The sequence below is a fragment of the Notechis scutatus genome, chromosome 3, assembly GCF_049901735.1.
Source record: "Notechis scutatus isolate UNSWTSFEM ecotype Mainland chromosome 3, rNotScu1.2, whole genome shotgun sequence".
NCBI lineage: Eukaryota > Metazoa > Chordata > Lepidosauria > Squamata > Elapidae > Notechis > Notechis scutatus.
In genome coordinates, this window is record NC_142011.1 from 19,300,663 (window position 1) to 19,435,102 (window position 134,440).

Sequence of the window (134,440 nt, forward strand, 5' to 3'; positions counted from 1 at the left end):
AATACTTTTATTTGAGGGAGGGAGGAATCCAGCAAAATATAGTTTATACTTTCTAAAGGTAAAGTCCCCATATCATAATTTCTAATATCAGGCAAATTAGGATAGCATCTTTGCTAAAAAAAAAAAAAAAAAAAGTAAAGAAAGAAAAAAAGTGGTTTCATTTCATTTTGTTTTATTTTTGTTAGTAAATTAAATTGAAATATATTCTGCCCCGTCTTATAAAACAATATGACAATCTGGCCAACCTGGGTTTTAAACATACAAACAATTAAAAGAATAGAAAGTTGGCATTTCCTTCTGTGTGATCCTCCTTCATACTTGGTGTCTTTCAAATATGTGGGCTTCAAGCATTGAGAAATCTGGCAGTTGAAGTCCACTTAATTTAAGGACACCAAGGAAAAGCTGTGTAGGAGTATCCAGACTTAAAAAGAAAAAAAAAGTAGAAAGAAGTTGCCCCAAGAGAATCTAAGGTCAACTTAGATTCTCAGTACATACTTCCTATCTTGACTTCTTCAGTTACAATTTCTGGAGAAGATATCTCCTCAGTTTGTTCTTGGTTTAGAACAATCCAGGCACCCAGAAGGAAAACAGTATGTTTTGATTTAACAAGATGGATGGGTGTATTTATTTATTTATTTATATCCTGGCCTTAAAATCATTCCAATCAGACTGACTCTGAGTGGTATACAATTCCACAAACCCCTAGTTTTGGTTAAAAACAGATAAATATTTGTTATGTTATCAAATTTAAACCTGAAAACCATAAATTGTAATATATAAACCAGGAAACTAAACCCTGAAAACCTAGAGGCCAACTCACTGTGAAGAGAAATAGCCCCAACTCTGCTTATCAGGTTTCATGGAACAAACTGTTGGGCCAAAGCCCAAAAATGACACAGGGAAAACCAACTGAGTCCCGTTCTTTGCTTACAAGACAGAATCTTGCCAAACTAAAGCTGAAACTTTCTAACTTAATGGATATATCCTGATTCTAGGGTGTGCAACTCGGAACGTCTCCCAGCCTTATTTTATTCCTGTCTCAGTTTTTTTTTATTTTCTTTTTGCCTTTGAGTCAATGTTAACTTCTGGTGATTGTCTAGACTAGTCCTTGAACTTAGTAAGATTTCATAAGTGGTTTGCCCTTGCCTGCTTCCTAGAGGTGAGTCAGAAGGACTAGCCCAAAGTCACTGAACTGGCTTTGTGTCAAAGGTGAGACTAGAACTCACAGTCTCCCAGTTTCTAGCCTGTTACCTTAACCACAACATCAAACCAGCTCAAATTTATTTCTTAGAATGGCAGAAACAAATGCTTAGATCAACATAGTTATTATTCTATTAAACTGGAAACATGGCTGTGAGTGTAAGATGATACATAGTCCATGGAAATTAGATATAATCATATTCTTTGCTCAATTTGTTTCCCTGTCTGGAGTTATTTTTAACCTTGTATACTTTAATTGAGTGGGTGTCTAAAAGCTTAACTTATTCTGTTCAGCACAGTTAATAATATAGCTTTCCCATCCTTGTCTGACATGCAATCATTTCATTTTCTGTCTCCATCATAAAATCTTTGAATCAAATGCCAGGCTGATTGTAAAGCCAGCTTCCTTGTACTATCAAATCTGGGTCAGTGACCCCCCCACACACACACACACAAAAAGTCTGATTATGAAATTCTAAAAGAGATTCAAGCTATTTCACACTTCTCTTTAAGGAAGAGGTCTACACTTTGAATTTCTCCTGGAATCTTTGTTACTGCTAGAATAAGAGGGGAAAGGATGACCATATCCCAAATCCCTGCCAGAGGTTGCCTTCAATCCCTTCTTATAACAAACGATGTCAAAATAGGATTGTTTTGAGTTTCTTTATGACATTTTTTACCTTTCCCAGGTTTGAATTTTCTCTTATTTTGCATTAATTGTGACTGCTTACTTTTTTTTCAAGATTATATATGAATTTCTTTACAATATCAGAATTTATAGCAGTGGTTTTCTTAGTACATGAGTTATGCATCAGGACATGAGGGATGGCTTTCACTTGTTGAAATTTATTTCCACAGTTGGCTATGCCAAGGTTTCAAAAAATTCCAGGGATCTTGATACTCTGAGCAACTTCATTGAAAGGGCATCCTTTAAATTCCCAATGCCACAAGGCAACAAGGCAACAACATGCCACAACTATGGTCACAAGACACTGTCATCCCCATCTTCAAAAAGGGAGAGCCCAGTCTAGTCGAAAATTACAGACCAATCTCTTTATGCTGCGTCATCTATAAAGTCATGGAATCAATTATTAACCAATCTATTATCTTCCACTTAGAGACAAACAACCTACTCTCAATAAACAATTTGGTTTCAGAAAAAAACTATCCTGCAATCTGCAACTCTTACACTGCAAAAATATATGGATTACATAACTCGATCAGGGCAAAGCAATAGATGCAGTCTACATAGACTTCTGTAAAGCCTTTGATTCAGTGGTACATGACAAACTACCCCTAAAACTAAAATCTTATGGTATTTCTGGACAACTGCATAACTGGATAGAAGCATTCCTGTCAAACAGACAACAAATGGTCAAAATTGGGAGCATCCTATCAAATTCTGTACCTGTCAACAGTGGTGTCCCCCAAAGCAGTGTTCTAGGACCAACTCTCTTCATACTCTACATAAATGACCTCTGTGATCATATTAAGAGCAACTGCGTTCTCTTCACTGATAGTGTAAAGCTATTCAACACCACAGACAATATTGCTACCCTTCAAAAAGACCTCAACTATGTGTCAGAATGGTCAAACAAAAGGCAACTTCGAATCTCAACAAATAAATGCTCTGTCTTACATATTGGCAAAAAAAAAATATCAGAAAATAAAATACAGGCTGACTAGTCAAAGACCTTGTTGATGATCCAAACTCTGTCAAGGATCTTGGAGTACTCATCTCTAATGATCTAAGTGCTAGAGCACACTGTAACTACATAGCCAAAAAGGCATTAAGAGTTGTTAACCTAATCTTACATAGCTTTTTCTCTGGTAATATTACACTACTAACTAGAGCATACAAAACATTTGCTAGACCAATACTCGAATACAGCTCATCAGTCTGGAACCCACATTACGTATCTGATATTAACACAGTTGAGAAAGTCCAGAAATATTTCACAAGAAGAGTTCTCCACTCCTCTACTCGTTGCAGAATACCTTATGCCACCAGACTTGAAATTCTAGACCTAGAAAATCTAGAACTATGCCGCCTTCGGTCCGATCTAAGTATAGTCTATAAAATCATACATTGCAATGTCCTACCAGTCAATGAATACTTCAGCTTCAACCATAACAATACAAGAGCAAACAATAGATACAAACTCAAGGTTAACTGCACCAAACTTGACTGCAGGAAATACGACTTCAGTAACAGAGTGGTCAATGTCTGGAATACTCTACCTGACTCTGTGATTTCTTCCCCAAACCCCAAAAATTTTAACCTTAGACTATCTACTATTGACTTCACCCCTTTCCTAAGAGGTCTGTAGGGGGCATGCATAAGTGCACCAACATGCCTATCATCCCTGTCCTATTGGTTTTTTTTATTTTTCTTATATGTATCCATGTATTCATAACTATGTTTTTACTTATACCTATTATCTTGTAAGCAATTGACAAACCAAATAAAATAAATAAAATAAAAAGGACTGATAGGGCTGTGCATTGGCATCCTTCACAGGTGGCAGCACCTGACCAAACTTATTTAGTTCTGGAAGCTAAGCAGGAGTAGCATTTGGATAGGATAACAATAGACAATTCCAAGTCATGACTGAGATGTTAAACATGTTGATGGAAAGCAAGAAAAAACTTCTGCTGTAATATCTCCAGTACATGGATATGTCCATGAAAGCTCCAGACATTGAGTTCAAGTCAAAGGAGGTTTGCTGGAAGCTCTTTGCAGTTGGCCTATAAAAGCAGCCACTTTCAATACATTCAACAGTGTTTCTGGGGGAAGTGAAGGACTTGGTTGACACAAAGCAATCCGTATTGATGGGAAGTGCCAAGTCAGTGTGACTGTCTCAAATTGATTGGTACCCAAGAAATTCCATGACCTGAAGGAAAGCTTCATTGCACAGGTTTGTTGAATATTTTGTAAAAAAAACACAAAAAACAGAGCTTTGGAATGTATTTATTAATTTAATATGTCACTTTTACAGTTGCCTACTCATAAGTATTTGATAGTAGCTTTGTCTATAAAGCTACAGTTGTTTCAAGTCCAGGAAGAAAATGGTGAGTTCCAATTTTTTTCAATTTCAGAGTTCCATGAAACAGTGATATAAGTGATATTCCAAAAGGTATAAATAGCCCTTATTCTATAGTTACAAAGATGTTTTTTTTTAAATGCCATTAATCAAAAGTATCCATGGGATGAAGTCAAGATGGCAGCCAAAAAAGCCAAGATAGTGACCACAACCATATATTCAAAGCCACCATATTAACTTTTTAAAGTCATCTATGGATGTCTCCCTCATTAACTTTATGCCAATTTTCCATAATTCTTTGGTTATCATACAAAGCTTGCATTTCCAGTTGCAAAACATTTTACATTTTAGGTGGACTAATTTGGGTGTGGCTTGAATGATATGAAAGGGGGAAAATTAAGTGTATTATTTTCCAATAAAGTTTGTGAAGGTATAAACTTTTCTTAATGTATCCTTAAAGTATTCAGTAGTTTAAAAGAGGAGGATTATAAATGTGAATGTTAACTAAAATGTAATCACTACTACAGTTGATAAATTTGCTAAACTGCAGATGAGTAACTGCCAATTTAGATTACTGAACATCTCTATTTGAATGACTTTTATTTATATGCATTAGAGAATTAGACAGACTGAAAAGCTTACTGCTACAGTAACAGATGACTTAAATCAAGTTCAATCTCTGAAATAACTGACTGTACAGCTAACTTATTTGAACTAGGAGAGCTGTATGAGTTAATCAGAAGATTAATTAACTAAAGCTTTAGCCAATTAATTCAAAAGTCAGTTAATAAACTGAAACAGGATGATGCGGTCTGTTTTTTTTAAAAAAAAAAATCCAACTCAACACTGATAACATTGAATAAAAATCAATGAAAGAAGAAACAACACTAAAGATTGTTTTTTTTATAATCAAGCTAGACCTCAATTAATAAATGAAACTTTTTTGTCCTCTAGTTGACATTCTGATCATACATTATAATTCCATTCTGTAAATAAGAAAGTGGGGTCTTGAAACTTTTAGAAAAAAAACAGGCAGGATTATACTGGGGGACCTGGAAGTTGGACAAGCAGGATTAACTGGTATATGGAAAAGCCAGAAATGGAAAGGGCAAGAGCTGTTGATTTATTGGTTTTAGAAAAGAGAGGTAAGAGAAGCAGTGGTGAGATAACCCCTTATGAATGAGAAACAGAGGGCAAAAATATACTGCTTCTCCTTGGAGTGAAAATTGAGTGGGAGGTACTCTTTGCTTTTACAGAACATGGATGAAAGTGGGGTCCAGAGCGGAAGGTAGGTGGTAGAGAGGAGTGGTGAGAAAATAGATGTGTGACCTGTGTGAAGGTAGAAGGGATTAGTAGCTGCTGAGGAACTGTATCAGAAAACTTCTTGAATGAAAAGACAGACATGAATTATATCATTGAGAACTCACTGGATGAGGAGTATCCTTTTCTCTGAAATTCAGGATATTATTGCATTGTAATAAACTCTTTACCTCAAACAAAAATTGCCATTAGTGTAAATGTCTATGGAGATTCTCAGTCATCCAGGTCATGGTTGTTCCAAAGGTGGTTTTTTTCAAGAGGCAACTGGACTTTTTTTTTCTTTGAAGACATTTTGCTTCTCATCCAAGAAGCTTCTTCAGCTTCAGAGCAGAAGCTAAAGAAGCTTCTTGGATGAGAAGCGAAACATCGTCAAAGAAAAACAAGGAAGTCCAGTTGCCTCTTGAAAAAAGCATCTTGCTGTTAGTGTAGTAAAAGGAACTCTGTATGAATCAGTTTTCAAGTCTTTTCCCTCAGACCTGAAAAAAGCCACATAACATGTATCTTAGCTTGCCCATGAGAGATTTTTTCTGTTTCATCCTACAGTGAAACTTGTGTTCCAGAATAAAATAATTGGAAGAGAAATTTACTTATTAATGAAAAATTATAAAACTGGAAAGAAGAGAATAAAACAAATATAGGTAATCTCAATTTATAACAGTTTATTTAGTGGCCTTTCAAAGTTATGGCACTGAAAAAAGTGAGTTATAACCATTTTTCTCACTTACAAACATTGCTTGGTCATGTGTTCAAAATTCAGATGCTTGACAACTGACTCATATTTATGACAGTAGCAATGTCCCAGAGTCACATGATCCCCTTTGGCAAACTTTTGACAGGCAAAATCAATGGGGAAGCCAGATTCACTTAACAACTGTGTTACTGACTTACCAACTGCCATCATTCACTTAACAGCTGTGGCAAGAAAGGTTATAAAACAGGGCAAAATTCAACAAATATTTCTCTTAGCAACAGAAATTTTGGGCTCAGTTGGGGTCGTAAGTCAGGGATTACCTGTATTTTATTATGGGAAAGGTCAAGGTTAAATATTTCTTGAGTGAAACTCCACTAGTAGTAACTTCACTGACATACAGACATGATTTTCTTGGCAATAATACACAGATGGTTTATTATTCCCTTTTTGTCCCGGAAATTTTTTAACTTTCAGTCTAGCCCACAGCTGTAGTGAAGCCTGAAATTTTCCATCTCCCAAATTAACCTTGCTTTTCCATAGCTAGACAATGCCAGCTAGATGCTCCACTGAAACAAGCTATGATGGGGAACAAAGCACCTTGAAAGAATGAATCAATGAAATTGCATGAATGGAAGAAATTTATAGGAACAATTACCTGATTCGTAGCATTTTCCCTTTTTCCATGGCATTTATGCTAATTATCAATCAATCAATAGTGAGCTGAGCAAGATTATCTATACTGGCAGACCTGTTATCTTAAATGAAGTAAGATCAAGATTTTGAAAGTTGGGTGCTAGCTTTGCCTTAATGGAGGTGCAAGAAGAATATTTCATAAATTCATTGTCATGCTAAAAGACTTCTAATCTCAAACATTCTTATTCTTTTCACTCCATCCTTTAAAAAAAATGAAGCAGTTGCAGACATTTGAATGCTTCCCTATTAGAGCTGAAGATCAATATTTTACTGTACGAAATGTTGACTTTGGTTAGATTTTAATTTAATCTTTTGCCTATCATTCTTGAAACCCTATTTAGAATGAAGTCTTGCCATTTCCAAACTGCAGTTTTGGAAAGGATTTTGGCAAGGTTATATATCTTTTCACATATGGGGTGTCAGCAGGAGGACAGCTCTCAAAAAAGGCAAGGTATGGTAAAATAAGAGGTGAAGCTTTAATAGAATTATTGGAGAACTATCTGGCCTTTTTTGATAGCCAAGCACAGTGTGATGTCTCTGGTAGAAGAATGAATGATGCTAGCCTTGGTGACCGTTAAATCCGTTGGAAAATATTGTTCAAACTAGGGATTTGAATAATGAAAGAGATAATTAATATGACTTAGGGTAACATGGGTATCAATGCAGTTGATGTTATTATTGGACTTGTTTTTTTTGAAGAAGCCAAGAATGGTATGTAGTCATAAAACAATCCTTAATCTAAAAATAGATAAAACTTGAAATATGAATTAGCTATAAAAACAATAAAAGTATAATAAAATAAAGCCATGTCAGGCTTTATTGCTCCCTAAAAATGTAGTCTTTTGATCTCCTTCCCTCCCCCATTAGAAAGCTGACAAACATATTTTAGGAGGGAGGGAGGGAGGGAGGAAGGGAGGAAGGAAAGAAGGAAGGAAGGAAGGAAGGAAGGAAGTCAAAGTTTTCTGACAACCAAAACAAATTCAATCTCAAGTTAGAAAGTATGAAATTTTATTTTTTAGAAAAAGTTGCTTCCCTAATCAGGACTGAACTGATCAAGAGCACCCAAGCTGCATGCAGTCTGCAAGAGCCCAAATATTGAAGAAAGAAAAGAAGAAAAGAAGAAAGGGGAAATGAGAATGATTTAGTGAGTTGTTCTAAATAATTAATCCACTAGAGTAAACTCACACTCATTTTTTTCATGACCAGCCTGAGCCCTCCAGTGATGACTATTATACCCACCCCATGAATAATGCATTTTATTTTAATAGTTTTTGAAGAAGGCTTGTCTCTCTTTTATTTGTCCATTTGGATCTATGGTACACCAATGAAGCTGATTATCATTTTCCAAAGTTGGTCTCCTATAATAACCCCCCCATAAAGATATATGCTTATTTCCCCTCATTTGTTCCAGTAATTCTATGTTGAATTCAGAATGGGGGTTAGAGAAGAAAGCAACTGGAGCATCATTGAAAATGGCAACGCTGTGTGTTTCATGTACTATGATCTCAGACATAGCTATTTTCCTAAACAGCACTGGATAAATTAAAGCATATATTTTGAAAATAATACAGGGCTTTTTTTTTTCCTATTGTGAACCCCATAGTTGTAGTTCTACAATTGAAAACCTAAATCTTTTTGTACATATAATAGTCACTTCCATCACCAGCCTATTACAGCAAGTTGGTAAAATTATTGCTGTTTTTATCGTTAGCAGTTCTAAGTCTAAAAAACGCTAAACAACCTAAAACAATCAATATCAGAGCTGGGGATCTTCTAGTTTGCCAAATATTACTGTACCACAGTTGCCATCATTTTATGCCTAGAGAGGTGTGTGTCTGTGTGTGTCTGTCTGTCTGTGTCTGTGTGTGTCTGTGTCTGTGTGTCTTAAATTACTGGGGCCTCTATGCCATTCTAATGAAAGATTATGTTATCTTGTGTTTTCTTTTCCAGCAAGATGGTTAAACTACAACAACAGTATAACAAAATCAAGCAATAATATAAAATAATAATTAAAAACAATAACTGAAGAAAACCCAGAGACTGCCATTCCTCACCCTTGGCTATGTTGGCTCAGGCTGCTGGGGTTTGTAGAAAAGCAACACATTTTTCTCTCCAAAATCTGTTTTCACCCTTTAGTAACATTTCAACTAAAGTTTATTGTGATACTTTAAAAAAAAAAAAAAAAAGAATGACACATTATCTATTGAGAGAATAGCCCAATAGGAGGGAACGGTGATCGAAGTTCAGAAAAGCAAAAACTTTCATCCGTAAAACTCAATTACCATATATTCCAGCCTTTTTCCAATTTTACAACTTCCTGTAAGTATTTTTTTTCAGTTAGTGCTCCTCATCCTGATTGAATAAGAAAGGGGAAAACTCATTCCTGTATTCCTAGTGAAACATGGACATTTCTGCAGCCAAAACTGAAATAGGGTATTTGAGGGTGGAATGAAATATTTTCCTTATTAGTGCAGTGTTTTGTTATTTCAAATGAGATAATCAGGAACCCACTCTTGGATAAGTTTCTAATATTACTTGCTTGTTAGAACAACAGTCAATTTATTCTTACGCTGAGATCAAGCAACTGTTAAATGTGCTAAGCCTCAATTTTGCATGGATGGGATGTCTGTTATCCAGTGGTCTTTCTCTTTGACATGTTAACTTCTATTTTGACATATGTACTTTTCTGCTAATGCACACAAGCCCTGACAGCACAACAATTGTCTCATATTAATCATTACCATAGTCTGAAGCCTGCTTGCTGTCTGAGTTTACAAGTATCGCAAGTGACGCATATTCAATCAACAAGAAAATGATAAACTTGATTCCCAGTCTACCACTGAGATAACCATCCTGAGATAAATATCCTGCAACAGAAATACAATAGTAAAGATATTTTTTTAAAAAATCCAGTCAAGGCAGAGAAAGAACATTCAGTTTGGCATTTCTAACTGGAAATAGAATGATGTATTATTGGACTACAGGTGAAACTCGAAAAATTAGAATATCATGCAAAAGTTCATTTATTTCAGTAATGCAACTTAAAAGGTGAACCTAATATGATAGACTCATTACATGCAAAGCAAGATAGTTCAAGCCGTGATGTATCATAATTGAGATGATTATGGCTTACAGCACATGAAAACCCCAAATCCACAATCTCAGAAAATTAGAATATTGTGAAAAGGTTCAATATTCTAGGCTCAAAGTGTCCCACTCTAATCAGCTAATTAAGCCATAACACCTGCAAAGGGTTCCTGAGCCTTTAAATAGTCTCTCAGTCTGGTTCAGGAGGAAGCACAATCATGGGAATGACTGCTGACCTGACAGTTGTGCAGAAAACCATCATTGACACCCTCCATAAGGAGGGAAAGCCTCAAAAGGTAATTGCAAAAGAAGTTGGATGTTCCCAAAGTGCTGTATCAAAGCACATTAATAAAAAATTATGTGGAAGGGAAAAGTGTGGAAGAAAAAGGTGCACACGCAGCAGGGATGACCACAGCCTGAGGAGGATTGTCAGGTAAAGGCCATTCAAAAGTGTTGGGAACTTTCACAAGGAGTGAACTGAGGCTGGAGTAAGTGCATCAAGAGCCACCACACACGAGCTTCTGGTTTGTCGGCTTCGCGAGCGGCAGGGATTTGCGACTCTGAGCGATCCCTGCCGCGCTAGCCGCTTTTGGTGCTCCGATCCGGACGGGTCCGGAGCTAGGCTACCCTGCAGGGGTAGCTGAAGATAGGGGGGATCCGGAGAGGGGTTTGGGGGTGCTGCAGACCCCCTCCCCGGCCGGCAGAACCCCCTTTTCCCAAGACGGTGTAGCGGCGGTCCGCAATGGCCGCCACAAAGAAGCCGGCAGCTGGGCAAGTATGCGCAGGAGGAAGAGGAGAAAGCTTTTGAGAGTGAAAGTTTTCTTGGTTGATCCAGGACTCTAAGATACATTTAATATAATTCCTGGAAATGATGGCTTTTTGGATGATCCTTTCCACAAGAGGAAATAAGCGGCAATTTTGAGGTGCTGAAAGGAAAGTTTATTCTCCCTCCCGACGGAATTAATAAGTGGATATTGAGAAACCTGTTTTTTTTCAGGTAAAACTAGCTTTATGGGATAAGTCGGAAGGGAGAGGACAAAAAATATATTCATCTGGTTTGATTTTGTTGGAGGAGATGCCTTAAGGATTTGAAGACAGAAATATAATTCCAATAAGGCTTTAAAATACAGATTTGGATTTTCTTTTCTTTTTTTTTGTCTGATACTACCCCTGGAAGAGAAAGGGAGAATTTTGTCTTGGCTTGGATTGATTGAGGATTTTGGGATTGTTTTATTTATTTATTTATTTTTTGAAATATCTTGGTTGGTGTAAGAAGAAAGAGGGAAAAAAGAAAAGAAAAGAAAAGATCTATAATGGCTTTTTCTTTTGAGGAACTGAGGGAAGAATATGAGCAAACAAAAACAGATGGTAAAGATGGTATGGAAAAAGCCTTCCTTTTTTTAGAAATGGCGCTGGTTAACTATCAACAAACAACAGATGGAGGCAGAAGAACAACAAGAAGAAGACGAAGACGCCATCTTTAATGAATCCCAAAATTTAACTAAGAAAGAAGGAAGGAAGAAAGCGAGGAAAATGAAGGACTTAAGATCTAAAAAAACATTCAAGAAAGAGAAAAATAAGATGCAAAATAAATATAATGATATAGTAAACAAAAGAAAAAGGGAACACAACAGAGAAGGGATGCCAGCAAGGCAGAGGCTAGAAGAAGTGGGGGTAGGAAGATTTGGTGGGGGAAGAAAGAAAGGGGAAAGGCGGAGAAAAGCCACAAAGTTTTGAAATTAGATGGGAAAAGAGGAATTTTTTTTAGGGACAAAGGGTAAAGTACAATTTTCTTTAAAAAGATTTTGCAAGGTACATAAGATGGTATTGTAACATCTATATTAGAAATAGAAAATTAGAATGGTTTAAGAGTTAATAAGAAATTAAAATGTTGAAATGTTTAATAATGATTGATTTTAAAATTTAATAAAATATTAAAGGGAATGTTTAGAATATTGAGTTTTAATTAAAGAGTTTAATATGACTATGGTATTGAGGTTAATATAAAACTATTATAGTAGCATTTGTTTTTTGAAAAGGCAATGGGAATGTTATAATTTAATATTTAGATTTATTATTTATCTATGTATTTAATCATTTTGGATTTATTACTCAGTTTTTATTATTATTAAAAAAAAAATAGTAGATAGACTGTACCAAGCAGAATCAGATTGGGTATTAGGTGTTATTTTAAATGTTAATCTAATTAATTTAGGGGGAGGATAGAAAGGCATCATACTCTGATTAGTGATTTCAGGAGGAATTCTTTTTTTTTTCATTATAAGGAATGAGATAGAGGGATAATAAAGAATGGGCAAAAGATACAAATATAATGATTTAAATTAAGATGGATTAAATAAGATAGAATTATGAAGAGTGAAATGTCTGGAGAAGTTTATATAGAAGATATAGAATGGTAAATAAAATAGGTAATGATATGTAAGATGAGCATGAATATAATTGAAGCCCATATAAACAGAGGTACCTGGTGCCAAGTTACTTTCCTAAAAGATTTTTTATATGTTTGTTTGTTGTGTGTTTATGTATTTGAGAGTATTAATAAAACCTTGTAGAAATACAGAATGAGAATAATGGTAACCAAGTCAGAAAGAAATAGATGAAATAATAATAGCGAAATTGAATAAGAGTAAAGAGAAGTAAAGAGAAATTGGATAAGAGGTATTTTTATGCTCATATGGAAATGGCTTAAAATAGAATTGTATTGTATAAAATAAGGTTTTATCTGACTTGTAAAATTTATAATGGAAAAAGGTTCAAATATATAATGGTTGATGATGATTTGTTTGTCTTTGAAATTAATAAAATTTGCTTTAAAAAAAAAAAAAAGCCACCACACACAGACGGATCCTGGACATGGGCTTCAAATGTTGTATTCCTCTTGTCAAGCCGCTCCTGAACAACAAACATCAGAAACGTCTTACCTGGGCTAAAGAAAAACAGAACTGGTCTGTTACTCAGTGGTCCAAAGTCCTCTTTTCTGATGAGAGCAACTTTTGCATCTCATTTGGAAAACAAGGACCCAGAGTCTGGAGGAAGAATGGAGAGGCACACACTGCAAGATGCTTGAAGTACAGTGTGAAGTTTCCACAGTCTGTGTTGATTTGGGGAGCCATGTCATCTGCTGGTGTTGGTCCACTGTGCTTCATTAAGTCCAGGGTCAACGCAGCCGTCTACCAGATTTTGGAGCACTTCATGCTTCCTTCTGCAGATAAGCTTTATGGGGATGCTGACTTCATTTTCCAGCAGGACTTGGCACCTGCCCACACTTCCAAAAGCACCAAAACCTGGTTCAATGACTGTGGGATTACTGTGCTTGATTGGCCAGCAAACTCGCCTGACCTGAATCCCATAGAGAATCTATGGGGCATTGCCAAGAGAAAGATGAGAGACATGAGACCAAACAATGCGGAAGAGCTGAAGGCCGCTATTGAAGCTTCCTGCTCTTCCATAACACCTCAGCAGTGCCACAGGCTGATAGCTTCCATGCCACACTGCATTGAGGCAGTAATTGTTGCAAAAGTGGCCCAAACCAAGTACTGAGTACATATGCATGCTTATACTTTTCAGAGGTCCGATATTGTTCTATGTACAATTCTTGTTTTATTGATTGCATGAAATATTCTAATTTCTGAGATTGTGGATTTGGGGTTTTCATGAGCTGTAAGCCATAATCATCTCAATTATGACAATTGTGGCTTGAACTATCTTTCTTTGCATGTCATGAGTCTATCTCATATATTAGTTTCACCTTTTATGTTGCATTACTGAAATAAATGAACTTTTGCACGATATTCTAATTTTTCAAGTTTCACCTGTATTAATATTATTATCTAGCATATTGAGAGCAAAGAAATCAAAGATGATTCTGTCTCTGATTTAATGCCACTAGATAACTCTTTCTCCGAGAGTCTGGGGAAAAAAAAGATACATTGCATTTGATGGGATTGTGATTTTATATTGATTAAAGTCATCATATCAAAATGCGTTAAGTACCAAATTTTATGAGTTTCAAAGCAGTTGAGTACCAAGGTACCACTGTATCTGTACATGGAACGTAGAAATCCATGTAGATTTACTAATTTAACTGTTGTGGGGGGAAAGGATGCCAGAGGACAATGTTATAGTTCTAACCCAAAACTATTAGCAATTCTTTGCCAAATGAAACTATTTTAGAGCAACAATTTTCTTCTTGAGACTTGGGATTGCTGACACTTTAGTGCCATCTTTTGGACTGTCCAAGTAACAGCAATTTAATTTGCTTTAAAGAATAAAGAATTAAGAATAGTCAAATCTCAGCTATTTTTAAAATTATTATAGGATTTGTAATATGGACTGTATGTTGTCTTAATCCCACTAATACATATGATCCTGAGTACCCTAAAAGCAAACTGCTTTCTCTCCAATCCTCTTAAAGTATTTAACTGTATTATTATACATTATTAAAATGTTCCTACATTAAAAAAGCAATTAAAATAACAATGAAGGACAAAGTGGAAATATAGCACTTCTATAGCAAAAGTGTAATAATATTATGATTCATAACATATCCGGGAATTTTCATTTTAAAATGTGTATCTCATCGCAAATATTTAGATATAATGCACAGATCATTTTCATAATTCCTTGCCAAGCTAATCTTGATGCAAATGAGGGACACCAAATTTGAACTCGTTTTAAAAAAAATTCTTGAATGAGATCACTTCCTAAAACAAAAACAAAATGCCTTAGTCTCCTTCATTTCTCCAGATCCAATCCCCTTCGCTTGTGTTTTCTTTAGAATACTTTATTATGACCAGTATAAAAAATACAATAAAAAGTAATAAAGCATCAAATTGCATTTTAAATTTGTCATAATATGAAAATTATACAGAATCTATACAGCCTAAACTAAACCTATAAACCCTATTATCTATGAAACTTGTCTACTTTGTTTATTCAATTTACAGTTGTCAAGTATGCTTAAAAATAAGGCAGTATTTAATTTTGTAGCATACAATATTAAAAGAAAAAAAATATAATGTATATTTTCTCTTTCTAAACTGCCAGCTGCTTATTATCCCTAAAGCACTTGATCTCAGAACCACACAACTTGTGCTGAATATTATGGCCTGCGTCTTTTAGTAATAAACAGGTAAAATCAATGTCCAGTCTTTAAACCATTCAATAAGAAAAAATATTGTATAGCAGGGGTGGGCAATTAATTTTCCCAAGGGGCCATGTGAGAAACTGGGACTGTTGTGGAAGGCGGCTGCCACCACCCCCTTGCTGCCCCCATGGGCTGGATAGGGACAGAGGGCCCGATGTGGCCCACGGACCATAAAATGCTAAGGTCCGTTGTGTATTATCTGCTTCAGAAAAGGAGGAGCTTAAAACAATACAAGTCACTGAGTCTATTTTTCCTTTTCTGTGTTGGTAGATTCTAAAGAATCTTATTGGTGTTGAATGTGTGCTCTTACAAGGACTCATCTGTATCTATAAAAATAATGTAGGCCAGTCCAATTACATCTAAGTACAGTACATTTCTGGGGTTTGAGCCAGTCCCTTCTGAGGTTCCATATCAGCTTTCCTTTCTTTAACCATTGCAGCTTACTTAAGTGTTCAGATCAGAACCCATAGGTAGTAAACTTGTACTCACAGATTAACTGCCAAGTGCCGTTGTATTTCTCCAGTGACTAGTAATTCATTGGGATTTAAGGTAACTCTGATTCAAGTTATTAGTTTTCTGGACCAGGATTGGGTTTCAATGCTTGGCAAGTCTGGCCTCAAGGCTGCATTAGATACACACCAATTATAGCCTTAAGGAAAACTGATTGGATCAGTTTGCAGGTTGTAAAATGTAAAGATGGATCTAATTTAATTCCTTACATCATTTGCATTTATAAGTTTGGCTTGATTGCTGCCAGAATGAATTTCCCTGCTTTCCATAAAATCTTCACTACAATGCTTCTCTGTAACTTCAATGTGGCATCGGTAATTTCAGCATTTATTTTCCTTTTGCTTTGGAAGACAGATACTTACATGGCTTAACTTGTTCAATTATATGATTAACTGATCATTTGTCCCGTCAACTTTTTTTTTTGAAAAAAAAAAAAATCAAAATGTTGGGGTTTTTTCACAACATGCAAATGTTCACGTATCAAAATTTTCTTGCTTAAAATTACTCCAAACTCCCTCCTCCTTTAGATTGAATTAAATAATACTTGAAAATCAACATGGATTTGGATTAGGCTGCTCTACAGAACTGATTTTTAAGCTTTCCTATCTCTTTCAAAGATGCATTTTGAGTGATAATTTTTGCTAAATATTAAAACTCATTTGTAATTTGTGCTTATTCTCAATGAACCGTCTTTCGCTAACATTTAAAAATATTTTTTCCTAAAATGTACTTATATAATAGGCATGAAAGGAGAATGTATTTCTGTGAGCTTTATTACTTTTTTCAGTAAACTTTTAAGCACCCACCTTTAATAACACACCAGAGAATTTAGACAAACATATAAATAAGAATGTATGTAATTAAATACATGAAACAAAAATGTAATTTAAAGAAAAGACGGGTTTCTCAAAAAAAACTGACCATGAAGCAAAAATAATTAGTACAAAAACATCCAATACTATTTCTATTCCTATTTAATTATCGTCTGCCTCGAGATTTATATTGTTGCCAAACTTTGCATAAAGCTGGACTTTAAGATCTGATAATACTTTTTGGATGGATTCCACTTGTGCTTCCAAAGTTCCAATTTCTTCCTGTAAGTTTTTCTGGCAAAGAAAAGAAATGGAAAAATGTTAAGTAAAGATTTCAAGGAAACATTTTTCCTTCCAAACATTCATCTATTACAGCAAAATCAATGAAGTTTCTGTGTCACCTTAAAGATAAGCGTATTTGTTAACAACTAAAACAACTTTTTTTTCTTCATTGATTAGATTTCTGATTTAGAAGATCATGAGTTATAGACAGTTCTTTAAAATATGAATCCATCAGACTACCTTATCTGCATACTTAAAATGTTTCACCCAATCTGAAGTTTTTATATATATATTATTATTACCATGGGTGTTTTAATGTTACTGAATGCTTAATCTGGACAATACCGTGCATTAATTATTATGTGGTCCAGTAAACAACAATTAGAATGGAATATGGAGCCATTCATAAGTTCAAAACCGGAAAAGCAGTTAAATAAACTGCATCAAAGTTAAATATTGACATTCAATGTATATGCTGGACTTATTATGAGACTGAAAGAAACAGAAGATGGTGTTAACATTGCCAGGAAAACAAAACATACAGATATGCTGATGATATTATTTTAGTGGCTGGAAAGAATAAAGTCTTCATGACTCTTTTGTTGAAGTTGAAAAATGAGAGTGCAAAAACCAATATTATGCTCAATATCAGAGAACATCACATTGATGACAAAGATACGCATTGCCAAATCATGGTTTTTTTATATCTGTGAAAGTTGCAATCAGAAAGACTGAACAAAACAACAACAAATCAATGTTTTTGAACTGTGATGCTGAGAAATTGTTGAGCAAGAAAAAACAAGTGATTCATTTATAGATACAATAGAGGAAAGAAGACTACCTGGAAAAGTATTTGTCAGTTTCTTCCCCCCACCCCCCAAATCTTTCCTTGCTTCAATATCTTAAAAGAGCCACAGAAGTAGCACAAGGAACAGAACATACCTTTGCCTCCTCCAACATCTCTTCTGTTTCAACTTGTGGGTGACTAATGAAGACATCTCCAATTTGATATGGTATCAATAATGAATCATCATCAAGCACCAGAATGTCATCACAAGCATCTTGCAGGTTCTGGAGCTGTTTCTGTGTGTAAGAAATCAAGTTATTTTCCCACCAATTTAACCATCATCGTGATATGGATTGTAATTCAACTTAGGATAAACCATTATATGTTTCGTGCACACACACTCAAACACATGTATTTATGTATGTAATTCTAAACTAGGTGTGACTATCTAAGGAACAGCTTTAGGACAAAATTCAAAAGAGTAGAACCAGCTACCCTACCAGCTATCTCTTAACACTGAACGGGATAAATTTAAGTGATTAAAATACAGTGATAGGTTTTAATGGCAAATGTACTGTCAATATGATTCTACAAGGTGACTTGATTTAAACTGATTTTGAAACACCCAGTCTAGTGATTTAATTTGGTGACTTGATTGGTTTTAATTTCCACAGTCATAACAGGTTTGACAAAGTACTTACTTATATTTAAAATGCTCTCTTAACTATATGGCTGCGTCAGAGGTGGTATTCAGCCACTTTGGATCAGTTCTGGCATACCAGTAGCAGAAATTTCGAGTAGTTCGGAGAACCAGTAAATACCACCTCTGGCTGGCCCTGCCCACCTGCCCCCACCGTTACTTCTCCTATATTCCGTTTTTTAGATCAGCTGATTCGCGCAGCAGAGCGGATTGCCACACCTCAGCTGACTAAAAAACAGCACAGCTCATCAGCATTGATACAGAGGGTGGTCTTTGAGCCCTATGCGCATGCGCAAAGTGCTCTCTCAGAACCGGTAGGAAGAAATTTGGAAACTCACCACTGGGTTGTGTGGTTACTATCCATGTTCAGAGAAATGTAGAATACAACAGAATACTGAAAGAGTCTCTCTCTTGCAGGGGAAAAGTAAAGTATGGTTCTGTTTAATTTTGTGGGAAAAATGAGTTGCTCTCCTGAGATAATTAATAACATTTGTACACCATTCAACTCCCAGCAATTCTGAAAACCTTTGTGGCCAATTTGAGGCCACATCAAACTTTACCTTACACCATTAACCAAAAGGAGAAATATATGCCAATAATAACATGGTAGAAGAAATATTTCTGCAGCAAATTTCTTCCCGCTCTGCTAAATCAATGAGAGAAATCTGAGCTTTTACTATTTGTACCATTGCCAGTTCTCCTGAATACCACTGCCATGCAAATTAACCAAAGCATAAGGCTTTGGATGGTAGCGCACACATTTTTGCCAATTAACCTTACAGAAAAAAAGTATTTATTTGATTTGATTTGGGAATTGTCTGATTTTGGTTACCTTCTTATCGTCTATTTCTTCTTTTAGTTCTGTAATTCTACTGGTGTTTCTAGCAAACTTGTTGATTTTCTGCTGATCTTCAAAAGTAACGTTAACGTCTTCTGCTGCCTAAACAAAAAACAAGAGCTCCTCAAATATATTGCATGTGAATAATAATCTGGTTTTTTCAGTTAAACTAAGTTATATATACACACCATTATTTCAGCTTGTCAGAGAATAATCAGGTTAAGTTCTAAAACAGGAAGTGATTACATATTTAATACAGACAAGATGTTGACAGAACGAAAGCATAACTTTGACAGACAAGGAATACAGGGAGAGTATAAGTAAAAATCCTTAGGATATTTGCATACACAATTGTAACCATAGGAAACACCTGAGATCATAAACAAATAAGTCATAGTGGCCTGATTTACATATAGCATTAAGCTAGAGCATGTTTAGCTGACCAAAATGCTAAGTACAACAGATGTCTCAGATGACTCTACAGTAAAAGGCAAGCAAACCTCATTATGGCTTAATGTTATCATGCTACAGTTTAACTACATCAATACCTTAAACTGGTATGGCATGAGGATAGATGGACAGACTAATGAATAAATAGGAGAACTGTATGTCCATAAAAATAGAAAATACCTAACAAATCAACTGCAACAGAAAAATAATCAGTTCCTTATTCTCACAACATATGGACAGACTCAAATCATATTTTCAAGGGGAAAACAGTGAACATTCTAGATCAAACTAAATCCAAAATATTAAGGAATTCCTGGAAGTTTGGCAGACCAATCAGCCATCAATAGACACATAGAAATAAAACATATTTACATGTCTGTCAAAAGAGACAACAAAAAGCGAAGAAGGGAACAAAAAAAGACCAGAACATATCAGTTTCAATAGCATTCAATTCAATAGTTTCAATAGTTCAATAGTTTCAATAGTATTCAGATAAGCAGGCATTAACACCAGACAAACAATCAAGTAGAAAACAATATCCTAATCAAGGAACTCCCAAGGAGAAAACCATACACACCCCAACACTGGAAGAACAAGCTATCCCCTTTACTATCACTGATAATGTTACCTAGGCAGGTAATGAAATGCCCACAATCAAGCAAGCAACCAAACTCAGAAAGTGCACCAAGAATTCCACAGAATATTCTACTATCCAGAAAAATAAAGCAATCAAATAAAAAGGGCAGATGAACAGAATAAAGATGGAAGAATGGATCGATTTTCTTCCCCCAATAATTTGGAGCAAAGAAAAATAATCCCAAGATTAACATCAATCTAATGCAGTCTAATTAGATCATCTAATGCAGGGGTCCCCAACCTCGGTCCGCGGACCGGTACCGGGCCGCGGAACAAGCCTTACCGGGCCGCTGGTTGCTGGGCGCCGCCATCTTTTTGGTAAAAAAGCAATTTTTCGTCAAAAAGATGATGGCGCCAGCGCTCGGTGAGCTTTTCTGGGTAGAAAGCCATTTCTACCTGAAAAAGCTCACCCAGCGCTGGCGCCGCATTTTTTGACGAAAAATCACTTCCGTGACGTCACCGGAAGTGATTTTTCGTCAAAAAGATGGCGGCGCCCAGCTGACGCCGGAACCGGGCCGCGGCGCCCAGCTGACACTGGAACCGGGCCGCGGCGTCGAAAAGGTTGGGGATCCCTGATCTAATGCATACTTCTTCAACCTCATGCTCTTTTGAACTACAAATATTGCTTTATATACTACACTACCTGGATGGTTAAAAAAAATAATGCATTGGTTGCTATTTGCTTATTGCTCAGCAGTTTGACTGAAACTGGCCTTCAATACTGATTGAAAAGTTTTATAAAATTATTTAGTTTTACTGAAACTTTTCCAATAAAACTAAGCAAATAACTAAAAGATTAGTGGGGGAATACATGAAAACTTATATTCTCCATTTATGCTTTTGATTTTAAAGCATAACTTAGCCACCCACCTAGGAAAAAGGATTTAGGAGCAACCCAACCCTAAATAAGTCTCTGCATACTTAGTTAATGAGCTTATTCAAATTAGATGAGAAATAAAACCACCCTGGAGGACATACATATTGGGTTCCCCTAATGAAACTGCTCAGTCTGAAGAAACTAATTGGATAAGCAGTGAAACTTTTCAAAGCAAAAGAAAATAAGTCCAGTTGCCATGATTTAACTCCCAGACATCTCTACCTGGATGACTGAGAATCTTCTGCCCCTAAAGACAAAGCTGAATGTTTCATTATTTTTATTATTTATAAAATAATAAAATAAAATTTATTTACTTCGCAATTTTGTTGCAAAGTAAAAATACAACTTGCCTCAGGACAACCAAGTATCTGGGTTTGATCATATAGTTTTTAAAAAAGTAACGTTTTTGCACAACAATTGTAACTTCTTAAAACCGGATTAATAAAATACATCCAGCCAACACAGGGGCTATTTTGATGTTTAAATCCAAAGCAAGAAACACTAAATAGAAAATGCACAAAACAGTAATCTTTTCTAGGCATGAGGTTGACAAAAGGGTAAAGTTAAGGTAAAGCTGAGGCTCTGTTGAAAAAGTGTTGGCCAATGAATTCATCCTTATAAGTTTGTGTTCATATCCTGGAAAGCTTTATGGGTAGAGAGTAATTGGTGATAGTTTTATTGCCAGTTGTTGTTGGGTGTTTTTTTTTAAAAAAATCTTCCAATAGAAGAGAATATATGTAGTTCATGACTCAACTGCTGAAACCTTGGTTCTCTTTGAGCTTGGTTGTTTGCTTGCAAATGTTTCATTAGCTAGGCAACCAAAACATCTGCAAGCAAATGAAGCTTAGAGAGAACTAAGGACTGTATTTTACCTTCTAGTCCTCTTTACAGTTATGACAGTTCCAAGTCTCCCAACCAAATATTAAGCAGATCTGTGGCATGGGAGCAGGGTGAGTGCCCTGTTTATTTATTTTTTCATCCTACCTTTATTATTTTATCAATTCAAGGTGATGTACCTATCAAATGTTCTAATTTTCTCCACAATAATCCTATGAGTTGGGTTGGGCTGAGAAAAACTGACTGGTCCCAAGTCACCCAATTGGCTTTTATTCCAAAGGCAAAACAAGAACTCACAGCCTCCTAGTTTCCGGCCCAAGACCTGAACCAGTACCTCAGTGTGCTGCTTTTCGGTTCTGTGAGTCAAAACAGTGCACATACGCACCAAAGGGGCAAAGCTCGCACCCAGCTCCCCAATAGCACTGATCAGATTCCCCAATGCTTGACTCCCAAGCATCTGCCAAGTGCTGCTGCTTACTGAGGTGCACATGGGGAAGGAATGCCAGCAGATAATCAGAGTTGGAAGGGACCTTGTAGGTCATCTAGTCCAACCCCCCCCCCTCTAAGCAGGAGACCCTACACTATTTTTGACAGATGGGAGTCCAATCTCTGCTTGAAAGTCTCAAGTGATGGCGCTCCCAACAACTTCCAAGGGCAATTGGTTGATTGTTCTGTCCCAAGACCAGACTTTGACATTGGAAGAAATGGAGCCTGCATGCATTCCCAAACTAAAGGAGGAAACAAAGCCTCTTTTTTTCAGTTGAGCTGGACTCCTTGACATTTCCCAGACGAATTTATCTGCTGGGAACCAGGAAAGGGGTTTAACCGTGCCCTTTTTGGGGGCCAGAAACTTTTCCAACCTCCCAGGCTAGGATTTCCTCGTGGTCTCCACTCCCTGTTGGGGGGGGAGGAGCCTGGTTCAGCCAGCAGTCAGAATCACGTGATACTTCAGCAGCTGATGCCTTAAAAAAAAAAAAAAACTAGCAGCCCCTCAGCCTGAAGCTGTACGACGCCCTCTGCAGGCAGCAAAGAGTTTTACGCCGCCGAATGAGGCCCCGCCTCCACATGGCATCTCCCTCCAAACGCTGAGGGCGCCAAGTTGGGAATAGAGGCTGCTTTACCGGACGCCTCGCTCATTTCAGGGCAAAAACAAATGGGGTTCCCATCCCCCTTCCCGGCCCCTTTAACGCGCCTCCATCTAAGACAGGTCACGCCGCTCACGGCCTCCGCCTGTCCAGGCCTAAGGCCTCGGCCTCCTCCGGACGCTCTCCGGCCTCCTCCCGCTCCTCAGCTTCCACTGAGGAAAACGCCGGGGAAAGCATCACGGAGGGGGAGGAGGGGGGAGGTAAGACAGTAGAACAGCCGCCACTCCGCCCCGAGTTCGCTTTCCTGCCCTCCCCAGCCCTCTCACCGCTTTCTTCATGGTGGCCGCCATGTTGTGGACTAAACCACCTACTCCTTTCTCGACGGGGAGCTTTCCCATTTGGCCGAGGTTCGCTCGGTCGCTCTCTCCTATTTTCTGTACTGCTCTCCTGTTCATCCGAGCCGCGGTGAAAAGGAGCGGCTTCGGCGTTCAGTTTGAGGAAAGACGCAGCGCCAGCGTTCAGTTTGAGGAAAGACGCAACTGCAACTCCCCTCCCCTCAAGGATAGTTGGTATGGCCCAAAAGGGGGATAGAGGAGGACGGACGGACAGCAGCGGGAGGTTGGAAAATTTTGGCAGGTTGTGATGCTGGCGAGAACCGGCAGAGGGCGCAACGTCCTTTTTAATGATGGCTGGCAAAGGAGAAAGGAAAGAAAACTTGTATGTTCAGGCTAGAATAAAGAGAAATTCTTTTTCTAGTCCAGTGTATAGTGCAATATTACTGTATAGTGCAATATAAATGCAATAGCGGGTTTTCAGTTCAATTCTATAGAATGTGACATATATCTGTGTTTTATTTTTATAATTATAATGTACAACTAAAGATGGCATTTAAATTTCATCATATGAGGTGCAGTGACAATAAACTAAACTATGCACGCAGGACATGAACACATCCCTGAGGCTGCCATTTATTTACTTACCTATTTGATTTTTAGTTCATTTTTATTACTTTATGAGTAAATCAAGATGATGAATATACACTCCTTCCTCCTTTTCCCCGCGCCCCACAACAATAACCCTGTGTGGCGTGTTAAGGTTGAAAGAGAGCGCCTTGAAATGATTTAATTTATTTTACCAATAAAAGAGAATATATGTAGCTCAGGGTTGAAACGAGGGGCCCTTGATGCTCTCTGAACTTGGTGGCTTTCCTGCAGACATTTCATTACCCAACTAGGTAACCTCATCAGTGCTAAGAGTGGGATTTGCTCTCAACTGAGGGAGCAGTTGAATGGGGTTTGCTCTCTCCACTCCTTACTAGAACTGATGGTGTTACCTAGTTTGGGTAATGAAACATCTGCAACAGAGGTGGTATTCAGCAGGTTCTGAGCAGTTCTGGAGAACCGGTTGCGGAAATTTTGAGTAGTTTGGAGAACCGGCAAATGCCACTTCTGACTGGCCAAGTCCCAGCTGATTGACTGGGTCTTCTTTTGTTGCCCTGCACAAAAGAAATTAGTGGGGTAGGGAGGGAATGGGGATTTAGCAGTAACTTTCCCCTGCCATGCCCACCAAGCAACACCCACCAGCAATGCCCACAGAACCGGTAGTAAAAAAAATTGAATCCCACCATTGGTCTGCAGGCAAACAGCCAGATCAGAAAATACCAAGGACCCCTTAATTTATCTCTTTCTCTCCTTCCCTCCCTCTCCCTCCCTCTCTCTCTCTCTCCCTCTCTCTCTCCCCCCCCCCACCTACCTACCTGCCTACCTACCTCTCCCCTCTCTTGTTCTTTGAGATGGCATGGGGGAGAGTATGATCTCCCCTTTTCTCATATTTTAGTTAGAATCCCCCCCAGCCTTCGTATATTAGAAACAAAAGATTATTTCCTTTTAACATCTAAGTGAAATTTGGCACTTGATAAAAATTGATCTATGAATTGTGCATAAGAAAAAATCCCACAGTGTTCCCTTTTGAGAACATTAATGGGAAAAAAAGCTATTTTGCAACATGTCCTTTTCACTGTTCTTTTTCATTTGTCCCCCTAAACTACAGACTTTAATCAAGGCAATGTGTAAGAATTATCTTTACATAGGGGAGGGGGCTTTTCCAGTCATTAGGGCAGGGGTCCCCAACCACCGGGCCGCAGACCGGTACTGGTCCGTAGAAACTGCTTCAAAGAAGCCGGGGGTGGCTTTTCCTGTCGCCGCAGCTCCTCCGAGCGCTTTACCCCACCCCGCCCGCCGCGCGCGTTCAATCCAGTGCTCCATTCTGCCTGCCTGCCTGCCTTCGTTTCTGGTTGATTCGGAGCAGCTTCGCTGAGAATAATAACTATTCGCCTCTTTTATCAGCCGAAGCTGCTCCAAACAACCAGAAATGCAGGCAGGCAGGCAGAACGGAGCACTGGATTGAACCGCACGTGGGCGGGCGGGTGGGGGTGAACGGGCGCTTCGGAGGAGGTGCGGCAACAGGAAAGCCACCACCCACCCACCCCGGCTTCTTTGAAGCAGTTTCTTCCTGGGCTGGATGTTAGAGGTCCATCGTAGCTCTGAATGATCCCTAAACAAGGACTACAGGAGCTTCCTAGGAAAACCCACTGACTAAATGCTCCTCATTCAATTCCTGTTTTCACCAAACAGAGATAAGAGAAACATCTGCATGAAAATTTGTAGCTACACAGCTGGGCAAGACCTAGAACTAGAGAGACTGCAGTCAGGTGTCTTTAATGCTAGTTGTAGGGTAAACATAAAGTTTTGGGAATGGAAAATAGAATCCCCCCCCGCCGCCGCCAGTCCTTGAAAAAGTGTTTCTGCTTGAAACTGGTCCCTGGTACAAAAAAGGTTGGGGACCACTGCATTAGGGTACAGAGCCTTTGGGAATGGGTAATGCAACAATAAAATAACACAGCTTCAAGCATCAAGATGGGTGCACAGATTTGTTTCCTGCATCAGAGTGTAATGGAAATAATTTTAAAACTTCCTGGATTTGATGCCACTAATTTTGCAAAAAGGCTGGGGACGCTATTTGTTTTACGGGATATCTCTATGACTCTTCTGTCCTTGGATAACATCTGAATCATAGGAGTCAACACCCAGTCAACTAGATGATATCCATGTGAACTGATAGAATAATCATAATATAAAGTCAAGTGGCAAGTTTTAGAAGGGTACCTTCCAAACATATAAGTAGACAAGTGGGATTTTAATAACTTTTCAGCACTTAATAACCTGTTAATTACCAGGGAAAACAAGGGTATAACTAAATAAATAGGTAAGGATATATTCTGTCTAAAAGTCTGCTAATCTTAGATTACTTCCTTCTGTTCTTCTTCCCAGGTACAAACACGTAGAAAGAATATTGTTTACTTTCCTCTGTAGAATGCCTATCCCTATAATATGCATGCGCTTCCCATAAATGAATCTCCTTTCTCTTACCGTTATAAAACCTTCATCGTTATTCATTTCTTGGGTCAGGTTTACTTCACTCAGAAACACACAGAATGCTTCAACCATCCACAATCTTCTTACTTAGGCCTTCAGACTCCTTAAGAGTTCTTAAACTTGTTTGGTCTGCGTATATTTTAATGAACTGAAACTGAGATTTGGACATTGGCATCTGTAGGGTCCTCAGGGAACAAAGGGTAAAATTAAATATAACAAGGCAATTTTTGCCTTATTTTGTACATGTGCTCTAACGGTGTACATTTATACGCCACAGGAGGAGTTTGCCTTGTAAGTAAGAAGATTCTGATTCTATGGATGCCTCTGGAAGGTGAAAATACAATTCATTACTATTATGTTCCTAACATAGAAGTAAAGTTGAGGGACATAAATAATGAGTGTAACAATATAAACTAGCTAAAGCAGTAATTTCACACACGTGTGCGCACACACAAAGAGCCTTTTGCCTTGTGGGATCCTAAGTTTGGTTGGTTGGTCTTCCCAGAGTGACTGACCTTCTACTATTGTTGCCTTTTAAATATGAATAATAATCACAACAACAATAATAGAAGAATTCAAACACTATTTAAAGGCCTTCTGGCTGAAGTCATACAAACATGTTAATTGCTTTCCATCCCATGACCATACCCAATTTACTTTGGGCTCAGAAAGCTAAACAGGATGGGAGGTGGTTGGCCCTTGGAGGGAAGACCATCAAAAAATCCCAGGTCTGCACAGCTTTCATTAAATAAATTGGGAGGAGGGGAATCTCGGAAGACTGACGTTGTCAGTTTCTGAGGCCCCAAAATCTTTTATCTTTTCTATTTCCATCACTGCTTCTCAATGTAATTTCTTAAATAGCAACCTTTTAGTATGCTGGTACAAACCATGACAAAATCTAAAAGGAGGAAGAAAAGAAGCATAAATGTTTTATTCAAAAAGTAATATTATTATCCAGGAATAATATTTTACCTTGTTGCTAAGGCTGGAGCTGTTCAGGACAACTGGCTCCAATGAAGTAATGTGAAAGAAGTAATTAATTTTTAGCAAATATTGGCCTGGCATTTCTAGTTTGGTGGCATCTATGGAAATGCAAGGTAGTGACATGAAACAGCAACCAGAAGTCAGCTTCCTCCACATCTCTGTCATGTATAAATAAATTGCCAAGCCTGGATAATTAAAGGGGGGAAATTAAACTGAAGAAGGGCCAAATATGTCTCCTTTGAGCTGAATATCTGAATGAGTATGAACAGTCATGGGTTCCAGGAGAAGGTCTGCAAGGGAACAGCAAACAGCTGGGTGATTAAAGAGGTAGGCCAAGCTGGAGTGTTTGTTGATGGCTTTTGGCCCAAGGATGATGAAACCTGTTATTACACAATAGCAGCAGATCGGTAGCAGCCAAAAGCATGAGCAGACTTCCATGCAAAGCTTGTAGATGACCTAAGGAACATCATTCTCATTTTTTCCAGAAACCTCTTGAGTGGCATGGTGGTTATATTGCAGATGGGTCAAGGGATTCGGAGGGCTAGACTAAACATGGCATCTATTGAATGAGTGCAATTATATTGCACATATATCTGTTCCGTATGAGTGTTATTATATAACAGAATTCAAGAGGAAATCCAAGTAGCTGTCTTTAAAGAAAATGAAGAACAATGTTAGGCTTTCTTCAGTAGTTTTGTAACAGCTGTATGTATTGCCATTTTGCTTATAATTTAAGAAGGACCCTCTAGGCCCGTGATGGCAAACCTATGGCATACATGCCAGAGGTGACACGCAGAGCCCTCTCTGCGGGCACGGGAGCCGTCGCCCCAGCTCAGCTCTGCCATGCATGTGCCCGTACCTCCCGCGGGCCAGCTAGTCTTTGGGTCTCTGTTGTGCATGCATGGTGGGGTGGGGCGCAGGCAGGGGATGTGTGCACATGTGCAGGGGGCAGGGGGCATGTGTGGGAGACACACACATTTCATTTTGGGAAGGTTTGCGCGCACACACAGGTGCACTTTGGGTACTTGGTGCTGAAAAGGTTAGCCATCACTACTGTAGGCATTATCCCAGCAGGTGGCAACTTTTAACCAACTTTGTCTGACTTAAGAAGAATAAACTTAATACTTGAATGGGACAGTTTGAGAAAATCCTATGATTATAGACTAGAACGGGATTTTTTTTTTAAAAAATTATATTGCAAAGCTATATGATTGTATGGGTGATGCAGTGACTCAACTGTCAAGACGCTGAGCTTGTCAGCTGGAGAGGTGACAGCCTGGGTTCGAGACCCGACTGCCAGCCAACAGGGTGAGCTCCCATCCTCACCCCAGCTCCTATCAACCTAGCAGTTCGAAAGCATGCAAGTGTGATGACCCGGGGCATGGCACAAAGGCAACACAGTCAGATAATAAGAGTCCCTTTATTATCTCCAACTTTGCCCCCAATGTCCAGGATACCTTCTGGCTGGAGAAAAACTCTCCCGGGAACAGCCTTTGACTGCAGAAAATTAAGTCCGAAACAGGGTAAACACAAACTGTAACTTAAAGTCCAAACAAGCCAAACTGAAGTAATTAGTTCAGCAGGGCAGGAGCAAGAATTTCAGACTTGAAAGCACAGCAAAACTCACACAGTTAGGAAGATGCCAGGAACACAGATAAGCCACGACAACACAAGATAAAGTCATGTTTGTTCCCAACAGCCTGCCACACGCAGCTTGCCTTTTTTTATAAACTGTGTTCCCAGCTGCAGTTAATAAAGGGAATCAGGGCCCTTTCCTCCCTGTAAGCTACGCAACCCACGTTGTTCTTTTCTCCGTTCCTCCCTGCGTGCCCTAGGATGAAGAGGGGGTGGGCCTGGATCTTCCTCTGAACTCCCTCTCCCTTGTTCTACCTCTTCCCTGCTCTGCCCAGCCAGACTTTGCCCTTCCCCAGTTTCCCCCACAGCCAACGGAGCCACACTCCCTGTCAGCTCTTCGGCTTCCTCCTCAGAGTCAGACTCTGACAGGGGCATGACAGCAAGTGCGAATAGATTAATAGGTACCACTTTGGTGGGCAGGTAACAGCACTTCATGACATATGCTGACCACATGACCACAGAAATATCTTCAGACAGCACTGGCTCAGTGGCCTTGAAACGGAGATGAGCACCACACCAGAAATGCTAGCGGAGTAAAATCCTTTGGGACTCATTTATTTTTACCTTTTTATATGATTGTATATAAGTGTATTTTTAAAAAAAATAAAACAATATGGGGAAACAAAAGAGATTAATATAAATACCTCCCAACAAATTAATTAGTCTTAATTATAATACCAAAACAAAAAGAAAATATGTCGAAAAGGAAAAGGTCTAAATATTTAACTACTATATTCATATGAATTACATAAATAGGTCACATTTTTAGGTCACACAAAGCAGTACGTTTAGGTTGCATATAACAACCATTCTTGTTAACTAATAAATCTATGTCAAAGGGAAACATGCTGCGTCATTTTTGACTGATAGAAAACAAACAGCCTTTTCAAAAATGAGTAGGTTACACCTTTCTTGAATCCACTGTCTATGGAGATTCTCAGTCATCCAGGTCATAGTTGTCCCAAAAGTGCTTTTTCAAGAGGCAACTGGACTTATTTTTCTTTGAAGACATTTCACTTCTCATCCAAGAAGCCTCTTCAGCTCTGTTGAATAATGAGAAGTGAAATGTCTTCAAAGAAAAACAAAGTCCACTAGCCTGATGAAAAAGCACTTTTGGGACGTCTTGAATCCAATTTTTTATATCTAGGGTAGTGGCACTTTTCCAGTTATTCTTGGCTATTCCAGAACAAAGCTGGGGCAGACCAGGTCTCTATCAAGGAAGCTCCCTGGACATGAAGTTACTGAGTTGAGATTGACTTGAAGCTTGAGAGCCATCTCCTCCATCAGGAGTTTGTGTGCTCAACTCAGGAACCCAAATGTCTTCCTTACTCTAGCTTTGGATCAATCATCTTTTCACCTGGATCCTTCGAGATGGGCGGGGATTGGAACTTCCCATATAATTAGCCAGCCTGTCACCTGGATATTAACTGCCAACTCAAGAGGAAAACGTGTGTTCCATAAAGTCTGCTTTGGCGATGTTGATTTTTTTTTTTTTTTAATTAAGCTTCTTAAAGTGTTCCCATTTCCTCCTCAGATTCCCCAGCCTCGGGGCTTTTGACTGCCTCCTCTTCTCAGAAAGGGGTTTTTGTAGATGAGGCTTTCCTGCCAGAGCTCCAGCAATTTTTAGAGATGAATAAGCATTGCTATATCTAGATCATTTTTTTTGTTGTTGTTGTTCTTTCTCTACCAGGTGGTGGATGTTGGCAGGGACAGCTGTGAAATTCTTCCACATGCACAGAGAGGATTTGCAATAAGTATGCAATATATTGCTGAGTCTTGTTTGGTTTATTTTTCTTCCCTGCCATTTAAAAGTGAAAGCAGTGTCCTTGGAGGATCAGATGAACTCAATGAGCTCAGTGGCCTATACAAGGAAACAGGTTATCACTCTGAAGTTGAATGGCCTTTCTTTCTTTCCTTCTTTCTTTCCTTCTTTCTTTCTTTCTTTCTTTCTTTCTTTCTTTCTTTCTTTCTTTCTTTCTTTCTTTCTCCTCTCCTCTCCTCTCCTCTCCTCTCCTCTCCTCTCATATAAACTTCCTAACTGGGATGCCATAAAAGTTATTTTACCACTTTAAAAGCCCCAGTATAACTAGTATTCAAAGTTGGTTTTGTTCATTTCTTTCCCCCACTAAAAATAGTCCTAGAATATCAGGTCAAATATTATACCCTTTGGAAATATTATGTAAAAAGTTATGTTTGGTTTGAGATGGTCCCTACATGTGTTGCGTGTATGCCCATGTATCACAGTTTGTCCTTTGAATCCAGATTCTGGATTCAAATAAAATAAGGTCATGTCTGATGCGTGCGCATTTTTGGTGTGTCTTACAAACTATCATATCTAGTTTCCTAACAGTAATTAAAAGTTTGTCTCAATTTCTCCACAGTATTACTCCCTATGTGATGTAGAGAGATGGGGAAACTATAACCTCCAAATTACAGCTCCTAGCAACCTCCTGCCAACAATGGTCTGAAATTGGAGATACAGGGAATTATTATTTGAAATTATATTATTTTCTAGAAGTACACTCACTAGAAAAAATAAGTTGTATCCCAGCAAGTACTTTTGATAGCTTCTAACTGGAGGCTCAGCTACCTAATGAGATAAGCATTGGGCAATAATTTCTCTTGCATATACCCTCTGCACTTCCAAGCCATACCAAGAGGGAGAGTCATAACCAGGAAGAAAACAAAAAGAACCAAGAAAATACAAGTCAGGGAGTTTATCCAAGGAGTCTCTTTGGCAGCCTTGTACTTAATCTTTAACATCAGTGCACAAGAGTGAATATACTCAACCAGTGCTTAGGGCATTGAGTTCAATTAACTATATGGCTCAAGAGAGTTGGGTTAAATGACCTTGCAGAGAGATGGAGTGATAGTTCTTTCAGCCTTTGTGTGTTTTGTGTGTGTGTGTGTGTGTGTGTGTGTGTGTGTGTGTGTGTGTGTGAATGACAAAGAGAGAAAGCTTAGGAATCCAAAGCCTTTATTCAAGCCTTTTCAAAGTTGGGAGAAGGGGAAATGCAAGAAGAAGGACTGTTACACACTGAACACTTACCAGCCAATATACCCTGGCAGAAAATGTGGAAGTGGGTGAAAGGAAACCATGATAACAAAGGGATAGAGATCTGTTCACAAAAGGAATATTTGGTGCTTGAATTCATGTCCTTTAGGGGACAGAGTAAGCCAGCAAGTCTATTGGAGTACTTTAAGTTTGTGGCAGCCATGACACTCTTAATATTTAGTGAAATGTGGCTGGAGTAGAAAACAGGATGAGTGAGTCAACCTTGAGCTGGTGAGTATCGAACTGCCAGCAGTTGGCAAAATTAGCCTGTAATACTGCATTCTAACAGCTGTACCATCATGGCTCTTAATATAGCCTTAAAGCTGGCACCCATATGTGTATCTGTGTGCACGCTAAATAGATAACATCGATGTGGAGGATAGATAGACCAAAAAAAAAAAAAAATCTCAGAAAACTGGCAATTCTTGCAAGATGTTCACATATTTGAAATTTCATGAGATTTTGACACTTTTGTCTGATGTCAAGATTTCAGGTGAGAACGCCAAAATGAGATTTATAAATCTCATGAGATTTCTTAGTCTCCTGAAATGTTAGCATTTAACTTCATTTTATTTATTCCATTGTCTATAGAATTGAGCTCTACCAAATACCTTTAAAGCAGCGGCCCCCAGCCTTTTGGGCACCAGGGACCAGTTCTAGGAAGAGAGGTTTTCCGTTGACTGGAGGGGATGTGGTTTTGCATGGAGCCTGCATCCCGGGGATGGGGCTTCCTTTGTTTGCATGGCCCGGTGTTGTGGACTGTCGGCCATTGGCCCCTCCAGCAGCCGAATTAGAGGAGGAGGAGGAAGCGTGGGGGTCAGGCTCAGCATCAGAGCAACCTGGGAGCTCCAATGGGGAAGTGGGAATGGAGCTGGGAGAGAGGGACAGAGAGAGGGAGGGACAGAGAGAGAGAGGGACAGAGAGAGAGAGAGAGAGGCAGAGCCTGGGCCATCCATCAGCTCTCAGATGGAAAGTCAACAGCCCCCAGGTCTGAAGGTGGCTGATGAAAAAGAGGAGGAACAGCCGGATCCAGTGCCTGATGCATGGCTGCACAGAAGGCAGAGAAGGAGAGAGCAGCAGAAAGTTGTCAGCCGATCATACGGAAAGAAGAGCCACCGCTGCTAGTGAGGCCCCATCCTAACTGGACCGACTTGTTAGCCTGCAAGATAAACTTTTTGTTGGGCCTGCTGGCATTCCTAATAAAGGAATCTTTTGAGTTCACATTGGAGAGTTTGTTGTGTTTGGGGAGCTGGGTCAGAACACCCAGTTCTGGCATGCCGTGGACTGGTGCCACTCCACAGGCCAGGGTTTGAGGACCCCTGCATTATAGGAGCTTGCATGTCCCATGGGCCATTGGTTGATGTGCTGGTCCTCCAAAGCTTTTAAGGATGACATTGTGAACCATAGGAAAGAAACATATGCAAAGTGGTACTTTTTTGAGTCTTCAATCTTTCTAGTTAGTTGGATTGCAGAGAAAGACTTGCTGTCTCTGCCCGTTCAGACACACTTCTATTCTCGGTTCTTCTCTTCCACGTAGAGTTCACCTGTTGCCAGGATTGATCCCTGGTGCAAATTACAACATGAGTGTGACAAGCAGGGTGGAAAGAAACTGGCTGATACTCACCCTCCTTCTCTTCCATAGGCCAATCTCTGTCTTTGTTTGAGTTAATGTTGAAAAAATGAGATCCGGTCACATCTCAGGGATATTTCCCAGCATAAATGTTTCCCCAGAGCTCTAAGTTCAGTGGTATCTCCAAAGACAAGCAATTAATACTAACTTATCATCTGTTTTATCACTGGTCTATCTTTCCCAACAGCACAATTATCCACACAGAATGGCAATCCCAGCCTGTTAGGCTTGTATTGTTAAAAAAAAAAAAATCAGCAATGTAACCTCTGTCCCCTTGCTTTATTTAGAGGCCTAAGGGGAGCAGCATATATTCCATTCCAATCCAATCTATTCTTCGACATTTTCCAGAAATGGATGACAGGACTGGATCAGCTGTTTCCTCACTTGCTATGTACTATTCAGTATGTGCCAGAAGCTACAGAGAGAAGATCCTCTTCCCACCTGGCCCTCACTATCTTTATGCCTAATTTATCCTCTTGGGAATCCTTCCAGTTGAACTCAGTTACTTGTTTAGCTTCTAAAAAGTTTGGCAAACTATAGCATCGGTTAAGAAGGACGTCAAAACTAAGGTGGCATGAATCACAAGAGTCTCAGTTGACAATTCCTACCAGCCCAGATTTTGGCATTGCTTCATATATTTATTTATTTTTTATGTAACCTCCTTTCAACAAAGTCATTGAAGAGACTTGTGTATTGGTTAAAAAGCCAGGTTGCTGATAAGCCAGCTGAAAGTTTCCAGCTGTTTGCTTTTTCAAAGTCCCATTTTCCAGATTGAAGGTGCCTATATCTTTTTAAACTAGACCAGATTTTGTGGTCTGACCAGAAGAAAAAAAAAAGTAGCTTGTTAACCACATACAATTTGTTCTGCTAAGATTTGAATATTGATAGGCTTCCCAAAGTGAATTTGTGCTAATTCTGTAAATAACTTTGGAGGGGGGGGGGATGAGATTTTGTCAAACAATTTTTTTAAACTTATTCTCAGATTTCAATAACAGTATGAGCCCTCTAAGTCCATTCAGTGCTAAGTAAGCAGAAAATTGAGGTTAATGATTTTCATTATGATAGTTTAAGAAAATGTATTTTAAAATCAGCAGAAACAGAAATTAGAAATACCTTCCATTGGCTGGGTAATCATATCACCCTTCTTTCTCAACCACATTAAATGTGCGTAATTGCATTCTAGCACAAATTGTAGACCGTGATAGACAATCATTCTTGACTTTATCAAAGTTTTTTGCATACTTCACAATTTCAACTGGTACATACAACAGTAGAAAAATGTCTGTACATTTTAAATGTACATGTATAAACATTTCTTCTGGCTACTTTCAAAGGTACAGAGGAGGATTCAGTGATCAATTAAAACAAAATGATTGCTTAGTCTTTTTTAAAAAACTTTTTTATTGGACAACTTTCTTAACAGATTGTCAGAACACTGTAGATATATTTGTGTTTTCTAGCAAAGTATTTGAAATGCCTTGTGATTGATTGCAGGATAATTTTCCCAGGGGTATATTTGAGTTGGAGACAAGAACACATTGATTTAAAACACAAATTACTTATTAGACAGATTTAAAGAGGAGATTTAAGTCCTTCTGTATACAATTATACGATTTTCTGCATACATTGTGAGTAGATAACACAGATAGTTGAGTATAAACAATAGTAAGCATTTGATCGCATATATATCACATCATGTGCTTAGTCAGTTCAGGGAGGCAACTGGAGTATAATTATGTAGTAATGGGACAGGACTACAAAGACAAAGACAGGACTACAAAGACAATGTTTTCAAAAACAAAACAGCAGCTATTCCAGGAATAGTTATTTCTAGAGAATTTCCTTTTTCTGCTTTTCCCATGCTTTGCTTGTCTCCCAGGATCCTTCTCAATCTAGCAGAATTTCATGGCCTTCTAAATGTGTTATAGCTGAACTGACAGTTTTAGTTTCCTTGAGAAAGAACATTTGAATTAGGAGCTTTTAGCTTGACACCCCATCCTAAAAAAAGTTTTAAGAAACTGATTACCAAACTAGTTTAAACATGGGTCATACTGTATAACTATGAGGTACATCTATAATGGGCTTAAAAAGTATTAACAGAGGACTTACCAACGATACCACTTTAAACTGAATAAAAGCCAGTTTGATCTAGTGTTTAAGGTTAGAAAACAGGAAACTGTGAGTTTTAGTCCTGTCTTAGCCATGAAAGTCTGCTGGGTGCTTTGGGTCAGCCCAATCCACCTCGCAGGGTTGTTGTTATGGGGAAAATAGGAGGAGGAAGTGTTGGATGTGTTTTCCACCTTGAGTTATTTGTAAAAATAATAAAGATGGGATTGAAATAAATAAATAAAATAATGCTGTGTCAACTGCATTCCTATTCATATAACATTAATTCTGTGCCTAACAACCCATCACCATTGTTGTAAATGGACTAGATGAAATGCTAGAGGAGGGTTAATCAAATTGACAGATAGTACAGAACTGAATGGAATGGCTAATACTGTAACAGACCAGAACAAATTCACAACAATCTTGATCGTTGGATACATGCTTTGAAAAATAACATAATATATTAACAGAGGCCATGCAAAGTCTTTATATAGGGAAAATAAATCAAATTCAACATCATGGGATGGGATAGCTGGCTGTATAATAGTTTTATAAAGAGTATTAGAATTGTGGTTGGTGAACATAACTCAATAGTGTGATACAGCATCTAAAAAGGCAATTAGCCTTACCTTGTTTCAGCAAAAACATAGATTCCAACTCAAGGAAGAAATAGTGAGCTTCCATGACTGAGGATGGATTTGGGCCTGTATCTTTCTTGACAATATTGGCTCTCAGTCATTAAAATGGCTTGAAATCCAAACAAAATCTAAAATGGAAGAAAAGCTAGCAGTTGCATGAAGTACAACTTGCACTTGTTAAACAAACTGTGGAGCTTTATGCAAATTGCCTCAACTTTCCAGACTAAAGGAAAACTGGATGAAAGAGGAGGAATAACTTTAACTGGATCTCTGAAAATCCCAGAGATTCTTTGATCCAGTTAATTAAAGCTAAATTATTCCTCCTCTTCCATTCAAGCTTTCATTTAAGAATAAATTGAAGGAAATACACTCATTCCTCCATTGTTCTGGCTTCAGGAAGGTTATTCTGGAAAGTTCACTTTGTCCTGTTTGTGAATGCTGATTCAGGTAAGAACATTTCTAAAGTTAATTCTGGAACTACATGTCAGGCTGACCTTTCAATATGATTTAAGCTTGCAGAAGATGTAGGCCTTGCCTATATTCTTCCAAGACCTAGAAAGAAGGATTACAAATTGTTCTTGCATAGTATGATATAATCCATGCATTCTATATAATCCTATGTAGCCTTGAGAAACTTTGCATTCTTCCATTTGTAGAAAGTTAACACCCACCCTTCTCCTAGAAAAATGAAATATTTAGGAGATATTAAAAAGGCAAAATATTATATTTCCCTAGATGAGAAAAGGAGAAACATGTTTTTAAAGACAAAACAGCTCCCTGCAACTCCCTGACCATGTTTTCAGCCCCAGAGTGATGGGATTAAGATATGGCCCTCAGGACATGATAGGATTAGCCCTCTACCCATCTCACCACATGGCACCTAGAAAGATTGCATCACCTAGCAAGATTCAACCAAGCCTGGTACTCAAGACAAACCTACAAAGTTACCCCTGCATGGCTCATGGGAGTCTGACAACCAGTCAGAATACACTTCTTTCACAGGAACAGGAAGCAAGTTCAAAGCCCAAGGGTATAAATCTCTCTTTCTCACCCATGTGCTCAATTGCCCAGGACCTCAAACCATGTGGTCCTGTCCATCATTAAACCATCTTTACAAACAGCTTCCATGTTTCCAGTGTCTTTCTCCCCACTTGGAACTGAACCCAGATGGACATTTCTTCCAACACATTCTTCCTCTTGTTTAGTTACATGAACCTTGTGTTGAAGAATAAATATTATCAAGCACTACAAATAATTTTGCATCTTGAAAGACATCCAGTTTCTTCAGTCAGCATTGCAATGCTGAATTCTTACCTATGTACTACAATGGTGCCCAACTGAGAAAGATTTCAGCTGATTTTAGGGGAAGCAAAGATAAACGTGGATGTAAAATTTAGCAGAGATGATTTATTCAACCTGGAGACTGAGGCATTTATATACAGGGATATTGTGGTTGATTTTGCAAAGAGTTTTGCAAATACAACATCATCTCTACTGCATGCAAGTTAGTAGTTTGAGCCACGTTTGTTTATTTAAAAAGAAGGCTTTCCAACTCCCTGTTGCAATCTTTATCACTGAAGGAGGCTTCTGTCTAATCTCTTATATACTGGTAGTGTGTGAGAAGGAGGGGGAGAGGATATTGCAAAATATACTCTTTACACATGCTACTCCTGCTCAGTGATTTCTCCAACACGCGAATTGCTCCTTAAACTAAAGTCCTTTTCTGAGGATAAACTTTGATCATTCCATTTATTACACTGATAATTACCATTGTTTGAAGGAATTCAATAAGTAACACTTCTACAAAGTATCTTAAAATAGATCACATGGCTGGGTCAAAATCAGTTTGTGAGTTTCAAGGGATGACCCATATGTGAATCTTCACAATCATAAGGCTGTCATTATATCAGCCTTCCCTAGTCTGATATCCTTCAGATGGGTGTGGATGGAACACATGGAAGTTATAGTCCCACTATTCTGGTGACAACAGGCTAGGAAAGCTGCCTTCATTCATAATCTTCAACTCATTTTTGGAACTACTGAAGAAAAGGACCTTTGTAAAGGCCTCCTTCCCATTTTTCCTACATTTCATCTGGTTTTATTCTTAGGTATGTTTAAAATCAAAACAAAGGAAGATAAAAGTAGATATTTGGAAGGGGAAAAAAAGAGGACTTGCAATGAAATGTGGCAATGTGGAATTCCACCTTGGCAGCTCCTTTGCCACGATTCTCCATTCTGCACCCTGCATTCCAACAGGCAGGAAGCCTCATAATAGCTACTGAATATTCACATTTGGCTCTCATTGACTATTACTAAGTTTTCCTCATTAAGATCATTTAAGAGGGACATGCTGCAAATCCTTGGATTTTTCCAAGCCTTCTTGTTAGTTCACTCTTCTGAGTAGTTGGAGATTTTCTTTCCACATAGTTCCTCAGACCCAAAGTTCGGAAATGGGATGAAACCTACCCTCCCACCTATCAATGTGTGTCCCCTCCCTACTTCCTGTTCTACGCATCTCTGAACTTACCCTATCATCTACTTAGAAGGATGCAAGTTCTGAGGTCCCTGATGTCATAAAGCCTTTAGCTGGAAGAGAGTCAAGACAAGAGCAACCATTGATGCCAAGAGACAACTAACTGCCTCCTTGGATGGCGGGTGTTTCTGCTGCATGCATTTTTCAGGTATGATTGTTCTCTTTGGTAAATCCCTAATCATGGCTGAACTAGAACAATTCAACAGAGGCCACGTGGAATGTAAGATGGAACAATGATTCTGTGTTATTGAGTCACTTCTATAGGTGAAAGGTAGTGTTAAGTATGGAGAATAATGGAGACCAGACATCTGACCAGTGACTTCAACTCTTTAATAACAGTAATTAGAACAGAACAGAGCAAGGCTATGGGCAGCAGTAACCCGTTTATAGGGTTAGCTGCTACCTTATTACCCAATGAGATGAGCAACAAGTTCAAACTAATAATCAATAAGAATAGTCCAAATAGTGGCCAATCAGGGACTAGTTCTGGCCCAATCCAAAGTTGTTGTATAAGGACCAATCAAGTGTGCAGGTTTTCAAACTTGATTTGCATTTAAGTTATTAACTTTTATTGATTCACAACAGGTAGGCACTCCTAGATACATAGGAAGAACTCTCTTGTAGCATCCTATCATCACTGTGCAATTTGGAAATAATTGTACTTGGGTTTAGAGTAGGTGCCTCACATGCATCTACAAATGGTTTTGCTTTGTTATCCCCCCCCCCATAAAGAATGGGTATAAAACTATGCCAGCTTTTCCCTCCCTGGCACCCTCAATTATATAAGGATTGCAAATCTTTGAATATCAACCAGCTGGAAGATGGTAGAGACAAAGGTAGAGACAAATCTCTTTCCTGTGATACAACTAGGGAATTATTCCTGATGAAAAGCCATTTTGGTGTAGTAGTTAAAGTGCTGGCTTAGAAACCAGGAGTTCTAGTTCCACCTTAGGCCACCTGGCTGCTTTTGAACTATCACTCTCTTTCAGCCGAACTCAACTCATAGGGTTGCTGTTGTTGGGAAAATAGAAAAAAAAATTGGGTATATTGCCTTGAGTTCGCTATAAAAATAATAAAGGCAGGACAAAAAAATATCTAGAAAGAAAGAAGCTCTCTATATTAGATAAGGAAATATTCCCTACTGTGTTTGGAGGGTATTTTTCTCTCATTTTTTGATTCAATTATTGTTCTATTTGTCTATGCAAGTTGCAGGCACAGGCAGAACTACCTCCCTTCCTACAAGGAAACATAAAGTTCCCAGTGGTATCCAGATGTTCAGAAATAGGCCCCAGGGAAGTCAGGAGAGATACCACCTGTTAGCAATAAAGGAAACCTACAAAGATGGAGCATTAATTGGATTATGCTCAAAGCTTTGTTTCCTTGAGGCAGCCTCTCCTATCCTATTAGCCTCCAGATATGTTGCAGTATAACTTCCACTAGCCATAGCCGCCAAAGGTATTTCCATATGATATAACAGAATAACAGAGTTGAAAGGGACCTTGGAGGTCTTCTAGTCCAACCCCCTGCTCAGGCAGGAAGCCCTATACCATTTCAAACAAGTGGCTGTCCAGTATCTTAAAAACCTCCAGTGTTGGAGCACCCGCAACTTCTGGAGGCCAGTTGTTCCACTGATTAATTGTTCTAACTGTCAAGAAATTTCTCCTTAGTTCTAGGTTGCTTCTCTCCTTGATTAGTTTCCATCCATTGCTTCTTGTCCTGCCCTCAGGTGCTTTGGAGAATAGCTTGACCCCTTCCTCTTCTCTGTGGCAACTCCTGAGCTACAAGGCAATCGGCTTGGACGTTCACTCTTTACCCGTGACGCCTCTGATAAGGGGTAGCCCTTCCACTTGATTAAATATTGGACTTGTCTCCTGTGCCACCTCGAATTGAGGATTCATTGCACCTCATGATGGGTTTGGCCTTCTATTACAATTGGGTTTGGGGGCTCATGAGCTAGGGGCCTCAGTGTTGATCCAACCACGGGTTTTAATAGGCTACTATGGAATACCGGGTATATTTTCTCTAACAATCAGGGCAACTTCAATTGCACCGTGACTGGGATGATCTTTTACTATGGGGAATGGCCCCATGAACTTTGGCCCCAATGTCTTGCTAGGGAGTCTTAACCCGAGATATTTGGCGGAGAGTTAGACACTATCATGTCATCCACAGCCCTTCTTTTTGTTAAACTAGACATACCCAATTCCTGCAACTGTTCTTCATGTATTTTAGCCTCCAGTCCCCTAATCATCTTTGTTGCTCTTCTCTGCACTCTTTCTAGAGCCTCAACATATTTTTTTTACATTGTGGTGACCAAAGCTAGATGCAGTATTCCAAGTGTAACATTTCTTCTAACTCTCTCTAGTCTTCTTAGCCAATACCTGCTGATTTATTTTACCCTTTATCAGTATTCAGGTCCATATCTATTTGAGCATTCTGAAATTAATCATTGCAAGCAAAAGGAAAACCCTTTCCTTGGATTTCCCCATTAGATTCACTGATGCCCTTTAATAGCAAAAGTTTGCAAGCTTGTTCCAGCATGAAAGCAAATGCAAAATCAGTTAAAGATAGATTGAGTGGCTCTGAGTAGTATTTCCAGAGCTTAGCGAAAGGTCTGGACATGCTTTTAAATGCAAGAAGTTATATTCAGCAAGCATGATTGTTGTGTATAATTGGCGGTTTCCCAGTGAGATTTGAAACTGCCCTAGCATTTCTAGGGTTACAACAGCATTCTCAGATTTCCTATGCAAGCAGTATTTTTTTTTAGCAAAGAGATTTTTATTTCTCTACTTTTTTCAAACACAATGAAAATAAGTGCTCTGCCCCATTTTAAAGCATTTTGTTGGTATTTCTTTGCTTGTCAACCAGAAATCTAGGTTGATTAAAGCAGGAGAAAGTAAAAATATTATTCATCAGCTGATTGTAGATTGGCAGTTTTCTGATTATCATGAGAGGAGAAAAGGTGAGTCAATCATTTGTGGTTATACCACCAAATAAAGGCAGAGCCCTGGTTGAATGACAAAATCATTGACTAGGAAAAGGCCTCTAAATCCATTGAATCCAACCATTTGTCAGAAATGGTGCTTGGGCGGGGGTTGGACTAGATGACCTAAAGGTCCCTTTCCAACTCTGTTAATCTAATCTAATTTAAACCACCTTGTGAAGTACAGGAATCCAAATTAAAACTCCATGACCAATGATTGTCCTGGTGAAGCTCACCACCAATGGCATCTGCATTAAACTGCAGTGATGACAAGACAACATGCTTGCAGTGATGTAATCACACAAATATTACATTAGATACAAATCTACTAAATCCAGGAATTAATAAGATTGCAGCATCACACACATATTGTCACCCATATATGTCCACCCATCTCTCTAGGTAAAAGTTTCCCACTCTTAATGATAGGCATTGCGATATTTTCCCAGTATTCAGTGGGAATCTGCGTTCCATATCTTAGGTTCTGGGTTCTGCATTCTAGGTTGATAAAGAAAAGGTATCTTTTCTGTTATTGGAGGAAAAATCCAGTCTTGTTCCAAGCCAGGAGAAAGACACTGGAAATAAAATGGAAGCAGGCTTCAGGAAAGGAAGTTTCTACTTATTTGGTAGCCAGAAACTAGAGACAGTCAACCACTTTTTGGGGTGGTTGACAAAATTGGGTTGAGAGTGAGTGGGCTTTTATACATTCTTAAGGGCGTTGTGATTGAGATGACTGTTCCTATGCAAGAATATGTTCTTTAATATTTTAATGGCTGTTGCCAGATTCCTATGGGGTCATGTAGGGATCATGGCTGGCTCTACAGGCAAAAGGAGAAATGCAAATCCTTCCGCTCCTTGCCTATTGTATTGCTTATTTGGAGTTTCTGGTTGATCTTTGCTTATGAATAGATTGGTGCAGTCTTTCTGAATGAATACAGAATCTCCATTCCTAAAGACTAGCCTCTTCATGCTTCTGCTTGAGGCTGTTTTCCTACAGCAGGAAGACTGGGGCTGCTTTCTGCCTTTAAGAAAATATTTCTCCATTTCTCCTTCAGGAAAATATTTTATTCTGCCTGTTTTTAATATTAAGAATAAAGAATACTTTATCCTGGGGAAGTGGGGGGGGGGGTGCTTCCTTCACTGTGATATTCCCACAGCTATTTTAATAAATGTTATCATATCCTCACAAGTGATATAATACTTGGCTGTTGGCACTCGGCAGTAGTCTTAGAATCATATTTGACGTTTCAGCACTCCTTTGACCTTGACAACAGCATGTTATACAAAAAATCATACATCCCAGCCAGTCTATCTAATGAACACCTTTTTCCCCCTCTATATCCTTGCTAGAAATAGAGCATATGTCAGAACAGCTCATTTAAGACAGAAGACAAGTAGAGAATGGCTGATGGAAATGCTCATTTTTAGGAGTGAAATTGAAGAGAGCGATTTAAAGGTCTCACCAAGCTAAGAAAGAGCACATCTTTCATTTGCCTTCCTGCTATATCAGTACCACTGGGCTGACATTTAAATGCTCCTTTCCTATCAGTCTTTTTTAAAAAAGCTTATGAAAAATGAGCGCTAATTAAGGAGTTGGGTGGGTTCCTTCAGTGGTGGGATTCAAAAAAGTTTACTACTGCTTCTGTGGGCATGGCTTGGTGGGCATGGCAGGGAAAGGATACTGCAAAATCCCATTCCCTCCCCATCCCATTAACCTGCTTTCCAGCTCTGTTCTCCTGTGCAGGGCAACAAAAGAAGACCCAGCCAATCAGCTGGGACTCGGAAGGTAGAGAATAGATGGGGCAGGGCCAGTCAGAGATGGTATTTGCCGGTTCTCTGAACTATTCAAAATTTCCGCTACCGGTTCTCCAGAACTGGTCAGAACCTGCTGAATATCACCTCTGGGTTCCTTCAAGCTGATGTCAAGTAAGGCAGCTTGCAATCCAGTAGGATCAGTTTGTGGTCCACTTCATTTTCATAATCAATAATTTCCTAGTTTATTAGGGATTTTTAAAAAGCAGAGTTATAAGAAATTGGTGGGTAGCCCCAATTTTAAACACTTGTTCCACTATCAAGCAAATATTGATTCCAGTATGCAATTAATTAATTGCCAATAATTTTCTGAATTTTCTATAGCCCATTTTATCTGAACTTTATCACTTGCACCTTCTTTACATTTTAAAGAGAGATGCACCTAAAGTCTAAATGACTTGTATTTACCCTGTACTAAAGGCCATCAGGTCCAAATGTCCCATATTCTTCAGACAAGAGATTATCTTTCTCTCTTTTGCCGTTTATATTGGCGTCAGAACATGATGGCATTCCTGATGTTCTCCTTCCGTCATGCCAGTTTGGCCTTTTTCCCCTCCCAGCCTATGTTTAAACAATCTTGGGTTGCATTCTGGAAATGCTCCTGCTTAATCTTGACACTGAGCCATGATGTGTAAACTTTATCTTCCTCCTTGCCATCGTCCTTAGCAAGGAGGTGTATTTGTGTGACCTGACCAGTTTGCCCAGTCATTGGTAAATTTCAGGGGTGGAGTGAGAAGGGAGGGAAAAGCTTGTAATTTAGACAAGCCATTGGCTGTTTGTCAACCAATCACCATCCTCAAAATATTTCTCAACAACATTAATAGGACAATATCTCTCCATAGGTGGCTGCAATAGCAACAACAGCCTGTCAAAGAATGCGGTTCTCCCAGGAAACTATATACCTACGGAATCATGCTAAAGATCCCCCGTTCCTGAAGAATACACGCTGCTTTACAAACAAATTCAAGAAGTTTACAGAGCAATATTCTAGTTTAGTTTTCCTCTACCAGATCTGCTAAATCATACATCCCAGCCAGGCGGCATTCATAAACCGGTTGGCTGGGAATGATGGGAACTGTTAGACCAGCACGTCCGCTGTTGCCTCAGTCCGTAAAACTAGATGAAACCGTGCCTTTATTTTCCCTAACCGCAACTGAGAAGAAGGGGGGGTTTAATTGGACGGTCGCTTGTCTGAAATGGTATGGGTTCTCTTGTTTGAGCAGGGGGGTGGACTAGAAGACCTCCAAGGTCCCTTCCAGCTCTATTCTATTGGGACTCAGGACAAGGGAAGAAGGGCAGGGGATCACAATGGATCGTGTGTCCGTCCGCTCAGCGTGGACATCCTCTCGCCGGTTTAGTTCTCGCGTTGGACTCTGAGGCTTTCCCGGAACGAAGGAGCGCGTTACGCAAGATTAAAGAGTAAAAGATACGCCGCGCTCTTTCGTCCCCGGTTCTGCTCCCAGCTCTCTGCCTCTCCGGCCGGTGGCCGGCTTCCACCTGCCTCTGCGAAGTGCAGCGACCGCGATCCCAGGCGGGAGAGGTCTCTCTGGCAGGCGCCTGACTCGCTGGGTTCCCCGGAAGAAATGGGCTCGCCAAGAACCGGGAGGAAGAGGAGACCTCGCCAGGGTGGCCCGGCCCCGGGAGGAACGCAGCCAGATGGCCGTAAGCCTCGTGTCTTCGCGGGGAAAGTTTCAGTCGGGCAGCAGTGAGCGATGACTCGATCCGGCCCGCGAGCTCTGAGTCCCGCCGAGGCCTCCCCCCGGCCCCACCCAGCGCTCTGCTCTCCTCCCCTGCCTTCCAATTGGCAAGCCCAGCAGCCGGCCCCTAAAGCTATATATGCCTCGATCCGCCGCGCTATGGGACCCGAGCGGAGAGAGCGTAGCATCCTCATCCCGCCGCGCTCCAGCTCTTCCCTGCCGTTGCGCCGAGGGGAGAAGAGATCCCCATCCGACGCCACCGACCCGAGGAAGAGTTTCTTTCGGGTCGCCACGAATCCCGACTGCCCGAGCCTTTCCCGGGGCTAGATCGCGGCCGTTTTAGGTTCCCTTCGTAGCTCTTCTCCACCTTCCTCCCGCGCTTGACTTTTCAGGGTATAGCCCTCCCGCAGCTGGAGGTTCGCGGCGTTTGAACCACCCACCCATCCTTCCATCCAGTACCAGAATTATGAGTTCCCCTTTGAGGCGAGCCGCCCTGCTCAGCTCTCTCCTAAAGCTGCGAGGTCCTGGGAGCGCACCTGCTTTGCAGCAGCAGCAACAGCTGCCCACTTCGTCCGTGTGCGCCTTGGAGCCCAAGGCTCAGGTGCCTTCTTGCCCCATGCACGCTCCCCACTCACTTTCTGCCCTGCCCGGTCCTGTCAAATGGCCTCTGATGGGCAGTCTCTTAGACATCCTCTGGAAAGGGGGGCTCAAGAAACAGCACCAGACGCTGGTGAGTAATCTGTGTTCCCCCACCCAACCCTTCCCAATAGATCCTTTTGCCCAAAGCTAGCATTTGGCTGACTGTTGAGGGTCACGTATGGTAGAATAGGTAGTTAGTTCTTTGAATGGCAAAAGTAGTTGGTAGCCCTCTCCGACCTTAAGGTTTTAATGGCAGGATTGAGAAGGTCTCTTAAGAGCTTGGAAAGTTCTTGCAAGATCATCTAGTTCAGCATCCCCTATGGTTGTGGTGGACTGACCGATTGCCAGATTCCCAGACAGCATCATTCCCTACAGATTGGATCAGGTTAATCCAGTCTTCAACCAATGCAGGGAATCAGTTGCTGGCGCATCCTCAAACGTGTTCCTGCATCTTTCTTTACAAACTCCTTAAGGAAGAAGAAGCAAGCACTTTTTGAGATAACATGTTCTTATATCGCCACACTACAAAGTCCTTAACCAAATGCTTAATATAAGCCTCACCCCCCACCACCACCACCATTTGAATAGATTCATTCTGGTCCATCTTTTGTCTGCAGGAGACGTGTCTTATAGAATGCTAGATAAGTCGATGTGTGCATTGAAAGTTGTGTGTATTGTACGGTATGTTTATTTGCCTCTTCTTGCAAGGAGTTCTGTGACGATGGGTGAGCCCTGGTGATGGAGTCCTTAGCTGCCCGATTTAACCTCCCCTCTTCCTTTCTTTTTCTTTCTCCTAAAGGCTGAGTACCACCAGAGGTTTGGCAAAATCTTCCGCATGAAACTTGGGAGTTTTGACTCGGTTCATATAGGTGCACCCTGTCTGCTAGAGTCTCTCTATAGGAAAGAGGGTGTGTATCCACAGCGCCTGGAGATTAAGCCCTGGAAAGCCTATCGAGACTACCGTAAAGAGGGCTATGGGCTACTTATCCTGTGAGTAAAGACCTAGAAGGACACACACCGCTTTGTGCTGAGAATGCCCTGTGCTTATGTTGGGTTGAGGTGTAAAGGCAAAGGATGCTAAGAGCAAATAGTTCAGATTGCTGTTTCACAAATATGGTAGTAGTTTCGTTATTTATAAATATTAAATGGGAGAAAGTCAAAGTGTCATTTATAGGTGGTGGATACTTTGCAATCACATTCAACCTATTTTTTTAAATGTTTTCTTTAAGGTTCTTTGTCTTTTGGGACCACATTTTTATCCTGAAAGCAAACAAGGTTATCAAGGCGAACCAGTGTAGAGAAGCAATTTGCATCATTGTCTGGTTAACTTGGACCTAACCCTCCTGGCAACATTAGAATGGAAAAATAGCAGCAGGAAAAAAAAAAAAGCCAGTTTTAGATCAAATGCACATAAGATAACATTCAAGCTAGAAGGGAAATGCAGAATGTGAAGAATGCTGTATAATGGTGATTTACTATCTCAGTAAAAGTGAGAAATCACTGACCACTTTCAGTGATTTCCTCCAAAGATCAATGACAACAGAAGCATCTAGTACATCTTCCCAAAAGCTAAACAGGACTCTCAAAGTTTTAGGAGAAATTAAGTCAAAAGCATTTCAGAAAAAAACCCAGCATAAACCCACATGCATAAGGTATATTTCCATGTATGCCCAGGGCTCAAGCTTCACTTAAGGGGAAATTTTGTCTTTATTTTATTTAAAGGAAGTAACATATTGGAATGCAAAGTCCTTTTTCCATACTATCAAACTTGATTAGTCTGCTTGTTATCTTCCTTAAAATATATTAGCATTCACTTTCGGAAACTACCCAGGTTTAATATTGTTTTAACATTTCCTCATACACCTTTTATTTTAACCAGGAAATATTAAATTTCTTTTAATCACTTGGATATTTTGTTTTTCACAGAGAAGGGAAGGACTGGCAGAGAGTAAGAAGTGCATTTCAGAAGAAATTAATGAAACCCATGGAAATTGTAAAGTTGGACACTAAAATCAATGAGGTACTGCATAAGAATAGGTGTTCAAAATTATCTCTAAAAGTCTGATCCAGGCACAGGTGTAATTTCAAATTTGGAACACTCTTGTTATTATGTGGATTGCTTTAAAAGAAAGAGGGGGGAAATTAGAAAAGTGTCTCTCCAGAAATCATGTGAAATCTTTCTTATACCAGTTGGAAATCTAGTTGAAACAACAATTTTGAATGCATCCCATTGATTTCCCTGGCATGTACAAATGTACCAATCAGAGAAAAGTGAAGGCTACAATTTCCTTTTTAGCATGCCAAATTTCTATATGCAGGAAGAGGAAGTATTAAAGTGAAGAGCAAATATTCATATCTTAGCCTTCAATTGCAAATGGCTTAAAAGCATATTGCTTAATTTCTATTTCACTTTACTATTTCACTAGTATCCATCAGGTACTACCCTGTTTCTCCAACAATACGGCCTCCCCCAATAGGAAGTCCCAGCATGTTTTATAGGCATGAAATGAAATTAAGCCCCTCCCCCCAAATTAAGGCCTATATTAAAACATGCGAAATGGGGAATGGTGGGGGGGGGGGCTTGCCGTTAGGAAGTACTTTTGTTGCACACCCGGATATGGTGTTGCCTGCGTTGACCCCGATACGAAGTGCCCCATCAACGCCAAGGTCAACATCCAAGCCGTCACCGCCCTCCCGAAGATGCAAGGGGGGGGGGAATTAAGTCACCCCCGAAAAGATGGCCGAGCCATTTTTTCAGGGTTCAAAAAAAAATAAGACCCAGCCTTATTATATGAGAAACACGGAAAATTATATATTTTTCACGTCTGACTTAGTTAAAGTTACCAAATGAAAATTGCTTTTCCATCCCTACGATAATTTTGATCACCCTTTTTCTGTATCTTTTCCACAGCATCTGTTTTATAATGCACCAATCAAAGCTTATATGACAGTGTAGAATTGGCACATCATAGAATTGAAAGCCTTATGATTATTAATATTTTAAAATTTGATTCACTTCCTAATGACTTTTCATTTTTCTGATGAAGAACACTTAAGAGGTCTTCTCAATCTCTTCCACAGGTCCTAGCTGATTTTATGCAGCAGATGGACACACTCTGTAACAAGAACGGAGAAATAGAAGGTTTATATTCTGCACTGAATAAATGGTCATTTGAAAGTAAGCTTTTCATTCATTCTGGGTCCAATGCTGCTTTTTCTCTATACTAAAATGTATATATGTAGGTTACTTTCCCCAATCTGGAGTTCTCAGAATGCCTTAACTAGGATGGCCATGTTGGCTAACAATTCCGGGATGTTCCCTCCTAATAGAACTGAAAGGCACCAGGTAAAGATCTGCTAAAGAACAAGTTTGGTGTAGTGGTTAAATTGCTGGCCTAAATACTAGGAGACCATGAGTTTGAGCCCTATCATAGGCATGAAAGCTAGCTGGGTGGCTTTGGACCAATCATTCTCTTTTAGTCCAACCCATCTCATAGGGTTATTATTGTTGGGAAAATAAGTGAGAAAGGACTTTTAGGAATGTTACCTACCTTGATTTTCTTATAAAATAATAGAGATGGGATAATTTTTTTTATAAATAAATAAACTTTCTCCATGTAGAGAGGAACTCTGGCCGGTTGCTTATTACTAAATGCATTGTCCTTGGGGGTCTCATAAGTAGTATTACTGGACATTGTATATTAATTGCATCAAAGGGGGGTGATTGGGTATCATTTAAAGTTCTCAGAGAGTTATGTCAAGGAAAACATAGTCAAGATTCTGGAAAATGCTTTTGCCATCAATTCTTTTTTTTTTATGCTAGGTATTTGCCTGGTGCTGTATGGGAAAAGGTTTGGACTTCTGCAGCAAGACGTAGAGGAGGAAAGTTTGAACTTTATCAAGGCTGTTAAAACGGTATGAACATGCCACATGCATGATAGCTAATTGATTTTCTGTAAGATATTAGCAAGTCAGAAGTATCTGCTCCTGTAGGAATTGCAGTCCAAGGATCCATCTACTCTGCTATTGCACATCCCAGCCTTCCATGCAGTTATTCAATTATTCTGGGGTGTGTCATCTATAAACCTTATTTATTTAGGTCAAGGATCTCAATCAATGGAAACTACTGAGAAGTCCCAACTGGAGCATCTCAATAGTTTCCATTGATTGAAGTCGACCTAAATAAATAGAAAAAGCCCTCGATGCTCAATAAGAAAATAAGCTGCAAGGAATAATTCCAGCAATATAGAATAATACCTTATAGTAGGCTGGGTCACCGGTTGATTGTTCGTTGCTCTACAGATGTCAGGGATTCTTTTTCCACCACTTTTTATGAAGATTCCGGAGACTATCCCTGGGTCCTTGCAAAGCAGGCATTCAATTTCCAATAGGTAGCCCTCCAGAAATACTTCAGATAGTTGCCCTCCAAATGGTGGACTCAGACTATGTTCATACAAAAACCCTTAATCAGATAAAAGAAAGTTCCTAGTGCAACAATCAAAGCTTGGTGCATTTTAATCTTGTTAATTTGGGGGACAAGGCTTAATATGTTGTGCAAACCCCATTTGTTGCATAAATCTGAGAATTCTGAGATTGAGATAATTCAGGATTCAGGTTAGGATTTTGTGCAGTACACTGAAATGTGTAAGGATTACTATGATCCCTGGTCCACATGGAACAGCTTCTACTTGGTATTCTAGTTTAAGGATAGCTCAGTTTATTGAATCTAAGTCAATCCTTTCTCTAACAGTAAAATATATGTTCTTCTGAACTTTTCCCAGTACTTTAATAATGGTGTTTGTCCTTTTCTTTATATACTACAGATGATGAGTACTTTTGGGAAGATGATGGTGACACCAGTTGAACTCCATAGAAGTCTAAATACTAAAGTTTGGCAAGCTCATACAAATGCATGGGATAATATATTTAAGACAGGTAACTGAAGAACACTGAACATATTTTGTGGAATATGCATTTGCATCTTAGGTTGGGCAGTAGATTTTGCATCTTGCATCAACAAACCAGTCTGACTATCTGGAATTCATTTGAACAACTCTGTGGAATAGGTTAGATCAGTGTTTTTTAACACTTGCAGCCTTAAGATGCAAGGACTTCAATTCCCCAGTCAGAATTCTGGGATTTGAAGTCCACATATCTTAAAGTTGCCAAGTTTGAAAAAGACTGGATTGGATGAAGTGAGAACACCAGCTTTTATCAAATCACTAAATTCTATGGCTGAACAAACATTTAATCTTAGCTCTCCTTAAGCAAAGAGACTTACCTATATTGTGAAATGGGTACTTAACTTTTTTTTTGCTATTAGTTACAGTTTGTATGAATACTTGATTATACAATTTAAGTTCACCATGGAATGAGTAAAAATACTAGAATAGACTGCCCACTAAGGCAACTTTTTAGTTCTCTCCCATACAGATTTGAACATTATGCTTTAATGAGTCTCAGAGAAATAACCAAGGATTATTAAAATAAAATAGGGATCTGAATCTTATTTTTGCATACTAACAATCTTCATCCTTTAATGAAAGAGGAAAGAACTTCCCTTTTTGTAGACCAACCTCTTAAAATCTGTGGCTCGCCAGTCATATTGGAACTGATTCTCCTAGAATTCCCTGTTTTCAGACAGGCTGGCCAGCAGTCCTGGGAGATGCAGTCCAAATATATTCAGAAGATGATAGACTGGAAAAAATTAATTTAATTTGAAATGTTTCCTGATGTTTTTGAATGTTTTAATGTCTCGTGTATATAAAAAAACGTAGACCTTTTAGGTTTCCACACCATAATATTATTATTGTTTTCTCTTTTCTTCTGCAGTGAAATGCTCCATTGACAGCAGGCTGAAAAAACACTCTGCAAATCCCTCTGAAGACTTCCTCTGTGACATCTATTTTGGGAGTCAGCTTTCAAAGAAAGAACTATATGCTGCTATTGCAGAGCTTCAGATTGCTGGGGTTGAAACGGTAAATACTGTTTTTATTTTTCATTTGTAAATGAAGAGTGATTTCAGATTTCTGATAACCTGCCACACAAAGGCTTTTTCCTTCTCATTCAATCTTGTTCTTTCAGGTAGCGTTTCTATAGTTAGCATTAAATAAGGGATTTTAACACAGTGATAACGTTGGTTTGTACATTCCATTTTGCTGTAAGATGCAACGCTGTTGTAGTTTTCCTTTTTTTCCCCTAGAATGATGATTTTAGGCCATTCACCACAATGGTGCATTCCAGAAGTATCTCCTATAACTCAGATCACACACAAATTTTGATCATGATGGGAATTATTCTGGAAAACCTATGGATAACCCCAGGTTGAAGGAGCCTTGTGAACTATCTTGAACTTAACTATCCATTCTTTGGTACAATTCCATGGGAATGATAAGCTGCAATTGATACTGTGTAGGGTTCAAGCTAACTACTTCATTGTATTCTGCCTATACTACAGGGATCTCTCTAGAATACTTGTCCTCTTGGGGACAAACAGATAAGGTCTCATGGAATTTGTGGGGGGTAGTGTCAGCCCTAGATCTCTTGCGATTGAGCAATAACTCAAGGCTAATTCCTCTCTTGATGTTGTCTTCTTGCCTGTCTGGCAGTTTCTCAACACAAAGTCACATAAACTGATAGTCATCTGATAAACTAGATGACTATTTGGACAATTTCACGAAGTCATTTGGAGTTAAGGAGATTATTTCTTTTCAGACAGACATGGGTGAGAAAAACACAAGGACATAAATGCTTGCTTGGCAGTTGCCATCTAGCGCTAAATAATTGTGAGATAGCTGACTTCTGCAGCAATCTATCCACACACCATTGTGTCATTCAGTATATATTATGGATGTGCTGCATTTCAGATTCAGTCTCTGAATAATACATAATAATATGTTTACATTACTGAAAATACAGCACCTTGCTTTAAACACCTTTAAAACAGCTGCATCCTTTCCCAAGTTTGTGCAGTAGTGGTAGACGGTAGCCATCCAGGAAAAGAGGTTGCTGCTTTGAGATATTGCATTTGAGCTCCACATGCTCTTTTTTCTGTCTCTAGACAGAATCTGAAATTCTGTACAGCCCTGGAGTTTATCCTTTTCATTCCCAAATGTGGTGGAATGTGCACCTTTGAAGGGAGAAGTGGTAGAATGGTGCTGCTTAATGGTGAAGCAGCAGTTTCCTAGGAAGGAGAAACCACATTCAAATGAAGGGAGTGACACAAGAGACAACACAACCCATAACTGCATAGGAGACAGATATTTAAGATGCCACTCCCTAGAATCTCCCAGGGTATATCCATTAGGGTATAGATTTAGTCTGGCAAGATTCTGTCTACATATTAATGAGCAAATAAAGAACTGAACTTTGGCTAGGTCAAATTTCTATGTCATTCTTGGGTTGGGCCTGATATATCTGCTGGGCTGTATTGCAAACAAACATCCATCTGCAGTAGAATCTTCTGGGACAGGAAAGCTCTGGATTTGTTGAATCCTTGAACAGGATGTAAAACATAGTAGTTGCAAGTATATAGTCAGTTGCAAGTATAATTAACTAGAAATTACACAACTACATGAATGTAGACTTATGCAGATATTCTGCTCGTATACGTGAGAAGTAACATGAAGAGTGTGAACTGGTGCCTCAAGCCATTCAAAATATTGTTGCCAAGTTCTAATTTTCAAAGCGGCGGAAAGAAAGCATTTAATTTTATTTTGATTAAATCAAATTTAATCCATTCGAACCTTCATTTATTATTAAATTTTGGAAGAGTGTTTTTAGCATGACATTTAAGAGCTATGGAAGGGAGTCTTTGACCTTCCCAAAGGTTGCCTCATTCTGATAGCGTTAATGGGACCAAGCCACCCACCCAAGTCTGAAGAACTGAATCAGAGCTTCTTTCACTTTCTTGTTTCCTATTGGGGGGACGGGGATTTCTGTTGAATTCTAGAGAAATCTTATGAAAGTTCTACCTGCATAACAGGTAGGAAAATTAGAAGTGTGTAGAGGAATTTAATTCTAGTGTTGAAAATGGATGAGAAAAAAGAGACGGTTGCTTATATAAAAGCTGAAAGCAGAAAAAACTTTGAATGGTCCTACTGTGACCTTGTCCTTCAGAAAGGGGCAGTAAAGGTTTTGGACAGAAGTTCAAAACTCTGTAATACACCTTACAACACACAAGTACAGGTAGACCTTGAACTGAGGCGGGAATTATGGTTGTAAGCTGTTACACTTGTAAATCAAGGCATCATTTTTTGACAATTTTTGAAGCAGTCATTAAGGAAATGCTGTGGTTGTTAGGCAAATATGTTTTATCTAGTGGATGTTTTTTTTTTTTTTGCTGGAAACTACAAATAAATTATGGAAACTGGCAAAAAACATCAAAAATCACAGTCATATGAATGTGAGATCCTGCAAACAGCCATAAAGGTGAGTCAGTAGCCAAGCACCCAAAATGCAATCGAGTGACTGTGTGTGTGCGTGCACATTGTGTGCAAGCATTGTAACTTCTAAATCAAGTCTTAAGTAGCTTTTGTTGGCCTGTTGTAACTTTGAACTGTTGTTAAGCAACAAGTTGTAAGTCAAGGGATACCCATGGCATTACAGGTAGTCTTCAACTTACGATCACAATTGAGCCCAAATGTATGTTGCTAAGTGAGAAATTGGTTAACTGAGTTTTGTCCCATTTTATGACCTTTCTTGTGACATTTGTTAAATGAACAACTGCAATTGTTAAGTTAGGAACATGGTTGTTAAGGGAACCTGGCTTCCCTATTAATTTTGCTGGTCAGAAAGTCTCAAAAGGGGATCATATGATCCCGGGACACTGCAACCATCATAAATGTGGGTCACTTGCCAAATTTCAATTATGTGACCAAAGGTCATAAGTGTAAAAAACTATCATCAGCCATTTTTTTCAATGCTGTTGTAACTTTGAACGGTCATTAAATGAACTGTTGTAAGCCGAGGACTTGCCTGTATTGGAATCATTGTAATATATAGGCTTACGTCAGAGAGCTGACAGGGAAGCAGCTTATCTAGTTCATTGGATATGGGGCAACTGTACATATATTTTTACCTGTGTTTCACTTTTTGTCTTCTTGCATGGAGGCCAACTTCTTGTTACAGATGCTCTGAACTTGTACTAGGGAGACCAGATTTTACTCATCCACATTTGAGACTAGATGAGTAGGGCACAATCTTATCATACTAATATTTTCTGCATTTCATTAATGATATTCTTACATTAGGCATAGAATAGAATAGAATAGAATAGAATAGAATAGAATAGAATAGAATAGAATAGAATAGAATAGAATAGAATAGAATAGAATAGAATTCTTTATTGGCCAAGTTTGTTTGGACACACAAGGAATTTGTCTTGGTGCAAATGCTCTCAGTGTACATAAAAGAAAAGATACATTCATCAAGAGTCAAGAATCATAAGGTACAACACTTAATGATAGTCATAGGGTACAATAAACAATCAAATCATACCAGGAAACAGTCAATAAAATATCATAAGGATACAAGCAACAAAGTTACATCCATACAGTCACAAGTGGGAGGGGATGGGTGATAAGGAGTGATGAGAAGATTAATAGTAATAGTAGTGCAGACTTTGTAAATAGTTGGATACTGTTGAGGGAATTATTTGTTTAGCAGAGTGATGGCATTCAGGAAAAAACTGTCCTTGTGTCTAGTTGTTCGGGTGTGCAGTGCTCTATAGCATCGTTTTGAGGGTAGGAATTGAAACAGCTTATGTCCACATACACAAAGGATATAAGGGTATATTTGAGGATATAAAATTGCAGTGAGTACTTTGCCAGAACCACGTCAGAAGCAATAATGTGTGGGACCGGGACAAAAAAATATGCAATTTTATTTTCATTCTTAATTAAAATTAAATAGTTAATGTGGGCACCCTCCATTATACATTTAATAATATTTCCTTCTGTTTCATTACAAGTTTATAATTATAATTGGATAATTGAGGCTTTTAGAAGCTCATTTGGCCTCAGAACTTCAGATTATCCATCTTGGTTTCCATCAACTGCTAAATCTCCAGATTGTAGGGTCATAGACGTTTCTCTAAATTGTGAAGCCTAATGTTTTTAAGTGTCTTCACATTTTTTTACAGAACCATTCCTAGGATAAGAGCAAGTTCAGGCTTTTTACCTACCAAAGTTGCCTATAGAACAAAACATTTTTGTTTTGTATTATGTGTTTAGGTTTCCTCTGTTACTATAATAATCCAGAGTGATTTCTGTTGATTTTGTTTTTAGACTGCCAACAGTTTACTTTGGGCTCTGTACAACATCTCCTGCAAGCCAGATGTCCAGGCAAAGCTGTTTGAGGAGATACAGAATGTGGTTTCACCTGGAGAAGACCCAAATTGTGAACACCTGAAAAAAATGCCCTATTTGAAGGCATGCCTGAAAGAGTCAATGAGGTAAATTGATTCACAAACCTAAGAATAAAATTATTACTTGAATTGACAGCTGTAAAGCAAAAAATTCAAGTAAATATTGATAGCTCAAAAGAAGACTGATGTAACATGAATACATAAATAGAACAGGCTGAAATTCCACCTGGGCCACATTTTTCTCCTTGTTCGAGAAAACAAGAGCATGATGTAATGGTGTATGAAGAAGACCTTGGGAGACAAGGGAAAGAGATGCTACCTAGGGAATGGTCAGATAAGAGATAGCATAGCCCACAGATGGATAATGGGCAACACAAAAGGTTAAAAGGGACCCTTCTTAGGGTTGCCACAACCCAGTCTCTAAAAAATATAACAAGTTTGTTGGAAATTGAAACTTCTGTGAAGAGTGGAGAATTTTGAAATGGTCACACCAAACCTTTCTAAGATAAGGATGTTAACACATTCATGGTGCTCTGAGCAATAGATTTGGAAAGTCACTTTGGTTACATGGACGTTTTGTATAGTGGTGGTGCAGTGGTTAGAATGCAGTACTGCAGGCTATTTCTGGTAACTGCCGGCTGCCAGCAGTTTGGCAGTTTGAATCTCACCGGCTCAAGGTTGACTCAACCTTCTATCCTTCCAAGGTTGGTAAAATGAGGACCCAGATTGTTGGGGGCAATATGCTGACTCTGTAGAGAGGGCTTAGAGAGGGCTATAAAGCACTGTGAAGTGGTATATAAGTCTAAGTACTAGTGCTAGTGCTATAGTCCAGCCGATAATGTGTGTCTCCCTTGATAGATTTGTTTGACATCCCAAATAAAGTGCATTTATCCCATTTTACTTTAGGTTAACACCTTCTGTGCCATTTACCACTCGAACCCTTGATAAAGAAACAGTCCTTGGGGATTATGCTCTTCCAAAAGGGGTAAGTGACTTCCACCATGTACTGTAAGTGCTCAATTTATTTTGATTAAATGGTTGAATGCATAACCTGTTTTTCAACCAACAATAGCACTTTTATAAAATGTGATTGGCCTTATATCTTATCACACTTACTGGCATGTCAATGTTTGGGAGAGGTCCTACATGGTATTTAGCATGGCCAGATCTCATAAATAAATGTTCTTCTTTATGTCTTAATAAATGCCAAGCACAGTGTTGCAATTGCTTTTAAATCTTAAACACTTCTTAGATATACAGATAGTGACTCAAAGCTGTAGGCCTTAAATACCCTCAAACATCATTTTTACATCTCCTGGTAGCAGTTTCTCACATGATTTCTTTCCATTATGAGTTAGGAATACACATGCAAGCTGTAATGTAAAGATCTACACTGCATTTAACATAGATTAAGCAAAAGTAGAGAAAAAAACCCCTTATCACTCCCCAAAATGCAGAAAAAATTATCCTTATTCTATCCATACGTATGACACCCAGTTTTATTCATTTGATTCTTCACTCAAACCCACAAAATATTGTCTGTGGTCTTTTGCTATATAAAAAAATATAACATCCAGCTTTTCTTGATCAGATAACAGCAATTTTCTCTGGCATGGGTTTATTTATTAGATTTATTAGGCCACCCTGACTCTAGGTGGCTAACAATATGAAAAATAATAAATTACATTTTTTTAAAAATAGAAAAGATCAAATAGAACAATAAAAAGAAAATTACAAAAACATTACTCAGCAATCCCAAAAATGAGCTCCATCACACAGTTGTGGCCTCAGACTCAAATACTTTACTAAGATGCCACTGACCAAACTGTGAGATATCCTTCAGTATATTTTATTTTAAATTCTGTTGATCCAGCATTCATTGTATTATTGTAGGAGTTATTTGGAAAATTGAATAATGACTGCTGCCTTCATATCCATGTTGCTTTATAGTAGCCCTGTTAACACAGCATCCTTAACCAGCTTATTCAAGAGCTTATCAACAACAAAATTCTACCTCAGGGGTTTCAAACTCAAGGCCCGGGGGCCAGATCCAGCCCACAGGGTACTTAGATTTGGCCTGCAGGGCTACCCTAGAAACAATGAAGGACTGATCTGTGGTGCTTTTGCCAATGAAAATGGGTTCCTGAGCTCTGTTTTTACTGGCAGATGGTTGCAGGAGGCCGTGGCAGCCGAAAAGGGAGCTAAAGAGCCTGTTTTCGCTGGCAGAGTGCTTGGGCCACCACAAGTGCCCCCGACAGGAGTGGCATTGAGCTGGCCACACCCACCCGGGCCACACCCACTCCAGCCCTCCAAGGTTAAACCACAACCCTGATGCGGCCCTCAATGAAATCAAGTTTGACATTCCTGTTCTACCTGATTAGAGTTAACATGGTGAAGATATTGATTTTGCCTTATGCAAGCTAAGTTTGGTTGATTAGATTCAATGTATTGAGTGCAATGTATTGAGTGAATTAATGAGTTAACTCAGTAAGCAGATTGCCATGTGTGAACATGATCAGTGTATATAAGCAGACATTTAACCAATGTCGTTCTTCCCTGAACCCCAATGTAGTAAAGTTATTGAGAAGACAATCATTTGTTGATTATTCAGTGATCTGCCCAGTAAAATAATAAAACATATTTTCACATCACTGCTCTTCCTAAAAAAAATATTTTAAATTATAAGGCCTAATCCTAATCTCTTAGAGGTGAGGAAAGTTTTTGTTTCTGTAGCATTACTTAACATACTTGAAGTCTGATCCTGATCCTGAAAATGGCTCCTAATGAGATTTAACTTGTCTTCAAAAAGAGGAAACAACCCTGTATTTTTTTCCCTAAGAATGCCATTTCTCCAAAGAACTATAATCCTGCCTTTTTTTTAATTCACTGGAAATAAATCTTCATTGCAAGAAGTTTTGAAAATTCTTGTCATAATTTTATCTCTTGTTGTTGATGATGATATTTTCTTTGGATTGTGATGCGTGTCTACTTTAGGTTCAGCATCAGTGTTTTGATATAGGCAACTTTGAGTCTTTCCCCCCTCCCCTGAAGCAAAATATGTCCATGTTCCATGTTCCACTCATTTGACGTTTTTCTCATTGCTTTGTAAACACAGTTTGTGTATTTGTGTTTGTATTTACAGACTGTCTTGATGCTTAACACTTACGCTCTGGGATGCAATGAAGAATATTTCAGTAACTGGAGTGAATTTCAGCCAGAACGTTGGTTGCAAAAAACTATCCATCCATTTTCTCATGCTCCATTTGGCATTGGAAAAAGAATGTGTGTTGGGCGCCGACTGGCAGAGCTGCAACTTCAGCTAGCTCTCTGTTGGGTAAGTGTTCAGTTATTTTAGATACAAATCTCTCCTCCATTAGTCTGTACAAAAGAGAAACCATTCTATGGCAGCAGAAATGTATGGATGATCTTGGAGAAAGAGGAAAAAAGATGCCACCTAGAGCAGTGATCCCCAACCTTTTTTATGCCACGGCCCGGTACCGGCATCAGCTGGGCTTGCGGCCCGGTACCGGCATCAGCTGGGCGCCGCCATCTTTTTTGATGAAAAAGTGCTTCCAGTGACCTCACGGAAGCACTTTTCATCAAAAAGATGGCGGCGCAGCAACCCGGTAGGACTTGTTCCACGGACCGGTGCACGGTCCATGGACCGGTGGTTGGGACCCCTGACCTAGAGAATGGTCAGACAAGAGAGAGAAGAACCCATAGTCACTTAATGGTCAGAGAGGGAAAAAAAAACTTAAGAAAGACCTGCCAAAATTGATCAGACAGTTAAAAGTGATGGTGGGAAGTTTGTACTTCCAGACTTGCAAGAGATGTTAAAGTAGCCTTACAGTAATGTGGAATTAACTCTTCTAGTTGTGTTTCTTATCTGGTTTACCTGGAAGAGCTGACATCCATATAAGTGATTTATACCTACATATCGTCTTCACTGCAATTTTGTTAATCTCTGATGGTATTTTGCTGGAGAGAGAGAGAGATCTGAGAGCCTAAAGCCTATTTTTTTCCCCCAAAGCAGGGAATATAGCTGCTTTGCATGTACCATAGCAATGGCTTGACCTTAATGTTCTTCTTCAAGCATGGCCACAAGAAAAGATGTATGTATGTTCCTGCTTTGGCTTTGCATTCATCACAGTTCACTACATCAATTGAATCCAATATGTGTGATGAATCTTAATGAGGATTAGAAGAAACAAACCACTTTCCAAGCACAGATTACAAAACTGGCTAGTTTTCACAGCTCAGGATTTAAAGGTAGAAAACTTAGCTGTGATTAATTTCCAGTAGGTGAAGAAATGCTCAGTTTTCCTCCTTGTCATTTCCCTGGAGCATGGAAGAGCAGAGAATGTAAGCTTTTTGTTTCATTAAGCTAATGTATTAAAGTATTAGTGGAAGTTTATTACAATCTTTAATATATCAACACTGATTTTTTAAAGAAAAGTTATAAAACAGCTTATAGAACAGTTATAGAACAGTTCTTACATGAAGTAAGGGCCAAAATTTCTTGAGAAACAATCTGTTTAAGGTTTTTCTAGCCAAGCCGTACTGGAAGAACTGAAAGGTTACATTGGAGCCAGGGGTGGGATTCAAATTTCTTAACAACCGGTTCTGTGGGTGTGCCCTAATTTGTGGGTGTGGCTTGGTGGTCATGTGACTGGGGGGTCATGGCTTGCTGACTGGGCATGGCTTGGTGGTCATGTGACTGGCTGGGCATGGCTTGTATGTAAATATTGTAAATATTTTTGTAAATATTGAATTTTTTATTCAAAAAAAGAGCAACTTTTACCCAAAATGAGGCAAAGCAGGCAGGCAGATTGAGTTGCTTGCAGAATCACAGAGCCACTCACAGATCTACCTTTCTGCAATCTGCTGCCTGAGTCTGCACTGAAAAATAGAAACTTCAGTCCTAAGGAAGGTTCAGTTCTGCTCTCAGGCCAGTGGTGCGATTTGCCGGTTCTCTGAACTGTGCTGAATCGTAACAACCGGTTCTATAGAACTGGTCCAAACTGGTAGAATCCCACCCCTGATTGGAGCAACTTTTGTCTTTGTACTGGAGGGCAAATTGTCTTTTTGACAAGATGAACTTCCAATTTTCATTAAATCCAGGAGGAGGTTGCTCTTTGCAAGAAATCTTCAAACAGAGGCTGAATGTTGTCTGTCAGAGGTGCTATAGTGATCCTGCACTCAATAAAGGATTGAACCAGAAGATTCCTTCCAATTTTAAGGTTCTGTGATTCTGTGTTCGCCTTCCAAAGGTGAAGCGACCAAATGAAAGCATTGCTACAATGCTTCCTACCTAAAAAAAAAATATTGCTTATTTCTCTTATTGAAACGGATGAACTTTTCAAAGCCTTATGAACTTTGCTGTATCATATTTTCCTGCTGTTACTGCCTGTGGGGTTAAACTTTGACACAGACACTGATAGGTTCCCCAGTTCAGAATAAATCTTGATTACAGGTTGGGGAGGCTCTAATGAACTTCATTTTCCCCCTTGTATTACAGCTTATACGGAAGTATCAGATTATAGCTACTGATGACAAGCCGGTAGAAGCTCTTCACTTAGGAATACTCATCCCCAACCGAGAACTTCCGATTGCATTCAAACAACGCTAAGGTAAAAATTAGTGTCCCATTATGGAGATAATTATATGTTTAAGGTGATCTTTAAAGGTCAAAAACAAAGATTCTTCAGAGATGAAATGAGGATGATTGTCAGCTGTTAAGAGTAATTCTACTTGCATGCTTTTGAAAAGGAAAATTTCTAGCCCTCATGATTGCAGAGGGATGGTGAAAGAAAAAAAAGAAAACAATGCAATTTGTTAATATCCTACATTTTGAAAGCATATGCAAACACAGACAAAAATTTGGGTCATGATTGACATCCATTTTGTCAAGTACAGAATCCATCTCCAAGTGCACTAATTGAATAATTAAAATATTAAAATTACTTAAAGGTGATATATGGACTGAAGGTTCCTAGTGCAAATGCACATGTGCTAGGAATGAAATAAATAGGACATTTTAAAGTTCTATTTTTATCAGTTACTTTTTAAATTTGGCTACTAAGGCCTTTCATAAGTATATTGGTAATCATAAATACTATAGTAGGATAACTGTTTCCTTTTTCTTCCTGAACTGAAGAATTTATTAAGTTGTCTCTTTGTTTTCCCATAGATTCTACTGGAGGAACAGCTGACACTTTTGTTAGACAGCATTCTTGAATTTTGGATTCCCAGATCCTGCTAGAGTCTAGTTATATTTTGAGCAATGTGTGTTAGCAGCAAGGACAGAACAGCAGGAATCCAAAGATAGCTTGAAGGCAAATCAGTCAAGCTATATTGAGCACACCTAAGCAGTCACTTCACATTATTGTAAAAGTTATACCAAAGGTTCCAAATGGAAGAATGGCAGACTTACAAACTTGGCAGTTCTTTTCACCTAATCTTGGGATGAAAGAAAGGTCCATTCTTCTTCATCTGCTGCTGTGAAATGTACAGTGCTCGACCCCTGCTGTTAATGTTTGTAGGAAAACAATAATCGCAAAGTGATGGAATGATTGAGTCTCTGAGTTCACTCTTGACCTCAGGATGGAAACACCGGAGGACAAATTTTATCTTGCCTGTCCCCAGGTCCTGGTGGAATTTTAAATGAGGACCTTTGTCTGCAAGAGGGTGAACATTATTGCAAAGGGATGGAAAGTATATGTTAGATGTCCATAAAGGGAAAGAATGGTGATAATAGAAGTACTACCCTTAGAGGAGGAAAGCTGTGTTAGTCTACAGTGGAAAAAAATCTGGAATGTGAATGCAGGGTTTGTAGAAAGGCTGAAGGGCTGTATTTGAAGTATGTCTGATTCTCTCTGATGTTGCATTGTTGTAACTACTGGCCGCTTGAGCAAACTCAGCAACTATATACAGAGAACATACAAACATGCACGCACTCACACAGAGGCTTTCAGGCAGACAGAACAATGAGTCACATTACAGAATGCAGACCACCCAAATTGTTATGAGCCCTTCAAGGTGATGCATACTTTGGAGACCAGAACAAATAACTTATGCTTGGTCACAGTGAACTGTGCACTTGATGACTCCATCTATGAGGTGAATAAGATTGTACAAGCAGACCAGTACAATTTATTTTCCACCAGATCAAATCCAGTTCCTAAATTATTTGTAGCAGTCCAACAAGGTCCTGTAACTTTTTCCTTTTGCTAACTGAAGCCTCGAGGCCATCATTAGGTATACAGATGCCTTAAATGGCAGGTATCATGGGAACAATGGCAGGTCTAGCTATTCCCTCCTCTCCAATATAGACACTCAAAATAACCTGCCCTCCACCTTTTAAGCTGTTTATCAGCTTTCACGTGTGGATAGTAGCAGAGGGAGATGGGGTGCTATTTTTTTATTTTGCCACAATCAACAGTATGTCTTGGATTCGTCAGGTATGATGATCATAATCTTTTAACTGTCTCTAAAACAAGAGCAAACAAATTCTTTGGTACAATGTTGTAAGAGTTGCACACAGGTTCTTCATCTCTGAACTTAGAGCAACAAGATGTGATTCATTATGCACTCGACTTTCAGGTCTGTGAGCTGCCACTGTGGAAATAGGATGCTACCCTGTTTAGACAATCAGTCTAGTCCAGCAAGGTTCCACTTCAGTTTCCAAATTCACACTGATATATCACAATTTATGCAGAATGTAACATCAGTCTTACAGCATTCCATAGAATATAAGGATTATAGTTCCTAGGTATTTTCTTGTATTCCTTTTGATATAGTTTCCTTCTTATTTTGTTTTTACGTGTATTTGTTTATAAAAAGTAAGTGTTTTTTTTTTAAGACGTCTCTATATTTTGAAGAGTTGTTCATTGCTTATTTTTTCTTTTGTTTTTTTTAAAACAAAATTTTAACATCCATTGATCATTGATATTAAACCCACTTGTTCTGAGAATTTTATAATAAAAATAATTTGTGCATATGATTTTTTTTTTATTTGCATTGAACGTAATCCATGTCAAGCATCTTTTTCAAGATTGGCACACTTTATAAAGATTTTTAATGGAAATTGCTTGTAGTTGTGATACAATTCAAAATGGCTTTGCCCCGAATGCAAGGTTTCTACAAAATTATGATGTTGAGACTTCTTTAAAAATAATTTCCCCTAAATCTAAACTGAAGCCCAGACATCTTTCAAAATCCAAATCTCATTTCAGGAATCAATCAGCCCACATAGCACAAATACAACTCCCCACCCAAAATTAAAACTGTTTCCCCAATTCATATAACCCCGAACTAATGCATCATTCTACTGTATATTATATATCTCTGGAACATCCCTCGATGTGAGGTAGGCCCTAACCCTCCTATCCTTCCGTAAGGGTCTAAAGACATGCCTCTGCCATTTGACTTGGAGTCCCAGTGGGGGAACAACACAACGGAAGTGATTGATTAACAACAGATCCTACCTTTTCCCCACTCTGCTCCCACCCTCCCGATGTGTCTGGTTTTAATTTTTTATGTATTAATGTAGGTATATTTTTTATAACTGGAAACCGCCCAGACTTACCCTATGAGTGGCCACTAAATTTTATAAATAATCAGAAAAATACTCTTCTATGCTTGAAAAAGAAAATAACCAAATTTGGAGTAAGGGATAGAAGTGGGAAAAAGTTGGGGGAAAGAAGAAGTCAAGCACTTCACCTCCATTCCTAAAATTCTTTGTTAGCACAACTCTATCAAAGATAACTTAGTAGGAGCTAAAGTTCTCAATCACAAAATTGCATTCCACATTCCAATTTTCATTTTATGAACATTTGGAAAAATCAGGAGAAATGTAGGCTTTCTATGCCATTCTGTCTTTATGCGTCTTCATGCATCTCTGAAGTTCTGGAAGATCAGAAATTTGGTTTTGATCTGTTTCAAAAGAACCCTGCTTCAATTAGCACATCCAAGAAATTTATCTAGATCTGTTCAATTGGTTTCAGATTTAGGATTGGCTTGAATCCAATATACATCTATTGTAAACTTTGTGGTGTTCCAAGCTATTTCTTTACCTCGCCTATAATTTGTGGATTACCACCATATTTCCATTCTATGGTTTCCATATACAATTTGTACAATGTTGCCACATCAGAATTGGAATACTAGTTAATATTCTGGCTGAAAAGAAAGAGGAAGCATTTCTCAGATGTGTATTGATGTCACTGAAAATTGGACCTCAAGAGCAGTAACTCTATAACTTTATAACTTAGTCTAAGTCATAAACATCTGTCAAATATCATGTTGAAATGATCCTCAACTTACAACCACAATTGGAACCAGAATTTCCATTGCTAAGCAAGGCAGTTGTTAAGGGAGTCACGCCCAATTTTAGGACCATTTTTGACATGATTGTTTGCCTAATCATTGTGGTTTTTAAGTAATTCCCACAGACATTAAGCGAATCTAGTTTTCCCCATTGACTTTGTCAGAAGCTGGCTGGGAAAGTCACAAATGGTGATTTCATGACCTGCAACGTCTTAAATTCATGTGGTTACCAAGCATCCAAATTTTGATCACATGCTATGGGGATGCTGGGATGATCATAGGTGCAAGGACTGCTTGTAAATCACATTTTGCTATGCTTCTTTGAATGGTGTAAGTCGAAGACTGCCTATATTGGCCAGTCTGGTTTGATATGCTTCTCTATGGACGAGCAGTTCACTTTTCAGATTCAGATTATGATTTTCCCATATATTTCACCCCTGAAATATTACACACTGAATATGGATCCTTACCAGAGATAGTATTCAGCAGGTTCTTACCAGTTCTGGAGAACTGGTAGCAGAAATTTGGAGTAGTTCAGAGAACTGGGAGTGGAAATCTTGAGTAGTTTGGAATACCACCTCTAACTGATTAGTGGGGTGGGGTGGAAATGGAGATTTTTCAATATCCTTCCCCTGCCATGCCCACCAAACCACGCCCACAGAACTGGTAGTAAAAAAATTTGAATCCCCACTGATCCTTACCAATAAATATATTATTCTTTCATCTGCTAGCTAATTCATGAATAAGTCATAGTGTCTCAAGAGTACATAAACAAAACTTATTCACCCCATGATCCACTGGTGAGTTGGTAGGCAAACCTAGTCTCAGAAGTGTGTAATGCTAACACTATAAGTAGGATTTTCCATTAGAGAGGAATAAGTGTTTAATACAGCATTAAAATGAGCTGAGGCTAGGGAAGACTTCAAAAATACCATAAAAATAGCTTATTCAGATATATTTACAATCAAAGCAAACTATTGTTTTTGTTGTTGTTTTAACAATTTATTCTAGTTAACTATGAAGAGGTCACGCAAAACCCTTCAAGGAGAAAAGCAACCTAGAGTTAAGGCATAAATTCCTAATGGTTAGAGCAATCAAACAATGGAATAGCTTGCCTTCAAAACTTGTGTGTGCCCCATCACTGGAGACTTTCCAAAAGAGACTGGACAACCACTTGTCTGAAATGGTATAGAATCTCCTGCTTGAGTAGGGATTTGGATTAGAAGACCTCCTAAGGTCTCCTCCAGTTCTATTATAATATGTGCTATAAGGACATTTTTTTAAAATCATAACTTATTCAACTTTTGATTCAAATATCTCTAAGAGTACACAAACCAAACAAAGAATTACTAGAAGAGAGGTATCTTAGCTAAAGTTTGATACTCATAAATGGCCTATTGACTTAGCTTTGATTAGATTCCATCTTGAGTACTCTGACCATTTCTGTACATCACATTTTTGGAACACTTGGAAAAGGCAACAAGTATGATCAGGAACCAAAGATGAAGAGAAGTTGAAGAAGCAAGGGATATAATAGCAGTCTTCAAATTCCCCAAAGTGTGTTTCACAGGAAACAATTATCTTTTATTCTGGGATATAGGGGAAGCAGCTCAATGGCCTAGAGATGAAGATGCTTGCCTCCAACTCAAAAGGTCGAGAGTTCAATCCTAGGCAGTGACAGATGTTTCTCTATCAAGGTGCAAAGAGAAAATATTTGCTGCAAACTCCACTTAGGCATCAGGAAGGGCATCTGGCCAGTAAACATTCAGCTTCATTCAGTTGCTTTGAATCCAAGCCAATAAAGCAGATTACAGGGTTGTAAAAAGAAAAAAAATCTGAAGAATAAGACATGGAATAACAAATTTAAGTTACAGAAAAACAGATTCTAACTGAATGTTGGGTTGTTGTTGTTTTTTAAAAAAAAAGCTTTCCGAAAGTAAAAATAATTTGACAGAGAGGCCAATTTCCCAGAGAGTTGATGAATTCCTCATACCAGAGGTGGTATTCAGCAGGTTCTGACCAGTTCTGGAGAACCAGTAGCAGAAATTTTGAATAGTTTGGAGAACCAGCAAATACTACCTTGACTGGAGATTTTACAGTATCCTTCCCCTGCCGCACCCACCAAGCCACACCCACAGAACTGGTAGTAAAAAAAATTGAACCCCACCACTGCCCCATACTGAGTACATTCAATCAGACTGGATAGCCATCTATTATGTTTTCATTTGAATTTTTATATTGAGGGAGGCTGCATGAGATGGCTTTAATGGCTACTTCCAAGCTGGTGATTCTACGAAATGTTGCAGTAGATTCTTGCCTAATATTCAGGGTGCTGGTTAAGGTATGACTAGAGAAACACAAGCCTCACATAAGCAACCTGTGGAATTTTGAGAGAATGTGATAGATTGTATTCACAAAATGGCTTCTTGATCGACTCTATGAAAAATGGCTACCATAGTGGTCATGACAGAAAGTGGGCCCTGTACTTGTGGGAATAAAATAGGAAGAAGAAGTGGTCATGACCAGGGCCCAAAGATTTATCAGAACCCAATCTAGTGGACAAGAATGTTTCTTCCATCCTAATAGGACCTTTGTGGATCCCAAAGCATTCCTGTAAAAATGCCTGACATTTACTCTTATTTAAAATAATGATTTAGGAAAAATTTTAAAAAGATAATAGTAGTCTATAACAGTGATCCCCAACCTTTTTTATGCCGCGGTCCGGTACCGGCATCAGCTGGGCGCCACGGCCCGGTACCGGCATCAACTGGGCGCCACCATCTTTTTTGACGAAAAGTGCTTCCAGTGACCTCACCGGAAGCACTTTTTCATCAAAGATGCGGCGCCAGCCCGGTGAGCTTTTTCTGGTAGAAATGGCTTTCACCGGAAAAGCTCACCGAAGCGCTGGCGCCGCCATCTTTTTGATGAAAAAGCTCACCGGAAGCACTTTTTATCAAAAAAGATGGCGGCGCCCAGCAACCAGCGGCCCGGTAAGACTTGTTCCGCGGACCCGTACCAGTCCGCGGACCGGCGGTTGGGGACCCCTGGTCTATAAGATAGCTGGGCTATGGGCTACCTCTTCCACAAGCTTTTTTGAAAGGATTTAGTCTTTCTCCTTCCAGTAACAATAGATTTGTATGTTATTCCAGTCCATGTTGGGTGCAACATTTATCTTCTAAATGGAAGAATTCATAGAAGAAAGTTCCTACCAAGCAACTTAACTGAATACCGAATCTTGAATATCAAAATTTTTAAAGGCCACTTAGATTTTCACTGGAGAATCAATCTTTCCAACCATGTAGTCTTTCTCTGCAGCCCCCCACCACCACACACACTCATGCACACATACAACAAACACACACTAAAGAGTTACACTCGTTAACATAGTCAGAACTGGATGGAAGTGCAACCTGAAGCATTTTAAATATTCACCTTACTTTCTCACCTTTGAACCTCTTAGCAAGATTGAACTTCTGCCCCAAAAACCACAGAGTTGAACATTTTATACCTTTGGATCTATTTATAACCTTTTACTTACCAAGCAAGATGACCGCTTCTGATGCAATAGTTGGCACTTCCATTTGATCACCTGCAAAAATAGGCATGACTTGTTTTGAAAACCACCTTATAGTAGCTTAGCCAGTCTGGCCAAAGGACAATTGACAGGGCATTAAAGTACTAATTGAGCAATACAACTGGAGAATACAAGAAGTCAAACAGGGCATTCTTTATGAGTGATAGTCAATATACTATGATTAATTTGAGGTTGTTGTGATCTGAAAGGATAGGGACAGAACATCATGGAGAAATCTCCAGTATCTAACTATGGAATCACTAAAAGTCAATGCCAACATGATAGCATATAATCAGTAGAATACTTTGCCCTTAAAGCTTAGTGTCTAAGACAGCATTTTCTTGGTAACCCTAGATTATGTTTCCATTTCTCTCTTGCTTCTTATTGACTTGGCTTAATTTTTGTCAATACTCCAACTTTTAACTGATTATTTAAGTGGGAAATATTTCTCAGTACTAGAGCTGTACAACATTAATTTTAAACTCCCAAATCTGGATGCACTATGTTCATGTAGTCATGGATACCAAATAAAGGTTCCTATGCAGAGATGGTTTTCAGCAGGTTCTGACCAGTTCTGGAGAACTGATAGCGGAAATTTTGAGTAGTTCGGAGAACCGGCAGTAACCTTCCCTCAGGAATGGGGAGGGAATGGAGATTTTACAGTATCCTTCCCCTGCCACTCCCACCAAGCCATACGACGCCCACCAAGCCACGCCCACCAAGCCATACGACACCCACCAAGCCATGCCCACAGAACCGGTAGTAAAAGGAACCACTGTTCCTATGGATGCATGTCCAACAGCATTTCTGAGAGATGCTACCATAATGGGCAGGGGAAGAGAGAGAAGAATAGGTTTTGGTGCTTAAAAATAAAGGCACATGAGTCTGTCAAGAAAACAAACAAATGGATCATTGAACATATCAACCCAGAGTTCTAACCTGAGGTACAAATGACCAGGCTCAAGTTGTCCTACTTCATATGCATTATGTGAAGAACTAGTTCATTAGGGAAAGGTCTCATTCTGGGAAAAGTGGAAGGAAACAGAAGAAAAGGACAACAGCAGCAATGTGGATTGACTCAGTTACAGCAGTGATGGGTGCACATTGGAAGACTTGAAATATCAGGTTAGAGATAGATTACCATGGAGAAAATCTAACAATGTGGTCATCAGCAATAACCTGATGGCATGTAATCATCTCCTTCTCCTTCTCTGACTTCTGTTTTTCACCATAAAGTTTGCCATAATTATTGCTAAAATGATTAAATTAAAAATCTTAGTGTAAGAAATACCTTACTTTGTTTTTGAGTTTGTTTATCTGCATTTGAAAATAAGATTCCCACAGTGAATACAGCCAAAAAAAAAAGTGTGGAGGGAACAAGGGAACAAGGCAATTTAGATGTTAATTCTTCATGACTGGTTTAAGTGCTCCAAGAGAATTAGTGTTACACTCTCAGAGAAAAGATCCATGTCGTTTTTGCCACAGGGCAGTTGGTCCTGGGAGCCTCTGGTTAGCACAACCTCCATATCTCAAACTTTAGTGAACTCATTCCTCTTCCAATAAATGGACTTCAACATCTTTCATACAAAGAAAAACCTTGACAATTTATTCTGATTACAGGAGTTCGATTGAGAGATGGAACAACTAATGATCATAAAACCAACCCACTCATCATCAGAGTCAGACATCTTCAAATGATTCTTCCTTTCCTCTTCTTTCCTAGAACAACTGTAGCCAAACAATGCTGTAATAGGTTTACACCATTACCAGAGAGATCATATCTCAAAAGACTGGCCTGCAGCAGGATGCTTGGATGGAGACTGGGGTGGGTGGGGTTTGACTCTGGAGTATTCATTCGTGTCAGATATACATGAGTTTCCAATAAATTCCAGACAATGAGACTTGGAAGTCATCCTTTTCAAACACTGTTATGAAACTGAACTCAGACTCCTTTTGTGTCTTTCCTATGTTCCAACGGCTGCCTCCAGAGAAACAAAGAGGAAAAACTAACTACTCTCAAACTCTGTGTCAGTTGGCATGGATGATAATAAAACAAGTATCCCTCTCTTTCAAAAGCACCAAAGGTTACAACAGGGTATTGAGTGCACGGAATCACATTCAGAGATCTGATTCAGCAAAATCTGCCAACTTTATAGTTAGCATGATTATAGTATTATAATAAATTGCAAAATTACATTCAACTTATTTGAGTTCACTAAACTTAAATAGAAGATCAGATATGTGGATGCATGGAGGGAGGGGAGCCAATTCATCAGTTGTCAATTGTGTTAGTTAGTTAGTTAGTTAGGTCTTTATCTTGCTTTCATTATTTTTATAAATAACCCAAGGCAGCAAACATATATAATACAGGCAGTCCTCAAGTTATGACCACAATGGAACCTACCCATCATAATTATAAAGCAGGTCAGTCATGTGACCAACCTAATTTTTTTGTAAGTTGAAAACGATCAGTACTTTTTCTTCCTTCCATTTTCCACCAAGACAATCCTCTGGGATGGGGTGGGTTAAGAGAGAGCGACTGACCAAAGTCACTCAGTCAGCTTTCATACATAAGCAGGACTAGAACTCCCAGTCTCCTGGTTTCTAGGCCAGTATCTTCATCTCTATACAATGCTGGCTCTCTCCAGAAATGAAATGTGCTTTACTACAGAAAAAGAAAACTTGACCCATACAGATGTTGGTGCTGTATGACTTCCTAAGCAAAATGTGTGAGTTGTTGTTTTGAAAAAAACTTGGTTTAATAGAATGCCTATGATACTTTGTATGCTCAGTGTACTGAAGAGCTATTGAGCATTAATTTTGGTTACCTTAGGGGCACATTGTTATTTTATTCAAACACAAATACTCAGTTCCATGGTTGAGCTAGAACTTGCAAGTAGAAAGCCAATATTTAGGGATGCTGGGAGATTTTAAGCAGGTCATATGCTAACCAGAAGCCATTAGGACTTACTTCCCTGTGACAAAAACAATGTGATATCTTCTCTAAGGGGGCATAATTTGATTCTCCTGAGGCACCTAAATCAGTTGTGAAGAATTAATTTCTAAATTATCTTGTTCTGTAACCAGGGCTACAGGATCTTTTGTAAAAGAAAATGACAGTCTCTTTCAAGAAAACCATAGTTCCTGTTGAATTTATGGATAGATGCTGGTTATTTTCTTGGCAGCAACACAAAAGCAATATCTATTTCTCTTTCTGGAATTTATGCTTTGAGTTTTCAGTCTTGTCCACTGAGATCCAGGAAATCTTGTATTTCTTGGTAGTTTCCCACCCAAATATTAACCAAGATTATTCAGGGCTTCGTTTAGAGTTTCTACAAGATTGGTTATATGCTACCTCTGTTTTATTAGATTCTGCCATAAAAAATATGAGCAGGCTTCTCCAGTTCTTCATCAAATAAAATACTCCAAGCAATAAAAAGCAAAAACAGAACCTTGTCCCTGTAAGTATGTTTTGAATATGCAACAGGAAATAAGGCATTATTGTTTTAACACTTTCTAACAGCCTTGAATACTAATACAACCAGGAGGAGGGAGAGATAATTTAAAGAATATTAATAGGTAACTAATCTGTGTCAACTTGTTTGGATTACACATGCACTCTCCTTATTTAATTTCCCTGTCCTGACAATTGGAAGAATGCTTCTGTCCTCAGAAATTAAATAGACCCAGAATTCACTAGGATTCTGTCCAAGAACTTGTTATCTGAAAATCTGAAATGTGAAGCATCTTCCTTTGAGCATATGAAGAGTGCATTTACCTCAGTCAACCAATGGAACTGCTTGCCTTCAGAAGTTTCATCACTGGAAGCTTTCAATAAGAGATTGGACTGCCATTTGTCAGAAATGGTATAGGGTCTCCTGCTTGGGCAGGGGGTTGGACTAGATGACCTACAAGGTCCTTTCCAACTCTGTTAATCTGTATTTGTATCAGTGCTGAATAGCTAGAGCCAACCCCTACATGAGGAGAAACTAGCTAATAAAATGAATATCTCCTTAGGTTATTAGTAGATAATACTAATATTATTAAATCATTTCAACTTTCTACATTGAGAACAATGTTTTAAAGTCTACTTAAAGAATAATAAATAAATCAAGGCTCCATTTTGTTCAATCTTTCAAAATGGTCAAAGAACAAGAAAATGATGCCCTCTCCTTTTGATTTCTCTAACAGTATTTGAAATAGGGATTTTTTTTCTTTCAAAAAGATCAGACATAGGGCTTCTCTTAGGCTCTTGAATGGTGTGATTAGAGCCATATTCCAAAAACTAGGCAGGGCAGTGCAAAGAAGCAGCAAGGATTTGACTGAATTGATTTATATTTAGATATCTTGTAGCCCGTCTTTCATTCAGAAAGGAAAAGTAGTATGTACAGTATTTCCACATCCCATTTTTCCCTCATAACAACCCTGTGAAGTAGGTTGAGTTGAGTGAGAGTGGCTCAAAGTCAACCCAGTGAATTTCTGTTTCTGAGTTGGTATAATCCTGATTTTGACTTATGATAGTCATACACATTAATCTCCATGCCACACAAAAAATGAAATATTGTTCAGATGTCAGCTTTACAAAACACACACACACACACACACACACATCTATCTATTTGTATGTCTGTCTATCATCTATCTATATCTGTCTGTTTATTTTTCTATCATCCATCCATCTATCTATCTATCTATCTATCTATCTATCTATCTATCTATCTATCTATCTATCTATCTATCTATCTATCTATCTTGTTCACATTTACAATTGCAGTTTGATTATTTTAAGCCACCTAGAATAGCACCATGGAGAGATAGGCAGCAAATAAATTTAACAAATCAGTGAATACATGCATACCCGAAGCTTTTATAAGAGTGCATATAGTCCTGGGAACTCAATGCACTGTTGGTGTAAATGTGAAGTCTTCTGGTTAAAAAGAACATACAGCCACCCATTCATTCTTCATACCATAAGTATTTGAAATATGATTGTGTTAGAATAGAATAACAGAGTTGGAAGGGATCTTGGAGGTCTTCTTATCCAACTCCCTACTTAGGCAGGAAACCCTATACCAAATATCATATTAAAATAGCATGATTTGTTGCATCATTGCACAATGAAAAGATTATATAATGGCACATGCATTGACTTCCTACTCCCCTCCCCCATTCATCTTCTGATAAATACATAAATATATGCTAAATATATTTGGCCTGTAGGTCCTTCCTGGGTAAATTTGGAGAGTTAAACATCTGTGATCAACTTCAGGAATCCAACTCGTTTCTCAGCTCTAGTGACCACAGCACTTCTACCAAAGACAGTTTTCCTTGTTAAATCTAAAATTATTGCTTGAAGACATAATCAGAACATTAAAAGAAAGGAATGTGGATTTATATATAATATAAATATATATTTTAAAAGGAGCCTGGAAATGCCAATCAGACAAAATAGTGAAAATAAGTGTTTTACTATAGTTTAAATTGGAACTGTGGTTGTGGTAGTATATTATGATTTATATACTTGTACATAGATGCAAATTATAAGACATAAGACATAAGACATAAGAATTTATAAAGTATAAGTATAAAGACATGAAGATACATAAATCAAAAGTATAAAGACATGAACTTTTAGAATCTATCCACATCCTTTTTTGAGTCACTAGTTGGTCAGAATTTCCAGACAAGTGTACTATGTAATATCTAAGCCACCTAGCCATCATTTGTATGAAGTGTCTCTATGCAGGAAGCATATGTGTCATACATTACTCTCCTCTCAGTTTTAGGGTTGATTACAGGGGTGGGCTTCTGGGGGTTCGCAGGGGTTCAGGAGACTCCCCTAGCTAAGATTCTGTGCAGTTCAGAGAACTCCCAAATCCCACTCCTGGCTGGCCCTGCCCATCCCACCCCTCCAAGGAGCCCCCACATGGCCTGTTTTGGATGCAGGTAAGTACAGGGCGTGCATGGAGCCTTGGGGAGGGTGAAAAACAGGCCTCCTGGAAGTTTGGGAAGGCCCATTTCTGACTTCCAGAGACCCTCCGGAGCCCAGGGAGGCCGTTTTCACCTGGGGAGGCCCACCCCCTGCTGTGGTGCAGGAAGCCAACTAGGCCATGCCCACCATGGCTATGCCAACCCAACAACCAGGCAAAGAACCCTTTGCTAAAATTTTTGAAGCCCACCCCTGAGGCAGCCTATACATTTAATAAAACAAAATAAAATCCTCAAGGCTTTTAGTCTCCAAATCCATTCTTCCTGTTTCTGGATGTTGTAAATATTTGCATGTTCCTTGAAATTAATTACCAATGACATAAACCTGAGTGCAGCAGTCATTTTTTAAAAAAATCTTTTCCTCTCCTTCTGGCCCGATTTGACAGTGGAACCAAAAGACAGAATATAATCAAATAGACGTCTGTAAGAGCAGTGAGGCAGAGGACCCTCTCAAGCAGGTGATCTGTCACACATTCTTATCTGAGCTGTCTTCTTTAAAAACCTGGATTAGATACTTATAACGACCTTTCCATATATTATTCAATAGTATTCAAACTTTATAGCCAAGGGTAACGAAGGACCTAAATGCACCAGCTTAAATCCAATGCAAAAGATTTCAGCTTCAATGATAGGAGAGGACCAGGAAAGTCTCTTGCTTAAGATACTGAAGTCCACCACCAATCAAAATAGGCAGTACAGGTAATGCTCACTTACCGACTGCAACTTTATCTCTAAGTGCCCAAGTGCATTTGTTAAGTGAAACATCAAGTGACCGTACTGACTTACAGCATCTATTGCAGCTGCTGTGATTAAGTAAAATCACCCAGGTTGTTAAGCATGATGTCACATGACTGCGACTTGCTGGCTTTCCCTTTGACTTTGCTTGTTAGAAGCCAGAAGTGATGGTTGCAGATGACTGTTGGATGTTGCACCCATTGTAAATGAGCACCAATTGCCAAGCACTCAAATCATGATTATGCAACTATGAAGACACTAATATGGATGCAGCTTCAGGGACTGGGCGTAAGTCCATTTTCAATTATGTAACTTTGAACAGAAAGCTGAATATGTGATTGGTAAGCAAGGAGTACCTGTAAATAGATGGATAGGTTCAGTGTTAAGGCCAATATTCAGAACTGGAATCACTGAACTTATGCCAAGAGTGTATTTGGTAGGGGATCCCTGTTGGCCTTAGAAACTTCTTTCTGCTTACTACTTCTTTTTTGCTTGCTATGTGTTCACATATGGTGAGTGAGTGAGGTAGAAAATCTTTGCTATCTATTTATCCTTCGTTTCTTGAGAATGGTAATATGTGGACCCAGAGGCTGAGGGGAACTTGTATGTGTGTATGTGTGTTTAGCCTCAAGATCGCCCAGAGAAGGCCTGACCAGTAATCTTATTCAAAACAAAATATTTGTTCTTATTCTTAATGAATGATGTGCAAGGTTGGCTTTCCTATGTTGTAACCAACACAAAATGATGAACTTTTGATCAGCTTCCACAGTTCTCCAGTTCTTGCAATCCATCCTCTTTCTCTTCTACAGTCCCTCTTCTTTTTGGATGCCCTGAAGAAGCATTAAATAGTATCTGTCATATGAATCCATTCTCTAAATTTGAAAGAACAGGGTAAACCTTCAAAAGGGCACTCCAAAAAGCCAAGAGCTTTACATGAGCTATCTTGCAGTTCATTATAAAAGCATGCTGCTTTTATTTTTCTCTGCTAATTAGCCACCTTAAGCCTGTTATTAAACAATTGTTGGCAGACAAAAGCAACCTCACCCATAATGAATGTACAAGAAGTTGGCATAACAACAAAGAACATTTGTAATCATTAAGGGCTACATCAAGGAGCATGTTAGATTTTCCAGCCCAATAGGAAATGTTGCACAACTGGCAAACATTATATAATTCCCTGGACATGTTGAAAAACAACAAGACCCATTTATATATTTATTCACAAGACCATTGGAAACTATCAATGGAATCTAATTTTCCAAATGTATAAAATCAACTATATTTAGATATTTCACCATATTCCATTTCTTCTGGGGAATATTACCATTGAGAGAGAAGGATGACCAGCAAAAAAGTTGGGTTACAGTTACAGTGATGATCAGTTCACCATGGAAGATTTGAAAGATAGTCTGGGAAACAGATCATTTTGGAGAAAATGTATTAACATGGTCACTGCTATCAGCACTGTCTTGATAGCAAGTTATCAGTCTAGGCTACCATTGCACACAAGTACAATTTGCTGACCAATCAGGATTCATACCTATTTGTATTCTGACCACTACTAAACATTTAATCTTCAGATTTACCCTGGAGATCTAACATTAAATAAATTAAATTTTATTAAATAAAATGTTTTTATAATATTTTTATGATCATATCCCTGGGTATCAAAAATAGGTTTTTCTCCATTTGTAAATCTGAAAAGGTTGATTCAGTCTTTCTTCTTATCATTTCAAGGGTGGGCTGATCAATTCTACAAAGTGAAATGCATTGATGAGTGATGGAGTTTTTTTAACAAAAGAGTGGACAATCAGATTCTTAAAACAATCCAATGATAAATTAATCTACATTCAATAGATAACTCTTGTTTATTTGAGTAAGAAGTGCCTTGTATTTTTAGATTATGACCTGCCTACTGTTAAGATTGTTTGCAAGTATTGCAGCTTCTGAAAGTCCTACATGAGGCTTCTTCAGCTTGCCATCTCCCAGAATTTCTGGCTTGTGTGGTCAATGATTGGACCATCTGAGGCATTAAATTCACACTTGGAGGACACCAACTTGGGGATAGCTTCACCAAATGGTCTACCAGAAATTGGAAATTGCATAGTGGTCTTAGCAGAACTCAAACAATTTACCACTAATCACTCCTTGCGAAAAACTGGCTATATGAGAAAGTCCTTTACCAAAGGGTCATCAGAGTTCTTATATAAAAAATTCAGAAGATTAGGATAGATTCTGACAAGTGAGCAATCTTTTGATGTGTGATCATGAAATATTTCACTTTCTTATTCGGGTGAAGCTGTTGGAAAGATGGAAGCAGATGAATAAAATTAGAAATCCATCAAGTGGTTCACAAGAAATTGCTAACATTTCTGTGGAAATGTGAACTATGTATACAAGTATTCTGTGGGAAATTGAGAATTAATGATTTGATTGAATGAATGTGTCTATTTACATTGATTCAAAGGGAATGTACAACATTTCCCTTTCCATTGATTCAAAGGGAATGTACAATATACTCAGGGTGCAATAGAGAACAATGAGAAAGAAACAGAGCATTGAAATTTTTACAGTTGAAGTATTTAATTGAAATACTACAAAGTCACTGGGTTCATTCTGGGAAAAAAAGTGAAATTGGGATTCTTTTACTTGCTTTCATGCTGTGATTCATTCCTGAGTCAAGGAAGAATGTGATTTATTGCAATATGTTAAATTATTTGTTTGCTTTCTGGTGAGTAAAAAGCACAGGAATGCGTGGCTTTTGGTCATTAAAGTGCAAGAACAGAATAAAACAAATATTGTTTCTTTAATAAGCTTGGATTACATCTGTGCTTGGCTACAAATGGGCAGTTCCAAAACTTATTTAATGTAGAGCAAGGCCTCCATCCAACAGAAATTAGTATATTCTCTACTTGGAAGTAAACCCACTGAATTCAATATTCTCGATTTCAACCGAACTTTAGTTTTAAGGGGAATAAGAAAGGGATTCTATACTAAAGGAAGGAGTGAACTTTCATTCTGCATTCTGCTTATTTACAAACTTTTCTTCTTTCTATGGCATTAATTGAATGCAAAATGAGTATTTTGTCCCTAAAGGTTGTTGTTGTTTGCTCACTGGTTAGCATCCAGTATGGAGCATCCACAACTTCTGGAAGTGAGTCGTTCTACTAATTAATTGTTCTGTCAGGAAATGTCTCCTAGGTTGCTTCTCTCCTTGATTAGTTTCCATCCATTGCTTCTTGTCCTGCCTTCAAGTGCTTTAGGTCAGTGGTCCCCAACCTTTTTTGTACCAGGGACCAGTTTCAAGCAGAAACACTTTTTCAAGGACCGGCGGGGGGGGGGGATTCTATTTTCCTTTCCCAAAACTTTATGTTTACCCTACAACTAGCATTAAAGACACCTGACTGCAGTCTCTCTAGTTCTAGGTCTTGCCCAGCTGTGTAGCTACAAAATTTCATGCAGATGTTTCTCTTATCTCTGTTTGGTGAAAACAGGAATTGAATGAGGAGCATTTAGTCAGTGTGTTTTCCCTAGGAAGCTCCTGTAGTCCTTGTTTAGGGATCATTCAGAGCTACGATGGACCTCTAACATCCAGCCCAGGAAGAAACTGCTTCAAAGAAGCCGGGGGTGGGTGGTGGCTTTTCCTGTGCCGCACCTCCTCCAAAGCGCCCGTTCACCCCCACCCGCCGCCAAGCAGCGCAGTTCAATCCAGTGCTCCGTTCTGCCTGCCTGCCTGCCTGCCTGCGTTTCTGGTTGTTTGGGAGCAGCTTCGGCTGATAAAAAGAGGCGAATAGTTATTATTCTCAGCCAAAGCTGCTCAATCAACCAGAAACGAAGGCAGGCAGGCAGGCAGAACGGAGCACTGGATTGAACCGCGCGAGCGGGTGGGGGGTAAACGGGCGCTTGGAGGAGCTGCGGCGACAGGAAAAGCCACCACCCCCGGCTTCTTTGAAGCAGTTTCTTCCTGGGCTGGTGGAGGAGCGAGAGAGCGACTGAGAGAGGAACGAGGCGGGAGGAAACCGGCCGCTGAGCCAGAGAGCAGGACAGGCTTTGGTTGCTTCCTCCCTCCCTTCTTTCATTTGTGTCCTTGATCCCTGATCCCAGCAGCATTCACCGAAGGCGAAGAAAGCCGCCATTTTTTTTATTTTTTTTTATTTGCGGCCCGGTACAGAGTGCTCCACGGACCGGTACCAGTCCACGGCCCGGTGGTTGGGGACCCCTGCTTTAGAGAATAGGTTGGCCCCCTCTTCTGTGTGGCAGCCCCTTAGATATTGGAACACTGCTGTCATATCACCCCCTAGTCCTTCTTTTCACTAGACTAGACATACCCAATTCCAGCAACTGTTTTTATGTGTTTTAGCCTCCAGTCCCTTAATCATCCTTATTACTCTTCTTTGTACTCATTAGATCAAATGCACCTAAAATTTGAATCTACCCTGGCTCAATCCACTTTTTGGAGTATGATTCCTAACACATCATCCCAGTGTGGCCAACAGGCAAGAAAGAAATGGGTAATTTTAATTTGTGTAATTAATTCATTACAAGAAATTCACTGAAGTCAGCTGATGACTACAGAACAGGGTATGGTTGAAACATGTGTGGTATTAATTCGTCAATTATTTGTTTGAAATTTCTCCCTATTTCATCTCTTAGGTTCCTTATTGATTATAATGTAAGCAAATATTACAGCCAAGCAATAATAGTGTTTAAAGTATAACCTTGGTTGTCTTCAACCCTGCCAAAGGCTGTTTCAGTGCAATTCTGGTCTGCACTGAGAGTGAGGAAAGAATTCATAATTAGAACTATTTTTTTAAAAAAAATATTGTGATTGCTGCTGTTGTGTCAGTCTGGTGACAGGAGATATTTATTGTCAACCTTCATCCACTTTGAAAATACAGCATGACATCAACAAGAAACCAATCTTTGACAAATGAAGTGTGCTATTTAATTCAAGAAAGGGTCCTGTTGGCATGTAATAGAGCTGGAGTTTCCAGAGCAGAGATGTTTACTATGCTATAGTGCTGCTATTTTAGTTGAACAGCCTCTTGCCAACCAAAACAGTAATACTTAAAAGATCATCTCCCATGTTTATGACATAATTCACACATCCTGCATGCCATATGTGGCCAATTCCCTCTTAACCACTTGAAGCAGGTCGTGTTACAAAGTCAATGCAAGTCACTCTGGGATCAATAACTGCCCAAGAACAGCAATCCCCATGTTACATATCCTCATTAGAGTTAATCACTGTCATTTTTACCAGCTTGCTTGAGGGAGAAACTACTTTCAATGCCTGCATGATTCATACTATAATTGCTGAGAGCAAGAGAAATATCGTAACAGATGCTCTGTTACTAAAAACACTTGGGGATTTTGAAGGATTTCACAGGCCTGTTACACAAGCAAACTCTTAGGTTGTTTAATATATTCGCCAGCAAAGTTTTAACTGACCCAATTCATTTCCAGCTGTCTCTGGCTTCTATTAGCAGTTAATCAAGTGGAATGTTCTCTGAATTGTGATTGAGACAGCCTTATAATTCAATGAAATAAACAACCAAACAGTTGGTTCTATCCTCATTCCCAGCCATGTCTTCTGCACCATGGGAACATTAAACATTTGAGAGAATAATCACCCTTCGTTTATTCCCCACCAGATTATAAGGATAGCAACTTCTAACCCTTCAAAGTAACAATTTATAGAATGGAAGAGCAGTCAGCTCAAAAGTTTTTGTAAAAGACATTAATCTGAACAGTTCTTTGGAAGACTTCACTTCTGTCGATCAGGAACATTGTAATCTCTACTCATTCATTTCTGTTTTTAAACAATTATCAATCCATAAACAATCTGGCCTCTTATCCCATGATCACTAAGTTTACTCAAGAGGCTTTGATGAGGAACCTGAATGAGGAACTTTTCAAAAATACAAAAATGTAATCTCCATAAGGTCATGTCCATTTATGTCAGTATTCAACTTTTTGGAAAAGTTGGGCTTTCTTTTCAGTCATACATTTCCCTTCAGCAGGAATTTTTCTGGTTTATGTTCTTTAAAAAGTTTTTAATCTCAACATATCTGAACGGTACCACTATTGAACAGGCCATGCCAGGTAAGCGGGAATGTCCTTTGATGGCAGTACGAAAACTCGCAGACTAGGGAATGTTCAGATCAGAGGCAGCTTAGCATGCAGAAACATTATAACGATAAGGGTGGGGGGAGAGTTGCAATTTCAGGTTTGCAATATTCTGCTAGTGTAACCTTATATTAGGGAGCTCAGTGGCTCAGTGATTAAAGATGCTGAGATTGTCAGCTGCAAAACTGACTGCCTAGGTTCAAGACTTGAGCGCTGCACAATGGGGTGAGCTCATGTTACTTACCCCAGTTCTTCCAAACCTAGCAATTTGAAAGTATGCAAATGCAAGTAGATAAATAGGTACCACTTCAAGGGGAAGGTAACAGCATTCCATGAGCCTTGGCATATGATGTGGAAATGAAACGGAAAGGAGCACCGTCCCCTAGAGTTGAACATGGGGAAACTTTAACCTTTACTTTAACCTTGTATTAAAGTTAGAACTAGTACTTCTGGATGAGCTTCTTGTCTGCTACATTTGTAGAATGTCTACTGTATCCACTGTATCTTCAACCATTTCAGCATATCCCAAAGGTGCTTTTGGGACAGCCATGACCTGGATGACTGAGAATCTTCATAGACATTTCAATATGTGATGACCATCCGTAGAATCCTGTAATGAATCTAGCCACACAGAAGACATTAGAAACAGCTTTTGTAGGAACAGTCCTTTTGTTCTGACCCAAGCCTTGTTCAAATCAAACAAACACAAAGTATGTATAAAAGCAAACCTTTTTAATGTGGCGCTATGAATTCTGTACATTCACAGTCAAGAGTAATTCAAAACTAATTGTCCCAGATAAGAGCAAGCCCTTTCAGGGTTGCAAAAGGCTTGTAAGAACAAAAGACTAATTGCAAAGCCAGAAGTTTCAAAAAACAAACAAAGTAAGTTTCAAAAAACAAAGTGAGCAGGGCTTCAATGAGGACTCTGAGTAGAAAGAACTTCTTTGCTTCCTGCAAAGAAGCCAACCCCGAAGGCTGGCTTTTATCTCTTATGGGAGGGACCATCACCTTCCAGCCTTATTCCCAAGTCACCCATGCTGCTTCAGCTGCTCTTTCCTTTGAGCAGCCTTGACCGCATGCGCACTGAGCATGGGCTCCCTGGGGTCCTCTTCGTCACTGCTGCCAGACTCCACAACCTCCGAAGGCAGCACACCACTCTCCGATAGTCCTGGCCCCTTCCCTGCATCACATGCAGGCCCCTCATTCGAGTCTTCACTGTCAGAGACCTCAGCCATCCGCACCTGCTGCTGGTGAACCACAACACCTTTAGTCCGCCTACCAATGCATTGTCAACATTCAGGAGCAGCAACTCTGGATCTTCTAAAGAATTTTTTCCCCTGCATAGTACAGAGAGATGCCAAGGAATGAATCAGGGATCTTTAAATGCAACACAAGTGCAATATCTTGGAAATAACTGTCAAGACGTGGCATAGTGGGCAGTGGTGGGATTCAAAATTTTTTACTACTGGTTCTGTGGACATGGCTTGGTGGGCATGGCTTGGTGGGCGTGGCAGGGGAAGGATACTGCAAAATCCCCATTCCTTCCCCCACCCCACTAACCTGCTTTCCAGCTCCATTCTCCTGTGCAGGGCAACAAAAGAAGACCTAGCCGATCAGCTGGGACTTGAGAGGCAGAGAACAGATGCGGGGGCAGACAGAGGTGGTATTTTCTGGTTTTCTGAACTACTCAAAGTTCTGCTACCAGTTCTCCAGAACTGGTCAAAACCTGCTGAATACCACCTCTGATGGTGGGTATTTATTTATTATATTCTGTCTTTATTATTTTTACAAATAGCTCAAAGCGATGAATGTGCCAGCACACGTCTTTCCTCCTATGTTCTCCACAACAACAACCCTGTGAGGTGAGCTGAGCTGAGAGAGAGTAACTAATAAGATCACCCAGCTGGGTTTCATGGCTATGGCAGGACTTGAACTCATGGTCTTTTGTTTTCTAGATGGTGCCTTAACTACTAGACCAGACTGTCTCTCTATAATGAGGGAGAAATATATAAATATACAGTACAATGGGGTGAAGCCTTTTCTAGCATAAATGATCTCCTGCCTGGTCATGCTTTCCATTTTTGTACATAGAAGGCATTTTATGCATTCTTTCTCAAGGACATGTCCTGCACTGTGCAGCTGCATTGTTCTCCTTACTAAGGCAAAGAGATACTGTGTTTTCCCCAAGCAGTTTTACAGCCATGGCCCTGTATTTGGGAGGAAATATTTTCTCTGTATTTACATTATATGTGCAGACCTCCAGAAGCATTGGATCAAACTGCTTTGCACCAAAGAACAAAATCATGTGGCCTTAGTTCTAGAACAGGGACTCCATTTCAAACTCAATTTCACTGAGGGCTGCATGAGAGTTGTGTTTGACCTCGAGGGGCAGGGTGGGCATGGCTGGGGTGGGTGTGGCCAGGGTGGGCATGGCCAGCTTGACATCATTCGTGTCAGGGGGGGATCTGTGGTGGTCTGGGTGGGGCTAGGCAGATCCTCCTGCAGCCCTCAGATAGTGAAAACAGAGTCCACAAGGGCCACATGCAGCCCTCCCAAACTCCATTTTTGCTGGCAGAGGCACCGCAGGCTGGTCCTTCACTATTCACCCCAACACCCCCCATCTTCACCCAAATCTTCAATAGATCACAAGAGTTGTGCAGTGTTCCTTCTTGCTTCAGACGCTCTACTATCATCCCAGTGCCCAAAGAAGCCCTCCTTCGGGGAACTGAATTACTACAGACCAGTTGCTCTACCGTCTGTAGTTATGAAAATCTTTGAAAGGCTAGTGCTGTCCCACCTAAAAACCATCACGGATCCCCTGTTAGATCCCATGCAGTTTGCATACTGAGCAAATAGATTGACAGATGATGCTGTTAATATAGTTCTGCATTACATCCTACAACACCTTGAATCTCCAAATACCTACGCAAGGTCCTCTTTGTAGATTTCAATTCAGCATTCAATACCGTCATTCCAGACATTCTTCTAACTAAACTAATCCAGCTAGCGGTACCTGAACACACCTGTAAGTGGATTATAAGCTTCCAAAAAGACAGGAAGTAGCAGGTGAAGCTAGGCAGAATCACATCTGATACCTGTACAATCAGCACAGGGGCCCCCCAAGGCTGTGTGCTTTCTCCACTTCTCTTCTCCCTATATACCAATGATTGCATCTCAAATGATCCATCAATTAAAATACTGAAGTTTGCAGATGACACAACAGTGATTGGACTCATTCGAGACAACGACGAATCCGCATACAGACAGGAGGTTATACAACTTGCCTCGTGGTATAACCGAAAAAATCTGGAACTGAACGCACTCAAAACCGTAGAAATGGTGGTAGACTTTAGGAGAAACCCTCCCATACTACCACATCTTACAATACTAGAATCAACACAGAATCAACAGTAGAGACCTTCAAATTTCTAGTTCTATCTTATCACAAGACCTAAAGTAGACACCTAATATCAAAAACATCATCAGAAAAGCATAATAAAGAATGTTCTTTCTGTGCCAACTCAGAAAGCTCAGACTGTCCAAGGAGCTGCTGATACAGTTCTACAGAGTCTGTCATCTACACCTCTATAACTGTCTGGTTTGGTTCTGCAACCCAACAGGACAGACACAGACTTCAGAGGATTATTAGGACTGAAGAAAAAACAATTACTACCAATCTGCTTCAATTGGGGACCTGTATACTGCACGAGTCAAAAGGAGGGCTGTGAAAATATTTATAGACCCCTCACATCCCAGATATAAACTGTTTCAATTCCTACCCTCAAAACGATGCTATAGAGCACTGCACACCAGAACGCCATTACTCTGTGAAACAAATAATTCCCTCAACAGTGTCCTCATATTTACAAAGTCTGCACTACTATTACTATTAATCTTCTCATCACTCCTTATCACCCATTCCCTCCGACTTGTGACTGTATGACTATAACTTTGTTGCTTGTATCCTTACGATTTATATTGACTGTTTCCTAGAATGATTTGATTGTTGATTGTACCTTATGACTATTATTAAGTGTGGTACCTGATGACTCTTGATGAATATATTTTTTCTTTTATGTACACTGAAAGCATTTGCACCAAGACAAATTCCTTGTGTGTCCAATCACACTTGGCCAATAAAGAATTCTATTCTATTCTATTTCCAGGGTGGTGCTGTGTGCAGATCTAAGCACCCCATGGGCTGGATTTGGCCCATGGGCCTTGAGTTTGACACCACTGTTCTAGAAGCAACCTAGAACTAAGGAGAAATTTCTTGACAGTTAGAACAGTTAATCAGTAGAACAACTTGTCTCCAGAAGTTGTGGGTGCTCCATCACTGGAGATTTTTAAAAAAAGACATTGGACAACCATTTGTCTGAAATGACAGTGTAGTGCTTCCTGTTTGAGCAGTAGGTTCAACTAGAAGACCTCTAAGGTCCTTTCTGACTTTGTTATTCTGTTATTTTTCTCTTTTAGAAATGGAGGGTGGCTTAATTATTTTCTAGCTTTGTCATGAGGTGATTTGATTAACATAAAGTCTTCATAGTCCAATCAATCCTTCAGTCACATATGGTGGGTATGTGGATCCTACTAAGAGGAATGATGCATTCCGTGCCTTTTAGCAGAAGTTAGAATTTGCATTTCAACTCACATAACCATGATACAGCATCAGTGTTGGGACACTACTAATTTCACATTATTCCCTTCTGCTTTTCACTGATCATGCTTGGCTGAATCTGCTTTTTTACATCATTTATGTGGATTGCAGGCCTAAATTGTTTTTTTTTTTTTTTTAATATTGCTGTTTCAGTTATAAGCCTTCTTATAAAAGATTAAACACAATTTTCACAACTTTGCTGGGAGTTGCCCTGAAAACTGAAAAAATATTATAAAATAAGGAAATGCATGTATAGTGAAAAACCTTGCTGTGCTATTCAGCTTCAGCCAGAGAATTGTATAATTATTACAATTGAAGCTTGAATTTGATGGCCATATTAGTAATTGTTGGCTGCACATGAAGAAATATCTTTGTGTCTGATTCTTCATGGCTACATTTCATGTAATCAATTACTCTGCCTGTCAATAATTCATTAGGCAATGTGACAATCTCTGCAGAAACCTAAGATTGTAGCATGTATACGTTTTTTCCCCCAAAGTCTGTAATGATTTTTGAGATTTATTTTTTTTTAGCATTGAACTAATGTAAGATTCTTCTGACTTGCTGAAACAACACTTGAGTATGAAGGTTGATTCTCCAATCTCTAATGTTTTTACATTTACATTTTAAAAAACATGCCCTGGGGACTATGTGCAATCCACTGGGATGGAATTGCTCCACATTTCAAAAATGCTGACATTAGAATACTGATCAAAATCTAAGTAGTAGGGCTGTGCATGGTTCAGACATGATTCAAAAGTGCTTTGGTGTTCACACAAGCACAGAACCTCTTTGCTCTTTATTCAAGTAGCCTGAGCTTCTGCAAAAAGCTTTTGGGGGAGCAGCAGTTGCTTTAAACCAGGGGTCCCCAAACTTGGCAACTTTAAGACTTGTGGACTTCAACTCCCAGAATTCTCCAGCCAGCTGGCTGGAGCATTCTGGGAGTTGAAATCCACAAGTCTTTTTTTTAAAAAACAAAAGTTTTATTTAAGTTTTCACAAAACATACAAATACAAATAAAGTATCTTTTTTTGAGAACAGCGTGGCCCCGGGGTTATCAATTTTCCATAAACTCAATACATATTTATCTTATACATTCTAATCCATATCTTATAACTATTTTAGCAATTTTTTCAATAGCTTTTCCCTTTCTTTACTTCCTGTAGCCTTATTTTAAATTATCTCATTTCTTTCTTAATTCAATTACATATCTTTTTCTCATTTTTAAAATCTTTCTAATTAATGTTTTTATACTTTCGTCTGTCCTGTTTACAATTTCATATTATCTTTTCTCATAAAACAAATTTTCCCCTGTAATTACTAGACTGGAGTGTAACACCTTTGTATCTTTTTTCAAATCTTATTTAAAAAATTAAGTTACACCTTTACAGTTATAACATTCATTTTCTAACCTCTATTTTATAACACATACCTATTTTCAATCGAATTCTGCTTGGTACATTCCCTTAAAATACACACTAAATTCTTAAAAGAAAAAAGTATATATGTAGATATATCTGTGTATATATGTATAACAATAGTAAATGGAATAATTATTCTATTCAAGTACAGCTCTGCCATTAATATTAATAACAATCTTTTACATTTCTATTTCTTTTAACAAACATTACCTAGTAATATCAGTTGTCTTTCACTTTAATCATCTATATTTCATATTTTACTTATCACTGTCTTTAAATAAAGAACCAAACAATAGTTATTAACAGTAGTCAATAAAGTTATTATTCTTATTCAAGTTCATCTTGTCAACTGATAAAAATATTCCATGTTTCTTTTCAGTTTTTTTTAAATGTTCTTTTTAAATCATTGAGAGCCTTATTCTCTTTACAAACAAATATTCCACTACACATCAATAGAAATTTTTTCTATCACTTTAGTCATCTAACCTATTTTCTAACCCTTTTCTATTTCTAATATAACAATGCTATCTCATGCAACCTTGCAGAATCCTCTCCGTAAGTTAAATTTTAACCATTGTCTCTGTGTCTTTTAAATAGGTTTATACCTTTAATTCTTGTATGCTTTTCCTGTACCTCTATATCTTGTTTCTGTCCTTTGTAGCTTCTTTTCCTTTCCCTCTTCCCTCTCTTCTTCTTCCACCCCTTTTTATTCCCTTTTCTATCTGATTCTCCCTTCTGTGATCCTCCCTTCTGCTTCTTCCTGATATTATGATTACTTTTCAAAATACTCTTCTTTTTGGTTGTTGCTTCAGTGCTTAAGTTTTTAAATCCCTTTCCCCCCTTTCCCTTTTTTACCCCGCTTAAAATTGTTTGGTCATTAAAGATGACTTCTTTGTTGTCCCGCCCTTCTTGTTCTGCCAGTGTTTCTTGTTGTTTTTCATAGTTCAAGATCTCCATTTCTAAAAATTGAAATACAAAGCCAAAAGATCCTCTTCTGTCTTATGCTTCTTCTTTTTGTTCTTTAAGTCTCATTTTTAACTCTTCAAGGAGTGATGCCATTTTAAAAAATGTTAAACAACCCCCAATTGATTTTATTTTATTTCATTAGGATCCACTATCCAAAATTCCAGGAATCATCCAATAATCCAAAACTGTTTCTTGCTTCTTTTCTCACTTTCTCTTTCCAGGGGCTTTGTCATCTTGTAACAAAGTTTCAGCTACAATGTATCTTTTGCAAGCCTTGTTAAAATTCCACTATCAATTTTTTTTTAAGTTCCAGGTGATCTCCATTTTCCAGATTCCACCCTCTTTTTTTCCTTTTTCCCTCCGCTGCTTTCTTTCTTTTTTTAAAGAAAGTTTTTAAATTATCCAAGAATCTTTATCCCTTTGACACTTTATTTTCAGCTAGAAATAGATTATTAATGTCTTAATGTTCCAAGTCAGTTAAAACTGTCAATGTTAGAGGGGGAAAAAGCCAATTCCATTTCCTTTCCCTTTCTCTTTCACAGCTTAAAAACTTTTTTAGGAATACTATTAGTCTTTAAAATTCAGGTTCCATGTACCTTAAATAGATGTTCTCCATTCAACCCAGTCAGTCAAACTTTCTCTTTTAAACTTCCTCCTGCACAATCTTGTCTGATCGGGTTCTTCTTTGAGGTGGCCATTTCTGACCACCGCTGCAACCACCTTTGGGAAAGGGAATAATGGCCAGCCGAGGAGGAGAGATGCGGCTCTCCTCAACCCTGCTGATGGCTCCCCCTTCTTCACCACCTCTACGGGGTGGCTTCAGCCCCAAATCCAGGCGGCTCAGGGCGCTCCAGCGGCGAGCACGGACCAAAACCACGGATGATCGCAATTTATGTCTGTCACCGAAGAAGCCCAAACCGGAAGTCGAAATCCAGAAGTCTTAAAGTTGCCAAGTTTGGAAATCTCTGCTTTAAGCAGTCAATTTAGTAAATTTGTCTGTTTGATTTGACTGTTAAAACAGGACTCCTTTATCCTCACATGAAAGCCTGTGAAAAGTCAGCTGAGAGGTTCGACACTTTTGTGGAACCCAATGTACAGTGTGGTCATAAGCAGTAGTGAGATTTAAATAATTTAACAACAGGTTCTCTGCCCTAATGATTTCTTCCAACAACCAGTTCACCAAACTGCTCAGAAAGTTAACAACCGGTTCTTCCGAACTGGCTGAATCCCACCACTGGTTGTAAGTCCTTAACTTATGACTAGAAGGAAGCCTGCTCATTACGGTCTTAGTCATGATGGTTCTAAAACATGACTGACTTGACCTTTTTTGCAGCCCTTCTTAATCAAATGCTGCTGTCAAAAAGCAACCACTGCAGTTAAGCAAATGCCTTGATCATTAAGGAAACCCATTGTTCATTTATTGAAAAAAAATGTGAAAAAACATCATCATGAGACACTGCAAATGGCCACAAATGAAGGCTGTGTCAAGTCATCTCATATGGGCTGGTTGCCAAGGGCCCAAAATGCAGTCACATGATCATGGGACCATCAGAACTTCAGAACTGTATAGTACAGTACAGTAACAGTACAGTAAGTATTGTACACTTTGGAGAGGTGTCAAAATAGTCTCCAACTGACTTGTCAAAAGTCAAGAGGTACCTGTATTTCTTCCAAATCATTTTAACCATCCATAGTTTCACTAACATGCTTGTATTTTTCCCCACCATGACCTAGGTTGTATTTTTCCCCACCATGACCTAGGTTGGAGTGAGAGAGAAGAATTAATTTCCTGTAAGTTAGAACAATTAATCAGTGGAACGGCTTGCCTTCAGAAGTTGTGGGCACTCCAACATTGGGCATTTTTAAGTAGAGACAATCATTTGTTTGAAATGGTACAGGATTTCCTGCTTGAGCTTGACTAGAAAACTTCCAAAATCCCCTCCAACTTTGTTATTCTGTTAACTGTTAACTGCCCCAAAGACATAAGCAGCATCTGTGGCTGAGGGTGAACTATAATTTGTGTCTGCCCATTCTTTGTGCACTATTATTCCTTTAAAACTCTTAAAATATAAGTTAACTCTTTATTTGGACCGTGATGTTTCTACCATGCTCCCCATGTTTCTATTAAATCCCAAGAGAACTCAGTAAGGAACTCCTTCCATAGAGCTTTTTCACTCAGCAGAGTTATGTCATGGCTAAGCCCAACACAAGGATGGGATTCTACCAGTCAAGACTGGTTTGGGTGAACCGGGTGTTAAAGTTACATCTGGTTTGCCAAAGCGGTATTTCAACCAACCGGCTTGCTCCGCCCACCCCACCATGCCTTCCCAGGAGTCTCCACACAGCCCATTTTTGATAGAGCTAAGTGCAGGGTCTGCACAGAGGGTCTGGGAGGGGGAAAAATGGGCCTCTCGGAAGTCCAGAAATGGGCCTGTTTCTGGCTTCTGGAGGGCCCCCAGAGCCCTGGGGAGGCCATTTTCACCCTCCCAGAGTCCCAGGGGAAGCCTCCGGACGCTTGGAAAGGCGAAAAACCAGAAAAACCGGAGGTCATGAAATGGGCCTGTTTCCAGCTTCCGGTGGGCCTCCAGAGCCCAGGGGAGGCTGTTTTCTCCCTCCCAGAGGCCCATGGGAAGCTGGAAACAGGAAGTTCTGGTAGGCCATGGCCATAATGGCCATGCCCACCCAGTAACCAGGCAACGAACCAGTTGCAGGAATTTTTGAATCGCACCCCTGGCCCTAGAGCACATGAGAAACTGGGACTGTCGTGGAGGGCTCGCCAACAGGGCTATGAAGATGTGTATGCATTAATGCACACACATCCTTAATTTTGGGGGCGGGGGGGAACAGTTGCCTTCAAAATAAAAGCAATCCACACAGGCCTGACAGGGATAGCCAAAGGGTCAGATGTGGCCTGGGGATTGTAAACTGCTCAGGTCTCCCCTAGACTGAAAAAATTAAGAGGAAAAAAATGCATCCAGTTTCTCTACCTACCAATTTAGGAGGACAGTCACATCAATCTACAGTGACCAAAAAAAAAAAAAATATATAGCCTGAGAACATCTTTTCTGACTAAGGCATTTTATTAAAAGGTGTAAGCTTTTGATTGATGTGGGATTTAAACTTGGGGGTTGGGGAGATACCTCATAACCAAGCTATCTTCCTCTCCCTTTCTTCCTTCACTTCTTCCCAGTTTAATCCTACATCAGTCTCACCATTCTATGCAGCTGATGCTGTGGGTTGCAGTGCATGAAAGCTTATGCTTTCTAAATAAAACTTGTTAATTGAAAAAGGCACTTGAAATTTGGGTAAAGAATACCAAGAAGCCATCGGTGTTCAGATCTAACCCATGGTAAGTTATGAATTCACCATTATGGGACCAGCTGGACACCTCAAGGCTCATGGAAACAATCACCAAATAGTAGTTATTGTGGACCACAGGATGGCTTTAAGCTACAAGAAATTGATAAGTCAAGCTTCTAAACTCCTTTTTTTATTTTTCTCAACGTCTGGCCAAGAGAGGCTCTGGAAATGAACTCTCTAGCATTCTTTGGGAGGATGGTCTACTCTAAACCAATGTTTGTTCAAACTTGGCAAATTTAAAATATGTGGAATTCTGAGAGTTGATAAATCTTAAAGCTATCAAGTTTGAAAAACACTGATCTAAATGAACAAAAAAATAAGGAAATGTGGTTGTCCTAAGGCTGGTGAATTTCCTTCAGGATTTGTGCTAGCTTGGGGTGGGGAGGGGGAATAGATTAGTATTAGCTCTAATAAGTGGATTTCTTAAAGCAACATAATCTTCTTTTCAGGCTTGTGTGCAGGTCTGAAAAAGATTAGGCTGCTTTTCTGAACAGTCGCAAAGTGCCATGCTGTTCTGACATCAGAAGTACTTGTCTGGGTCATTTTCAAAGAGCTCCACTCTATAGATAGCCTAAACCTTTTGAATCACACAGTGTACAGATCTGTCTGTCTGCTGAGTTACACCTTTAATCCCCATACTAGCTGTGGCATGTTGCACAAATGCACAGCAGACTATTGCACATCACTCTGGTTAACATACATTTGTTTTGGAATAGATGAACTTCGTGCAATCGGAGGGAATCCTTAGCAGGTCTTGTCTAGTTGGGGAATGAGATATTCATTTTTTTAGCCTGCCATCTCACGTATGGGCAGCTTACAATAAAATAGAGTCAATTCTCTTATTTCTATTATTTTAAGTTTGGTTGAGCAGAGAAATAAGATAAGAATGTCATTTTAAAACAAATGGTCACAACAGTTACATTGCACACAGAAGTCAAATATTGCAGATGTAGTGTTCAGAATTTCTAGTGAAAGAAGTTAGTTGCAGATAATGGGAAAGATCCTGACAAAATATTGAGCTGGATCATGGGTGAGTAAAATATTATCAAAAAAGCACAACAAAGAGTATTCTTTCTGTGCCAACTCAGAAAGCTCAAACTGTCCAAGGAGCTACTGATACAGTCCTACAGAGGAATTATTGAGTCTATCATCTGCACCTCTATAACTGTCTGGTTTGGTTCTGCAACCCAACAGGAAAGACACAGACTTCAGAGGATAATTAGGACTGCAGAATAAAACAATTACTACCAACCTGCCTTCAGTCGAGGACCTGTATACTGCACAAGTCCAAAAGAGGGCTGTGAAAATATTTACAGACCCCTCACATCCGGGACATAAACTGTTTCAACTCCTTCCCTCAAAACGACGCTATACCAGAACAGCTAGACACAAGAACAGTTTTATTCCCGAAAGCCATCACTCTGCTAAACAAATAATTCCCTCAACACTGTTCAACTATTTACAAAGTGTACACTACTATTACTGTTAATCTTCTCATCACTCCTTATCATCCATCCCCTCCCACTTGTGATTGTAGGACTGTAACTTTGTTGCTTGTATCTGTACAATTTATATTGACTGTTTCCTAGTATGATTTGATTGTTGATTGTACCCTATGACTATCATTAAGTGTTGTTCGTTATGATTCTTGATTCTTAATGAATGTACCTTTTCTTTATGTATACTGAGAGTATTTACACCAAGACAAATTCCTTGTGTGTCCAATCACGCTTCGCCAATAAAGTTATTCTATTCTATTCTATTCTATTCTATTCTATTCTATTCTATTCTATTCTACTCTACTCTACTCTACTCTACTCTACTCTACTCTACTCTACTCTATTCTATTCTATTCTATTCTCAAATTAAGGTTCACCTCTAGGTCCCAAAGATGCTTTTTTCAAGAGGCAACTGGGCTTTCTGTTTGGTTTTTTTGGGGGGGGGCGGGGGGGAGACGTTTTGCTTCTCACCCAGGAAGCTTCTTCAGCTCTTACTGGATGGTGGGGAATGGAAGGATAATCCAGTAAGAGCTGAAGAAGCTTCTTGGATGAGGAATGAAATGTCTTCAAAGAAAAACTGGAAAGTCTAGTTGCCTCTTGAAAAAAAGTATCTTTGAGACAACCACGACCTGGATGACTGATATCTCCATAGACGTCCACTTCTAGTGGTGGTGGGGTGGTGGTGATGGTTGAGATCTGGTGAGGAAGATGTTGGCATAGTCAAAACTGAAGAAGAATACACCTAAAGTAAAATCCTTATCTTCTGGTTAACATGATTTGATTCCACCATCATTCAGTGCCATCATAACTTCTAACTTGCTGAATGAATGCATGCAATTGGAATAAAGTCTTCGTAAATTAAAAGCAACAATTAAAGTGTATATTCAACATATATCCATTCTATCTTTACAGCAGCTTCAGAAGCATCAAGTCACATTTTTTTCACTGTGCTTAACTTTTGTTGCTTTCCTTGCAAGTATCCTGAAGACCAAATTGTTAGGGGTTATGCTTATTCTACAGTTTTAGCAACTGCAGAAGACCTAGTGACCCAACTCATGTTTTTATTGGCCTGCGAGGTACTTATTTTTATCTTATGCAGTACTTATTTTTATCTCACCAAATTAACGTTTGACCAAGTTAGAACTTTTGTCTATTTTTAACTTACTTTCATAAAAAAACTACCTCTTACGGTTGACCCTTTGATCCTGGTATACTATTAATAGAAGGAGACTTTGGCCCAAAACTCTGTGAGGTGGCAAAGTAGTCTTTAGGTGGTGCTCCTGCAAACTATAGCAGGAACCATCCTTGCAAAAATAACATGACATTCTTACATACCCATGGAGAACTGTGTGATATGAAGAAGCTGGAAAATAACCTTCCTTCTCTTCATTTTTATGACTTCTAGATGTTGTCCTTTTAGATGAACATGTGAGATTTCAAACTCGGGAGGAACAGCCACATTAAGAAAAAATGAAATATTTGATGGATAATTAATCCCTTCATTTCCTTTTAGTTGTTTACATTCCATATTGCTTTAATTTGGATAAAAACAAGGATGCTTGTGCATCATGCCAGTTCAGCCTGTGCAGGTAGTTCTTGGTCCAAGTGCATTGGCAAACCTGCAGAGCTCCATTAAGCACCAAATTCGGTGTGCCACGTGGAAGGATCATCCAGTCAGAGCTGAAGAAGCTTCTTGGATGAGGAGTATTATTCGGCATTATTTTGATCAAAGCTGAATTCACTGATTCACAATCCCTTTCTTGGTTTTAACCTGCCCTCTATAGTCTTTTTTTTTTTTTTTTTTGCACCGAGGGGTGATCAGAGCATAAATTAGCACAGACATATCACATACAATTTTTGTGGGGATTCCCCCCCCCCCCCAAAAAAAATCCATCTATAGCAATGCAAAGAGAAGTCACTGTTAACAAGGACTATTGCTTCCCTGTAGTTTTAATCTCATAGTGTATTCTTATTATGCACTCCCTTCAGTTGTACCTTTTCAATCGCAGTAGCAATGCAACAACAACTTTTCCAACCGGAAGTAGCTAACTGCACTTTAACTGCCATTGCCAGTCCCAAGCCCAGATAAGAAAGGAGGAAGGGAGGCATCAGACACTGTGACAAGTTGGCCAAGTTTTCAACATTGCATTATTATGCAGCAAACCCAGTACAAGCTCCAGATTCAGACATGAGAGATGCTGCAGACTGGACGAAGTGGTGAGTGAGATGCTGCACTGAGGCCCTACATTACGGTGGGAATAACACAAAGAACAAGAGGCTTTTTCAAGAGGCAACTGGACTTTCTGTTTTTTCTTTGAAAATTTTTGGCTTCCCATCCAAGAATAGCTGAAGAAGCTTCATGGATGAGAAGCAAAATGTCTTCAAAGAAAAAACCAGAAAGTCCAGTTGCCTCTTGAAAAAAAGCACCTTTGGGACAAGCATGACCTGGATGAATGAGAATCTCCATAGACAACAAGAAGAGTAGCTAACTGATCTTCTGAGAAGATCCTTAGAAAGACATATTTATTTATTTTTATTTATTTATTTTATTTATTTATTTGATTTGTCAATTGTTTACAAGATAATAAGTATAAGTATATACATAGTTATGAATACATGAAATGGGTACATATAAGAAAAATAAAAGAAACAATAGGACAGGGACAGTAGGCACGTTGGTGCGCTTATGCACGCCCCCTACAGACCTCTTAGGAAAGGGGTGAGGTCAATAGTAGACAGTCTAAGGTTAAAGTTTTTGGGGTTTGGGGAAGAAACTACAGAGCCAGGTGGAGTATTCCAGACATTGATCACTCTGTTGCTGAAGTCGTATTTCCTGCAATCAAGTTTGGTGCAGTTAACCTTGAGTTTGTATCTATTGTTTGCTCTTGTGTTGTTATGGTTGAAGCTGAAGTATTCATTGACAGGTAGGACATTGCAATGTATGATTTTATATACCATACTTAGATCAGACCGAAGACGGCGTAATTCAAGGTTTTCTAGGTCTAGAATTTCAAGTCTGGTGGCATAAGGTATTCTACAACGAGTAGAGAAGTGGAGAACTCTTCTTGTGAAATATTTTTGGACTTTCTCAACTGTGCTAATAATATCAGATACGTAATGTGGGTTCCAGACTTATGAGCTGTATTCGAGTATTGGTCTAGCAAATGTTTTGTATGCTCTAGTTAGTAGTGTGATATTACCAGAGAAAAAGCTACATAGGATTAGGTTAACAACTCTTAATGCCTTTTTGACTATGTAGTTACAATGGGCTCTAGCACTTAGATCATTAGAGATGAGTATTCCAAGGTCCTTTACAGAGCTTGGATCATCAACAAGATCTTGACTATTCAGCTTGTTGTTGTTGTTTTTTGCCAATATGTAAGACAGAGCATTTATTTGTTGAGATTTGAAGTTGCCATTTGTTTGACCATTCTGATACATAGTCAAGATCTTTTTGAAGGGTAACAGTATTGTCTGTGGTATTGAAGAGCTTTACATCATCAGCGAAAAGAACGCAGTTGCTCTTAATATGATCACAGAGGTCATTTAGGTAGAGTATGAAGAGAGTTGGTCCTAGAACACTACCTTGGGGGACACCACTATTGACAGGTACAGAATTTGATAGAACACTCCCAATTTTGACCATTTGTTGTCTGTGCAACATTCTACAAAATTCTCTGAGGGTTAAAGTGACTGAAATATTGACTGAGATCAATCAATAGAATGAACCTGTTCAGACTCTATTTCATGGGAAACTAATCCATTTCCAAACTCAGCTCAAAGTACAGGTATAGTCCTTGTCTAGCATCCATAACTGGCAATTTTGGTAGTTAAGCAAAACTATCGCTAAGTAAAATTGGTACTGTGCTTACAACCTTCAACTTTCCTTTGCTTTACAGATCTCTGCTAATATAAGGAATGGCTGTAAAGTTACTTTTTATATCAACCTACTTGCCATTGTGAGTAGGCACAGCTATGGACAAGGCACCAAGTAGATGTTTGCAGTAGAAATTCTAGACAAGAATAGGAAGATAGGGCAGTAAAATCCTAATGTACTATCCAGGCTTTAAGATGTGAAATGAAGAGGAGAAATAATAGTGGCAGGTCAGAACTGGCATTACATCCAAATAAAGAAATCTCTTTGGCAGGTAAACTAACGTAGGTGGTAAAGAGGCCCAGGCCTCCCTATACAGCACTTCCTTATTACGACCATGGTTTTCAAAATAGCTTGTCATTTGATCATGGGTTCCATATGGAGTGGTCATTGGCCATGGTGGCTGTTTACAGAGGCAGCCACTGTGGTCATTTCACCATATGTAGACTAAACAACTGCCTCGATCTCATCTTCTGCAATAGTTTGAATTTAATTTACAGAATACAAACTAAAGAACCCTTTTCCAGCAGTGACCACAATATGATTGACTTTTGTCTCAACATACGCCCACACAAAAATCACCACAATGACGTAATCCCCAATTATAACTTCAAAAAAGGCAATTATGATCTTATAGACAACGATTTCTCATCCCTTGATTGGCAATCTCTATTCACTCGATGCAATACTGTTGAAGACCATTACAACATATTTTTACTTGAAGTCAAAAGAGTCATCAAACTATATGTACCAACAACTCCTAAAACAAAAACAAAAAAACCCATAACAATAAGGAAACTTCAATCCAAAAAGAGATCACTCTGGCGAAAAAACAAATTTGGTCACGTTGCCAATTTCAAAAGCCGATACACACTTCACACCCTACTCTTTTAGAGTTTAAGTTATAAAAGCAGTTTAATATTAAAAAGCAAAATAAAACCCCCCTCCCCAACTCCATGTCGCTCCACTGCACAGTCAATCTGATGCTGCAAATTTGCCTCTGTTTCACAGTGTGCATCTATAAATATCTATGACAAAATCTTTGGGGATTATTTGTGTTTTCCTTGCTCTCTAGATGCTTTTCTAGAATCATTCTGAAATTCACAATCAGTTCCTGTCATTTTTGCAAATCCAAGCCAAGAATGATTAATCAAAGATTCAATTGAAGGTCAGTTCTTCTAAATATGAAGCGGAACTGTGGGAAAATTGGCACTTGTTTCCAAAAATGTATTACAGGGTTACTAGCTAAGTCATAGTGTGCAAACAAGAAGACGCAGTGTTTTATTTCCCTTAGCATGCAGTTCTTCAGAAGCAGGAGGCCGGAAATAACTTGACAAAGTGTACCCAACTGTTTTGACAATGAGTTCATGAACATTGTAGAATAACAGGCACAGATTACATGGTAGCTCTAAACCACAGGGCCCGTTTTAAAGAACATGGTTCCTTCTTCTTCCTGTGTGAAGTGTCCTTTCTATCATCTCTTATGTGCCTTTCAAATAATATGCCTTGCTTGCTATGCATTTTACAAAAGGAGTTTGGGTGAGGAGGATAACTTTTTATGTCCTTTAGTATTGTTCAGATTCAAAATTTGAAGAAGAAAAAAAAAGCCCTAATCCTATACTTTATCTGACCAGGTCCTCTTTCTACCCACCTCCCTTGGGAATGGAAAGTCCAGTGACTGCTGTATTCATTTATTTTGCACGTTGATCAGCCTTGACTTCAAAACCAAGAGAATGTTTATGCTTTGAGTTAAAGAAATACTGGAAAAATATAATTCTCCAGTGTCTTTTCAAAGTTCAAAGTTTGGGGAAAGGCACAAGGCAGCCTTTTTGAATGGCAGCAGTGACACTAGGGCTGAAGTTGAGGCCTAGGCAGGTTAAGGGAAATGCATGAGAAATAAGAGAGGCATTCAAGGTGGACTGGGCTTAGATCTCTTGTGGGCACACAGGAACTCATGACTTATGATGCATTTGACACACACACCCTCAGGCTCAGCCTGGTCATCTCCTATATCACCTGTGACATACATGTCACAGATTTCCCATTACTGTTATAATGTGTAAATTCCTAATGCTTCTCAATTGGGTCTCTAAAGGTGACTTCAAGATCAAAGTATATATAGATGGAAAGATACATTGCTTCTGAACCAAGAGTGGTCTACAAAAAGATGTCAATTTAAAAAACACCAAAACACCAAAACAAAAGAAGATGTAGATATTGAATAGAATAGAATAGAATAGAATAGAATAGAATAGAATAGAATAGAATAGAATAGAATAGAATAGAATAGAAATAGGAATAGGAATAGGAATAGGAATAGGAATAGAATAGAATAGAATAGAATAGAATAGAATAGAATAGAATAGAATAGAATAGAATAGAATAGAATAGAATTCTATTTATTGGCCAAGTGTGATTGGACTCTGTCTTGGTGCTAATGCTCTCAGTATACATAAAAGAAAATATATATTCATCAAGAGTGAAGAATCATAAGGTACAATACTTAATAATAGTCATAGGGTACAATAAGCAATCAATTTAGATCATTGGTAAACATTTTAAAAACTACTGGCATATGTTAAATAAAAGTATATTTCTCATATTACATAGACAAAAGAGATCTGTATTGGTGCACATACAATAGTCACCTCAGAGCTGGATTGCTCTTTATGGAATGATCCTTGATGGTGGTCTAATAATTGCAAACTGCGAATGTGGTCATATCTTGAAGATGTCAGTATCACTCTATGTTGAAATAATTGTACTAGATGCCCAATTCAAATTGCTTTCTGCAATGTAGAAAGTCGTATGCTTTATGGCTTAGGCCCCAGTTATCTACAAGACCTCCTATTGCCATACCATGTGCTTACCTCCAGTGCTCCATGCTGTCAAGTCCAACTGGGCATCTTTTCCAGACCTCATCGCAAATATAGTGTAGAATTCTTATAACAGAATAGAATTCTTTATTGGCTAATTTTGAATGGACTTACAAGGAGTTTGTTATATTTAATATATTTAATATTTAGTATATTTAATAACAATACACTCTGTTCTGGGATCAGCAATCTGAAAATAAAAGAATACCAAACACAATTTGGGCCTTAAGTTCAGAACTATTCTATGATCGATAGCCTCAAAAATCAGGAAAAATAAGAATGATATTTCTTCTGTTTCTTTCTTGGTATGGGCTTTCTTTATAATATACCCCTCCATCAGGGCACCCTCCAGTTGTGAGAATTTTAATCTCCAATTAATTCCCCAATCAATATAGAATTTATGAAAATTCTGGGAATTGAAGTTTATATATTGGGAAGACATCAAAATTGAAGAAGACTTGTCATAGAATAGCCATGAAAGCCACTAAACCATAAATCAGACTATAAGCCAAATTGAAATGCTTTTTAATCAGTATTAAAGTCAGCAATCACCCACTTTATCATCTGATCCAAGAATGGAGTCTTCTGAGTCCAAAGCAGGATTTTGTAAGAGTAATTTCTTACATGACTGCATTTTTTCATAGCCTTAGGTTGCATGGAATATTTACACCAGAAACAAACAAACAAAGATCTTTCAGCAGAAAGTTATTTCACTGCTGAAATTAGGAGGAATAATTTAAACACAATTATTTATCTTCAAAAACAGGAACAGACTTTCACCAGAATCAGAAATTAGGGGTTGGCTTCCTATACTCTCAACATTTGGAGCATGAACCTCTGAAGGTCAAAAATGTTACAGATGCAAATTGCCATATTTTCCAGAATATTTTGCATAATGATGAGCCCTAATGGCTTTTCCTCCATCTTGGAATTTTTGAAAACATATATCTAGTGGAATTTTAAGTGCAGTTACCCACACAATGGGTAATTTTAAAGAACGATTCAGAATACAGTAAATCTCAAAAGCTTTTCCTTCCCATTCTCTGAATAAGTTCCTGTGTTGCAAGGGGGGAGATTAATATGTTTCCTAAGATAATCAACAAAGTTCTCCCAAAGGTGCTTTTTCAAAAGGTAATTGGACTTTGGTTTTTGCTTGAAGACATTTCACTTTTCATCCAAGAAGCTTCTTTCAGTTCTAAACAGTTCCCTTCTTGGACGTGAAGTGAAATGTCTTCAAGAAAAAAAAAAGTCCAATTGTCTTTTGAAAAAGCACCTTTAGGACAACCATGACCTGGCTGACTGAGAATCTCCATAGACCAGGGGTGTCAAACTGGTGGCCCACAGGCCAGATGCATCAATGGCATAATATGCCCGTTTCGTCACTTCTGGTATTACAGGAAGTGACGAAATGGGCCTATTCGTCCTGAAAAGCATTGCAGAGGCTTTTTCCAAGCCTCTGGGAGGCCGAAAAAGGCCTGAAACCATCAGAAAAATCAGCTGTGAGGCGTATGCATGTGCAGTGAGGTAAGTTTGCCTGCGGTTCGTGTGCCAGAACAAATGGCTCTGCATGCCACTTGTGGCACGCATGCCATAGGTTCGCCATCATGGCCATAGACAATCAACAGCGTTCATATGGCAGTTGGGTTGTGGATTAGTGTAATATGTGAACTATCCATTTAAACTAGAGGTTTAAACTAGATTGGAGCTTAATTAATTGGCATCCTTCAGTCTTAAGAGACTATGGTATCATGATCTGAAAAGAGGTCCTAAAACAGCACCTAGTGTGGCTAAAAAGGCCAATTCAAGAGTGGCAATCCCTTCCACACTGAGGATGGATACAGTCTGTCTCCTGTCCAGCCCCCAGATTTCGCTGGTTCCAGGACTGCCTCTTTGCCTCAGCCTGCCAAACGAGTGTCTCTTCAAATTGAAGAAGGCCATGCTGCGTCTTTAGCCTCCAAGCTGAATGATCAGAGGTCAAGGTTTCCCAGCTGTTGATATCAAGGCCTTTAGATCCCTCTTACAGATATCCTTATATTTCAGCTATGATCTCCCTCTAGGGCGCTTTCCCTGCACTAATTCTCCATACAGGAGGTCTTTCGGAATCCGACTATCAGCCATCCTCACGACATGCCCAAGCCAGCATAGACTTGGGTTGGAGAGTAGGATTGGAGCTTAGCATGATGTGTAAATCTAATTTCTTTTTTTAAAAATAGATTTTACTATATAAAGAAAGAGCAACAATTTCAATGTCTAAACAGTATGTTGTCTGGTTACAGTTAATTTGAGCAATCATCATAATCATAATGTTCATTGATAGTGATCATATAATGTTTTCTCCACATAGTATTAATACTTAATTGTTATTACTAAATTATATTGATAATAAACATATCATAATGAACCTTCATGATAAAATTAATCCTTCTCTTATAATTTTAAATGTTCTAACTTCTGTTTCTGTTAGTTAACCATTGATAAAACGAATCCCATGTTTCAAAATATTCTATATCTTCCTTCTCTTTAATTTCAAGTGTTAATATATCCACTTCTGCACATTCTAGTATTTTTTTATTATTATCTTCTCTTCTGTAGGGATCTCCACACTTTCCCAATGTTCTGTAAATACAGTTCTAGCTGGTGCTAACACATGTAATATTAAATACATAGTCCCTTCATTATATTATTCTGGTATGATGCTCAACAGAAATATTTCTGGTTTTAAATCATTTTTTTTGTATCCAAGTATGTATTTTTGTCCAGTGTGCCTTGGCTTTTGAGCACATTCACCACATGTGGTAGTACGAGCCAGGAGTCTGATTACATTTCCAGCATTTAGCTGACATGTCTTTAAACATCTTGGCTAATCTTACTGTTGAGAAGTGCCATCTATAAAACATTTATATATATATATATATATATATATATATATATATATATATATATATATATATGTTTTCTGAGGTTCTCGTGGTATTTGTATGTGGATCATTGGTTATTCGGTTCCCCAGTAAGATTCAAAGTATCTAGGCAACGTCGCCAAACGTTGCCTAGATACTTTGAATCTTACGCGGAGAGAACCCGAATAACCAAAGATCCATATATATATATATATATATATATATATATATATATATATATATATATATATATATATATATATATATATATATATATTGTATGCAGTGAACATTGTTAATTTATAATTTCGATCCCACAACATTTGCCATTTATCTAATTTTATAGAATAACCAGAATAATTTCTGAGTCCACTAACTTGTTCCTCAAATAATTGTGCAAAACTATTGGCTGTTAATATCTTTTGCGTCAAAACAAGAAAAAAAAACGGAAGAACATTTTGAACTATTAAACACCTGATCAGAAGATAATCAAAACATGTAAAATTCCTTCAATCTATTTCTACATGGCACAATCATCTTTTTCCACTCCAACAATTCCATTGTGTTCAGTATCGTCAACCAGATTCTTTCCTCTGTCTAATAAAATTACCTATTCAAATATAAAGTTAATCTTTAATGACTAATACATTAGCAATTGCTCTGGCCTCTTTAAATTGTTCTCACTGTTATCAACAGGAAGCTGTAGAACAGGTTTAAATACTTTTCTGAGAAATATTGGTTTCCTTGAAATTTTTGCTCGTTAAATTGTAGTGGTGAAAAGATACAGGAGAGTTGAGAATGATACTATGAAATAATATTGTGCTGTTCTTATCCTTTTCTTTTGCTTTTTCCTTCACACCCTTTAGAATGAAGTGATAAGATAATAAGGTGACTCAGGAGGTCAAGTCATCTATTATAGAAAGTGAGGGTAAGAATGCCTGGTGTGGTTTATACAGGTTTAATCCTCGCTAAGAACTCCGGTATGTACTTGGTGACCTCAGAATTAGAACACAAGCAGGGACAGCACGCAACTCATTCAAAGGACAAAGGCTGGTAGATTGGACTGGAACTGGCTAGGAAATTCTCATCCACTTCATCCCACTATTTCAATGTTGACAGTAAAAATGCAGGGTTTTGGACTGGCTAGTCTAGAGGAAAGACAGACTAGGGGTGACATGGTAGCAGCATTCCAGTATTTGAGGGGCTGCCACAAAGAAGGAGTCGACTTATTTCCCAAAGCACCTGTATGTAGGACAAGAAACTATGGATGGAAATTAATCAAGGAGAGAAGCAACCTGGAATTGAGGAGAAACTTCCTAACAGTGAGGACAATTAACCAGTGGAACAGCTTGCCTCCAGAAATTGTGGGTGCTTCAACACTGGAAGTTTTTAAGAAGAGACACTTGTCTTAGATGGTATAGTTTCTTTTGCTTGAACAATGGATTGGACTAGAAGACCTCCAAGGTCCCTTCTAACTCTATTCTGATTCTGATTGATATTTCAAGTTTATTTTTGAGGGAGAAATAGAATGGCAGAGATGAAAGGTCCCTTGTGCATCGAGGTAGAAGGCATGGAATATTAATTCCTAATCTATTTCTCAAGGCTCCAAAACTATTCCATTAGTCCCAGGTGTCTGTTCATAACGATAGGTTTATTTTCTAAACTGAACTATTTTTAATAGATTTTCAAATGATGTTATGAGTTGCCAAGTGCTACTTATTTCTGTACTTCAATAACTAACTTATTACAAAAAGTAATATTGTAAGTTTAATTGTTATGGTGGTACCTATACATTGTGATCTATTTAATTAACACCTCTCTACTCCTATGTCAATTAAGTTTGGGAAATGTTCTCTTGTTTTGTGTGGTAAATCTAATTGCCATCAGGGTTGTTCCAAGATAATTTAGCTGAGATATCAGAGGTCTGTACAGATGCTGCAATACTTTAACTTCTATTGATTCCCAACATGGCAGCTAAGCTTAGCAAAAATCCTCCATAAGTACCACATAATAGAATGGTTCTTTGGAGATGGGAAACCTCTTCATCCATTTTTAAAGGCATGGTGCCCTAGTTTTGTAATTTACAAATGTTACAAACACAAATATTTATTTGTATTTGATGCTCTCTATCATGTTAGGATGACAACTGTTTTTTGATAGCCTCCCATCTAAATACTAATGTCAGGGTTCCGACGATTGCCCTAATTAAATCATGAGCCTTGAGCCAAGCTTCAAAAGAATCCAAACGTTTTATTAGGAACATGAATGAAGCCAATTCTGAGACATGTGATTTACTATCACCTATGATCCTGTTTCCTCCCACTCCCCTGGAGTGTCATAAATCAGATTGTCCAACAGATTCACCGGGCTGAGTGTCATCAATCACACTCTCCAATGAAGGATTTTTGAGGGCAGAAGATCCAGTAGCCTAGGTTACAATCTCCACAAGATAAGTGTGGAATGTGTTTCTGGCCTTTATCTGCCACACTGCTTCCTCAGGTCTCCCCCTCTTATGGCAACTTGGAAAGAGGCATAGGAATGATTTACGAGTTGACAACTAACCATTTCTAACCTTCTTAAAGCAAGGTCAATCATATTTCACCCCCTTATATATGTCAAGGTGACCAATAATTCAATAGCTGTAGGTCACTTTTCACAGATTGGGGAGGGGAGGAGGTATCCAGGTCTTCCTGAAAGGCCAGCAAGATCAGAACCAATCTGACCTCAGAGGGAAAGATATCCCAAAGGTTATTACAGATCCAGATTTTACCAAGACAAAGCTGTCGTGGCAGGTGGATGTTGCTCATATAACATTGGATCTGAGCCTTAAAGCAACTCTACAAAGCTGATTAATATTACAACCAATACCACCATGCTAACTCTGATCCTGAGGGTATACGTAAGCCAGTCGAAAAGAATTTAAAAGCCCTACACAAATGCTCAGGGATGGCATAATCTTGCGACTTCAATTCCATGGGTAGTGGGTACAGTAAAGAAAAATTGAATCAGATCTCTTTTCATTGAATCATAATTTTCACTTCCTGCTGCAAGCAGGAATTTTTACATTGCTACTTCTAATCCATTGCTGCCTCCACCTGATTGAGGTTATTCTGGAAATTCCACCTCTGATTATGAATTATGTCGCTTAACTCACTTCCAAAAATAAATACAGACAAATGCCACTGTTAAAGGAGACATTCCTTTGCAGTGTACTGGTCAGGTCTGGGCACCTATTTGTGCCCTAAACTAAATAAAAAGCACCTCTTTAGCCACATTGATCATTCCTGGATTTATTTATTTTGCAAAAAGGATTCATTTGGGGAAATGAACAGTCCTCTGTAACCATGCAGTTGGGAGTAAACTGCACTGAATTCAAAGCAACCTCTGAGAATATAATGTGGCTTTGAAACTGTAATTTAAGCTTCCAAGTTTTTCAGGCCACCCAACCTTTTAGTTTTGTTTTTTTTAAAGAACTCTTGATTAAGAGGAAAGGCTATAGGGATTGAAAATTGAATGTTCAAATGAACATGGCGGGTGTTTTCTTTCTTTTCTTTTCTTTTGATCTTTTGCAATAACCCATCACATTCTAGATTTCCCTGAAATATAGTTTCAGAAGGCCTGGGTTTTTGTTTTTGTTTTTGTTATACCTTAACTATACGCTTTAGGGCAGGGGTAGGGAACAGTGGGCTTTGTATGACTTCAACTCCCAGAATTCCTGAGCCAGCCTCTGCTTTAGGGAGAGGCCAAGGGAAATGGAAGTTGTACAAAAGAAGGTACATGGTCCAGCTATGCTACATGGAATCGTCTTGCTAATAGTATTTAGCAGAATGTAACAGAATAACACAATTGGAAGGGACTTTGGAGGTCTTTTAGTCCAACCCCCTGCTCAAACAGGTGACCCTTCTACCATGCCAGACAAATGGTATCTAATCTCTTCTTAAAAATCTCCAGTGATGGTGCACCTACAACTTCTGGAGTCAAGCCATTCCACAGCTTAATTGTTCTTACTCTCAGGAAATCTCTCCTTAGTTGGATCTCTCTTTGATAAGCTTCCATCAATTGCTTCTTGCCTTAACTTGACTCCCTCTTTTTTAGTGAATCAATGCATCTTAGGGACAGCAAACAATAGAGTATAGACACTCCTTTATTCTCTGCACCCTTTCCTAATCCTCTCTATAGATTAGGGAGCCTAATGCCTAATTTCGCAAGGAATGTGTCTACCACTGAAACAATGGCTTTACCACTAAATCTTGACAATTGAGAATTGACCAAGAAGAGAAAATATTTGGTTGGTATTGTTTAGAGGGCCTCGTCTGTAGAAATTCATTGAAAGTAGCAGATCATGTTTCAAAAACTTTGCTGAAATTCTGAAGAGCTGCTGTCTATATAACAACTGATCATATTTTTTTGCGAAAGAGAACCAGTGGACTCATTCAGTAAAGCAGTTTCCTATTTTCTTATTGATACCTAGATTTAATAATGCTTTGGTAATTTGATAATCCAAAATTGGTGATATTTAGAATAGAATCCTTAATTGCCAACTTTGTATGACAACAAAATCTAGAGGTTATTTGGTATGTATTGATTACAGAATTTCTTTGCTAGTTGTTTTTGTTTTTAAAAGTTGCATGATAAATCATATCTGCAAGATGGTAGGCACAGCATTACTATACTTCAGATTTACACACACACACACACACATCACTGAATCTGCTAATCTCAATATTCTTCTTTACAAATAATCTTAGAGTTCTAAATGGTTTGATTCCAAAAAGTTAAAAGTATTAAAGTAACCAGTTTAAAACAGATTTAAAACTGAAGCAGAAAAAGAAAATGTCTGGAATTTGGTGTTTTGAATATGCTACATATAATACTAATAAATGTCATCTTTCTTCAGATGAAGATGAAGTTTTGAGAATTATTTCCTGTATTAATGAATCCAACACACTCATCAAGGGTTTTTTTCTTTCTCTCCCTCTTTTTTAATTGATAAAAAATACAAAGAAAAATGAAAACAACAAAGAAACACTGCAAAAGTGAAAAATAATTAGTATGGTGAGTCTATCCATTAGATTGATAAAGGCCCAATTCAAAGACATACATCAATCCAGTATTCTAACTCTAGTAGGACAGTATCTTCTTAAAAAAGCAAATCACCTTTTTAGCTAAACGCCTTGCTGAACAAACCTAAAGTTCTTTATAAATCAATACATTAGCAGTCTTTTACATAATTTAATACTATGCAAAATAATCTTATCTTAAATTATATATTATATTATATTATATTATATTATATTATATTATATTATATTATATTATATTATATTATATTATATTATATTATATTATATTATATTATATTATATTATATTATATTATTATATTATATTATATTATATTATATTATATTATATTATATTATATTATATTATATTATATTATATTATTATATTGTTATTGTTATTGTTATTATGACAATATCATGAACATTAAACTGAAATGGGATAAGCATAATACAGACACATAGCTATTGAAATCTGTTTTAATAAAGTTCAAAATAAGAATATCCATCCTGTGGAATTTTTGGAGAGGTCAAAGTCAAACATCAAGATGATGGGCTTGATGGACAATCTCCTTTCATTTTCTGCCCCTGTGATGCACATTAAAAGGGGGCAGGGTTGTGATTGTTCTTTGACATCCATTGTCTTGTATTTTGACACCCACCCCTCATGTTCCAGGTCCTTACCAGGGATAGAATTTAAGATTCCTTAGATTAGGATGGATATCAAACCCATGTATTCAGGAAAAAAAACCTCACATGGTGCAGTTTTCTTATGATTTGACAGCATTCATGCAATGTGAAATGAGAGCACTGAAAAAAAAAGTGCTATTCAGCCCTTATTCATTTTTTTTAGTTGGAACCACATTGGTCAACAGTACTAGAATCCTGTTATTACTGCTGGGAATATTTAAAAGAAAGAGAAGAAGAAGAGATTTCTTAGAGTTTTCTTAGAGTTTACATAGTGGTTAGCTGGATTGAATGGGAAGAAAAATCAGATCTTCCATTTCCCATAATAGAAACCTCCAATAGCAACTTCTACAAACAGTTGACCCCAAAGGCTAAAAAAGGGTACAAAAGATGCTATTTTGGGATTGTGATGTGGCCCATAGAATAGGCCTTTTTTTAAAGGATGCATCAAGAATGCAGAGTCCAGCTTTTTCTCTAACAATGTGAGATGCAAACTTATGTGTCCATAAAAAAAGAAAATTTCTGAGTTCAACATATCTGACTCTGTCTTTCAGATACAATTCAGGATGACTCAAACTGCACTAGGTGTCAACTCTCAGGAGCTTGACCTGCTCCCGAGTTGCCATAGGCAGCGGGATGGGAAATAGGCACTTCACTGCTGCACCAAGGAATTTACTCCTCAGTCATAACAAGATGCAGTCTGGCTGAGCAAGTCAAGGCCATCTCCATGGATACCAGCAATGGCTGGAGGGAGGGACTTCTACAACCCGTGAAATTTCCTTGTTGTCAGTGTTCTATCACATTCTAGTGCAAGGCTCTTCAAAGACTTGTGGACTTCAACTCCCAGAAGTCCTGAACTAACATGACTGGGGGAGGAATTTTGGGAGTTGAAGTCCACAAGTCTTAAAGCTGTCAAGTTTGAAGACCCCTGTTCTAGTGTCTCTTGTTAGGGAATGTGATGGATGACATACTTTGGGGGGAGGAGGAAACAGGGTCAGAGCCAGGGGTGGGATTCTACCAGTTCGCACCTATTCGCTAGAACCAGTGGTTAACATTTTAAGCAGTTCGGAGAACCAGTTGTTAGAAGAAATTACTGGCCTAATCCTGTAAGGAAGGCAGGTAGGAAACATTCTGGTGTTGCTTACAGAAACTGCCTCTCCATTAATCCTTATTACATTCTTGGTAGGATTAGACTTCCTGTCTCAGGAACTTCTCTGGGGGTTTTTTCCCCTCCTTTGCTGGTACTTTGCTTGTGTGGAGTGACCATTCAAAGTTACAATGTCACTGAAAAAAGTGACTTATGACCATTTTTCACACTTACGACTGTTGCAGCATCCCCAGAGTGATGAGAGGCCAGGCGAGGAGATGCGTGCCTCGATGTGAGTGATATTGAGTTGGGCACGCCCAGCCAGTCACATGACCACCAAGCCATGTCCGCCCAGTCACATGACCACCAAGCCACGCCTACCATCTAAGCCACGCCCACAGAACCGGTTGTTAAAAAATTTGAATCCCACCCCTGGTCAGAGGCAAGGTGCAAAGGGGGTGAAGTCAGAGTTGGCTTCACCTAGGTAATGCTGACATGATGCTCCTAATAAAAAGACTAGATTTTTATTGCCAGATGGCTTGAGACTCTTAATTGCATTAGGGCACTGGTCGGAACCCTGACTCTAGGATTGTTTGAAAAGAGCAGTAATAGTTTTGATCAGAAAAATAAAAGCAAATGAGGATCCCTGCCGCGCTAGCCGCTTTTGGTGCTCCGATCCGGACGGGTCCGGAGCTAGGTTACCCTGCAGGGGTAGCTGAAGATAGGGGGGATCCGGAGAGGGGTTTGGGGGTGTTGCAGACCCCCTCCCCGGCTGGCAGAACCCCCTTTTCCCAAGACGGTGCAGCGGCGGTCCGCAATGGCCGCCACAAAGAAGCCGGCAGCTGGGCAAGTATGCGCAGGAGGAAGAGGAGAAAGCTTTTGAGAGTGAAAGTTTTCTTGGTTGATCCAGGACTCTAAGATACATTTAATATAATTCCTGGAAATGATGGCTTTTTGGATGATTCTTTCCACAAGAGAAAATAAGCGGCAATTTTGAGGTGCTGAAAGGAAAGTTTATTCTCCCTCCCAACAGAATTAATAAGTGGATATTGAGAAACCTGTTTTTTTCAGGTAAAACTAGCTTTATGGGATAAGTCGGAAGGGAGAGGACAAAAAATTTATTCATCTGGTTTGATTTTGTTGGAGGAGATGCCTTAAGGATTTGAAGACAGAAATATAACTCCAATAAGGCTTTAAAATACAGATTTGGACTTTCTTTTTTCTTTTGTCTGATACTACCCCTGGAAGAGAAAGGGAGAATTTTGTCTTGGCTTGGATTGATTGAGGATTGTGGATTTTGGGATTGTTTTACTTTTTTTGAAATATCTTGGTTGGTGTAAGAAGAAAGAGGGAAAAAAGAAAAGAAAAGATCTATAATGGCTTTTTCTTTTGAGGAACTGAGGGAAGAATATGAGCAAACAAAAGCAGCCGGTAAAGATGGTATGGAAAAAGCCTTCCTATTTTTAGAAATGGCGCTGGTTAACTATCAACAAACAATACAACAGATGGAGGCAGAAGAACAACAAGAAGAAGAAGAAGAAGAAGCCATCTTTAATGAATTCCAAAATTTAACTAAGAAAGAAGGAAGGAAGAAAGCGAGGAAAATGAAGGACTTAAGATCTAAAAAACATTTAAGAAAGAGAAAAATAAGATGCAAAATAAATATAATGATAGTAAACAAAAGAAAAAGGGAACACAACAGAGAAGGGATGCCAGCAAGGCAGAGGCTAGAAGAAGGGGGGTAGGAAGATTTGGTGGGGGAAGAAAGAAAGGGAAAAGGCGGAGAAAAGCCACAAAGTTTTGAAATTAGATGGGAAAAGAGGAATTTTTTTAGGGACAAAGGGTAAAGTACAATTTCCTTAAAAAAGATTTTGCAAGGTACATAAGATGGTATTGTAACATCTGTATTAGAAATAGAAAATTAGAATGGCTTAAGAGTTAATAAGAAATTAAAATGTTGAAATGTTTAATAATGATTGATTTTAAAATGTAATAAAATATTAAAGGGAAAGGTAATGGGAATGTTATAAGATTTAATATTTAGATTTATTACTTAACTATGTATTTAATCATTTTGGATTTATTACTCTGTTTTTATTGTTATTAAAAGAAAAAAATTAGTAGATAGAATGTACCAAGCAGAATCAGATTGGGTATTAGGTGTTATTTTAAATGTTAATCTAATTAATTTAGGGGGAGGATAGAAAGGCATCATACTCTGATTAGTGATTTCAGGAGAAATTCGTTTTTTTTCATTATAAGGAATGAGATAGAGGGATAATAAAGAATGGGCAAAAGATACAAATATAATGATTTAAATTAAGATGGATTAAATAAGATAGAATTATGAAGAGTGAAATGTGTGGAGAAGTTTATATAGAAGATATAGAATGGTAAACAAAATAGGTAATGATATGTAAGATGAGCATGAATATAATTGAAGCCCATATAAAGAGAGGTACCTGGGGCCAAGTTACTTTTCTAAAAGATTTTTTATATGTTTGTTTGTTGTGTGTTTATGTTTTTGAGAGTATTAATAAAACCTTGTAGAAATACAGAATGAGAATAATGGTAATCAAGTCAGAAAGAAATAGATGAAATAATAATAGTGAAATTGAATAAGAGTAAAGAGAAGTAAAGAGAAATTGGATAAGAGGTATTTTTATGCTCATATGGAAATGGCTTAAAATAGAATTGTATTGTATAAAATAAGGTTTTATCTGACTTGTAAAATTTATAATGGAAAAAGGTTCAAATATGTAATGGTTGATGATGACTTGTTTGTCTTTGAAATTAATAAAATTTGCTTTAAAAAAAAAAAAAAAAAAGCAAATGCCAGTCAGATATGTTGCTTCCTAGGTCACATAGACAAAACATAGTCCTCGCAAGCCAAAAATATTACATGGTGTCCATTCATTATTTTGCTAGATTGCTCCAATTCTCTGATCAATCTTAATCACTTTACTCCCTGAGGACAGGGATGGTGAAATCTAGTTGACTTGAACAAAACTGGCATTAGTTTATTTTAAGGATAAATTCATATCTTTTTGATTTATTAAAGCAATTTATACAGCTGTCCATCTCACAAACAAGCAATTCTGGTAAGCTGCAGCAAATTTTAAAATGTTGCTGCCATTTCCCTCACAGGTAGTCCTCAGGTTATGATGCAATTGGGTTCATTAAGTGATGCAGTTATAAACCTGGCATGCGGTGATGGGATTCTATTTTTTTTTTATTATTATCGATTCTGTGGGTATGGCTTGGTGGGTGTGGCAGGGGAAGGATACTGTAAAATCTCCAGTTAGAGGTGGTATTTGCCAGTTCTCTGAACTACTCAAAATTTCCGCTTCAGGTACTCCAGAACTGGTCAGAACCTGCTGAATACCACCTCTGATGACATCACATGGCCATGTCCCTTAGCAACAGCAATTCTAGCAGTCCCTGTTACTGTTATTAAGCAAGGACCATGGGGGTCGTTACAGGGAAATCACATGATTATGATTTCTGACTTCCTGCCAGCTTCCCCATTGACTTTGCTTGTGGGAAATAAGTTGGAAACATCAAAAATCACAATCACATTACTTCAGCCTGCAACAATGTCATAATGGCAAGCTTGGTGCCAAACACTTGGATCACCATGGACAGAACTCCAAGGACTGGTCATAAGTACCACTCATTCAGCACTGTCATAACTTTGAATGGTCGTTGACTGAATAGTCATAACCTATTGTGTTGACTCCTTTTCTATCGCAAAGTATCTCAACTATGGTGGAGAAGAATGATCTTCTGCATTTCATTTACTTGGAAGACTAGCTGATTATAAACAACTAGGAAGCTATTTTAGCACTAACAGATATTGTAAGATATAAATTTAGAATGCAGAAACAAAACTACAGAATGATTGTTTGCTTTCTGAAAAGGTTACATTTAAAGTAAAATTTTCATGTGCTTTATGCTAATGATTTCTCACTAACTTCATAAGAAGCAGGCCGGAAATGTTTGAGTAGTTCAGAGAACTGAACTGAAAAGTGTGTAATTCGCTGTTATAAGATAGTGTCAATTAATTGACATATGGGAACCTTAAGTTTCAGCTCTGATTGTATGGATATGCCCAGGAATGCGAAACTTCATTTTCTCATACAGAAAACTGGGCATAAATGTTTACTCAGCCTAAAGCTTAATGCGCTTCTCAGCTGTGCTGATCTCTACTTTAAAATTGTACTCATCCTTAAAGTACAATGAGAAAGAAGAGAAAAATGTTGTAAGGTTTAAATTGCTATGTTTTAACAAGCCCATGTAATTTTAGAAAAGATCAGAAACAGAATTCTCTGTAGTATACAATGATCAACCCTCCATAACCTTCTCTGAAGCAAAACCTCTATTCAGAACTCAGAAGACAGAGGCCAAATATATCAAGTGAGCCATGCATGATCAATCCAAAGATCTGTCTAGTCTAGCATTTTGTATTCCTAGTTGCCAACCAACACAAATTAGACCCTTCCATTCATGCAGAAGTACTGTATGCAATATGATCCTGATGGGGATCTCCCTGAGAGAATTCCTTCCCTCTTCATTTATTTGTTCTTGAAAGGCTCTAGTGCTGGAAAAGGTGGAAGGAAGAGGAAAAGGAAGAAGAGGGTGACAAGAAGCAAGGTGGATGGACTCAGGTACAGAAGTGATGGATGCTCCATTGGAAGGTTGGAAGATCAGGTTAGGGACATATCAATATGGAAAAAAAAATCTATGTGGTTGTGTCTACACTGACTTGGTGGCAGATAATCAAACTTCTCCTCCTCCTCCTCCTCCTCCTCCTCCTCCTCCTCCTCCTCCTCCTCCTCCTCCTCCTCCTCCTCCTCCTCCTCTTCCTCCTCCTCCTCCTCCTCCTCCTCCTCCTCCTCCTGTCATTTCAGCAACAGAGTGGTCAATGCCTGAAATGCACTACCTGACTCTGTTGTTACATCCTCAAACTCCCACTTCTTTAACCTTAAACCAGGCTTTTCCAACCCGTGGCCACGCGGCCGCATGCGCCCAGGTCGCCTCGTAATGTGGCCCAACGCCCACCCCAACCTTCATGAAAGATCCAGCGAGGAGGAGGAGGAGAGGCAGGCGCGAGGCGGGCTAGGCGAGCAACAGAAAAGGCGGGCAGGCGCAGCCCAAAAGTCCCGCCCGCCACCTCCTGCTGTTGCCGCCGCCGCCGCCACTGCTGCTGCTTCTGCCCCCTTCGCCGCTGCCGCCGCCGCCGCTGCTGCTTCTGCCCCTGCTGCCCCGCTGCTGCTTCTGCCCCTTCGCCGCTGCCGCCGCTGCTACTTCTGCCCCGCTGCCGCTGCCGCCGCTGATGCATTTGCAGGAGGAGAGGTAGGCGCGAGGCGGGTGAGCTTTCTTCCCCTCCCCCCACCCCACAAAATTTGGCCGGAAAATTAATAAAAAATAAATAATTTGCAGGAGGAGAGGTAGGCGCGATGCGGGCAAGCTTTCTTCCCCCTCCCCCGCAAAATTTGGCTGGAAAATTAATAAAAATAAATAATTTGCAGGAGGAGAGGTAGGCGCGAGGTGGGCGAGCTTTCTTCCCCCTCCTCCCGCAAAATTTGGCCGGAAAATTATAAAATAAAAAATAAATAATTTTTAATAAATAATTAATAATAAATAATAAAAATAATTTTATTTTATTTTATGTGCGGCCCAAACCAATTTTTCATCTTCTAATGTGGCCCAGGGAAGGTGAAAGGTTGGACACCCCTGCCTTAAACGATCTACTATTGAGCTCGCCCCATTCCTAAGAGGTCTGTAAGGGCCGTGCATAAGTGCACAATCGTGCCTACTGTCCCTGTCCTATTGTCCCCATTTATTTGTACCTATTTCCTGTATTCATACTCATGTTTATTCTTATACCTATTATCTTGTAAGTGATTGACAAATCAAATAATTAAATTAAATATCCATCATCAGACGTTGGCAATCATGTTGGTGATTCTATTGGCAATCAATTAATAGAATCTTTAAATTAATATGCACAAATTACTAGAAAGGGATATACTGAATGAAGGGATTATTTTGCCTCAAGCATATGTCTTGTTTACAAGAATGTTCCTGAACTACACAGACATCTTCAAAAATGAAAATGGAAGGCATCTATGGAGGCAGAAGAACAACAAGAAGAAGAAGAAGAAGAAGCCATCTTTAATGAATTCCAAAATTTAACTAAGAAAGAAGGAAGGAAGAAAGCGAGGAAAATGAAGGACTTAAGATCTAAAAAAACATTTAAGAAAGAGAAAAATAAGATGCAAAATAAATATAATGATAGTAAACAAAAGAAAAAGGAACACAACAGAGAAGGGATGCCAGCAAGGCAGAGGCTAGAAGAAGGGGGGTAGGAAGATTTGGTGGGGAAGAAAGAAAGGGAAAAGGCGGAGAAAAGCCACAAAGTTTTGAAATTAGATGGGAAAAGAGGAATTTTTTTAGGGACAAAGGGTAAAGTACAATTTCCTTAAAAAAGATTTTGCAAGGTACATAAGATGGTATTGTAACATCTGTATTAGAAATAGAAAATTAGAATGGCTTAAGAGTTAATAAGAAATTAAAATGTTGAAATGTTTAATAATGATTGATTTTAAAATGTAATAAAATATTAAAGGGAAAGGTAATGGGAATGTTATAAGATTTAATATTTAGATTTATTACTTAACTATGTATTTAATCATTTTGGATTTATTACTCTGTTTTTATTGTTATTAAAAGAAAAAAATTAGTAGATAGAATGTACCAAGCAGAATCAGATTGGGTATTAGGTGTTATTTTAAATGTTAATCTAATTAATTTAGGGGAGGATAGAAAGGCATCATACTCTGATTAGTGATTTCAGGAGAAATTCGTTTTTTTTCATTATAAGGAATGAGATAGAGGGATAATAAAGAATGGGCAAAAGATACAAATATAATGATTTAAATTAAGATGGATTAAATAAGATAGAATTATGAAGAGTGAAATGTGTGGAGAAGTTTATATAGAAGATATAGAATGGTAAACAAAATAGGTAATGATATGTAAGATGAGCATGAATATAATTGAAGCCCATATAAAGAGAGGTACCTGGGGCCAAGTTACTTTTCTAAAAGATTTTTATATGTTTGTTTGTTGTGTGTTTATGTTTTTGAGAGTATTAATAAAACCTTGTAGAAATACAGAATGAGAATAATGGTAATCAAGTCAGAAAGAAATAGATGAAATAATAATAGTGAAATTGAATAAGAGTAAAGAGAAGTAAAGAGAAATTGGATAAGAGGTATTTTTATGCTCATATGGAAATGGCTTAAAATAGAATTGTATTGTATAAAATAAGGTTTTATCTGACTTGTAAAATTTATAATGGAAAAAGGTTCAAATATGTAATGGTTGATGATGACTTGTTTGTCTTTGAAATTAATAAAATTTGCTTTAAAAAAAAAAAAAAAGCAAATGCCAGTCAGATATGTTGCTTCCTAGGTCACATAGACAAAACATAGTCCTCGCAAGCCAAAAATATTACATGGTGTCCATTCATTATTTTGCTAGATTGCTCCAATTCTCTGATCAATCTTAATCACTTTACTCCCTGAGGACAGGGATGGTGAAATCTAGTTGACTTGAACAAAACTGGCATTAGTTTATTTTAAGGATAAATTCATATCTTTTTGATTTATTAAAGCAATTTATACAGCTGTCCATCTCACAAACAAGCAATTCTGGTAAGCTGCAGCAAATTTTAAAATGTTGCTGCCATTTCCTCACAGGTAGTCCTCAGGTTATGATGCAATTGGGTTCATTAAGTGATGCAGTTATAAACCTGGCATGCGGTGATGGGATTCTATTTTTTTTTTATTATTATCGATTCTGTGGGTATGGCTTGGTGGGTGTGGCAGGGGAAGGATACTGTAAAATCTCCAGTTAGAGGTGGTATTTGCCAGTTCTCTGAACTACTCAAAATTTCCGCTTCAGGTACTCCAGAACTGGTCAGAACCTGCTGAATACCACCTCTGATGACATCACATGGCCATGTCCCTTAGCAACAGCAATTCTAGCAGTCCCTGTTACTGTTATTAAGCAAGGACCATGGGGGTCGTTAAGCAGGGAAATCACATGATTATGATTTCTGACTTCCTGCCAGCTTCCCCATTGACTTTGCTTGTGGGAAATAAGTTGGAAACATCAAAAATCACAATCACATTACTTCAGCCTGCAACAATGTCATAATGGCAAGCTTGGTGCCAAACACTTGGATCACCATGGACAGAACTCCAAGGACTGGTCATAAGTACCACTCATTCAGCACTGTCATAACTTTGAATGGTCGTTGACTGAATAGTCATAACCTATTGTGTTGACTCCTTTTCTATCGCAAAGTATCTCAACTATGGTGGAGAAGAATGATCTTCTGCATTTCATTTACTTGGAAGACTAGCTGATTATAAACAACTAGGAAGCTATTTTAGCACTAACAGATATTGTAAGATATAAATTTAGAATGCAGAAACAAAACTACAGAATGATTGTTTGCTTTCTGAAAAGGTTACATTTAAAGTAAAATTTTCATGTGCTTTATGCTAATGATTTCTCACTAACTTCATAAGAAGCAGGCCGGAAATGTTTGAGTAGTTCAGAGAACTGAACTGAAAAGTGTGTAATTCGCTGTTATAAGATAGTGTCAATTAATTGACATATGGGAACCTTAAGTTTCAGCTCTGATTGTATGGATATGCCCAGGAATGCGAAACTTCATTTTCTCATACAGAAAACTGGGCATAAATGTTTACTCAGCCTAAAGCTTAATGCGCTTCTCAGCTGTGCTGATCTCTACTTTAAAATTGTACTCATCCTTAAAGTACAATGAGAAAGAAGAGAAAAATGTTGTAAGGTTTAAATTGCTATGTTTTAACAAGCCCATGTAATTTTAGAAAAGATCAGAAACAGAATTCTCTGTAGTATACAATGATCAACCCTCCATAACCTTCTCTGAAGCAAAACCTCTATTCAGAACTCAGAAGACAGAGGCCAAATATATCAAGTGAGCCATGCATGATCAATCCAAAGATCTGTCTAGTCTAGCATTTTGTATTCCTAGTTGCCAACCAACACAAATTAGACCCTTCCATTCATGCAGAAGTACTGTATGCAATATGATCCTGATGGGGATCTCCCTGAGAGAATTCCTTCCCTCTTCATTTATTTGTTCTTGAAAGGCTCTAGTGCTGGAAAAGGTGGAAGGAAGAGGAAAAGGAAGAAGAGGGTGACAAGAAGCAAGGTGGATGGACTCAGGTACAGAAGTGATGGATGCTCCATTGGAAGGTTGGAAGATCAGGTTAGGGACATATCAATATGGAAAAAAAAAATCTATGTGGTTGTGTCTACACTGACTTGGTGGCAGATAATCAAACTTCTCCTCCTCCTCCTCCTCCTCCTCCTCCTCCTCCTCCTCCTCCTCCTCCTCCTCCTCCTCCTCCTCCTCCTCCTCCTCCTCCTCCTCCTCCTCCTCCTCCTCCTCCTCCTGTCATTTCAGCAACAGAGTGGTCAATGCCTGAAATGCACTACCTGACTCTGTTGTTACATCCTCAAACTCCCACTTCTTTAACCTTAAACCAGGCTTTTCCAACCCGTGGCCCGCGGGCCGCATGCGGCCCAGGTCGCCTCGTAATGTGGCCCAACGCCCACCCCAACCTTCATGAAAGATCCAGCGAGGAGGAGGAGGAGAGGCAGGCGCGAGGCGGGGCTAGGCGAGCAACAGAAAAGGCGGGCAGGCGCAGCCCAAAAGTCCCGCCCCGCCACCTCCTGCTGTTGCCGCCGCCGCCGCCACTGCTGCTGCTTCTGCCCCCTTCGCCGCTGCCGCCGCCGCCGCTGCTGCTTCTGCCCCTGCTGCCCCCGCTGCTGCTTCTGCCCCCTTCGCCGCTGCCGCCGCTGCTACTTCTGCCCCCGCTGCCGCTGCCGCCGCTGATGCATTTGCAGGAGGAGAGGTAGGCGCGAGGCGGGTGAGCTTTCTTCCCCCTCCCCCCACCCCACAAAATTTGGCCGGAAAATTAATAAAAATAAATAATTTGCAGGAGGAGAGGTAGGCGCGATGCGGGCAAGCTTTCTTCCCCCTCCCCCCGCAAAATTTGGCTGGAAAATTAATAAAAATAAATAATTTGCAGGAGGAGAGGTAGGCGCGAGGTGGGCGAGCTTTCTTCCCCCCCGCCCCTCCCGCAAAATTTGGCCGGAAAATTATAAAATAAAAAATAAATAATTTTTAATAAATAATTAATAATAAATAATAAAAATAATTTTATTTTATTTTATGTGCGGCCCAAACCAATTTTTCATCTTCTAATGTGGCCCAGGGAAGGTGAAAGGTTGGACACCCCTGCCTTAAACGATCTACTATTGAGCTCGCCCCATTCCTAAGAGGTCTGTAAGGGCCGTGCATAAGTGCACAATCGTGCCTACTGTCCCTGTCCTATTGTCCCCATTTATTTGTACCTATTTCCTGTATTCATACTCATGTTTATTCTTATACCTATTATCTTGTAAGTGATTGACAAATCAAATAATTAAATTAAATATCCATCATCAGACGTTGGCAATCATGTTGGTGATTCTATTGGCAATCAATTAATAGAATCTTTAAATTAATATGCACAAATTACTAGAAAGGGATATACTGAATGAAGGGATTATTTTGCCTCAAGCATATGTCTTGTTTACAAGAATGTTCCTGAACTACACAGACATCTTCAAAAATGAAAATGGAAGGCATCTATACTCAATGCTTTGTTTGGAAGTGGATCCATCTCCCCAGAAAAATAGGCGAAAAAATATAAGCTTAGCAGTAGCAATGAAGGTATTGGTCATAGAAAACACTTTAAAACTGGGACGGGAACAACCTCTCTGTTTTGGATGGTTTGTATTCTAGCAACCTCAGAAGATTGCCTGACTTAATTGACAAGGATTAATAGCTTTTGCTTAGCCCTCCCAACCATTAGTTGCTTAATGATGACTTGCTTCTCATACTACTAAGTAGCTGATAAATGTTTTAATAATTATGGAACATAAATCTGCAAGATTTCTTAAAATGAAAGGGAACATCCTCTTTTGCATTTGCAGATTTCCTAAGGCTAAAAATTAGCAAAAGAACTGGCAAGTTAAAAGTAATATTTCCGCTGAAGTAGCGTATTTCCCAGAAGTGAAAATAAAAGTGGGAATAGATCCCAGAATTGTCCTTGAAATTGTTACATTTACACAATACTAGATAATTCATTGGGTCATTGCTTCAAAGACCTTTCCTCCACAAACAGAGAAGCAGAATGACCAAGGATGGACAAAAAGCAATGGGAGTGGGAGCAATTTTCAAATTCCTGCTGGCTTCTGCAATTCATTGTCGTTGTGGGCAGCTGGCAGGAGCATCAGAAATCTTCCTTGCTGCCCTATGATGCACAGTTTCACTCAGTAAAATGTCACGACAATGAGAATTTTAGTAGTACAGCATATAGATTTACTTGGCACTTTGATTTTAAATATCAGAAAACATTAAGCATTCCAGTGGAATAAATTTTTGGGAAGCTAAATTGAGCACAGTTTAGGAAGAAAGGCTCATGTAACAATAACATTCAAGCCAGATAAAGATGCTACTACATTTACATGATGTACATTTACCTGCATCCAGTTTTGCTCACCACATTATAAAAAAGATGCTGAGACTCCAGAAAAAGCGCAGAGAAGAGCAACCAGGATGATTAGGGGACCGGAGGCTAAAACATGAAGAACAGTTGCAGGAACTGGGCTTGGCTAGTCTAGTGAAGAGAAGGACCAGGGGAGACATGATAGCAGTCTTCCAATATTTGATGGGTTGCCACAGAGAGGAGGAAGGGGTCAAGCTATTTCCTAAGGCACCTGAAGGCCAGGCAAGGAATAATGGATGGAAACTGACCAAGGAGAGATTCAACCTAGAAATAAGGAGAAATTTTCTGACAGTGAAAACTGTCAATCAGTAGAACAGCTTGCCTTCGGAAGTTGTGGGAGCTTCATCATTGGAGGCTTTCAGGAAAAGATTGGACTGCAATTTATCAGAAATGGTGTAGGGTCTTCTGCTTGGGTGGGTGGTTGGACTAGATGACATACAAAGTCCCTTCCAACTCTGTTAATCTAATGTAATCTAAACATGTAGACCAATATTGTTGCTTAAAGCTAATACTAAAATTTTAATATCAACTTTAGATAGGTGATTACAAAAATATTTTCAGCCATAATTTTCACTACTGCCTGAATTCTCTAAAAAATAGAATGTTACAATATTCACTTGGTGATTTATATCTGAATCTAGTGGCAGACACAGTATGTTAGCTGTTTTAATCTTGTTAGAAGCTGAAAAGGCCTTTAATTTGATTCATATTTTTTGAGATATGCTTTACAAAGAGGTGATTTTCACACCATCTTTTGTCGATTGGATTACATTTGTTGTCTCTACCCTGTTGCCAGGATTATTACAAATAAATGTAATTTATTTACATTCTGTACCTTTTTTGTACCTATTGATCTATAGTTTGACACCCTGCAGTGCCCCAGTATTGATGGTGCCACAGAAAAGAGGGTATCAATTTATTCTCCATGAGGATAGAAAAAAAACCACAGTGGGTAGAAGCTTGTCACAGGGAGTGACGCCTGAAAATAAGAAGGAATTTCCTGACAGTGAGAACAATTAATCAGGTTGCTTTGGGAACAGCTTGCTTCCCAAAATTGTAGATGCCCCATCGCTTGGGATTTTCACAAAAAGATTGGACAACTATTCGCCTGAAATGGTACGAGGACTCCTTCCTTGTATAGTGTTGGAAGTTAAAACCCACCCCTTTCCTAGAAAAATGAAATATTTTAGGATATACTAAAAAAGGCAGAACATATCCCCTAAAAGAGAAGTAGAAACTCAGAGAGGCAGAAACTCAGCCCCCTCCCACCATCTTTGTTAATGGGCCATTAAGGCCTGGGCCAGTCTATTCTACATAACAAAGATCTACCTCCTTCAGGCAGAGCCATTTAGTTGCCCTTCATTGCACCACCCACCAATTTTCAACCAAACTTAGCACACAGACAACCTACAAAGCTAGCTATGACCTCTGACAGCAACCAATGAGGATACTCTTCCTGTGCCCCAGGAAGTTCAAAGCCAGTGAGGGTATAAAACCCAGGGACTCTCAGCATCTCTTCCCTTTTCTTCTCCCAAGAGCTCCAAGGCACGTGGTCCTGTCCACCATTAAACCATCTTTCCAAACAGCCTCCATGTTTCCAGTGTCTTTCTCCCCACTTGGAACTGAACCCAGAAGGATATTTCTTCCAACAATAGTGGGGGGGGGGGGTTGGACTAGAAGACCTCCAAAGACAGAATGGACAATGGACTGGGAGAGTAATGAAGATATTTTTCAATGGACTAGGAGAGTAATGAAGATGTTGACAAGACACAGTTAGTAAACTGTCACTTCCTTTCCAAATCTCAAAAATTATTTGCAGAATTCTTTTATTTTATTCCCTGTGAAAGATACCAAGACGCTAGAACTAAAAATTGTTTGCAAAGCCAGAATTCTAACAATGTTCTGAACATTACTGTAGAGCTGAGGAGCAATCTACCTAGAAATTTGCTTTGTACAGAAACTTCTAATGCATAGGGGGAGATACAAGACATCATGAAAAGGAGAAGACAGGTGTTATACATCACACACACGCTCCCCCAGTTATGATCCTCATGATACCATGAACGTAAACTCTGCCCCTTTATAGTGTATTTCAATATCAAACACGAATGTATTAATCACAGAGGTGTTGTAGTTTTGTAGAATGCAATATTTGCAGGATAACTCTGCCGATTGTTGGCAGTTCAATTCTCACCAGCTCAAGGTTGACTCAGACTTCTATCCTTTCGAGATCGGCAAAATGGGGACCCAAATTGTTGAGGGCAATATACTGACTCTGTAAACTACTTAGAGAGGGCTGCAAAGCACTGTGAAGCCATATATAGTTAAGTGCTGTTGGCATTCTTTTTTTAAATACCAGTACCAGAGAGCATCAAAACAAAAAAGGATCCTTGATCAGGGAGGGTATTCCACAATGGATGCATCTCTGTCAGAGATATCCTGTTCTAAACTGCCATCTGGAAGATCTGTAGTTGATGTGACATTGTCCTTTCATTTAAAAGTTCCCGGACAGCTTTAGATATGCATGAAAAGACACATCAATTCCCACAAGGAGGGAAGTTGGAGTTGGCAGAGATGGCAAAATTGACTGTCTTCATTAAAGATATAAAGTTAAATAGTTTTGTTTCCATCCAAAAACAGCTTCTGGGCTTTTAATTCTTTAAATGTTTTATGGACTTTGAAATGGGGGGGGGAAATGAAATTTTGATTATAGATTTTGACGATTAGATTAACATTGCTGTTATAGAAAGGGTTTGAATCAACTAGAAGCAAAAGGTTTGTAACTTTCTTTGTATTCGTCTGCACTGATTAAGTTGGAAGTGGCAACTTTTTACTTTTTCTTTACCTTTGCACTTTTTCCTCCTTGCTCTTTCCTGATTTTTGTTTCCATTTGTATTTTATCTTATAACAAACTTTAATATTTTTTTAATAGAATAAGGTGATAATGCTACCTTAATACTGATAAGAATAACCTGACCCCACCTCACTTATGGGCTTCATGTGTTCTACATGAAGGTAACACCATGGCAAATAGTAGAAAAATATGTGTCCTGGGCATGTTTGTACCATAGTTTAGTGCAAGACACATACACACACACTTACACAAACATCCAAAAAGCTGAAAGAATCTTCTTTCTCCAAGAATGAAACTTCTGAAGCAGCACTGGATCCCAGAGCCTGTCCTTAAAACAATTAAAGGCTGCCACCTGCTGTTAATTATTGTAGTTGTACTTGCGTTTGTTCTCCCATCCCCTTCTTCCTTAAAAAGACTTCTTAAAACTACATTTTATAACAAAACCAATTATTTTTTTATTAAAGAAAAAATTTACGTTAAAAGATAAAAAGAAAAAAATATGAAAGAAAAGGAAGAAAGGAGGAAAGATAAAGGAAAAATGAAAATAACAAAAAGCAAGTTGGGAGGAAAGAAAAGGAAAAGTATTTAAAGAAGCAACTTTCAACCTTACTTATAGCTGTTGCAGACATACTTATTAGCATTTCCCCCCTTCAAAACTATATAACATAGTTCCCTTCTCTCCATTTACAGCCCTTTTAAATCAGTAACTTCAGAAACGACTAGTTCATTTTTTATCTATCTTCAGCAAAAAGTCCATAAAGGATTTCCAGTGTTTTATAAAAGTGATTGTTATTCCCTTCCAGATCAAACAAGTCAGTTTAGCCTTATCTACAAGCTCTACCATCTTCACAGTCCAGTTGTGTGTGTTTCTACATTCTTCTGTCTTTGTGCCTTTGTGCCTTGCTGCTTTTATCTATACAATATATAAAAACAATTGTCTGCAAGGTGTTTCTATCCATAAATCCTAGTAAGAAAAATTCTGATTTCATCTGAATGTTGATTTTCAAAATTCTCTGCATTATAATACACATTTGTAACCAAGTATTTATTTATCGTTTGAGGCTTAGGTTTCTTTGGGCTACTTTTCAGCCCAACTTATGCTGTGGTATTCCTCTTTTGAGAAAGAACCAGAGGTGGTATTCAACAGGTTCTGATCAGTTCTGGAGAACCAGTAGTGGAAATTTTGAGTAGTTCGGAGAACTGGCAAATACCACCTCTGACTGGCCCTGCCCCCATCTATTCTCTGCCTCCCAAGTCCCAGCTGATTGGCTGGGTCTTCTTTTGTTGCCCTGCACAGGAGAACAGAGCTGAGAAGCAGGTTAGTGGGGTGGGGAGGGAATGAAGGTATTACAGTATCCTTCCCCTCCCATGCGTACCAACCATGTCCACAGAACCGGTAGTAAAAGAATTTGAATCCCACCACTGGAAAGAACTAAAGGATATGTACACTGCCATAAACTCCTGAAAGAATAGCATGATCCAACTCTAAATCTAATGAAAGATTAGATTTATTCTAAAGATTAGATTTGTATAAAATGAATCAAATCAGCTCACCATTGCAGCTGGAGTTTTTAAATTGATTGACCAGCCAAGGTGGAGAGCAAAATGCCTTTGGTTATCTGCCCATTACAGGGGGTGAAGATCTCAGCTGACTCAACGTAAGATGGAAAAACATGGCAGGTTATGTATGTGGATGCATGTGAATGTCCAAAAAGTAATGTCATAGGAAACTACAACTGCTTGGATGGAGGGTATTGGCATCACCATTACTCCCTATATAGGAACTTGGACTCACTGGGTGAAATATTTGGCATAGTACTGCAATCGTAGGGGCCTATCTAGTGGGATAGCAAAAGAGTTCAGACAGTAGGACCATTGTGTTCCCGAAATGCCTGCCCCACCCACCACTCCTGCATTCTCACAATGTGTTCCTGTTTCAGTTCTGGTTGGTGACACAGTATCCTTGACTCTTTGTGGAGCTCCCACATGAAGAAATAACTGTTCTCAGCTTGAACATTCTTTCAAAACTAGCCCCCATCCCAAATACTTTAGAGGTTTCTTTCACGATGACCACTTCGGGCAAAATTTTCATTGTGAAGGGCAGTCTTAGTGTGAGCCTGAGAGAGGTGTCCTTCTCACAAGCAAATTAGAGGGGATGAGGTTTTGTTTGATGCTGTTTGACCTGGGAATTAGCATAATTCAAGGATAAGGAACATAATATCCTTGGATACAAAAATGACCTGGCCAACTATCCTGGGCCGTCTGACTGTTATTTTAAAAAAATAAAAATTAATAATAATGTTAAAATTCTTCTTTTTCTCTCTTCTTCTTTGTCCTCCTCCTCTTCCTCCTTCTCATATAAATTGTTATCATATGTCTATGGAGATGGTGTGATAGTCATAATTCTGAGGATAGGCTGTTAATCATTGTTTCCAAGGCCATTGTAACTTTGAACTAACATTAAATGAACAGTCACAAGTTGAGGGCTACCTGTACTTTCTAGTAAACTGAACAAAGCCTCCTGCCACTTCAAAACCATTTGTTCCTTCACTAAATTCTAGTATGAGCTTATCCACGCACAATTTAAGTTTTCATATCCAGAATCTTAAAATTTGAGTTCTGCTTTAATTGTTCATAATTCACAACCAACAGTGATGTCAGCAATAATCTGCACTGTTAGCAGTCTTCCTTCATTTCCGCTATCCAGGAATATTAATACCATCTGTCAAAAGTAGCAGTCCCAAAACTCTTACAGCTATGCCAATAATTCAAAATTAAACATCACAATTCATCTTGAGGGCAAATCCCTTTGTTCCTAGATAGCTTCAAGCTGAGGATTTTGTTCTTTAATCCTCCCTAAATAACATCTAATCTTAATCATGCTTATAAAGTATTGTTCAAAATGGAAAGGAAATGGGTGAGTTTTTGCAGATCTCAGGCTGTAATAATCCAGATGATCACAAGGTGGCAGCAAATTGTTAATAATTTTGATATCTTTTTGCTCCCATTTTGTAGTGGTTGGGGGTTTTGCAGCTCAGAAATAATAACCCTATAGCAAATCAGAGAGAAAGAAAGAGGGAGAGAGGGAGAGAAGAGACAGAGCACAACAAAGAATATACAGAACACAAACACACACAATTCTGTTTCCTGAATCGTTTGCCCAGAAAGCAGCATTTGATAATGAGTGGAAGTTCTTTTTTGTTCTTCAACTCCCAGTATTCAATGAGTTCTCTCTTTTACATGCTGATGTTATCTTCAAGCAGGCAGAAATTAAGGAAGTATTTATAACTAAAATGTGGAAAATAGGCCAAGATCAAGGCACATCAGGTGACACAATGAAGCTATGGTAGCACCAAACTCTAGAGGCAGTATAGCACAATAATCCTCTACACAAAGCAAATAAAGAGAATATTGTGTAGAACAAATACCCCAGGGCAGAGCCTGTCTGAAAACATCCTGATAATTGATGATAAATCAAAGATTAGTCCCTCCAAGGATCCAGTTAATTAGCATTAGTGCAGAGAACGCATTAGTTCTGACTGTAAAGCTAGGATCATGGCACATTTAAATCTCTCTGCAGCAACACTGTGATCTATTTACAACAGTTTGATGGAAAAAGTCCACCAGCTCTTTCTCTGCCCTTAAAATACACAATTAAAGAGTTGGAAGGGACTTCGGTGTGGGGGTTCTAATCCAACTCCCTGCCCGATCAGGAAATCCTTTATTATTCCGAACAAATGCCTGGAATACACTACCTGACTCTGTTGTTACATCCTCTAACCCCACTCCTTTAACCTCAAACTAACCACTATTGACCTCATCCCATTCCTAAGAGGTCTGTAAGGGGCGTGCATAAGTGCACCATCATGCCTACCTTCCCTGTCCTATTGTCCCCATTTATTTGTACCTATTTCCTGTATTCTTACTCACGTTTATACTTATATCTATTTCCTTGTAAGCGATTGACAAATCAAATAAATAAATAAATAAAATGGCTTTCCAATCTCTTCTTCAAAACCTCCAGTGTTGGAGCACCCACAACTTCACCCAATCCATGCTACATAAAAGGAGCTTTGAAGATAAACACTTTTCCTTAAAGGTCTCAAGGTGGAGAGAGAAATGGGAGACATATGTGGTGCCATCCTTAATTTCCTCTGTTTGGCTTCCCTACTCTGTCATTTTGTTTCAGTCAGTGGCAAAATCTGAAAGAAAGAAAAAAACCTTGCCTGGGTTGATGCTGATTGCAGAAACCAGGAAAAGCATTCTGATGTCACAAGACTTCTAACTGTGCTCATGTGAGTGTTATGAAAACAACCGTGTTGGAACCTGAGATGGTAGAATGAGTAAAGACAAGAGAGGAAGGAGATGGAGCTTGAATTCCTGCTATTCCCTTTTCCTTATTTTGATTACTCATGCGTTCTTGCTAGGTTGCAGTATTAACCTATCAGGAAATCACAAAATTAGAGCTTCCTGGAAGAAGGCAATGGGAAACTATTTCAACATTGTCAAGAAAACTACATGGATAGGACCATGAAATTAGCAGAAGTAAAACTCAAAACTGCTTTTCACAGTTCACAGAAGTCATAGTTCAACATTTGCAGAATAAATAAAAGAATACATTAATAGCTCACTGATTGGATGAATTAAAGCAACTATCACTTGGCATGCATGAACAATGAAATACATTACAGCACAGAATGTACAATTTATATCCTGAAGTTTTTCTGTTCTGTACAGTATCTTTGATCAAGTGAAATGTGCAGAGACCATAAATAGAAGTAATATTAAATGTTGCCATTGTTTTTAACTGTTTAGTTGTGTCCAGCTCTTGGTGACTTTATAGGCAAGTGCTCTTCATGTTACCCTGTCAAGCACAGCTTCTTTTAATTGTTGTATGTTCAGCTTTGCATCAGATTTGATGTTATCAAACCAGCATGTTCTTTGCCTCTTCTTCTTTGTCCACTAACCATTCCTAATATCACTGCCTTCTCCAATGAATTTGCACGCATAATATGACCAAAATAAGTCAGACATAATCTTATGATTTTAGCTTCCAGTGATGGGTCTGGATTTTTATGATTTAACACCTATCTGTTATTTATTCTCAGTGTCCATAGTATATGCAGTAATTTATGCCAATACCACAATTCAAAAGTGTAAATTCTTTGATCAGCCATTCTTAGCGGCTCAAATATTAAAATAGTACAATGAAAAAAGAAGGAGGGAAAAGGGGAATATCCAGAAGATTTAAACTGACAGAAATTCTTTGGATGAAAAATACTGCATGGCTTTTATTACATTAATTAAATTGGATTAATACTGAATTATCCCTGGAAGAAGCTTTGAACAACAAAGTGTCAGCAATTATTCCAATTATAATATAATGTTAATGTACTTCACCTCTCTTTAGCATCTGATGCTTGTGAGAATATACTTAGAATTGTCAAGGTGATCACTTCTTTATTACTGATTTATAGGATAATTAGTTCGATACCTGGGCTTCACTATGAAATTCTGTGGCCGGGCTTAGTTTTTGAGGAAGAAAATAAAGGGGGTGGAATCCTGCCTCTGCCTACCAGCATCCTTCAGTATTCATCTGGCTAGCATCCTGTCAGTGTGTGAGAGAGTTGAGGGCTGTTTGGAAACTGAAGTAGTATTTGCTGTGTGAACAAGAAGGAGACAGCAAGGAGCCTGGGCATGGCTTAGTTCAACTGTTCTGTACTAAAGCTGTTTGGTGCTGTGAAACTCCTCTCCTCTGCTTGTATTTTGCATTTGGAACAGATTTCTTTTCAGGTGAGAAGGGGGAGTAGAACTCTTTAGCATCAAAGCGTGTTAATAATAATATAAAAAATAATAATGCTCTGATGGTCATTTCAAAAAATCCTTTATTAGTGAGCACCTAGAAGCCAAGAGGAATGTACATGCCAAATTTCAAGTTTGTAAGCTTTAAAGTTCTGGAGATTTTGTGATGATGCGTGAGTGGTATTTCATATATATATATATATATGTTTTCTTAAGTTTTCACGGGTACTTACATGTATGGTATTCAGCTTTGTTCGGGTATTTTCCCACGTCATTCTGCCGAAACGTTGCTACAACTTTAAGAGCACAGCTATTATATAGATATAGATATAGATATAGATATAGATATAGATATAGATATAGATATAGATATAGATATAGATATAGATAGATAGATATAGATATAGATATAGATATAGATATAGATATAGATATAGATATATAGATATATAGATATAGATATTATGTCTCACCTGTACAAAAGAGGTGAGAAGTCCAAATTTCCAACTGAATATAAACAAGCAAGCAAATCCAGTAATTATAGAGTTAAATTCCATGAGCCGATAAAGTTCTTGGCAGTCTCACATACGCTGTCTGCCAAGTCCTACAAGAAAGCAGGAATATAAATCACACAAGCTGTCACAGAATACTCCGGAGCTCCTCTGAATAAGTAACACGTTGTCCCGAACAAAGAACCCAGAGCGAACACACCCACTTTTATTCCCTGTGGGGCGTGACAGTCCATCAGCTCAGTCTCTGATTCATCCCTTCTTCCTGCGTTGCAGCTCGCACTTTTGCCTGCGACGTTGCCTCGCATCAAGCCAGCATTCCTCTGCTTGATTCTCAGTCAGAGACTCTGATACGCCCTCCTCCTTTTCCTGATTAGCTTCAGGTCTTCCCTCCCGGTTATCTGCTGACACCTGAGGCACAATCAGGGAGGAAGGCATTGCTGAAGAGGAAGGTCCTGGGGAGGAAGGCATTTCCAAATCCTCTTCTTCCTCATTGTCCAAGTCTTCATCCTCTAACAAAGCAGGCTCAAACCTCAGAGCCACAACATACATACATACATACATACGTACATACATACATATACATATACATATACATATACATATACATATACATATACATATACATATACATATACATATACATATACATATACATATACAGTTTTCGCGGGTACTTACATGTATGGCATTCAGCTTTGTTCGGGTATTTTCCCACGTCATTGTAGTTGTGCTTTTAAAGTTGTAGCAACGTTTCGGCAGAATCTCATCTGCCATCATCAGGCTTCTCTATAGTGTTCATCTGTGAGTCAGACTTTTACAATGGTTTCAGATTTAAATTTGGGGCAGCCTATTGCTGTGCCAGAATGGTTTTTTCTTCATCCTGATTGGTTGGGAGTCTTGGTCTGTGTTTATTGGTCTTGGAGTTTGCTGTGTTCTGCTTGATTGGTGTTTCTAATATCTTCTGTCTGTTTTTTGGCTCTTTTTGTATCTTGATTGGCTGGCAACATTGTGTTACTTTATTGGAGGCCTTTAGTGCAGCTTGGCTCTGGGTAAATGGACGGCTATCATTAGTTAGGAAGCTAGGTTTCATCTGGGTGCCTGGTTGGGGTGTGTTTGAGCTGGAGGTATCAGGGGGGATCTGTTTGTGCCCAGGTGTTTGCCTGGCTTGTGGTGTGGAGATTTTTTGGTTTGTGAGTGCAGGCTTCCAAATGATTGACAGTCTGGTGGAATCATCTCTTCTATTCATGCTTTCTGGTCTTTTTTCAATCTCTATGGCTTCTCTGATGATTCTGTGGCTGGGGTTTTCTATAGTGGCTAGGGTTTTGGTGCCATTGAAGTTGATGCTATGACCTGTGGCTTCCATGTGTTGGACTAGTGAGGAAGTGTGTTCCAGCTTTTTGACTGCATTTTTGTGTTCATCCAGGCGGGTACTTATTCTTTTATTGGTCTGTCCAATGTATGTGGCTGGGCATGATGCACAGGGGACTTCATATATGCCTTGGTTTTCCAGGTCAATTTTATCTTTGGGGTTTCTAAGGATGGCTGCTATTTTTCTGTCTGTTTTGAAGGCAGTCTTGATGTGATGTCTGTGTAGTTTCTTACTAATTTTGTCTGTAGTACCTCTTATGTAGGGCAGGACAGCTGTTCCATAGGTCTGTTCATCTTCTGGGTCTCTATTATGTCTCAGTGTGTTTTTGTGGATCAAGCCGGTGATTTTGCTTTTGTGGAAGCCGTTGGCTGTCAGTACTTTAGTCAGGGTGCATAGTTCAGTCTTAATGTGTGTCTTGTCTGCCAGGCGTTTGGTTCTAGTAATTAGTGTTTTAGCCACGGAGTTTATCTGTGCTGGGTAGTGGTGGGATTGGGCGTTGAGGTAGCAGTTAGTGTGTGTTTTCTTCTGGTATACGGTGTGTCCTAGTGTGCCATCTGTTTTTTTGTAGATTAGTACATCTAGGAATGGTAGTTGTTTGTTTGTTTCCGTTTCCATGGTGAACTTGATTTTGGGGTGTGTGCTGTTTAGGTGTGTTAGGAAATTGTTTAGGTTTTCTTTTCCATGGGGCCAAATCACGAATTTGTCATCGATGTATCTTAACCATAGTTTGGGTTTGTGGATGGCATTGGCCAGGGCTCTGGATTCGAATTATTCCATGAACAGGTTTGCAATGACGGGTGACAGTGGTGATCCCATAGGGGCTCCTTCAATTTGTTTGTATCTTTGTCCTTTGTATATGAAATATGTGTTGGTTAAGCAGTGTTCTCTTAGTTCCATGAGGTGTTTAGCTGGTTGGTATTTATTTTTGATGATTTCAATGGTCTCTTTTATCGGGACTTGAGTGAATAGTGAAACCACGTCGAAACTTACAAGCAGATCTTCTTGCTCCACATGTAGATCTTTGATCAATTCCAAGAAATGGTATGAGTTTTGTACATGTGAAGCTGCTGTTTCAGCATGGGGCTGTAGCTGTTTTGCTAAGTGTTTCGCTAGGTTTTGTAGTGGTGCTCCTCTGGAGCTGACTATGGGTCTGAGAGGTATGCCTTCTTTGTGTATTTTTGGGAGGCCGTATAGTTTGGGGCATCTGGAAGATTTTTCTCTTGGGATGATCGTCTGTTGGATCTCTTTGCTCATGTGGCTGGTTATAATTTTCTTCTTGGTTAATTTTTCCAGATATGTGGTTGGGTCTGTGTTTATGGGTTTGTATGTGGGGTCTTGGAGTAGGTCTGTCAATTTTGTTTCATAGTCTTTACTGTCCATTACTACTGTGGCATTCCCTTTGTCTGCTGGAAGTATGATTATGCTGCTATCTCTTTTCAGGGTTTGTAGCGCTTTAATTTCTTCTTTCTGCAAGTTGCTTTTGGGTGGTTTGCTTGTGCATAGGATGTTGGTAACTTGGTGTCTTCTTCTATCAGCTTCATCTGTATTTAAT

The 134,440-nt window shown here is 38.8% G+C and overlaps 2 protein-coding genes across 2 annotated transcripts; one reads left to right on the forward strand and one right to left on the reverse strand.

The window, feature by feature from the left end:
• Positions 1-16,467: 16,467 nt before the first annotated feature.
• Positions 16,468-23,494, reverse strand: PFDN4 (prefoldin subunit 4). The gene is made up of 4 exons (XM_026664955.2): positions 23,343-23,494; positions 19,126-19,233; positions 17,749-17,889; positions 16,468-16,818 (listed from the first exon to the last, which is right to left on the reverse strand). The coding sequence occupies exons 1-4, from the start codon at positions 23,469-23,471 to the stop codon at positions 16,687-16,689; spliced, it is 510 nt and encodes a 169-aa protein (XP_026520740.2). The 5' UTR covers positions 23,472-23,494; the 3' UTR covers positions 16,468-16,686.
• Positions 23,495-44,667: 21,173 nt separating this feature from the next.
• On the forward strand, positions 44,668-64,528 carry CYP24A1 (cytochrome P450 family 24 subfamily A member 1). Its single transcript, XM_026664956.2, has 12 exons — positions 44,668-46,256; positions 46,965-47,155; positions 48,092-48,185; positions 49,247-49,343; positions 49,989-50,080; positions 50,989-51,100; positions 51,998-52,143; positions 56,452-56,618; positions 57,438-57,516; positions 59,674-59,865; positions 62,050-62,161; positions 62,722-64,528. The coding sequence occupies exons 1-11, from the start codon at positions 45,993-45,995 to the stop codon at positions 62,158-62,160; spliced, it is 1,545 nt and encodes a 514-aa protein (XP_026520741.2). The 5' UTR covers positions 44,668-45,992; the 3' UTR covers position 62,161; positions 62,722-64,528.
• Positions 64,529-134,440: the final 69,912 nt, after the last annotated feature.

Excerpts from the sequence above, each read along its gene's own strand:
- CYP24A1 (XM_026664956.2), top strand. The coding sequence starts at position 45,993 with ATGAGTTCCCCTTTGAGGCGAGCCGCCCTGCTCAGCTCTCTCCTAAAG. Across the intron at positions 50,081-50,988 it reads TTATCAAGGCTGTTAAAACG|ATGATGAGTACTTTTGGGAA; the intron begins GTATGAACATGC and ends TATATACTACAG. Across the intron at positions 57,517-59,673 it reads ATTATGCTCTTCCAAAAGGG|ACTGTCTTGATGCTTAACAC; the intron begins GTAAGTGACTTC and ends TTGTATTTACAG.
- PFDN4 (XM_026664955.2), bottom strand. The coding sequence starts at position 23,471 with ATGAACAGGAGAGCAGTACAGAAAATAGGAGAGAGCGACCGAGCGAAC. Across the intron at positions 19,234-23,342 it reads CGGCCACCATGAAGAAAGCG|GCAGCAGAAGACGTTAACGT; the intron begins GTGAGAGGGCTG and ends TTTTTTGTTTAG. Across the intron at positions 16,819-17,748 it reads AGATGTTGGAGGAGGCAAAG|AAAAACTTACAGGAAGAAAT; the intron begins GTATGTTCTGTT and ends TTTCTTTGCCAG.